This window comes from Schistocerca gregaria, chromosome 7 (assembly GCF_023897955.1).
Source record: "Schistocerca gregaria isolate iqSchGreg1 chromosome 7, iqSchGreg1.2, whole genome shotgun sequence".
Lineage (NCBI taxonomy): Eukaryota > Metazoa > Arthropoda > Insecta > Orthoptera > Acrididae > Schistocerca > Schistocerca gregaria.
The window spans coordinates 48794756-48938934 of NC_064926.1; the positions used below are offsets into that span (position 1 = coordinate 48794756).

The following is a 144179-nucleotide window of genomic DNA, read 5'->3' on the forward strand; positions in this document are numbered from 1 at the left end:
TGAGCACCACGCAAAGAAAACTTACAGGTTCAGTAATGTTCCAGCTCTCTTATACCCAAACCTCCAGATGTCAGACAGTCAGATCGGTACCAAACGCTGTATGTCGATAATCAACCAAAAACAGATTGAGTTCGTACTATGTCCTGTCATCCAGCAGTGACGGGCGTAAACTTAATTAAAAGTAACGATAGTCTACGGAGCACAGGAAAAGCGTACTGTGAGTTTCGTTCACGTACAACATCCGATGGGAAGTTAATAGAGCGTTAGATCGTCCTGGACTCATACCCCAATGATGACAATTTGTTATTACTGTATTAAAAATGGCTCTGAGCACTATGGGACTTAACATCTGAGGTCATCAGGCACCTAGAACTTAGAACTACTTAAACCCAACTAAGGACATCACACAACACCCAGTCATCATGAGTCAGAGAACTACTTAAATCTAAGGACATCATACACATCCATTCCCGAGGCAGGATTCCAACCTGCGACCGTAGCAGTCGCGCGGTTCTGGACTGAAGCGCCTAGAACCGCTCGGCCACCGCGGCCGGCTTTACTGTATTATACGTGAAAGTGTTGTGTCGGACAATTAATACTTCCGAAATTAGAATTATATATTAATACCTTCAGCTGCTGACGCGCGTTGATATATACCTACGAGGACAGGCGAAAATGTGTGCCCCGACCGGGTCTCGAACCCAGGATCTCCTGCTTACATGGCAGACCCTCTATCCATCTAAGCCACCGAGGGCACAGAGGCTAGTGCAACTGGAGCGACTATCTCGCGCACGCCTCCCGCGGGACCCACATTCTCACCCTGTATGTCCACACACTACTTTCGAGTGTCCCTACCCAACACACTCATTACTCGTGGAAGATATTCTTACTAAGTCCCGCAAGAGTTCTGGTGATATGGATGCATCCGCACACAAGGAGGTCCTGGCCGGTATTGCCAGAACTATATACTTATATGGATATCCATATAAGTATATTAATACTTCCGCCCGTGTGATGCATTTGTTTCTTTATTCTGCTCCTCCAATTTTTTTATATTTATTAAGTGAAACTACAAATGCACTAGCTGTTTCATCACGAGTGGCGTCTGTTCTGCAGCACATGTGCGACAGAACACTACACCTGTTTGTACAAATGTACTCTATATATTTACTACTTTCAACTAACGAAGCGGAAGCAGACTGCAAAAAAGAACATGTCAGAAAATTTTCTCCCCTATAAAGATTCACGATTAAATAGTTAAACTAATTTCTATCAGTGAGGTATGAATGCGGGACGTTTGGTACGACGAGCTCACGCTATAGCAGCTCACCCACGCGAGATCCACAATACTTTTGCTACAGACGCTCTTTTCCGGTGCTCCTTACTTCTGGTGTTACTTCTAATTACCGTTTACGCATGTTCCACTGGACGACAGCACACAGCACGAACTAATTCGGTGTTTTGGTTGGTTCTCAATCTACATACAAGATACAACGTTTGGTACCCATCTGATTGTCTCAGATCTGGAAGTTTGGGTATCAGCTACACAATGCGAAGGGCTATTGGACGATGCCTGTCTGTAAGTCAGCTGATTCTGTAGTTTCTCCGAAAAGCCAGCGCGCCGTGACACCTCAGCACCAAACACATTAGTCGCGACGTTTCAGAACCTCTCTTATTTGAAGAGATACTGAGGGTTGCTAATTGTCATAGGTGCTACCTTGGAATGCTTGAGCAATTTTATGATGCAATTTTATTCAGGATCTTCAAGTGTTACAAATAATAGAAAAAAATTAATTATCTTTTAGCAGAAAAATAACACGCTTTGAAGATTTTATGTGTTTACAATTTAACATTACAACTAAATTCCATTTTTGTACACCAGAAGCTAACAGTAATGGTATATGTCAGACATGAGAAACTTTCTCGACGAAGACAAGATAATGTCACTTCACTGTGTGTTGTTAGTGGTACGTTTTCTCCTATTATGTTAAGTATAGATCAAAACAACTGAGCTGTCCTGAGGTGAGAGACATAAAATTATTATGAAAAAGAGGCTAAAAAAGACAAAATGTAACGTACAAGACGACACTTACCTCTATTGCTATGTCAGTAAAACGCATCGGACTTCCTACCGAGGCAGTCAGAAAAAAAAGCATAGAAGCTATCAGAGATTTGCAGATGTTCTTTCTGCGAAACACCTACATTCGTGACATACTCTAGAACGATTTAGTGTTGTAAACACGTGACTCAGCTGAGGACATTAAAGACGAGAGAAACGAGGGCTTGTATGGGAAAACATAGTCGTTTCCTCCTCCCCCTCCTTGTATGTAAGTACTACATTACCACGATATTATTGCACTGGCCCTCTGTGGCCGCTATTAGAAGCAGGGGGAGACATTACAGTCACTAAGGACAGTGATGACGAAAGAAAGAGTGTAGCACTGTGAATGATTTCAAGGCAGTTGTGGGGTATACTATCACGCGGTTCAGCGCGTCCTCGTGAAATACAATGATTAAACTTATGATAAGCCGAACGATGTGTCCTCACTTCCAGGTGGAATAATGTTGTGGTCCACAAATATTAACCACTCTTCGTAGTTTTTGTTGTTTTTGTGTGTCCGTGTGCGCGCGCTGGCGTGTGTGTGTGTGTGTGTGTGTGTGTGTGTGTGTGTGTGTGTGTGTCTGTGTCTGTGTCAACACAATGGCTCCCTGAGGCATCATCTGAAGCATTGGGGCAGAAATTAAGTCAGTGCTCAGAATAATTGCTTTCAGACTTCGTTTTTGCTATCTCTGACCTCTGCACAACGGTACATCGGACAGCACTGAAGTGCTTAGTGCAGGGAGGAAGAATGTGTTGTCCAGCACAGTATACTAGCTAAATGTGAGTGACAAACCTGTTGGTGTAGCCATGTCAGTAGATCTGGAGTTCAATGTAGTGGTGATTTCTGAGAATCCATGATTTACTAACTTGATAGTAGAGTTATCAGACAGAATGCTGTTAGTTATGCCAAAATTCAACAAAAGTAGCTCCATGTTGAGTGCACAAATGCTGACAGTGTTTAGACACTAATGAATTACAGACATTGGCTGTGAGTGTGCATGGATGTCAATCAATGGGGAGTTTTGAAAATTTGTGCTGGACGAGGATGCGAACCCGAGTCTTCTGCTTACTACGCAGTTGCTCTGAAAAGGAGATCTGGATTCAGATTTTGACCTTTTCCCATTGATTTATGTAAATGATCACTCACAGCAGATATTCGTAATTCATTTGTGTCTTGGTTCATTGTGGCTGCTGGATCGAAAATGGTACCTGTTCTTTTCGATGTGTCTGAAAGATCAGATAACATATACATATACTAACAGTGGTACTGGGCTACGATACAGTGGGTATCAGGCTACCCTGGAACCGTAGAAATATAAAAAATCGAGAATATCATGCGGTGGACTCACTTTCGGAAATCTACATTCACAAACTAGCATTTATCAAGTTTGTGAATATACATTTCTAAAAGTGAGACCACCACATGATATTCTCGATTTTTTAAATTTCCATTGTTCCTGGGTAGTCCTCAACACCCGTTATATGGCAGTCCAGTAACACTGTTAGTATATACATGTGATGTCTGTTCTTTCAGACATGTCCGAAAGAACAGACACCATTTTTTATGCAGCAGCCAATATGAATAAAGACAAATGAACTGCTGATATTGTCTGCGAGTGGCCATTGATGTACATCAATGGAGAAAATTCAAAATTTGTGCCGGAATGGGGTTTCGAGCCCAGATCTCCAAGTGAGAGCAACTGCCTAGTAAGCAGAAGACTCGGGTTCGCATCCAGGTCTGGCACAGATTTTCAACATACCCCACTGATTTACATCAATACCCACTCGCAGCCAGTGTCTGTATTTCATTACTGTCTTAACACTGCCAGAATTTGTGCAATGAGCAGTGCAGTTGCTTGTTGAATTCTACCATAGTTAATAGAACCCATTTGATAACGCTCCTATGATGTCAGTAAATCATCGACTTTCAGAAATTGCTGCAACACTGATCTCCAGATCTACTGATATGCCTATACCAACACGTTTATTGTCACTCGCATTCAGCTTGTATACTGTAGTGAGAAACTCATTCTTCTTTTGTGAACTACGCAGTGCTGTCAGACGAAGCGTTGCACAGAAGTTGGAAATAGTGTAAAGGAAGACTAAATACATTTTTCCTGCGCACTGACTTCTTTCCTGCTCCATTGAGGCAAGTGATGAGTCAGAGAGCCATTGTGCTAAGGACGGACAGACAGACAAACACACAAACACACAACAACAACAACAATAACAACAACAGCAACAAAATACATGAAGAGAGATTAATATTTGTAGACCACAACATTATTCCACCTGGAAGTGAGGACACATCGTTCGGCTTATCATAAGTTTAATCATTGTATTTCACGAGGACGCGCTGAACTGCGTGATAGTATACCCCACAACTGCCTTGTAATCATTCACAGTGCTACACTCTTTCTTTCGTCATCACTGCCCTTGGTAACTGTAATGTCTCCGCTTGCTTCTAATAGCGGCCGTAGAGGGCAAGTGTGATAATATTGTGGTCATGTAGTACTTACATACAAGTAGGGAGAGGAGGAAACGACTGTTTCCCCATACGAGCCATTATTTCTCTCGTCTTGAATGGTGTCAACTGGAGTCATGTGTTTACAGCAGTAAATCGTTCTAGAGTATGACACGAATGTAGATGTTTCGCAGAAAGAACATCTGGAAACCTCTGAATACCTTCCATGCCTTCTTTCGTCTGACTGTATCGCTAGGAAGTCCGTTGCGTTTTACTGACGTAGCAGTAAATGTAAGTGTCGTCTTGTTCGTTACATTTCGTCATTTTTAGTCTTATTCTTGATAATCATTTTATGTCACTCACCTGGGGACAGCTACCAGTTGCTGGCATCCTGATGAGTCGACTTGGTATTGGGTGCAAAAGGTACCTGCAGGAAAATTCTGCATCAGAGTTGGAGGATCTCACCAAAAGCGCACCATACCAGCATACAGAAGCCCTACTTCATGCTGGTAGATTACGAGCACAAAAATCTGAAACATCTATTGACAAATTTTTTACACCAAAGCCTACCTATATCAAAAGACAGTGTCAGTTAATGAACAAGACTGTCAGACTTTAATAAATGTTCGTTGCAGTACAGCTAGTTGACTTTATCTATAGAGAGGTGTTCCGGCCAGAGTGGCCGTGCAGTTCTAGGCGCCACAGTCTGGCGCCAAGCGACCGCTACGGTCGCAGGTTCGAATCCTGCCTCGGGCATGGATGTGTGTGATGTCCTTAGGTTAGTTAGGTTTAATTAGTGCTAAGTTCTAGGCGACTGATGACCTCAGAAGTTAAGTCGCATTTTTATAGAGAGGTGTAGGATGTCTGGGTCTCTGAGGCGGACACCTACATCTGCGTACATGTCGAGGCACTCAGGTGTACCCAGAAGTTGCTACCTAGAACTGACACCCCCTTCACCAGTTCAGCCAGAGGTGGCAACGACGCAATTAGTCACTCAATCTCTATCACGGTGACGGTGACGGTCACAAGAGGTGACATACAGGTACTCTGACGTACAGTTTCCGTCAGGTACTTCGCTGGCACTCACCTGCTGCACTCGCACGTTGACCAACAGGTGTTTACAGTAAACAGGCGTGTGAGTCACAGGAACTGTTAGTTGAAGATGTTACAGTCAACACTGTCACTGGTCAGAAAGCTGTTAAAAGAATAAACGTCCACAATGCTCTAACTATCGGTGCGAGAGGCCACTGCTTCGGAAACAAATTACTTCCTCTCTTTTACGGCACGATTCATAAACAGGCAACAACCATGACTAGAATGAAGAAAAGCATTGCAATTGGGGAAAAAATTATGACTCAAGAAAGATAAATGGTCGCTTATTAGTTTCACAGGTCTAAAAAAAATATTTTTTGAAAGTTTTTTGAAATTTGATAACTGACATGTATTTATTAGCGCTGATTTCAAAAATGCAATCCATTTTTTCTATCACGTCAGGTTTTTTCACAAAAAGGAGTATCTTTTGGTATAATAAAATTTAAGAAATTTATCACATTTTTCCAAAGTTATAAAATTTTAATTTATTTATAAATCATGTTCTAAACTACAATTTCAGTACACTTCCATTTCTCTTTATGCTCATAAGTCATAAAAATAACGCTTTCGCTTTCTGTCGAAGCTTCTTTTATTGTTTTTCTGGTTGTAGACTCTTTGAGGGTCATCTCTTTTTATTATCCAGCAATAGTCCGCTATCATGTTGACGTTCCATCCTCCTTGATATATCCTTTCCATTTCTTTGATGTCTTGGTGGAATGTTTCGTCCTGCTCTTCACTTACATCACCAAGGTTTGCAGGGGAGGGGTCCAGATGTGAGTGGAGAAAATGAACTTTAATGCTCGCGCTACAGCCCAGCTTCTTAAAGTTGTCTCTGCGGCGTTTGTTTTGTAGTTTGGATGTCTTGTTTCCTAGGAAACCGGTAACAACTGACTTAAAAGATGTCCATGCTGCCTTTTCTTCTGTTTCCATTTCTTCCACAAAGTTGGGATATGGCATTAGTTTTCTAATGTCTGGTCCGACAAAGATTCCTTCTTTTACATGTGCCTTGGATAAACCAGGAAACTGTCCACGAAGATATTTGAAACACTTCCCTTCCTTTGGCAATGCTTTAAACTGTTTCTTCAGCCCCAACTTACTGTGGTGGAAGTAATACCTTTTTGGGATCCACTAGGCTTTTCCTCTCAACATTTTTAACCCCAACCTGTAACGTTTTTCTCAAGGGCCAAGCTTCCTGCAGTGTTGCTTTCTGCCTCTACTGTCCCATTCACACAGAAAGTAAGGGAACTTTGTATAGCCACTTCGTTGACCATGCAGCATTGAAATCACTTTTAAAACACCACATAGTGTCCATTTGTGGTCTGGATAGCAGAGTTTGTTTAAAACCAGTTCAAGGTTTTCGTAACATTCTTTTAAGTGTACCGAGTGTCCAACTAGTATAGAGGCATACTTATTGCCATTGTGTAGAAGTACTGCCTTAAGGCTTCTTTTTGAAACGTGCCATAATTCCATGAACATTACTGCAAAACGTCAGGCCACCTCGAGAGAAAAAGGTACAAACTCCTTTTCACTCGATCGATACCAAGAAAAGGATATACCCAGATCCAACATATGTTTATCTTTCAGTCTAGATCCTAAAATATCTGCTGATTCTGTAGAAGAGCCTAGGTTTCTAACTAAATCGTTCAGATTGTTAGAATGGATTGGGATCGGTTGTGCCAGGATCATAGCAATCTGTCTTCTTCATTATCATCATGCCGAGCCAATGGCTCGTGATCACCCATATCATCCAAAGTATCTGGAGAAGAGGGTATTGGTACTTCAGGTCCATGAGGAACAGGGCGAATGGCTGATTGAATGTTAGGGTAAGAAATATCCTTTTTGTATCTCAAATTGAAACCTCCTACGTTGCAAGAACAAAAATAGCAGTCATCACTATGATTTTGGGGCTCCCTCCAAACCACTGGTATTCCAAAACGTAAGTACTGCTTTTAACGTTAAACCATAGCCTTATTTCTTCAACACACACTGGACAAAATATCTTGATCGCCTAACTTTACACCAAAATAGGCGAAATATGATTTTTCAACAAAATCGGAAATGTTTCTTTGTTGGTTTTTAACGGTATAGTTACCACAAATGTAGCAGAAGCAATCTGCCGATCTTATACATCATCTTGGTAGCCATGGTTCTTTGTCCATAAAACCACTTCACAACACAAGAAAACAAAAAAAAAATGGTTCAAATGCCTCTGAGCACTATGGGACTTAACATCTATGGTCATCAGTCCCCGAGAACTACTTAAACCTAACTAACCTAAGGACATCACACAACACCCAGCCATCACGAGGCAGAGTAAATCCCTGACACAGCCGGGAATCGAACCCGGGAACCCGGGCGTGGGAAGCGAGAACGCTACCGCACGAGCACGAGATACGGGCAACACAAGAAAACAGTCACTACTTTAAAGCACTAGTAACAACAACACGTGAACAGCACAGAATGGAGAGGTACTGTGAACTGAAGGACAATAGCAGAAGCTCACTGCTTGGTGATGGCGGGGGAAGGGGTAGCACGACAGACAGGCACTGACATGAAAATACTGCTGGTTTCTCCTAATTACTCTTTTTTACGTGTATGTAGTATATAAGTTTATGAAGATCCTAAAAACTAAAATTCAACCCCACCAGAGAGCTAAAATACGAAAAAGCTAAAACTAGACAAGTAGTTTGTGAAATAACTGTTTGTGATGTAATTGTTCGGGTATTTTTCCCGAAATCAGCGTTGAAAACACTACAAAAATCACTTAAGAAATTTGAAACCATTTTTATGTCGCAGACCTGTGTTACATTTCAATGAAAGATGTATTTTTTGGACGTTCTTAAATATTAACGTGTGATTACACTCCTGGAAATGGAAAAAAGAACACATTGACACCGGTGTGTCAGACCCACCATACTTGCTCCGGACACTGCGAGAGGGCTGTACAAGCAATGATCACACGCACGGAACAGCGGACACACCAGGAACCGCAGTGTTGGCCGTCGAATGGCGCTAGCTGCGCAGCATTTGTACACCGCCGCCGTCAGTGTCAGCCAGTTTGCCGTGGCATACGGAGCTCCATCGCAGTCTTTAACATTGGTAGCATGCCGCGACAGCGTGGACGTGAACCGTATGTGCAGTTGACGGACTTTGAGCGAGAGCGTATAGTGGGCATGCGGGAGGCCGGGTGGACGTACCGCCGAATTGCTCAACACGTGGGGCGTGAGGTCTCCACAGTACATCGATGTTGTCGCCAGTGGTCGGCGGAAGGTGCACGTGCCCGTCGACCTGGGACCGGACCGCAGCGACGCTCAGATGCACGCCAACACCGTAGGATCCTACGCAGTGCCGTAGGGGACCGCATCGCCACTTCCCAGCAAATTAGGGGCACTGTTGCTCCTGAGGTATCGGCGAGGACCATTCGCAACCGTCTCCATGAAGCTGGGCTACGGTCCCGCACACCGTTAGGCCGTCTTCCGCTCACGCCCCAACATCGTGCAGCCCGCCTCCAGTGGTGTCGCGACAGGCGTGAATGAAGGGACGAATGGAGACGTGTCGTCTTCAGCGATGAGAGTCGCTTCTGCCTTGGTGCCAATGATGGTCGTATGCGTGTTTGGCGCCGTGCAGGTGAGCGCCACAATCAGGACTGCATACGACCGAGGCACACAGGGCCAACACCCGGCATCATGGTGTGGGGAGCGATCTCCTACACTGGCCGTACACCTCTGGTGATCGTCGAGGGGACACTGAATAGTGCACGGTACATCCAAACCGTCATCGAACCCATCGTTCTACCATTCCTAGACCGGCAAGGGAACTTGCTGTTCCAACAGGACAATGCACGTCCGCATGTATCCCGTGCCACCCAACGTGCTCTAGAAGGTGTAAGTCAACTACCCTATGCAGCAAGATCTCCGGATCTGTCCCCCATTGAGCATGTTTGGGACTGGATGAAGCGTCGTCTCACGCGGGCTGTTGAACGATTACTGCTGAGATTGACATGAATACTTCGTATCCAAATTATTGTTTTAGCAATGCCCAAAATAAGGAAGGGCTTATTGATTTGCTATGCTCCCTCGAAAATTGAGGCAATGAAGCACACATCTTGCGTAATAAGAAGTCATAATTCACTCATGAGAAAGCTGATGTTACACCAGTTTGATACACTCTACATAAGGTTTCCCAGTGTGGTAAGAAAAACAACTATATTGTTAATGAGGATATAGTCATGTTGATGTGAAAGTCGATGGCAGCATGTCATGACCTCACGCAAATGCAGGATGTTTTTCGATCTGTGCCCCTGGGAATTGCAGTGGGATGATAGAGGGTAGCACGAGTGGGGTGGTTGTAGGAATCTGCAACATTCTATAATAATCAGTACTGGAATACTTTAGTAAATAACTTTTACTTAACATTTTCTCGCTACTGCACACCAAGAAATTAACTATCCTTCTTTAATACAAATGACTCATTAACAAAAATTAACTGGATTATACAAGAATCAAGATAACACTGTTCTGGTATTGCCGGCTGGAGTGGCCGAGCGGTTCTAGGCGCAACAGTCTGGAAACGAGCGACCGCTATGATCGCAGGTTCGAATCCTGCATCAGGCATGGATGTGTGTGATGTCCTTAGGTCAGCAGCACCGTTTGACTGAGGCGAGAACGGAGCAGAAGTGATATGCTGGATACCTTGCGGGTTGCAAAAATTCTCGAACTCGGAAGTGACAAACTGAGGTCCATTGTCGGTAACGATAACTTGAGGCAAACCTTCAATGCAAAAAATTGAAGTCAAGGCGAAAATCGTAGCTGATGAAGTCGTTGGTGGCATCTGCGCAACGAAGGGAAAACTGCTATACTGATCGATGACTGCCAACCATCGTGCGTTCCAAAATGGACCAGCAAAATCCAAATGCAAGCGTTGCCAAGGTGCGGTGCCACGGAACTAAAAGAAAAATGTCTGTGGCGGTGCAGATTGATTGGCAGCATACTCCGTGCAAGAAAAACAAAGCTTGTTAATATCAGAATCGATACCAAACCAGGTACAATAACAGCGAACTAACTGCTTCGTCCGTCTAAGACCCCGATGACCTCGATGTAGCAAGCGCAACACAGTGGATTGCAAAGAACTTGGAACGACAACACGCGACTGATCATTCTCCGTGCGGAGCAAAAGAACACCACGTTGCACAAATAACCGCTGTCGGTGTGCAAAGAAAAGGCGAGCAACAGGATCTGAAATGCGTGAACTAGAAGAAGGCCTTTGCGCAGCGATGTACTGCAAAACAAGTCTTGGAGAAGAATCGGCAGCAATAGCGACCGCTACGCGACGATATTCGAGAGAAAAACTTTCGACCACATCATCGTTTTGTAAATCAATAATCATACAAGCCAGTTCAGATTAATCAAAAGTAGTGTCTTCAGAAATGGGAAGACTCTAAACATTCATGGTGGTGTCTGATTGTACTATATCGTGTCTCCCAACCACTTTCGCGCAACGACGCTCTGAGCGTGTTTTTTAGGGAACTAGTTTGAACCTGGGACCTGTTGCTGGTAAGGAGACGCCAGACCACACATGACATGCAGAATTCAGAAGAGTTCAGTGAGACTAGCGATGATATAACCAAATACTAAATGATCTCAGCGTCAGCTCCACTGCACTCCCTGTAAAAGAATCTTAATTCTAACTAAATATAGTGGAAAGGGTTCAAGGCTTTCCTATTTTTAGTTAGCTGGTAAAATAACGTCGAGAAAGCAGTTAAGTTTACCATTGGAAATTTATTCTAATCACAAAACATCGTTTATAAATTGCACTATTGATAAAAGGAAATGTTTTAATACAGGATGGTAAAAACCAACAGCGTTCAACAAAAATGTGAACGAATATTCTCTAAATGGGTTTCCAAGTTCTACAAGCGATCGAAGGATGACCTATGCCATATCACATCTATAATCTAGGTTTAATTTAAGTTTCACAAAAGAGAAAACTATCAAAATGGTCTACAGTGACCCTCAATTATCTGTAATTACTTATCTAACTTGTCGTAAATTACAGTGGCTGATGTGGCTTCTCAATAACTATATAACAGAAAAATAATCGCGTTTCAGATCTTTACTTCAAGTGGCAAATGTGAACACCATGAGTTTTAATTAACGATCGACACTAGTATTACGCAAAAAGGGGCTGTAACAGATGAGACTTCTGCAGTTCTGAGTGAAGCCTTATGCGCTCAAAAATGCGGCATCGCGTGCGTTCATTACCTTGTCGGTGTCTAAGCAGCGTCAGGGCGGCAGCGGCCGGCGCAGCAGCCATCCAGCCCGCCGTCTCGGAACTAACTCTTCTCTAACTTCTCCTTACTACAATTTACCGAAGTTAGTTTAAAAAAAAAACTATCTGGCTATGTTTTCATCTGACCAATCAGGGTCTCAATGTTAACCTTAAGCTCCGCCTACAAAAATTCTGTCTATCCAATGAGAAACGTTATACTTTTCGTGGTGGGGCAATGTTTTTAAAGTTTGCAACGTAACAGAGACGCTAAAAAGTCTCACGCTAAAACCTGCAGCTAGTGTGGTCCTTTTAGCGTTATCGTGAGATCTATACTGCTCTTCTGGAGGGCTCTATCTTTTAACATGGGCTGGGGAGTGATCCTAATGTAACAGACACGCGAAAAAGTCTCACGCTAAAACTTGCGGGTGGTAGTGGCCCTTTTTGTGTTATCGTAAGATCTATACTGCTTCTCTGGTCGGCTCTAGCTTTTAACATGGGCTGGGGGTTGTCCTTGACATACCTGAGACGCGAAAAAGCCTGATGCTAAAACGTGCGGGTTGTATAGTTGTACAGGTAGGCTTGCGGCGTGGGTGCCCAGCCCCTCCCTTATCTGCTTTCGGCTTCTGTCCTCGTTTCTCCCCTCGGAACTGCGTCTGCCTCACGGTGGGAAGGTACGACATGCATTTAGGCATTCTTGTGTTAGTCTGTGGTATTCCATTTGCTCACTCGTTACTCGTATTACTTTGGTTAATTTAATGTCACGATTTATTCGGAACTATGTGACATACTACTGGATTTGCTTATAATGTCAGGGTTTTCATGTAAGGTGTTGGATTTGCCTGACACCTTACAAGACGAGATAACGATTCAGCGTTACCGTGCTGAGCAGTAGACGATAGAGTATGTCGTAACGGTACTGCGAAAGAAACGAAGATCAGCGAATCAATTTTTGCGCCGTACCTGTAGGTACGGGCTTCGATGAGTGAAACAACGAAGTCAGTGGTTTGTGGTCTGTGATGAGAAACTTGCGACCATACAAGAAATCATGGAATTTTGTCACACCAAAAATGACAGCTAAAGCTTCCTCCTCGATCTGCGAATAATTTTTCTGAGCAGATGAGACCAATTTAGATGCAAAAGCAATTGGACGATCGCGAGAACCGGTTTTATGGTTTCTGGGGATCAAAGGGTGTTAAACAAGTACTACATAACTACGCTGCTTTCAGCTTCCGAGAAGCCTACTCACATTCCGGTGACCAAACAAACAGAACGTTTTTTTGTCGAAAACGGTGAAGAGGAGCTGCAAGAGAAGAGGCATGGGATCTAAAGCGGTGATCTTGCCTAATATCGCTTGCAGTTCCTTTACCGTCCTTGGAGCTGCCAAATCGGTGATGGCTCGCAAATGTTCCGGCGATGGGTGTATGCCCTGAGAATTCATTACATGTCCAAGGCAAGTCAGTTTACTCAAGAAGAAGGTGCACTTGTCTCTGTTTATTTTCAGTCCATTGTCGCGAAGCACTTGAAAGACGTAACGCAAGTTTTGTAAATGGTCCATCGGTGTCACTCCAGACACAGGCACGACAATGTCATCTAAATAGTTAAGGCAAGAGGGTGCCGATGCACAAAGGGTTTGTAGATAGCTTTGAAATATGGCTGGGGCAGAAGCACATCCGAAAGGAAGGCGTTAGTATTTGTACAACCCGAGGTGAGTATTCACAACCGAGAACTTTGGGGTTCTTCATCAAATGTTAGTTGAAGATAGGCAACCTGCAAATCTATCTTGGAAAAAAATTTCCGGGTCCCAACCGATCAAAAAAGTTTTCGACCCAAGTTTTTACCGAGTTAACCGATTATTAAGATTAATTTGATTATGCACCCGGAAACGAGGCTGTGCGGCAACGTAGCTGCCACTTTGGTAGAACACTTGCACTGCAAACGACCGTTATTGCTCAGGCCGGTATTACACTACCAAATTTCTTTGTCCAATGTGTCAAAGATATGGTGTAATAGGGAACTTTGTCAAATGTCGTCCAATATTTGATCAAATCTAGGGCCTCGCTGTTGATTTGATCAAAGAAGTCGCTTGTCTTCTGTTCACTGCGATGCGACATGTTAGCACGAGGAGCGCTAGCATCGCTGCAGCATTCTGTCGTCTGTTGTGTTTTTATAATCATTGCTGATAAATACAATTGGTGTGTGCCGACAACTACAAAATTAATAGACATGTATGAAGCCGATGAGGCGCTTTGCAACGTGAGGCACGCTGAATGCAAAATTAGATTAAGAAGATTGGAGACCTGACCTGACCTGACCTGACCTAAGCCGACGCGACCTAACCTAACTTAACCCTCTCCTGTAGCAAGGAATCGGAGTGTTACAGTGAGTCTGTCTTCTGCAGATGTAGCAGTTCTTAAGTGAATATTGTGCTTTGTGATATGAGGATACACTTCATTGAGAACATACAGAAACGTATGGTCATCCATTCTTAAGTAATTGATGTACGACTTGACGTCCTCCACTATAAGCTCACGTAACAAGTTTTGTTGACTGCTTTTATCATGTCTTCGTAAAACCCACAGCTTCACCCATATATGTTTCCTTCTCAGCCAGTGTCAGCAGTATCATTGGTGTGTGTTGTTACGTGTTGACGTGAACGTTTAAGTGTAGCTCCTTTGTTTCGTTTTTGTCACTGTTAAAATGCTAACCAATGAAGAACGCGTGTTTTTAGTCTAACAAGTGTTCAAAGCTGGCGGTAAATACACAGTTTCAGTTCGTCAAACATTTTCCCGGAGACAACACTACCACATGGCAATACTGTGTGAGATTTGATTAACAAATTTCGAAGTACGGGTTCAGTTACAGATGCACCGAGAAGAGGTCGTCCTAACGTTTTTTCTGAGGATAAACTACTCGATATTTCCGATAAAATGTCCATGAATCCGAACAAGTCAGTAAGAAAACTCGACCAGGAAATCGATGTTAGTGTCGGAACGGCCCACACAGCTGTAAGGAAAAAATTAGAACTTTTCCCATACAAAGTGACAGTCATGCAAGAACTGAAAAATACTGATCATGGTAAGAGACTGCATTATTGTCAATGTTAAAAAATTTCGTTCAACTAAACGGGATATTCTTAATGAAATGTGTTTCACTTATGAGGCGAGGTTTCATTTATCCGGGTGCAAGAACTCGCAAAATTAACGTGTGTGGAGTACTGCAATTCCATTGTGTATTTATGAGAAACCACTTCATTCTGTGAAAATAGGAGTTTGGATTGCAATTTCTAGACTTCGGGTTGTGGGTCCCATATTTTTTAGCGAAACAATAAACGCACAACGATACTGCAGTGATATTCTGTAGCCATTCATAGGAGATCTTGTGTTATTTTGAACAAGATGGTGCAACCGCGCATACAGCTCGCGCTTCAATGTCACTGCTTGCTGATATTTTTGGTGGTTGTATAACTTCACAGCGACTTTGGCCTCCACCATCGCCTGACCTAACACCACCTGACCTCTTCTTCTGGGGTGCAGCGAAAGCAACTGTCTATGAAACCTGCCCAAAATCCATTGATGAATTGAAAACTGCAATATCCACTTTCACTGCTTCTGTTATAGGGATGTTACAGCTTGTGTTTGGAAACGTGACTACACGAAGTGAATTGTGTATTCAACAACGGGGGAGGGGAGGGGGAATTTAGGGTGAAAATTTGTAAGTAAAAATAAATATTCAATAAATTAATAACTTGTATTTCACTGAGTTTCATTTCGGTATATTCACTGCGGCATCAATCATACTGCACTACGGAGAGACTTTTTGAACAGCCGCATCTGAGCGTGAATGCTGAAGATTCGATGGGTGGATCACATAACTAATGAGAAGGTACAGAATAGAATTGGGGAGAAGAGGAGTTTGTGGCACAACTTGACTAGAAGAAGGGATCGGTTGGCAGGACATGTTCTGAGGCATCAAGGGATCACCAATTTAGTATTGGAAGACTGCGTGGAGGGCAAAAATCGTAAAGGGAGACCAAGAGATGAATACACTAAGCAGATTCAGAAGGATGTAGGTTGCGGTAGGTACTGGAAAATGAAAGAACTTGCACAGGATAGAGTAGCATGGAGAGCTGCATCAAACCAGTCTCAGGACTGAAGACCATCACAACAACAACAACATCTAGGCGTTCTCAGAGATTTTACGTTTCAGTTTTGTTTTATTTCCAGTTATTCAGTACTGATGCTGTGCTATTGTCAAACCATGTTTCTGCTCTTGACTGAAATTATGATAATAAATTTTGGTTACTTTGGACCACTCAGGTTTCCTTATCTAAATGACTTTCGCCCTCTCCCCCCAAACCACCTTGTCACTAATGTTTTTTTTAAGAATCGACTTATTTATTAGGGCTACAGTCTTAATCTTCTGACATATCCGTTGCGCAATTGCTTTCCTTTCCACATACTGTTGTTGTTGTGGTCTTCAGTCCTGAGACTGGTTTGATGCAGCTCTCCATGCTACTCTATCCTGTGCAAGCTTCTTCATCTCCCAGTACCTACTGCAGCCTACATCCTTCTGAATCCGCTTAGTGTATTCATCTCTTGGTCTCCTTCTACGATTTTTACCCTCCACGCTGCCCCCCAATACTAAATTGGTGATCCCTCGATGTCTCAGAACATGTCATACCAACCGATACCTTCTTCTGGTCAAGTTGTGCCACAAGCTCCTGTTCTCCCCAATTCTATTCAATATCTCCTCATTAGTTATGTGATCTACGCATCTAATCTTCAGCATTCTTCTGTAGCACCACATTTCGGAAGCTTCTATTCTCTTCTTGCCTAAACTAGTTATCGTCTATGTTTCAATTCCATACATAGCTACACTCCATACAAATACTTTCAGAAATGACTTCCTGACACTTAAATCTATATTCGATGTTAACAAATTTCTCTTCTTCAGAAACGCTTTCCTTGCCATTGCCAGTCTACATTTTATATCCTCTCTACTTCGACCATCATCAGTTATTTTACTTCCTAAATAGCAAAACTCCTTTACTACTTTAAGTGTCTCATTTCCTAATCTAATTCCCTCAGCATCGCCCGACTTAATTCGACTACATTCCATTTTCCTCATTTTGCTTTTGTTGATGTTCATCTTATACCCTCCTTTCAAGACACTGTCCATTCCGTTTAACTGCTCTTCCAAGTCACATACTAGTCTGTGCGAATTTATCTGCACCTAGGAAGAGTTCAGTCGAAGCAGAGAGGCAGCTGCCGATAGGCCACGAGCGCGGTAGGACCGTACAGTGAAATGATATTACAATGACATAGTGTGTAGTTACTACTACGATGTAGCCCTAGCACTTTGGCACATAAGGGACCTGTGCGTGGCTCACATGCACAGCAATATATCAAAACAACAAATTCGAAAATATTCGACAGAGCATACCACCTTTGAAACATAGTAAATAATAAAAAAAGATATCTCCTTAAGTTTAATAAGGCAAATATCACAAACGATATAACCTTTATCATCAAATCACATCACATATGCGTTAGAAGCGATTTGAATATTAATTCCTACAACAAATCAAACATTGCTTAACTGAGTAGCTGACCTACGAAAGCGTGTCTGAAGGACATGCGAACGTTGGCAGTAAATACTGAATATTTGCCAGTTGGCAGTCTCTGCATCGCTACAACTCACCTCGTAGATACATTTACTCGCGTGTGTTGGGTACAGTGATCTGATGCAAGATGAAAAAACAATCAGTGAAGCATTTGATTTCAGAGTCATGAGGGTGGCACAGACAGGTTAATATCTAACAGGTACCAATCACCTCTCCCCTAAACCAATACTTCCTTCAGTAGCACACATACCATGGCTGGTCCAGTGTGGATGCTTGCCTTACGACTAAGAAGCGCATGTCAAGAAGGTAACATATGCAACGTACGTTGAAGATGAAGTCGCAAGTAGTAATGTGCCTATGGAAGGAGCCTGTCAACATGAAAAAGATAAGATACGCTAATATGTCTCAAATAGCCCAGTCTTTATCAGACGCTACGCAGCAAGTTCCCGTGTGAATAATATGTTGCAGATTTCTAAATAATTTTCCTGTCCCAGCATCTGGAAGAGTTGACACCTCTTATGTTTATTCTGCCCGTAATGTCCGACGTGTGTTTGCACTGTAAGAAAACTCACCTGATGAGCTTCGTGTTTCCTGAAATTCAACAAAGGGATGTGCTAACCGATATACGGGTCTTAAATTATGTGTACTATGTACCTAAATTAACAAGCATCAGTGCTTAGTTTTCTGCCATAAAAAGAAATCATTACCTCTTAGATTAAGCATAGGTCTTCAGTTAGCAGCAAGAATCGAGCAGGAACCAAGGAAGAGAGGAGACTGGGATTCAAATCGTGTGTTGAGGAGCTGCCAGAAGGGTGGGTGTCCTTTTCATGTTTATGGGGAGTTACAGAAGGTTGTACTAGCGTAATCATTTCCAGGCTGCAGTACAGCAGTATCGCAGGGAAGAGAAGCTGGGCTGCCTCAGGCCGCGTGAGCAGCTGACCGTGGGTGCTGCAGTTGGCTCGGTGCCTTCCACAACGGCGAGATACTGAGTCGCTGCGTTTTCCGATGCACTGCCGGCGGCCAGTGGTCTCGATTTAACTGCTACAGCATATTTCAGGTTCCATTGGAGAAACTGCTTCCTCACTGTCGCAGATTTAGCTAGGGCAAATGTGTAACTGCAAGCACAAATGGGTACATTCACCAGAAGTAGAGTAAATGCGGAATACAACAGCACTGTATTTCCTCGTTTGAAGACCGTATAGAAAGTCAAAGTCTAACGGCCTGTAGTTGTCACTAGTGTAGCAGCAACTACTGAGGAAGACGGCTGTGGAACTGGTAGAGGATAGACTGTCTGAAAATCCATCTTCTTACTGGGAATACGCAATCAAACTGCGCCAATTCGAAGAAAATCGGCCACTTTGACACTAACAGTCACCAGAACCAATTTAGGTGTCTTCGAAATGCAAATGTCGTTTAACCTTATAGTCTGGCGTAACTAAGTTGTGACGCCCAACAAAGCTCTTAGGACGCTACCGTACAGAGACTCTGCATGCTATTCCGAGAACGTATGGACATGATTTGGTGGCGTCAGTAAGTTGTCGGATCAAAGCATGTTGGAAGCAGTCAACTACAGGAATTACCAAGCAAACTGCAGGTTTAGCGCCGAAGAAGAGTCAATGTAAGAGCCACCATCGAAGTAAACCGGAATGCTGCTGTAATGTTGGTGCACTGCTGTAGTAACCAAAACCAAACGGGGGAACGTCTTGGGCTGCGGATCGGAGCCGCCAGGCGGGGAAACCGCCGTCGGTGGAGCACGAACCACCGGGTAAAGACAAGGACGAGTCAGACGACAAACCAACGGCAAGCGACAATGACCGACAAAACAAGGAAGATATAAACAACGGAGGCTTGTAGAAGCCACAACACCAAACGCCAACAGTAAATCCACTCGGAACCAGAGCCAGGCAAAAGACAACAAGGAGCAACGACCAGAACGCAGTACCGCCGAGGTATAGACGCAATCCAGAGCTAGTACCAGACTGGCTGGACTAGGGCAGGCGGGTCCCTGTATACGAAACCGGAGGGAGCGGCTATTGGCCGCTGTCTGCACGTGGCGTAGCGGTGGCGCCCTCGCTGCGCGACAGCCGCTGCGCGGAATAGCTGCCGCGGAGGCGGAGCCCTCTATGGGCTGACCACCTCCATTTGTTCTGGCGCGTGTTCGACTACCACGGCGGGAGGTACTACAACTGCAATAAAAAGGCAAAGGTGGAAACTTGACTTATTCAGGTCGTTTTAGAATGACATCAGCGTTAACGTACTTACGTGGTGAAACCATTCTATGGATCATCTTTAATCTTCAGTAAAATAGCAGTGGCAACAAAGCCAAGAAGGGAAGGAGCAAAATAAATCATATGTAAGAAAATTCAGCCGCCCAGCTCCTAATCGTAAGCGCTAACTGCACTACGCGCTTTCATGATTCGTCACAACAAGGGGGGACGGACACGTTATATCACCCGATCGTGTAGTAGAAACTGATATATGTGATTGTTAGGTCAATGCACCATTCCTAGAAATCATACATTTCTAATTTGCACTGTATACACCAGCAGTTTGTTCATGTAATCAGCCTGCGCATTACTGAGGGATACTGAAGTCGTAGCACAGCAACACCACACTTTACGGCGTGGAGCATTCACTGTCTGATTGATATCACCTTCTCGTGGGTCTGTGTATACTCTGACGAAAGGAAGGATGCTGTCTTTTTTATGACAAACCTTTATGGCTACTTGAGGAGAGCTGTTGAGGTGTTTGTTTGTAACGTAGCAAGTTATTACCGAAACACATGTATTGCAGTATAGCTCCCAGCCGCATAGCCCGGTGGCCGCAGGATTGTGTCTCACAGCGTATCTGTCGCCGGTACCCATGAGAATGGTGTCAAGCAACATCTAGTAGGAACGTAAATTCATACCCCCTACGAATCTAAATAAACCATAGTAATTATCAACCGATTTTGTTCAAACTTGACATACCATCTTTTGTTATTAAGAAAAGAATCTGTTCAAAGTTTCAGATTTTTATCACATATCGTTCCCGAGAGTGAGAAAATTACTTAAATGTCCAAAAACCGACACTTAGGTTTCAAAACTCAGTAAAGAACAATAGCAGTTTGTATTTTATTATCATCTAAAGTCATAAACATAGTCTTCAGTGTATGAAATTACTTAATTGGAATTTGTCTTTTGAAAACTTCAATTACTCTGCATTTCGTAGTCAAAAAATCATTCAAAATTATTATCTGCTTATTATTTTGTTGTGTGAATACATGCGAGTGAATGAGAGAGTGTCTACGGGACATACGAACAAACTTAATACTATTTTATGTAAAAACTTATGAAATTGAATGGGAATATAGTTTTGTAACCAAGATGCTCATGACATATGTTGAAGTGTCCTTGCTTTTGTAAGAAAGCAGCCAGAATAGAGGTCGGAAGTGGAATAAGTTTCTAAATAAATTTTAAGAGTATTTTGTATTTGCTATATTTTATTAAATATTATATTAGAAATTGCCAATGGAATGTTGCAAATGATTTTCTGATCAGTGACTGGCTCAGGCAAGTTTTGCCACAAGAATGATCTAGAAGGATCATTCTGATTGGTCATTCAGACCATTAGACAATCAGAATTAAGCTGTTCCCGTGTGCAGAAAGTTAGATAGACATAAAGTGGGGAGGCATCGAGAGAGTCGCTCGCCAACCTTCGTAAGTGTAAAATCATACTAGATTTCGCCGAGAAAATAACTTGTAAAATGAAGAACTGTTGAGTTTAGTGCTGATAGGAAGTGTCGTGACTTAGGCAGTTTGGCCGGTTTGGCCGAGCGGTTCTAGGCGCTTCAGTCTGGAACCGCGCGACCGCTATGGTCACAGGTTCGAATCCTGCCTCGGGCATGGATGTGTGTTATGTCCTTAAGTTAGTTAGTTTTAAGTAGTTCTAAGTTCTAGGTGACTGATGACCTCAGATGTTAAGTCCCATAGTGCTCAGAGCCATTCTTGAACTTAGGCAGTTTAAGTTACGAACGTTGTGAGGACAATTTGATTAATTCATTGATGTGTTATGAGTGTGTGATATTTCGGTCTTAGTGAAATTACCGCGTGGCATATTCCATATACTTTATGGAATACTTGGGCGAGCACTAAGAACATTGAAGACCAATGATATGACCGAAGTTTCAATTCGCTATAGAAGTGGGTCAGTTACTGTCAGATTTAACATTAATCAGGTGAGACTGACAGATATTCTAGGTGTTTTTTGTGGTAGAACATTTTGTACAGAGTGTGAGATGAGAATAGTAACGCAATTAAAATAGTAAATTCGGACTTGATAGGAAATTTATGTGCTTCCTTAAGAATAAAAACCAGTGTGGTATGTATTAGGTCGTGGTTTCATCAACGCTGCTTGAAACGTCCCCTTGGAAAAATTATAAATGACTGTGCTCAATCTGACACACAATATTTTTAGCGCAACGCAATCTGACTTTCAAAAATCCTTACAAAAGAATGGCCCTGACTAACAATAACCTATACCTTTCATGAATCACTTACCTCACAAAAATCTTCGTTACTCAAACTGCTGCAATACACTGTGCGCCAATACTGCCAGCTGAATAAGAGTCTAACTACTGAAGCCACTAACTACCGATAGGCATAGTTAGGAAATGAAAGAACAAACATTGTATTTACCTTAATAGTGTTCAAAAGTCATATATATATATCATGTCTTACAAGTTTACTGTCTCTGATAGACGCACGTCCAGATTATCCGCTCTCTAAACTCCGCCATCTCTCTCCCCACAGTCTCCAACTGCGCAACGCTATGCGCTGTTAACAGCCAACTGCCCAACACTACAATAGCAAATTCCAACAATGCAAACTAGCCACAGACTGCATACAGCACAGTCAGTGATTTTCATACAGAGCGCTACGTGGCGTTACCAACATAAAAACCTAAACAGTCTACTTACATGCTTTACATGGCCCAGCAAGTACCTACTACTGCAGAGTGAAGGAGCATCATAAGGAAGCCTTACTGAGGTAAGTGGACAATTGATGAGAGAGACTATCCGAACGAGTAACGTCGACAACAAACCCCGCCGCACCGCAATTGGTGCATTAGCATCCGGGAAATATAGGAAAGTTCGAGTGTATACGAACTTCAAAAGTAGCAGTGTAATAAACCCGACAATTAAAGACCCACACGCGCATAAAGGAACTTTAATAGAACAATAGTAGCGAATTGGAAAAATGTAGCGGCAAGAGCAACTGGTGTAAGAAGCGGCTAACGACGTCGGCGGCAGCTGAGCATCGGGAGGCGTCGAACAGCAGCAGCCGAGAGTCCGCAGCAGTGGCCAGAGTGGGCACCCAGAAACTACACCTGCGGGAAAAGACCTTGATGAATGGACCCGCTGTACCACAGTAGACGAGAAAGTGAAGGTGAATTTAGGTAATACAAACAATGCAGAAGATTCAATGATTGATGAATTCAGTTTTGATGTATCACAAGCAAATGATAGTGGTTTACCTGATTCAGTGTCTTCTGATTATGGGATAGAAAATCGATAGGGCACAGTGGAAGCCGATGTTAAATATATACCTGTTACTAGTACAAAAATAAAGCAGCACCCAGTGTCACCTGCTTGTGAGCAAAAAGATAGTATTTCTGAAATGTTAATGAATATTTTAACACATATGAAGCAAATGGATCCTGATATGAACACAAAATTAATGGGTTGCATACTGAAGTTAATGAAATGGGTGCTGATATTGAAGTTAAAGCGAATAAAATGGATTTTGAAATTAATAAAATGGGTTCTGATATTAAACCTTCATTAAGTTCTCAAATAGTAGAATTGGAATCCAAAATGAAAAATAAAATTTCTAAATTAAGGCATTCATGGAAAAAGATTTGACTTTGTTTAGTAACAGTATTAAAAGTGAAATAGTCAAGTAAAACAAGAGTGTAATACTGCTGTCATAACAATGAAAAGTGAATGAACTTCTCAAATTAAGTGAGTTTGTGATGACAACATACAGTTAAAGGAACAAGTAAATTCAGAATTAGATAAAATACATGAACAGGTTAATAATGTGGAAAAACAATATGATGATAGTCATATACCACTGGAAAGTCAAATTAAGGAAGGAAAAGATGTATGTGCAAGTGGGTAACAAAATCACTAACCTTGAAACTAATATTAATCAGTTTAATGCAGATGTAGATGAGCGGTTGTGTAACCATGAAGGTAGACTGACCACAGTAGCGCTAAGTGATAACAACAGTAGTGGTTGTATTGTGTCTAATGGTGTAATAGATTCATCAGAAATTGTTGTGTGACTCATCAACAATTTTTGCGATTCGATCTGGGTAAAAATGTATTGCCCAAATCTTGGAATGACTAACCGAAAATTGATTTTATCACATCAGATCTAATGGGACAGGCTAGAATTACGGGAATTTGGCGTCAGATAAATATGACAAGTTATCGGGATTTAAGCAAGCCTTTTTCGAGGAATATTGGGGGAAAAGGAAGGAATTGGAAATTTTGGATAAATTCTGGTCCGGGGAAAAATATGATCCCAAGAAAGAGAGTATTAAATGATTTGTACAAAAGTGGGTTACAACTTTATCCTATTTAAACTGGAGAGTGGAAACTGAACAAAATATTATGGGAAGAGAGAATAAATTGCCCTTGTATTGGGGGAATAATATCAGCTCCTAGGGATGACTGATAAGTTTATTCATTATCTGAACAAAGTAGAAAACATTTTGAAAGAGGAGGAAAGTGCAAGGAGGGATTATGTGCTTCCAATTAGACAAACTGAAAACAGGGCCGAGGTACAAGTGAACAGAATAGGATTTCAAAGATCTAATAATTACAGAGGGAGGTAGCAAGGATGAGGGGGTTCTGTTGGTAACAGGTAGAATGACAGAGACCCCAGCTATGAATACTGGCAGCAGCAGTCAGCTAGCAGGACGGAGTGTGAAGGCCCACCAGCCAAAAACATGTCAGGGGCTATGACTGCGTAGAGGAGGAGGAAGGCTAATGGCAGTCAGTAATGGCGCTAGCGTTTGCAGACTGAAGCAGCACAAGTTAAAACAGCTAGCAAAACCGTTTGTGGGAAAGGCACCAACTGAACAGCTTGGGGGTAAGATTATAGAAACAAAGAAGGCAAAGTGGATAAACACTGTAGAAAATGTGCTGTAACGGCATTGTGGGAGAGAAAAGTCAGAACAGTGAGTACAGGAACCAGATTAATGGGGGACAATCAGCAGAAAGTGATGATTCAGAACAGGAGGTGGGGGTGAATAAGCACTGCCAAGCAGATGATGGGTTTACCATAGGTTGAGGAATTAGTACAATAATAGGGGGAACAGTTTCGGAGGTACCAGAGGAAGTTTATAATAGGGCTGAGGTGGTTTTGAATAAATTAAGTGGAGTAATTTCAGGGAGTGAGGAAGAAGAATCAGAAGAGGAGGAGTAGAGGATAATTGTGTAAATTCTGACAACACCTTGGGAAAGGTTGCAGAATCAGATGTTATTACAGAAGGTGAGGATTTAGAGAAATGTTTCAATTTGTCGACGGTGGACGGGCTATCAAAGCTGCCACAAGTGAAGAAGAGGAAGAGAAGCCAGTAAATATGTGTGTAATTTCCACAGGAGAGGTAGGTTTCAGTAGAAGTGATGTATTGCAGGATTTATTAGATGAGCCTTAGTCTGAATTCAGAGAAAGAAATATAGGACAACCTATAACTGAAGTACCGTTATTTAATGCAAAGGTTCCTTGTTTATTACATAGTACTTCTGATGTATGTGCAGTGTCGCTGAATTTTGTAAATGCTCTCTCTGATAGTGAAGAGGTGGTTATAATGCCAGTGAGTGGATTGAATATCATTGTGGCCACAGGAAAAAGTAAGAAAGTAGTCGAACAAGAAATAATGCTGCCCCATTACTATTGATGGGATGCAGTTAGAACTTCTTAATAATAAATGGACTTAGCGTAGAAATGCTGGTAGATGTGGATTTCTTACAAAGGTTGAAACGTCCCCTTTGAAAAATTATACATGACTGTGCTTAAACTGACACACAATACTTTTAGCCCAACGCAATCTGACACCCAAAAGTCCCTACGAAAGAATGGCCCTGACTCACATTGACCTATACGTTTCACAAATCACTTACCTCACAAAAATCTTCGTTACTCAAGCTACTGCAATACCGCGAGCGCCACTACTGCCAGCTAAATAAAAGATTCAAACTACGGAAGGCACTAACTACTGAGGCACAGTTAGCAAATGAAAGATTTTAATAGAGAACAAACAATGTATTTACCTTAATAGTCATAATATATAAATCAGTTCGTGACACCAATTCTTACAAATTTCAAAACTCCGCCATCTTTCTACCCACGTCCACCACTGCTGGCGGCTCACCTCCAACTGCGCAACGCTACACGCTGTTAGCATCCAGATGCCGCTGCCCGACACTACAATGGCAGACAACAATGCAAACTAAACACAGACTGCACACAGAACAGCCAGTGATTTTTCATACCGAGCGCTAACCGGCGTTACCAATAAGAAAACCTAAACAGCCTACTTACAAGGTACCAAGGATGGGTGGATTTTGGAAATAATGATAAGGTCACAATAGTACATGGAGGAAAATTAGCTATCCCTTTCACTGGAAAAAGACCATACGTAGCCAATGAACAAAATGACTTTTCTATGCAGTATTGCAGAACTAAAGAATATATTGAGGGGTATAATGAATATGGGCAATGGCCTTGCTGCAGTGGATACACCGGTTCTCGTGAGATCACCGAAGTTAAGCGCTGTTGGGCATACCTGGCACTTGGATGGGTGGCCATCCAGCTGCCATGCGCTGTTGGTCGTTTTTCGGGGTGCACTCAGCCTCGTGACGCCAATTGAGGAGCTACTCGACCGAATAGTAGCGGCTTCAGTCAAGAATACCATCATAACGACCAGGAGAGCGGTGTGCTGATCCCATGCCCCTCCTATCCACATCCTCCCCTGAGGATGACACGGCGGTCGGATGGTCCCGGTAGGCTACTTGTAGCCTGAAGACGGAGTGCTATAATGAATATGGAGAACCCTTTAGGAGACAACAGTAATTAGGTGGCCTCAAGGGATGCGCGCCCGTTCTTTGCACCATCAGTTGTTTGATGGACACCAAGCATCCCGACTTGTTGGCAATATTATTTCCTTTTCATTTCATATTGTCAATCTAACTCTTCTTCATTCAGAATCGTTGGATATCATCTTTGCTTCTCCTCTGTTAGAGTAGAATTTGTAGATAAAAGTGTAGATTAGTTAGGGGTGAGGAGGCAAAGGAAAGACAGCTTTGAAAGTAGATAGCTAAAAAAAACCTAGCATGTGTGGATATGGAATGAAAGGAATACTGTAAGGAGAAAAGTAATGTGACTATGTAACAGGGGATAAGTAAGCCATTTTTGTGGAGCCAGTAGATGTTGTTGTAAGTTGTTTGTGATAAGGGCAGAAGAAATGTGCCTATTAAATAAGGAAATATATTTTGTATATAATGTGTATTTGAGAGCCATAGAAGTTGGTGTAAGTGATTTTCATTATTTTCAATCATTTTGCATTTCCTTTGTATAATAGTTTATTTTATATAAAGTCATGAAATTTTTGCTGAAAGAAAAAGTTAATAGAGGAAATATTTGTAAATTTTTTGCAATAAGTAGTGCTTTCAGCAGAAACTTGCTGAAGTATTAAAAGCTGCAAAATGCATTGTTGAAAAAGAGTAAAGTGGTAGTGCCAAGTTGGGTACTAGTGGTAATTTTGAGTAGTGGTTGATTCATTTTTTACTGAAACTAATAGTATATGAGACTATTGTAGACAAGATGTTGGAGTGCAATGAATATGCATTTGTCTGGGGAAAAAGGTTGTGTGAAAATGAGAAGTAAATTTTAGAGTACAGTAAAAAATTTTGAAAGGTTCCTCATAAAATTTTGCCTTTGAATTTGAGAAATAAAGTTAAGGACTGTGGTATATATATGAGTTAAGGTAGGATGCAGATATTAAGAACAGAAACTTAGACGTAGCTGTATTTTGCGGGTCCAAAAAATGTGTAAAACCGTGTAGTTTGCCTCACACTAGGACACTGAAATTTACCGTGTTGCAATCAAGAGACAGTGAAAATGCTTTGCTTCGATTCGTATGACTTGTTTGGCATTATCATCCAAGACAATGTACTTTCAGTGACATCTTTTAATCCAAAAAGACATTGTTGTTAGTTTAGTTGAGGAATTTCCTGAGCTCTTTTGTGATGGACTTGGGAAAGCTAATAATTTCGTAGCACACATTACTCTGAACGACAATGCACAGCGTAAAATTTCCCAGGCATGGCTCGTTCCCATTGACTTATGAGACAAAGTAGCCAGAGAATTAAAAAAATCTAGTTAGTGGGCAAGTCCATTGGTTCTGATGGCCAAGCCTCCTGGTCACATTCGCATTTGTGTTGAGAAAAACTACAGTCAGGTCATAGTTACCACAGTTATGGCTCTACATCTTCAGTACACGGCAACGGTGCAGCGTTCTGAGGGGGAGGAATGTACTGTTGTACGGGAAGGAGCCGAGGACGAATTCGATACTCGACTACAGGATTTTGTTTCACATGCACGGACAGACTTATTTTACGTATCACCATGTTACATGCTGCAATTTGTAGCCTTGTAGCGGAAGAGGGCTGCAGATGCCTTGACACGAAGAATCACTATGTAGAGTGTCAATAACAACTGTTTTATTTGAAAAGCTTTAAGAGTTTTCACACTAAAAAAACTTTTCAGCAACCCCTCGCTTATTTCTTGGTTTTTAGGTCAAATATACCACCAATTACTGAGTCCCACATAGGTCTTCCTTCAATTCGCCACTGCCTTCTTGTAGACGACTCCACTACCTGCAAACATCCTACATCCAAACAAAGAACACATAAGCCTTTGTACTGCACATGGCAGTGGTTGCATCATACTAACACTACCAGTTACCCTTCAGTGTTACTCTCACACACAGTGAAATAAAAATATTGATTGTTTATATGAGTATACTTACTTCCATACATTGTGTGCGTGTGGCAGTCTGAGTGTGAGGGAGAGGAGATTGGAGTGTGAGAGAGAGAGAGTGGGAGTAGGAGTTGGAGTTTGAGAGAGGGGATGGGAATGGGAGTGGGAGTGAAAGTGTGAGAGAGGGTGTGGCAGTGGGAGTGTGAGAGTGGGGGTGGGAGTGGGAGTGTGAGAGAGAGAGAGTGGGAGTAGGAGTTGGAGTTTGAGAGAGGGGATGGGAATGGGAGTGAAAGTGTGAGAGAGAGTGTGGCAGTGGGAGTGTGAGAGAGGGTGTGGCAGTGGGAGTGTGAGAGAGAGAGAGTGGGAGTAGGAGTTGGAGTTTGAGAGAGGGGATGGGAATGGGAGTGGGAGTGAAAGTGTGAGAGAGGGTGTGGCAGTGGGAGTGTGAGAGAGGGGGTGGGAGTGGGAGTGTGAGAGAGAGAGAGTGGGAGTAGGAGTTGGAGTTTGAGAGATGGGATGGGAATGGGTTCAAATGGCTCTGAGCACTATGGGACTCAACTGCTGAGGTCATAAGTCCCCTAGAACTTAGAACTACTTAAACCTAACTAACCTAAGGACAACACACACATCCATGCCTGAGGCAGGATTCGAACCTGCGACCGTGGCGGTCGCGCGGTTCCAGACTGTAACGCCAGAACCGCTCGGCCACCAGCGGCCGGCGATGGGAATGGGAGTGGGAGTGAAAGTGTGAGAGAGGGTGTGGCAGTGGGAGTGTGAGAGAGGGGGAGGGAGTGGGAGTGTGAGAGAGAGAGAGTGGGAGTAGGAGTTGGAGTTTGAGAGAGGGGATGGGAATGGGAGTGGGAGTGAAAGTGTGAGAGAGGGTGTGGCAGTGGGTGTGTGAGAGAGAGAGAGTGGGAGTAGGAGTTGGAGTTTGAGAGAGGGGATGGGAATGGGAGTGGGAGTGAAAGTGTGAGAGAGGGTGTGGCAGTGGGAGTGTGAGAGAGGGTGTGGCAGTGGGAGTGTGAGAGAGAGAGAGAGTGGGAGTAGGAGTTGGAGTTTGAGAGAGGGGATGGGAATGGGAGTGGGAGTGAAAGTGTGAGAGAGGGTGTGGCAGTGGGAGTGTGAGAGAGGGTGTGGCAGTGGGAGTGTGAGAGAGAGAGAGAGAGTGGGAGTAGGAGTTGGAGTTTGAGAGAGGGGATGGGAATGGGAGTGGGAATGAAAGTGTGAGAGAGGGTGTGGCAGTGGGAGTGTGAGAGAGGGTGTGGCAGTGGGAGTGTGAGAGAGAGAGAGAGTGGGAGTAGGAGTTGGAGTTGGAGTTTGAGAGAGGGGATGGGAATGGGAGTGGGAGTGAAAGTGTGAGAGAGGGTGTGGCAGTGGGAGTGTGAGAGAGGGGGTGGGAGTGGGAGTGTGTGAGTTCACATGTGGAAGTGTGTGTTGTTGTGATGACTGAAAAATTGTAATAAATTGACTTTTTTTACAAGTTCCACTATGAAATTAAGAAATCCCCCATTTTCAAGCAGAGCATTGGAAACTGACGTGTGTAACAGATTTTCCTCATACTTTTCAAATGTCTATCAGACTTCGGGAAAGCTGTCACTGTACTTTTTTTCTCGAGCCATTACAGTGGGGGTTGCCATACTTTTTCGAGCAATCAGCACAGGACAGATCACGTTTTCTACATTTGCTGGCAGATGTACTCCAGTTGTAAATAACTAGCCCAGTTGCGCTGCCACTCCACTGAGCGTACTGCTGGTGGAACTCTCTCTCTCTCTCTCTCTCTCTCTCTCTCTCTCTCACACACACACACACACACACACACACACACACACACACACACACACACACACACACACACACACACAGCATCTGGGCTATGTTTTTTACACTTTTAAGTATTTTGACATTCTAAATGAAGATGACTTAACTGTTCCAACCTCAACTGTTATGAAGCGTGGTCATCTAGCTTGGAGTACTGTCTGTGTACCAATACAAGATTATTATTAACAGGTTTTTTTGAATTGTTGAACACATAAAATTTCATGTTAATTTTGAAAAGGCTCGTTTCTTCAGACACCAGTCTACACTTCTTGCTTCATGAAACTTGTTTGTGCCATGGTGCTCCAATTGACATGTATGAAGATGTATCCAATACACATTCAAATATTCTGTTGAATAATTATATAAAATAAAGAGACAATAACAGAGTGCCAAGAAAATAGCAAATAGAAGTATGCAGAAGAGAAAAGTATTTTAAGGGAAAAAAATTAACTATACAGTGATGTGATATTATCTATGCTTTGCTCTTTCATATATGACTGGCTTTCGGCAGTCGATTCTCCCAATTAAGAAAATATGGTATTGTGCATGCAGTTCCTAATATTCTGGAGTCTTTTGAGTAATTGTAAATGGATTTATAAAGCTTAGAAAATCTATCAAACGCATGCCCACTGTTTTTTGTTCAAAATAGCCAAGTTACTGTCTCCTTCAGTATACACTGTGGAATGTACATTTAAATTGTTCTGAATCATTAAAAAATTACTTTATTCCTATTACATCTAACACTTCATAGCAAGTTGGTTTGAAAACATTTTTCAGTGTGTCATTTAAAAGCATTTTGCCGTTGTTGTCCAATGCCTTTCAGCTGCACTTTTTTGTGTATAATTTTTTTTAGTTCTAAAATTCCACCCTTCTCCATTTGAATGGGAAGAGTAACAGTGATACGTTGTCACGGTGAGGAATTGCAATGGTGAGTGTGATTTTGTGTGGCGCGCGCTTTCGCGGGCGTAAATTCACACGTCCAATGTTACCATATACCTGACTTTCTTTGGGTGGCAATATTTTAAATGCACCTACTCACAGGGCTGTAGGGTGGGCCATAGTTATTGGTTGATTGGTTGGTTAGTTGGTTGGCGGGGGGGTTACCAGCGAGGCCATCGATCCCATCGGATTAGGGAAGGATGGACAAGGAAGTCGGCCATGTCCTTTCGAAGGAACCATCCCAGCGTTTGCTTCAAGCAATTTAGGGAAATCACGCAAAACCAAAGGCAGGAAGGCTGGACGCAGTTTTGAACCGTCGTTCTCCTAAATGCGAGTCCAGTATGCTAACGACTGCGCTGCCTCGGTCGGTCTGTAATTAGTGTGACAGCGGAACTCGATAGATATGCTAATGCGATTAATACGAAACTGAATTACCATCGAACAAATAGTTCCTGTTTTGGCCACCAGATATAAATGGTTCAAATGGCTCTGAGCACTATGGGACTTAACAGCTATGGTCATCAGTCCCCTAGAACTTAGAACTACTTAAACCTAACTAACCTAAGGACAGCACACCAGATATAAATTTGGCGCTGTTGATCACGTCGTTTTATGGGCACAGCATCTCGTCCTTGTATCCAGAGCTCCTACTGAACAAATAGTGTAAGTGGGACAGCATGGCTTTATTACTTGTTTTATCATTTTCGCCCCCGTCCCATTCCTAATCCATTACATATGGAAACATTTCTGTATGCCTTACCTGCAGTCACAGTGCCAGATTTGCACCTGATGGCCAAAACTGAAGAATAAGTTGATTCTGCATTTATGCGTTATCGTATCTACCAAGTTTCGCCGTTATGCGATAGTAACAGACCGTGTTGGATCTCTGTGAGTAGCCACACTTATAACCACCCAATAGAATCTCTTCTATTTTTGTGTATTATAATGTGCGATTTAAATAGCCACTAGCTGAATTTCAACCAAAATTAAATTGGTCGCTGTTTAAATCTACAGAATATTGTCGCAGAAAAGTCGAATAGCACCGCGGTTTAGTGGCGCCGGCTCGGTTGTTCACCGTGTTCGGTCAGAGGGTTAGCTGCCCTCTGCAATAAACAAACTGAGTCAATGGCTCAACACTTACTTGAATGGGTGTCATCGGACATCCACACCGAACAAATACACCGACCAAATCGAACAAAATGAGAACAAAAAAAAGTGATTATGATACTAAACTGTTGTATAAAGGGTCGTGAGTTCAAAACTTACCTGGACTGTACAATTTTAATTTCTATATTCGATTCGTGTACATTCTAGATGTATCCACATATGTCAAGAATTATTGTACTGGAATGTTCTGTACCTGTATATACACTGTATGTGTTCTGGCCGGAGGCAGTTCGCTCGGCACTCTTGTATGTGCAAGTGCTGAATAAACCTTCGAAGTGAAGCTAGTGCTCGTCATTCATCTAATTACACCTTCTACGTGACAATATTATAGACTTACTCTTGTGTGCACATTACAATCATACAACTGCAGTTTTTACAAAGTAAAACACATTTGTTTTTAACATGCAACCAGATATGCATTCTGGAAATTTGGCAGTCTATTTGAGAGCACTCACCGCTCCCACTTCGAAAACACGATTCTGTAAAACTAGCTGTGGCTAGTACAGTGAAGGCACTGTAGCTTTTTGTTCCACCTCCACAGGCAATGAAACCTTTCTCCCCAAACAACCACCACCACCGGTCAACGAGGCTGTGGAAATACGCTGGTAGATCAGTGTCATTCCAACTGAACGGGCCGCCTGAAATGATTAAAACCATGTAACTTATGGGCCGTTTTTACCCTCCTCCTCCCCACTATCCAAGAGCTTCAAGAACTACTGCTAGGTGGACCTGACCTCAGTCTGCTTACATTCGTTTGATAGCACACGCCTTCAGTCATTTTCTTGTGTACATTAATAGTTAGTATGTGTGACAAATAAATATGTTTTGTCCTTAATTGCGTGAATACAAATTTTGTATGGAGGCAAAGTGTTCTTAAGGTTCATGAGAGGAATCAAATTATAATCATCAGTAGCTTCTTAACACCACTTATCTGTAGAACTATAAAAAAGAAATAGTTGTTTGTAGTTGTTACAAAAAAATCTCAGAAAGTCCTTTTCTTATGATATTTATATGATACGCTAGACACACTTGGAGGGACATAGCCTATGCATGTGTGTGTGTTCGACAAATTGTTTTTTTCCCAAACATATTCGCTCTCATTGTGTACAATGCTGCTTTTTTGTCCTCCTGGCAGTCAATTTTAATAGAAAACAGGAAAGTCGTATTTATGGCTTAACAGTTTATGATTAGACTACTACTACTACTACTACTACTACTACTACTACAAAATCTGAACCGAGAAAAACTTTATAATCGTACCAACTGGTAGATTAAAACCATGCAAAATACTGTCATTGAAGCTACTACCCTCACAGACCTAGCAGCAGAAGAGGTCTCTCATAACCTGTATACGAATGACTCCAACGAATTTAGCCACTTACTTTCAACTACTTCAGTTCCAGATCAAAGTTTTCATTGGCAGTAACAATAAACAAGGTTCAAGGTCAGAGAGAAGGGGAAGAAGAGGTAGACAGAGAGAGGGTGAGGTAATGGACAGAGAGAGAGCAGGAAGGTCAAGATAGAAAGAAAAAGAGGTCGACGACGACGACGACGAAGGATGTGGAGATGGACTGGTTGGTTAATTGGGCGCGGGGACCAAACAGCAAAGTCAGTCCCATGATCTAAGGTGACAGAAGCCAAGTGAGGAACAAAACAAACAGCACACTCCAGTAAAGTGGAAGCGGAAACAGGCAATGGAAGTTTGGGGCATTGTGAAGAGTAAGGAACAGGAGGACGAGAGGGAAACGGTGGGGACTAGATTGACCTAGAAACACAACACACAATGGGTCACCAGCACAGCAACAAACATTTCCCGATATCCTAACCACACCATCATAACAACACAGTGGTGACAAGACCAGGGAAGGAGAAAGAAAAGAGGAAACAAAAAGGCACAAAAGACCAGACAGAATGTAAGGGAAGAGGGGTGTGTAGGCAAGGCCAAAGCCTCCATACCCAGTGTCAACGCTAACTTGGGGACACCAGTTCTAGAGGAAAATTCAGGTACTTGAACCAGGAAGCAGGAATCACTTTCAGAAGAAACCCAAGGACAGTTGTAACTGTGTGAGGGTCGTCTGCAAACACCTCAGACAAAGAAGGAAGATGGGAAGACATATTTAGCTTACAATGGGGCAGTCCAGTAAATATGGATCACTATGAGGTGGGTCCCACGACTACAAAGGGGGGAGGAGTGGGGCTCATTGCAGAGTACAAAACCATGGGTCAATCTAGTACAGCTGATACAAAGATGGCAGAGGATGGTAGATTCCCACTAGGAGAGGCACATCGAAGAACATCACATGTTGGGAGTCACCTAGACTGCACTAAGTTTGTTAGACAGGAGGGTAGTCCCCAAGAGTCAGCTCACAATTGAGCAAAAAAGGATTTAACATAAAGCAACAAATCCGCCTCTGGAGGGGGTTACGTGGCTAACCTCTCCCCCCCAACCCAACCAGACAACCCAAAATTCCCATGTGGCTGGGAACACAAAGGAAATCAACTGAACGAGCAGCATCGCCGAGATTGGTGAGAAGGTCATAGATGAGAGAAACGAAGGTTTGGCAGGAAAAACACAGAGCGAGAGCCTGTAGTCGACTCATTGAATCTCTAATTAACAGAACTTGGGTGTGGGAGTACACTTTAATGAAGCAATGGGCTCTATAGATGGCCATTAATTCTGCAGTAAACACCCCACATGTGCCAGGCAAGCAATGGTGTACTGTATCAACAGAAAGCATACCCCATAAGATCTGAAGATTTCGAGCCATCAGTGTACAAAAACAGTGGCATCCTATACCTTCTGTTAGAGGAGGCGGTAAAAACAACAAAAATCATTGCATCAGTGGTGGCTTCCAGTCCCCAGAAGAGATCCAACCAAATCCAGGACCAAGGAACTAACCAAGGGTGGTATGGTGGGAGGAGAGGGGGAAGAGGGAAGAGGAAGGTGACGACAAGACATGGAAAAGAGGACAATGAGGGGAGAAAGAAATCATGGCAGAGGGAACTGAGGCAGAGACCAACCGGTAAACCTGCCTGAGGGCAGACAATGGAGGGTGTCCTGAAGTTGTGGAAAGAGTGGAGTAAGAGGGTGAGTAGGGAAAGACCACACAGGGATGACATAAAAAATATGAACTGGGATCACCAAACCAAAAGGGGAGAGATCCCGGTGTCAACTGGAACACTGTTGAGAGGGATGGTGTGAAAGGAACCAGTAGGTAAAATAATACCACGATGGTGAACAAGGGCCAAAAGGAGCAATTTGGTATGGGCAGCTGATCCATAAACTAGACAGCCATAGTCCAGATGAAACAGAACTAATGCCTGATATGGGTTGAACGATATGTGCCCAAAGATGCTTGGGCAAGGAAGCGAATGACAATGAGTCAACCTTTAGAAGCTGGATACAGAGCAGTCAAGTAAGCTTGTCGTCAGAAAGAAGACCCAAGAAATGGAACTGGGGGTAAGGTCAGGCGTTGAGCTTGGAATTAGAGCTCTGGATCACTACAGACCATAGTATGGTGACAGAAATGCACCACACTCGATTTAATGGGAGAGAATTGAAAACCATGTGAGAGTCAATGCAAAGTGCGCTGGATGGAACCCTGGAGCTGTGGTTATGCAGACGCCACTGAGTGGGGGCAATCCCACATAAAGAAATAATACACATGCAGAGCAGAGGTGACCAACGATGGCCCAAGTCCGTCAACAATGATGTGAAAAGGGACACGTAATATCGAGTCCTGTGGAATGCCATTCTCCTGGGTCTGTGGAGAGCTGAGAATGGTGCCAACCCAAACTCTGAATGACTGTTGGGACACTAACTAGATAATACAAATCTGGAGGGGCGCTAAAGACCCCACTCGTGGAATGTAAGTAGGATGTGGTGGTGCCAAGCTGTGTTGTAAGCCTTACAAGGATCAAAGAAAAACTACAAAAAGATAGTGGCGCTAAGTAAAAGCCTGCCAAACTGTGGTTTCTAATCGAAGCAGATCATGTATCCATGACTGAACACATCTGCTTGTTCTGTTTCATTAAGTAATGGACTTTGGCTTGAAGCTGTTTGAAGAGAATTAGACCAAAAGACGATGAGTGCCACTCAAGATGTTGCAAGATATGATAACTATCACGGATTGTAGTGGCTGGCAGGGAACGGGCCCTGTCTAGTGGTAAACAGTAGTGCCAGCAGTGTGAATTACCCTATCAGACAGAGATCAGAAACGACTTCATCAATACAACCTGACAAAGAAGTTGCAAACACGACCTGGGAGATATATAAAGGCCAATCAGCATGATGGAAAGCTCTGCAGGGCAACAAAGCCATCAGGAGGCAGACCAGGAATGTGAGAATCAGTGGGAAGTGGTCACTATTGCAGAGCCATCGTATGATTACCAGTGTGAGGAAGAAGAAGGGGAGGGGAATGGGCTAAGGCCAATCATGCTAACTGGTCACCATGCATCATGAACGAAGACAGGATGACAGCCACAAATAAGAGGTCACACTCAGGTTGCAAAGAGGGAGATGGCACCCCCAGGGCCACCAGGAGGTGCTTCGTTTTGGCATTTACGTTTCTTCTTCTTGTTCTTCTCCTCCTCTTTCATAGGACAGGGAAGGCAATGTATGGAGTAAAAGCAGGCCTCTGCAGGATCCAGAACTGAGAAAAAGCAGGCAACATTGGAGCACATGAACTGTGGGCCTCACAGACAAGTTGTCTGCCAGAAGGCCTCTAGCCTGGGAGACACCGAAGGGAGAGGTCCCAGAAGGAATCTGTCACCAGTGGATGCCAAGGAAGGGCGACCCTTATCTGCCAGGAAAGAGGGAAGAACATAGAGCGGTGAGGGAGGGAAACACGAGGTAGGGGGAGAGGAAATGGGGGTTGGTGTAAGGAGGGGGAAGGACGTAACACACACACACACACACACACACACACACACACACACACACACACACACACACACAGGCAGGCAGGCAGGCAGCAGAACACAAAGGCTCCCCTCATCGATTAGTTGTCCACATTCGCCACAGAGGGCCTGCTGTACACTAGACAGCCAAAACAGAGGTACAGAATGCACTGCATGGGTGGCAGGATGTACAGCCTCATGTCACTCCAATAACAGATAACCTTGACCTTATCTGGGAGAGTATCTCCCTCAAATGCCCGAATAAAAGCACCAATACAGATGCAATTGTTCTCATAACATTTCTGAACATGCTGAACAAAATGAATGACCTATCGCTCCAGATTGTCCCAGAGTTCCTCAACAGCTTTACAGATGAGGTCCCTATGAAATAAGACTCCTTGAACCAAATTCAAAGACTGGTGAGGAGTAATGGACACTGCTAGCGACCCTAAACCTCCTCCCCACGAGTAGCAAGAGAAGGGTAGGATGTAGGGTTATAAGAAGCAGCATTAAGTGATCCACTACCAACCAAAAGAGACAGCCGTGGAAGAAAACCCAGATTTTGTAGCTTAATACGTTTCATATTCAAAGCTCCATCAGATCAGTGGCTTCTCCCATGGGCGCCATCCATCCACAGCAAGGGCTGTCTGACATCGCGGCCATTCCCGGGAGTTCTGATGCTCCAGAAATTCAAGCAACAGCCCCTAGTCATACATGGGGAATTAACAACTTATGTATCGGAAGTGTGATCCCTGTATTGTCAGAGGGATAACCCAGGTCGATACATAACAGTCTCACCATATCGACTGGCAACATGTGTCGGTTACTTAACAGGGTGTGATGGCGGTCCATGATGGGTCAGGAAGAGGGGAAGAAGAAGAAGAAGAAGAAGAAGAAGAAGGAGGAGGAGGAGAGGAAAGAGGGGGAGAGGAATATACGCCATAGATACTAGGGATGGAGTTCCTCACCAAATAGCTCACACTAAAGAGAAAATGTGAAAATGGAGGTCAAGGAAAAGGCAAGGGGAACAAAGCCAAAAGGATACAAGAAACCAGGTGGACAGCCAGGTCCACACAAATATTAATACCAGGAGAGCGGAAGGAGCGAGGACAGGCAGGGAGGGGCACGAGGAAGGAAATGCAGCCCAGGAACGAAGAATGCGCCGCAATAGCTCGGGCCCTTGCTGTGAGCCACACACGAATTAATGAAATAATATTTAGCCTTCTGGCGCGAGATGGGGAGGACCAGGACAAAGAGAGAAGGAAAAGGAGAGTAAGACTTATATCCAAATCCCATGTATATTTAGCAATTGCGAAGCATTGCCAGTTTCTTGATCTAATTAAAAATCACCTGCAAATCATGGATGATGACTGTGGTGCACATTAATACAGAATGAGATTTTCACTCTGCAGCGGAGTGTGCGCTGATATGAAACTTCCTGGCAGATTAAAACAGTGTGCCCGACCGAGACTCGAACTTGGGATCTTTGCCTTTCTCAGGCAAGTGCTCTACCACCTGAGCTACCCAAGCACGACTCACGCCCCGTCCTCACAGCTTTGCTTCTGCCAGTACCTAGTCTCCTACCTTCCAAACTTTAAAGAAGCTCTCCTGCGAACCATGCAAAACCAGCAATCACTAATGGAAGAAAGGATATTGCAGAGACATGGCTTAGCCACAGCCTGGGGGATGTTTCCAGAATGAGATTTTCACTCTGCAGCGGAGTGTGCGCTGATATGAAACTTCCTGGCAGATTAAAACTGTGTGCCCGACCGAGACTCGAACTTCGGTAGCTCAGATGGTATAGCACTTGCCCGCGAAAGGCAAAGGTCCCGAGTTCGAGTCTCGGTCGGGCACACAGTTTTAATCTGCCAGGAAGTTTCACAGTAATGCAGTTTTGTTGCAAAATTACGTGCAGGAAATGTATTTACGACAACACTGACCAACCCGAGCCTTGACTAACTCTAAAATTAAAGGTGTGCCATTTTCACTCTTCTATGTACCTTCAGCCAATCAGAATTTCGCACAAAAATTTAGAAATTCTGCTTTTAGGAGGCAGCCGTTTCCAGGTATCTCATGATTAACTGTAAGTTCCCTGTGGTTCAGTAAATAGAGCTCCAGACAAATTCTGTGTAGTTTTATTCAGTCATTTATTTCTGTAACGACAGTTCATCCTTTTTTTACAGTACTCAGCATGTTGGATACACCAAAATGGTTTCCACATGAAAACTATTTTTGTAGCCAGTATTTGTAGAACAGTGTTATTTTTTGAAAGTTTCTGTGAGCTCCTAGGTCAATAAAACGCATTTTGGGATTGAGTTAACGCCATTTTGAATTCAGTGCCTATACAAATCGGATTGCGTGTTTTGGAACAGCCAACTTACCTCTGGGAGTGATGATGGGCAAAAAGGGAAGGGATCCACGTGCAAGTTTTAGTTGCGTGTGGAAAAGCGGTTTTAAACCGCTCACCACGGTGTGCTGGTGTGTCGACAACCACACGGCATGCCCAGAGTTACTGGTGTATGTGTACAAGGAGCTGGAAGAGCTTAACGATCACTAGCAATGTGTTGCATTAGTCTTGATGGAAGGTGGCAAGCTGTACAATTGTGGAATTACAATCGTACAGTAGTACATCTGGAATATTTACGTTCTGTGACTTATGCTTGTCGCATCAAAGTTAGAAAGAAAAAGGGTATTTGCAAGATCACTGGTTGAAAACACACATTAGATACCCCTCTTCCACTTACTTTACGCGTGAACTTTGTAAGTAAGAAGTAAGTACAAAACATGAGATAAATATTTCCAGTGCCACAACAGTCTAGAGCAAACTGTAGCTTTGTTGCAGACATGGAGATAAATTCGGTATGAGTCCAGACAAAATGGTAAGATTCTAACCGCAGAACTAATAGGGAAGTAATATAAGTGATATGTAACGTACAGTAGGTCCATCCAGCATCGTCTAAACTGGTAAGAAATACTTTAACCGTACTGGTAAGGAAATACAGTATTGTAGAGGAGCTGTATTCCTTGGGAACAAATTGAGTATATGTTCGCCCTCACAGACTTTTGAAACAATTGTGCTGGTAATATGTGAGAGTTGTTCAGTAAACAAATATCCCATTTTCTTACAGCCATTAACATACATAGGAAAACTTCCTTTTAGATCTTTTAAATTCTATGTTTTTCCTGGATGTGTGCAGAGGTTCGAAAAATTCCAGCATATGGAGGAGGCATAGCGAGCCGTTAAAACCAAGGTGTTGTAATCGATTTCTTAGTTGCAGAAAAATAAACCAGGGTCAACGTCCATAAATGTTTCTGTGGTATGTATGGTACGATGCAGTTGACAGGAGTGCTTTTGGGCTATGGATAAGAAGAACTGAAGCATCAAGAATTGCAGAAACTGCGTTCCATAATGTGCCACGTTTGAAACGTCATATCCACAACCATGCTCCCAACACTGTGAATGCCGCAGGTGCCATTATTCATTGAGACAAGTGAATCACAATTCGTTTAGTTGGTTCTACAGCTGTCGGTAGACATTTGAAGTGGAATGACAAACTATTGAATATTCAGAGGTGACGTCCATGAATCCTCACAACAGACGACAAAATTTTAAAAAAAGTAATTTTATCTGAACTCCTGGGGCAGTTTGATACCGATGAAGGGGCCTTTCTATCCCAGATCATCACAGGTGATATAACCTGGGTGCGCCACTTTGCTCAGGATACAAAAAGGCACTTGAGTGGTAACGCTCACAATAACCTAAGCATAAGAAGTTCTAGGAAGCTCCTCTGCTGGCAAAATCTCGAAAAATGTATTGTGAAAAGGGTAAACAATTAATTCATAGTTAAGGTACCGACTGAACTAACTCTGTAGCCATTTCTGACATGATGGATTTGACAAGAATCCAAAAGAAATCTTGCTGAAACATGAAAACACTTACCAGAACTCAAGAACACATCACATATTAGGGTCGACATCACTGCTTCATCCTCCCTGCAACCCATACCAGGCGCCCTCAGACTGTTACCCATCTGGGTCATTTAAGAATTCTGTATGTGGGGACGATCTTTGAAGAAGATGAATGTGTAATTCGTGCAGTGAAAACGTGGCTATAAGCACAGGACCAGAGCTCACACCAACAGCGAATACACAATGTCATAGAATATGTAGAAAAATTAATATATATAAAAGAAATGATTGATATTGCCACCGATCCTTACGTTTTGAGAATAAACATCTTCCGACAAGAAAATTGTGGCCTGTCAATTATTGAAAGATCTCGGTATTTCAGATTACTGTCAGCTAATTTAAGTTACATTAGTGTGCTGTTACTTCTGTTCTGTTGGGACCTAAATCAATTAGTTAAATGTCCTACATATTGGTGGTATAAGTGAGTGGTAATGGCATCTTATTTCATCTGAATTCTTTGTGTACAAATATTTATTAAAAATATTTGAAGCCAAGTTGTTAGATTTGCTTCACACAGGGAACTACATCTGCCTCAGCCAGCTGTGTTCTCGGCGGCCATGAGCTGTTCACATGCAGCCCTCAGGCCGACTACTTTGTACTGGTCAGCGGCGGCCAGTAACTGGGGACCCATTCCGCACAGTCTAGAGAGCCTGGAGGCGTACATGTAGGACACCAGCTTTGCCAGCACGGGGCCCTCCACATCCGGGATGGTGAGCTGGTCACTGCCGTTGTCCAGCATGGAGGCCAAGACGGGGCTCCTGGCCGCCACGACAGCCCTGTGTGCGACCAGCCGCGTGTTGCCAGACACCAGCTCCACCATGCCCTGGTCTGCGTCCAGCAGGGCGCCCAGGAACACAGTCGCCCTCCCCTGTTCCGTCTCTGGAGGTGACATGCCAGAAGAACCTGAAACACAGTGTTCTTCACTACTTCTGTATCCTTATGGCAAAGATGCAGTTGAAAGGAGCACTTCTGCACCATGGATGAAGTGAGAGTTGAAGCATCAGGAATTGCACAACTGAGGTGTACAATTCACCACGTTTGGAACACCATGTCACCAGTCCCTGTTCCAAACTTAGTGAATAACGCAACTGCTATTATTCATGGTGACCAGTGCATCAAAATTTAATTGGTTCTACAGTTATTGGTAAGCATTTGAAGACTGTGTGGAATGACAGAATGTTTTGACATTCATAAGTGTTCTCTAGATGACTTCCATGAATGCTCACAACAGACCACAAGACTCAAAGAAAAGTTTCACACAGGACGTCTCTCTCAACATAAAGCAGAAACGACAGGGTACACCACACAGAACTTGCTCCTCATCATGATCATTAATAAAATTATTTTTCAATTATGGAAGTGCAGAAAGAATGTGAAGTGTGTTCCAGTGAGTGGAATGTTGTTTAGACCTTTTCCCAATTTCTAGCTATCTATTGCTTCTTAGTGAGTGTGCAAGTGTACAATAGTCAGAGGTATCTTATCACATTGTGGATTCACTGGATACCTCTTAATTGTTTTCCTTGAATAAAGTGCACCTAAATAAAATAAACTCAATTTTCCACAGGAACAGGATATTCCCTTGGGCAAACAAATGGCGAAAGTTGCTACGAGACAAATGTGATGTATGAAATTTTGGCAGTGTACATATTCAAGTCCAGTGTCTGTATCTCAGAATGTACCCAAGAGTAGTTAAGTAACTACAGAAGTTTCACTTGTTGACTTTGGATTAGTGATAAATGCAGCTCAGAGCAAAGCTGGCGACCCGTATTATCACACTGGTAGTGTCGTAGTAGAAGACGAAGACGAAATTCCTATGGAGTGGCCTATAAACACTTCTGTCAAATCAGCAGAGCAGTAGATTGGGTAACTTTCATGTGTCGCAGCATGCCGGTGCCAAGTTCCCATTGGATATCTTCCTTAATGTCGAGCACCCATACGTACTTTCCTACATGGACGGCAGGCACTCTGAAACGAGATGGTGCATCACACGGATCTCATTTCTCACTTATTTGCTAGCACAGCACTCTCCAGTGGCAGCTGTTGGCGTGCAAGGTGAAAATGACTCATGTTTATCTATGTATCACACAGCGTACTGCAATGCAGGGGAATCAGCCTGTGCGTAAAAAAAATCTCACAGTTCATTGGTCCATCTGCACTGATGCATTAACAACATCTAATAAACTTCGTGCATAGCATCAAACATTCCACAAAGTTCTATGAAATTAATAAGGAAACCCCACGAAATATAGATAAACAAACAGAATATTCGCAGAAAGCAGAACAGGAACTGACGATATTTCGTTTCAGAGCCAGCCTACACCCGCTACCCTGCTCTACATTACATTGATGCTGTTTAAATGTTTCTGATCTTAAGACGCCCTAAAGGATTTACCAATTATGTGTCTTTACCTTGAACAAATTTCACGAAATTCAATGCGTTTTTCATCAATTTTCTATGGACTGGTGCCTTGAAATGCCGTACTGTTTCACAGCATGCAATTTATAAAGCTTTTAACCATCAATATCATTGCAGCGTGTTACTACAAATCATACCAAGAACAGAGAGCTCGTTGATGTGCCAGTGCTTTAAACAGCATATTTTCGTAGTTTAACTTCTACAAAAAGCACCAAACACGTGATTCAGCTGCAAACAAAGTAAATTCAAATGGCGTGTCCCGAGATCGCCTGTGGCATACAGGAATCTTGGACCTCACTCGTCACATTCCTGTCCTTAAAGCAAAAATCGGATGCATCCGATTCTACCTACCTTTGACACTTGGAATGCTCCGCAAAGTGAAATTCCACGCTGTCCGATCACAATACTCCTAATTTATTAATTTTTGTTCTCTCTCTCTCTCTCTCTCTCTCTCTCTCTCTCTCTCTCTCTCTCTCACTCTCACACACACACACACACACACACACACACACACACACACACACACACACACACACACACACACTTCAAACGGCAGGGATCGTGTTGAGTACGGACGCATTCCTGTGACGTCTGCCGAGAAGGGTTCAATCACCCAGGAAGTGTTAACAGTGCTGAAGGTTGTGAAGAGCGCCAACTGTTATCTACTACGAAGAGTCGTTTTCGACTGCGAAATATGCAGGAATCAACGTCACATGGAAAGTAGTAGTTTCTTCTATTATTATTATTATTATTATTATTATTATTACATTACCATATTTAATGTAGAGAATTTATCCATTTTGTGTGTACGTTTTCATGATTATGTTATTACTTATTCAGCCACTACACAAGCATTTAGTATAGGCTTAACATAACATAAACAAGAAAATCAGTATATGACTAAGTTTCTTAACGGATTTTCCTTTTGTAATGGACTAAACAGAGTATGTTCTGAAAGAAATTTAATGGCAACTACACTCCTGGAAATTGAAATAAGAACACCGTGAATTCATTGTCCCAGAAAGGGGAAACTTTATTGACACATTCCTGGGGTCAGATACATCACATGATCACACTGACAGAACCACAGGCACATAGACACAGGCAACAGAGCATGCACAATGTCGGCACTAGTACACTGTATATCCACCTTTCGCAGCAATGCAGGCTGCTATTCTCCCATGGAGACGATCGTAGAGATGCTGGATGTAGTCCTGTGGAACGGCTTGCCATGCCATTTCCACCTGGCGCCTCAGTTGGACCAGCGTTCGTGCTGGACGTGCAGACCGCGTGAGACGACGCTTCATCCAGTCCCAAACATGCTCAATGGGGGACAGATCCGGAGATCTTGCTGGCCAGGGTAGTTGACTTACACCTTCTAGAGCACGTTGGGTGGCACAGAATACATGCGGAAGTGCATTATCCTGTTGGAACAGCAAGTTCCCTTGCCGGTCTAGGAATGGTGGAACGATGGGTTCGATGATGGTTTGGATGTACCGTGCACTATTCAGTGTCCCCTCGACGATCACCAGAGGTATACGGCCAGTGTAGGAGATCGCTCCCTACACCATGATGCCGGGTGTTGGCCCTGTGTGCCTCGGTCGTATGCAGTCCTGATTGTGGCGCTCACCTGCACGGCGCCAAACACGCATACGACCATCATTGGCACCAAGGCAGAAGCGACTCTCATCGCTGAAGACGACACGTCTCCGTTCGTCCCTCCATTCACGCCTGTCGTGACACCACTGGAGGCGGGCTGCACGATGTTGGGGCATGAGCAGAAGACGGCCTAACGGTGTGTGGGACCGTAGCCCAGCCTCATGGAGACGGTTGCGAATGGTCCTCGCCGATACCCCAGGAGCAACAGTGTCCCTAATTTGCTGGGAAGTGGCGGTGCGGTCCCCTACGGCACTGCGTAGGATCCTACGGTCTTGGCGTCCATCCGTGCGTCGCTGCGGTCCGGTCCCAGGTCGACGGGCACTTGCACCTTCCGCCGACCACTGGCGACGACATCGATGTACTGTGGAGACCTCACGCCCCACGTGTTGAGCAATTCGGCGGTGCGTCCACCCGGCCTCCCGCATGCCCACTATACGCCCTCGCTCTAAGTCCGTCAACTGCACATACGGTTCACGTCCACGCTGTCGCGGCATGCTACCAGTGTTAGAGACTGCGATGGAGCTCCGTATGCCACGGCAAACTGGCTGACAGTGACGGCGGCGGTGCACAAATGCTGCGCAGCTAGCGCCATTCGACGGCCAACACCGCGGTTCCTGGTGTGTCCGCTGTGCCGTGCGTGTGATCATTTCTTGTACAGCCCTCTCGCAGTGTCCGGAGCAAGTATGGTGGGTCTGACACACCGGTGTCAATGTGTTCTTTTTTCCATTTCCAGGAGTGTATTCGATACTTCGTCAGTATACAGCACGTTTCATTGATTTAACTACATTGCTGCCAAAACAAAGTATACATTTTTTATGGACAGAAACAGTAGCTGTGCACTAAAATCTGCCCGTCAAGTAATCGTAACATATATGTTAATAACTAATGTTGTTTGTCACAGACACCTACGGTCAAATGTTTTGCTTTTAATTTTCTCTTCCGATATTTTCGTGCCCATATTATACATGATGTACTTCAACTTTAAGGATTTATTTTCATGTGATGACAGTTATTGATTGTAAGTAATCCACTTGCTCGTCAGTTTAACACTATGAATTCTTTTTCTTTTCTATTTCTATTTGGGCCCTTAAGTAATCAAATTTGCTCTGAAACTTTGTCTCCTAAATTCTGGGCGAAATTAATTTCTTTGGGTCCAGGGATCTGTGAGTGTTCTGTATGTAAAACGTTATGATATTTTTCATTGTTTGTAACATTCGATTGTAACTTTGTAAGTCGGCTTTATTGCTGAGCGTGTACTGTACCTATATATGGGCTTGCCAAGATAGAATTCCCAGGTAATCGCTACCTGCTGACAATGCCTTGAAAAATGTGCGATTGTTGCTGGGTGAGAGAACTTAATGTGGGAATCTAGTGGAGAACAGTCCTTGAAATGCACAACTTTAGTGGATTTCAGACGATGTTCTTGACATCCGACTTTATAAAATTGTATTTCTTATTCGATATCACTATCCACTGTACTATTGTTTGCCAAGAGTTTCAGTGTGAACCAATCAATGCAGTGTGGTGGCAGACAGAATACTGGTGAACAGTATATAATCGTTTTCAATTTTCTGGAATGTGTCATTTTTATGTAATATATCTTAGTGTCGGCGTTCCAACAATAACCATTCTGAATCGAACCAATCATTATTCGTTTCTTTAACCGATCAGTAATGAACACGTCCATTAATGTGAAGACGTCCTTTAAATTCATGAAATGGGGGGGGGGGGGAGACGGGAGCAGTAAACCACCTTACCAAATGGTTCAAATGGCTCTGAGCACTATGCGACTTAACTTCTGTCGTCATCAGTCACCTAGAACTTAGAACTAATTAAACCTAACTAACCTAAGGACATCACACACATCCATGCTGAGGGCAGGATTCGAACCTGCGACCGTAGCGGTCACACGGTTCCAAACTGAAGCGACCACCTTCCCAGTCGTGTTATAATGCAGTAATGGAATACAATTTGACTGTAACGCAACCAATATGTTACAGTTTTGCTGTAGAATGGTGACTCATGTACTGAATTCCCATGTACAGATTCTTTCTCTACACTATAGCCATTATAATAAGATTTGTCCTTTGTTTTCCACAATCCCTCACGATTGGCCAGTGATACTTTCCTCTATGCAGCAGCATCTACGAACAGTCTTACAGTACTGGTGATCTAAGCTAAACCGTTTATGCATATTAAAATTTTTGGCATTCAGATTCCTGTGTAACGAACTGTATTCTGTTTTCCAGCATTATAACTGTTTGTGGTACATGGACTGAATTGTCATTGTTTAATTTACTGGAATAACACAAAACTGAAAAATAAAGTTGCACTTCCCATTGATGTTACAGATTGATGAACAAAGAAACAAATGGGGGGTTGTGAACTATGCCACTACTGTCTAATCTGGTGTACTTGCCAGCACCTTGAACATCAGGTATTTCAGGTTCATAGCTACAACAATTTCAAGTCGGTGACCGAAATGGGGCGATTCTCTCGGCGTTATGCACATTTCTCTAGGATTTGCTTGACAGTAATTGAAGAAGAAGGATCAAGATAAGCTAACGTTCTACTCCATTCCTATTCTCTACGTTACTACAAACATACTGCTAATTTCAGACCTCAAATGATGATACCTTGCACGTGTATTTCCAGGAAGGAACTCCGTTTCATCACATTCGGTGGATCTCAGCTCATTGGATGCGGTGGTTAAAATGATAGAAAGGCTCGAAATGCGAACAGTGCAGTTGAGATGAAGTGCCACTGAATGTGTGCAATTATCATATTGATCCTAGCTCTTCCCTTGGATATTTAATTCTTCCACATTTCCCAGAGGTGATTTCACAACACTTGTTTTGCTAGTGATTACAGCGACATGAACGCCACGATTTCTGACTTATCAGCACGATTGACTGGTCGTATATTTTTGTATTTCTGTATAAATGACTCCACTATGTTCCCAATATTGGAGCAACTGTCATTTTCTCGAAGTGTTCCGATCAGTGGTCTTCGGTATGTCTGTCTCCGTGTCACTACAAGTTTTTACTTTCTCTCACTTCAAATTACAGCTACATAAGCACTCCACAAGCCATCACGTGGTGCATAGTCGAGGTCCCTACTACTACTACTACTACTACTACTACTACTCGTTATTCCCATTCCACTCTCAAACAGAGCACTACAAGAACACTGTGCATCCATACAAGCTCCGATTTCTCTCGTCTTCATGATACTTAAGTGGCGCTGACAGGTCAGACGGATATAAACAGCGTTTTTTTTAAAAATATGAACCCCCATTTTTATTACATATTCGTGTAGTACGTAAAGAAAGATGAATGGTTTAGTTGGACCACTTTTTTCGCTTTGTGATAGATGGCGCTGTAATACTCACAAACGTATAAGTACGTGGTATCACGTAACATTCCGCCTGTGCAGACAGTACTTGCTTCGTGATAAATTACCCGTGTTAAAATGGACCGTTTACCAACTGCGGAAAATGTCGATATCGTGTTGAGGTATGGCTATTGTGATCAAAATGCCCAACCATAGCCCGATCTGGTCTCCCCCTTCAAGCTAGACGAGTTTCGTTCTTTGTAGTATTTTCGTTTGACGCTTATTTCGTTAGATATTTGGCCCAGTCACTATCAATGAACCACACTGTATAACCTTCTCGTTGATAGACATTGATGCAGGGCAAGTATGTGATCCCTCTAACTGATCAACTTGAAGAGCCATAAAACTGGAACTTTTCGTCGTTTGTACTCACGATTACACTTCCAACATGTAAAATTCCAAATGTCAATTCGCAAAACATTCGAGACAAATTGCACCCTCCTTTGAATAGTGTCACATGTAATCTCGTCAGTTCTGAAGAACATCTAGCAGTTATGCTAAAGTAAGTAAACTTTATACTTGATTATAAAAATCTAATTTATTTTTTATTTTCAAATTCTTACCATTTACAGGAATTTTCTTTCTACGTGAATTTAAGATTAAAAATATTTGATACACACAGACTAAAAAGCCCTGAAACTTTCCAGTCTCCTTGCCTTCAGCCAGTAGTTTAAGTTTTTCTCAGTATCAGTCTATTTATTCTGAACACTGTCATTAACTGTCTCTTTTATTATGTATGTCCGTTATGGCTTCTGCAATCAAGGAAAGTGTTACTAACCAAATACAAATGAGGTGATGGTAAAACTGAACAGCCTAACATTTTGTTGATGTTTACTATGACCACCGGCAGGCATCCCGATGGAGTCAGACGAGCTGGCATGGGTAGAACAGTCGACCAGTTCAGAAACACGCCATCAAGGGCACATGCATCATGTCGTATGGGCAAGCAAATTGATGGAAGGGTTTATTTGTGAGTGGCAGTAAATGTAGCATGCCTGTGTTATTCCCAGAGACAGACTGCCATGGACGTAGTCTAGAGCTTTTGCTAAGAGCCATCGTGTCAGTCGTTAGGCGTCCAGGCCAGACATGTGCTGAGTACATTGTGTGCATACCTACCTTGGTTCAGATGCTCTGCTTCCTGTGGTTCATTTCATATGCAAGTTCATTTCACTTACATGGTTTTGTTCCCCAGTTGTTACCAAGTCACTGTCGACCTGTGTAGCGTCCATACGGATCACGTTGAACAGCATCATTGTCACTAAATTGTCATTGATACTAAAACATGTCTTCATTTGGATTCACTGCAGCAAGATAGGCGATATTTGATGGTAAACAGACTATTTTGTGTTTTGTAAACTGATGTCAATAATTTAATGCTCTCAAGCAGCCACAGCTGTTTCACATACATACCCCCAACTGCGCCCCCCCCCTCCTCAATTTGTTACTGTCTGACACACTTATCACTGTCCATTACTAGAAGTAGGCTTGAGGTTCTATACTTCAATTTTTCTGTGAAATTTGTCTCTTAGGTGTTTCCATTTACTCATAATCTTTTTGCTGAATAATAATAATAATAATAGTAATAGTAGTAGTAATAGTAATAGTAATAATAATAATAGTAATAATACAAAATTTAAGTAATTACATTACTTATTACTTTTAACTAATTTTATATGATCAGAGGTTCTTATCAACTTAATTTTTAGAGGCATGGAGCTGACATTCAGAATAGAATTCACAAGCACTATTAAGAATTGTAGGGTTGACTACTCAAGTGTTTAGGGATTGCCTCCAGCCAAATGACACGACAACGCTTTCTGAAGATGATTTTCTGAAAACTGAAAATGATTTGTATAAAATACAAATATTTCGAAATGCATCTGGTACTGTGAGAGAAAAAACATTCCCCTATATTGCTCAGAAAACTCAGATACTATATTGTATTATAATTATTTTCAGTCAATCATAACACAAGCAGTTGCAGGAACTCGTTAGAAATTCATAGTAATCGATCTTTAAGCATATGGGAAGCAAAGTGATGATGGTATATTTCGTGGTGGTTGTAATGATGATTAAGATTGATATCGAGCATGGTGAAAATCTGTTTAAAAATAAGAATAAAATGGAAACCCAAGTTGTATTTTTCCACAAGAGTTGAACAGCAACCACACTAAGGTGGGTATCAGAAGGGTCTGTAACAAAAACCCGATAAAACACAATGAATTAATTACAGATAAAAATCAAGGATAAAATACTGGTGACGACACTGTTAAAATGGGGACAGATGACTGGCTGGATGGCTACTTTTAAATATCGAGCGATCGGGACGCACTGTGACATATTAAAATCACACACACAATATTTTGGGAAGAATTCTGGACATCACACAAAATCGTAAAACATTAACCACTCTCGTCTCATTACCATTTAAACAGAAGGTAAGTCCTGTAGGAGATCAAGATCAACTATCGGGTCATCATAATGAAACACACTAGTCTACAATTTCTCATATTGATACCTGTGGCCAGCATCTGTGTCATACTGGGGGCTCTTTGTATCGATGGGCAAGATCCTACTCTAAGCAAATCCTGATGTGCCCTGGAAACCTTGTCTTGGCTTTGCAAACGAGAGGGACCTGTACTCCTTGCACAATCCGATCTGCTGACCAGCAGCGAGAAGGGCACTTTGAGAATTTCTTGTCATGGCGTCATCTCACATGCTCCATTGCCCTCAGGTTAGCAAACAATTCCATATAATGAACTGAAAATAACTCTGAAAGCCCTGTCCTTTGGATGATGATGATGGGGAACACAACAGAACAATGGATAAAATCTCCCTGCTTAGGCCCATCTGTGTAACAGTAAAAATCTGGGTGGTGATGTAAAATCTTGTTCAATTAAATTGTATCAATATAGTCTGGGATACAACGCTTCTTGTAAGCAATCAGTTAAAAAGTAATCTGGGCCTCAATAGTATCCAGTGGATACTCTACTCCACGTCTCGTTTTAAGCCTTAACGCCCCAACCAGTTATTGCTCAAAGTTCTCCCTTGCACAGATCCCAAATGGTCGCATTGCTTGTGGCCAGTGACTGAACAGCCAACCCAGTGGCGGCTACGAAACGGAACTGTATGCTGGTGATATAGGAATGAACAAAGCCTTATGTGCTTGGTGTGTCATGAAAAGATGTCTAACAGACACTGGAGGCGCTCCAGCCTCAGCACACAGCCTAGTGACAGAGCTCGTGCAATAGGTGCCTGCAGACCACCTAAAACCTTTGTGATGAACCGCATCCAGCATTTTCAGATATGAAGGCCTTGCTGATCCATAGTCAAGCAAGGGTCGCGCTAAGACCTTATAAAGTTGGAGCAGACGTGTCTTTTCGCCTCCTCAAAACCTATGACTCCTGCATTTAAGGATGTTTAATAGCTTGAGACATCAAAGAATGGTATCCTCCAGTTTAAAACCAGATAAATTAAAAAGAGAGCAGGAGCAGTTAAAACCAACACAAACACAGACAATTTAAAATCTGTGGTGTAAGACCATTCCCACAATCGCCTGATAGTCAATTGCAATTGCTGAGCAGCTGTTGCTAGGTTGGAGGATGCACAGAAGATGGAGAAGTCGTCCACAAGCGCTGAACACATTATGGGACATGGAACTGTGGATGTAATACTGATTATTTCAATGGCAAATGCCATGATACTTAAAACACTCCCTTGAGGGATACCATTATCCAGCTTAAAACATATAGGACATTCCAAAACTCATATCTAAAACACATGTCAACAGAACCCCCACTATGAGCTGCAACAAAATAATATGCCTCTAGGTATGAATTTAGGCCTTTTGCAGAATACAGGGTGCTTGTATTCCTCTACACTGATGGAAAAGAAATCAAATCAGCCTTCTCTGGCGTCTCCCAATATCGGGAGGAAGTCGATTCTCGCTAGAATTGATCACAAGGGACTTACATGATTCGGCCTTTGTATGAGCTGTCTCACAGTGATGTTAGTAGAGACCAGTGCACTCTTCTTAGAGCTGCTATTGGTGGCTACGAGTTGCACCTTGAGATCCTCCTGGTAGTTTCCCATACTTTACTTGTGGACATGGATCTAGTGGTGGAGTTTAGGAACTTTTATCGACACCTCTGCTTACTCTGAATTATTCTCATCACCTTTGCCCACACCATTTGAAAGGTTGCAAGATTTGCACCTGCAGGGCACCAACAAACTGTGCGTAGCTGCCCTCCTGTTTCCACTGACACTCGGATTCATCACTGGCATGGTGAATCGTGACCAATTTGATCCACCCAGTCGTGGACACTGTCCTAATGCTCAAAAAACAGCAAACTCTCTGCAATCATCCAATTAGCCATTCTGAACAACCCTCTCAGCAACTTCTTGCAGGATTCTGAAAGGGTAGTGGTTGGTACCATGAAGATTTTCGTTGATCCTCCATTGAGTACTGTTTGCAAGGGCAGGTAGAGAGAGGTCCATGGCGGTAGATGAACCCAATGCAGCACTAAAATGTGTAGCTTGACCCGTGATCATCAGTATGATATCTGTAGTGTATGTCCAATCCTTAAGTATCCAAACTTGGGACAAATGATGTTAAGAGCCCCATGGTGCACTGTGTGCATTAGAGTCCTCTGTAATCATTCGTTGTTTGATATGGGTACGGGGACAAAACAGCAAGCTCATCAGGAATCAAGAGAGGAACAACACGAACAGCACAGCCCAGTCAAGGGGAAAGGATAACATCCAAACAAAGAGGGAATAGGGACATCAGGGTAGCAAGGAGAGGAAAGAACAAAAGGGGGTGGGTGGAAATTGGGAGAGCAGGGGTGCCCCAGAAATGCTACATGTGGTGAGGCACCAGCACTGCCACTGACCCATCATGACATCCAAACCATGCCATCATCACAATGTAATGGGGACAAAACCAGGCAAAGAAGACAAGGCGAAAAAACAGCACAACAGATTAGATAAAATATAGGGAAATGGTGGAAGAACATAGTCAGTGTGGAGGTAAGAACAATTTCTCCATAACCAACATCTACACTGAGGGACTCACATTCCAGATGAAAATTCAAGGAATTCTACTCGAGAGTACAAACGACTTTCGCGAAGAAAACTGAGGACAGACATAACCACACAATGGTCATCCACTGACACCTGAGACAAGGAAGGTTGGGTAATCCAGCAAAATACAGATCATCGTGAGTGGAGCCCCAGAACTACAGAGGGGAAGAGGGGGTAGGGGCTATCATTGCTGAGTAAAAAACCATAGGTCAACTTAGTATGGCTAATACAAAGATAGCAGAGGATGGTAATTCCCTCTGGGAAAGGCATAGGGAAGAATGCCACACGATGGGAGGCTCCTTGATGGTGCGAAGTTTAATACATAGAGGGGTAGCTTCCTGAGAGTCATCTCACGATTGAGCAAAAAAGAACTTAATGTAAGGCCGCAAATCCACCCCTGGACAGGTCAAGAAAAACAGCAGCAAGTGGTCACCCCTACAGCCAGATGATCAGCAAGTTCATTTCCTGGGATAACTACATGGCCAGGAACCCAAAGGAAATCAACCAAACAAGCAGTGTCACCAAGATTAGCAAGGAAGTCGTGGATAGCAACGACCAAAACGGTGGCAGGAAAAACACTTAGTGATTGCCTCAAGACCACTATTGAGTCTGTATGTAAAATATTGGGTCGGAGAGGACTATTAAACAGAAGGCCCAAGGGATGGCTATCAGTTTCACAGTAAACACTCCACACATCAGGCAACAGATGGTGTTCTGTGCCAACGAAAGACGTGTAGGCATATCCCACATGATCGGTGGATTTGGAGCCATGAGTGTAAAAAGACAATGGCAACATGAAACTCCCATAAGAGCCATCACAACAAGCAACAGAACACCATTGGAGTGATGGAGGCTTTTGGTCCCTGGAAGTGGCCAAGAAGGTGCCGTGTAACTATAGTGGATACAAGTACTGCCAATGGGACAAGTAGCTCAAAAATCAGAAAGTAACTGATGAATCAGAGAGTAACTGATGAATCAGAGAGTAACTGATGAATCAGAGAGTAACTGATGAATCAGAGAGTAACTGATGAATCAGAGAGTAACTGATGAATCAGAGAGTAACTGATGAATCAGAGAGTAACTGATGAATCAGAGAGTAACTGATGAATCAGAGAGTAACTGATGAATCAGAGAGTAACTGATGAATCAGAGAGTAACTGATGAATCAGAGAGTAACTGATGAATCAGAGAGTAACTGATGAATCAGAGAGTAACTGATGAATCAGAGAGTAACTGATGAATCAGAGAGTAACTGATGAATCAGAGAGTAACTGATGAATCAGAGAGTAACTGATGAATCAGAGAGTAACTGATGAATCAGAGAGTAACTGATGAATCAGAGAGTAACTGATGAATCAGAGAGTAACTGATGAATCAGAGAGTAACTGATGAATCAGAGAGTAACTGATGAATCAGAGAGTAACTGATGAATCAGAGAGTAACTGATGAATCAGAGAGTAACTGATGAATCAGAGAGTAACTGATGAATCAGAGAGTAACTGATGAATCAGAGAGTAACTGATGAATCAGAGAGTAACTGATGAATCAGAGAGTAACTGATGAATCAGAGAGTAACTGATGAATCAGAGAGTAACTGATGAATCAGAGAGTAACTGATGAATCAGAGAGTAACTGATGAATCAGAGAGTAACTGATGAATCAGAGAGTAACTGATGAATCAGAGAGTAACTGATGAATCAGAGAGTAACTGATGAATCAGAGAGTAACTGATGAATCAGAGAGTAACTGATGAATCAGAGAGTAACTGATGAATCAGAGAGTAACTGATGAATCAGAGAGTAACTGATGAATCAGAGAGTAACTGATGAATCAGAGAGTAACTGATGAATCAGAGAGTAACTGATGAATCAGAGAGTAACTGATGAATCAGAGAGTAACTGATGAATCAGAGAGTAACTGATGAATCAGAGAGTAACTGATGAATCAGAGAGTAACTGATGAATCAGAGAGTAACTGATGAATCAGAGAGTAACTGATGAATCAGAGAGTAACTGATGAATCAGAGAGTAACTGATGAATCAGAGAGTAACTGATGAATCAGAGAGTAACTGATGAATCAGAGAGTAACTGATGAATCAGAGAGTAACTGATGAATCAGAGAGTAACTGATGAATCAGAGAGTAACTGATGAATCAGAGAGTAACTGATGAATCAGAGAGTAACTGATGAATCAGAGAGTAACTGATGAATCAGAGAGTAACTGATGAATCAGAGAGTAACTGATGAATCAGAGAGTAACTGATGAATCAGAGAGTAACTGATGAATCAGAGAGTAACTGATGAATCAGAGAGTAACTGATGAATCAGAGAGTAACTGATGAATCAGAGAGTAACTGATGAATCAGAGAGTAACTGATGAATCAGAGAGTAACTGATGAATCAGAGAGTAACTGATGAATCAGAGAGTAACTGATGAATCAGAGAGTAACTGATGAATCAGAAGGCCCCTACCAGATGAATTACTTCCCCCACAGAGCATTGTATGCTTATTAATCGCCAAGTAGGAGGAAAGGGGGAGTGTCGATGGTTGTTGGATTAACATGATTAGAATACATGTATCCTGCCTGGTGGTAAATAGCTGTTACAAATGGTCACGAGGGTAATTCACACTCTCACTGCTATTGCTCACACTCACTATTGACATTTGTGCAAAATAATATACAGATTCCCCAGATACCACTAGTGCTACATACTTCACACAGATTGTTGACGAAAAGCTGTCTCTTGTGGAACAAAAGGAAGTAAGTTTTTCTTTTATGAGAAAGGGAAACCCACTGCAGTTTCACTGAATCGTCATGTAGAGGGTATCATGGTTACGCTTGAAGAGGCCAGGAGGACAAGTCACATCCCAGGATCGTCTCTCTCTCTCTCTCTCTCTCTCTCTCTCTCTCTCTCTCTCTCTCTCACTCTCTTCCCACACATTCACTGTGATTTAACTATTAATTGAATGTACTGTACACTGGTGGGTACAAATTAACAGTTGTGGGGTCTTTCTTCATTTAATTCTTTATTTACAAGTATTTAGCGAACACACATGCAGTCAAGCAGTTAAGATTTATTTCACACGTGTCAGTCACTTCACATTACTTCACATATGTCAGTCATCCTCGTTTTCTACATCTAGCAGCTGTTCGCACAGAGCCCTGAGGCCAACCACGCCATACCGGTCGGCAACGGCCAGCAGCTGAGGGCCCAGACCCTGCAGCTGGGAGAGCCTAAGAGTGTACATGTAGCCCACGAGCCTCTGCAGCACCGGGCCCTCTACGTCAGGGATGGAGAGCTGATCGCTGCCGTCCTCTAGCATGTCCTGCAGCATGGCAGCAAACACAGGGCTCCTAGCTTCCAGCACGGCCTTGTGCACCACCAGTCGCGTGTTACCGGACACTAGCGTCACCATGCCGAAATCAGCGTCTAGCAGAGAGCCCAGGTCCTTACACTCACTCATACAAATCGTCTTTGCTGGTGACATGCTGGATGAACCTGAAACACAGCGTTATTGAGCAGGTCTGTATCCTTATTCCATCCACACACAGGATGTTTTTCTCAATGTGAATCATCCAAAAATGGATTCCAATGTAGATGGTTCACGTTAAATACAATTTGGTAAATCACACTGCACTTGCTCCGTATGGTTATACGGGACTGCATCTCTCTCGAGAGCCAATTGTCTGCTACATCTGGTGGCCAATGAACGCAGTTCACTTATGAGAAATGATTACCCATGTTATTCTTTATGTAGTACACAATGCCCTGGAATGCTAGTCAGTTTGCCAGTGTGCATACAGCAATTTTGCAAGTCACTGGTCCATATTCCTCGACTACTACACAAAATCTAACACCTCGCCCTCAACATAGGGTCGTCTTATTTGTACACTGAACGTATACCTACATGAAATAAGAAAACGTAAGGAAAATACGAATAAAAACAAACAAACAATATTTTACGAAGTAATATATAAGCCAGCAACCTTTCACATTCCGCCTCTATCCACCACTCTACTACTCTGTTCCACCAACATTACTTTAACTTTTGTGATTTTAAGATGATAAAATTAAGTTCACAGTGGACAGGATTCTAGAAACATAAATAACTTCCTAATAATAATACAGGAGACACAAAACTGCCAAATTCTGTTATGGCATCATTTATTAGCCTTTGAACATAGTAATGTTCCAAGCATTCACTTTTAACCACATACATTACGTTTCCTTTGACGTAATTACGTTTACTATATCAGATAATTGATGCACTGCAGACAATCGCGAATCTTAGTGGCAGAACTTATTACAGAATGCATCTTCCTATAATTTCCTTCTGTCATCTGCATGTCTAAAGACAGACGAAAGAACTTAGAGTAATGAAAATCTTTGCCCCCTGTCATGAGTGCTCTCTGTAAAACAATATGATTTGTTGCTACCGTGGAGGCAGATGAGAGGGAAAAAAAGGATACACTACTATCCAAATGTATCATAGCACAATCTTAATGTGAAAAGCAATAAATAGGTGCGTGTTCGTGGTCTTTAGAGCTTATGGGTACTCATTGGCAATAGTATCAGCGCCCTTAAACACAATAAAAGAAACCAATGTGGATAAAATTACGAAAATTTATCACACAGTGAGGGGGAACCTATAAAATTACTCGTGCACTCCCACCTCGCTTGTAGTAAGCATATAAACACTACCTGCCAAGTCTGAATACAACAGAGAAAGGGTGAAAGGTGCTATACCTGGGATTAAAAAAATAGAGGAGCTAAAGAAAGACGCAATGGGAACATTGACCGACCGACCACCTGAACCAGTCACCCCGTTAACACGTTAAAAACATCTCCCTAAAGTTTTCGGAAACATGTTGGACGAATCACAAATCCTTAAAACTCACATTCGTTTGAACTTTACTTAAAACAGAGGGCAGATCTGTTAACAAATCTGCTACCGCCCTCTAATCAGAAAGAAAAACAATCTAATAAAATGTAGCGCACAGTGATATCTACGCCAGAAGCACCACACATTGCTTTTCCTCAACAGTAGTTGTCGATACCAGTATTATTTTTCTATTTTGGACAGGTTAATATTATCTCAGTTGCTTTTCTCAAAACTTTCAGATAATTTTATACACAGTATGCTCTATGTCAAGCTAAAATTTATGAAAAGTAATTACTTTATAAAATATTTTAGTTTCGATGTTGCAATCAGTAAGTAATAGTTCTGAATGTACAAGTAAAATTATTTTTTGGGAACATTTGAAATTATGAATCAGTTGCACACTTAAAATTTTTATTATTAATTATGCAATCGGTACTGTTTACTATGTTTACATCTGGAGTCACTTATGAAAGAATAATCTAAATTAATAATGTAAGGACAACTAGAAGAAATTAATTTGTTAAGAAAATCTGTAAACCGTTTGGAATATTGTTATTTCCGCAGAGTGTGGGAGTCTTAAGCTTGCCTGTGATGTGATTGGACGGATTTTTGTATAATAGGTGCAAACCACGTAATTTCGGTTTTGTTGATGTGAAAAATCAAGACACACTCTCATTTATTAAAATGAGAAAAATCAGTCGAAAATATATTTACGTAAAAAATTCTGCAACAACCATCTTCCAATTATTTAGTTCAAACCAACCGTGAGGACCTGATGTTACATATTCAGCTTCAAGAATCAGACCCCTAGACAAGAAGTGGAGCCGTCTCAACATGACAAGCTTTATTGTAATCTTCGCTCCTCTCAAATCTTCATAAAAGACTTTGCTTATTAATTACTTGGACTGGGCATTGTTTAATGTAGACAATACGTGGAAGAAGGAAAGTGGGGGAGATTATAGAGTTCTCTCGCCAGAGCAAGAAGCCATGTGTCATAGGCCTGTGGCCTACCCGAAAATGTTCGCCCCCGGTAGCTGAGTGGTCGGCGCGACAGAATGTCAATCCTCAGGGCCCGGGTTCGATTCCCGGCTGGGTCGGAGATTTCCTCCGCTCAGGGATAGGGTATTGTGATGTCCTAATCATCATCATTTCATCTCCCTCGACGCGCAAGTCGCCGGACTGGCGTCAAATCGAAAAACTTGCACCCGGCGAACGGTCTACTCGACGGGAGGCCCTAGTCACACGACATTATTATTATGCGAAAACAAGTAAGGAGGATCTCGTTTCATAGACGTGACTGGAAGGAAATATGCCATGGCTACGTCTCCTCTGTCACTTCCAGCCACTCATTCTTCCCTTGACACAGGACAATCTCACAAGTGAGGCACAATGTGCGAGTGTATTGCACATTGAACTACCTGATAATTGCGATATATCTCCTTGGCTGCTACATTTGCCCTTTCATTCCCTGCAATGCCCAGGTGCTTCGTACCCAGCAGAAAGACACCACGTTTCCCAGCCATTGTAGTTGGAGGAGGTTATCCTGGACTACTTTATCTGCTTGGTGCAAGCGTTGTGGAGAGTGAAGGGCACTCAGAGAATCTAAACAGAAGAGGAACTTAGTAGTCTAATCCCATCTCATCTGCTCCAGAGCCTGCAATATCGAATATAATTCTGCATTGGAGACAAGTTAAGTCTTGAGGCAGTCTAACCCTGAGGAGATGATCAGGGATAAGAGAGTAACTAGAGTCTCCCTGTTTCTACCGATCAGTAAAGACTGTTGTAAATGTGTGGTGCCCAGTTAAAAATGTCCTTAAATAATGTATTAAAAACATATGCAGGAGTTCAACCCCTCTAGTACCGCACTAAATCTAAAATAACACTCTGGCTCTGCAGTTACTATGCTGGCAGACAGTTAAAACCCTGGATTTGGGCTTTTAGCTACTCCCCTCCCAGCGACTTGAGCACATGCTGCATGCAGATCCCAAGTGTAATTGCTGTTTGTGGAGGATTTGACCAAAGTCATTCCAGCGGTGGTTGGGCAATAGTATTGTATGCCGGTGAAGTCAGAGCTGTGAGGAACTTTCATGCCTGACGCACCAAGGAGCTGCCGCCAGTTGTTGACTGGTGGCTCGCCAGCATCAGCAAGAAGACGGTCTGGGGCTGGTCCTGTGAGCACATGTGGCTAGCTTAGTTCCCTCGTGGTGGGTAGTGCCAATAACCTTAAGGTAAGAAGGCCACACTGATCTGTACACTGTGCATCCACAGTCTAGTGGTGATCACACCCAAAAGCCACATAAGATTTGAGCAGATGCACCCGTTCTGCCTTCCCAAGACCTGTGGCTAAGGCACTTCACGATTTCATTTTCTCAAGTGTGGTAACCATGATAGTTTGAAGTCAAACCTGAGTCTTTAAAATGCAGAATGGAGTCTCTTATATGCAACTCTGTTAAACACAAAAACAAACAAACACGCAAACAAACAAACACGCAAACAAACAAACACGCAAACAAACAAACACGCAAACAAACAAACACGCAAACAAACAAACACGCAAACAAACAAACACGCAAACAAACAAACACGCAAACAAACAAACACGCAAACAAACAAACACGCAAACAAACAAACACGCAAACAAACAAACACGCAAACAAACAAACACGCAAACAAACAAACACGCAAACAAACAAACACGCAAACAAACAAACACGCAAACAAACAAACACGCAAACAAACAAACACGCAAACAAACAAACACGCAAACAAACAAACACGCAAACACAAAAACACGCAAACACAAAAACACGCAAACACAAAAACACGCAAACACAAAAACACGCAAACACAAAAACACGCAAACACAAAAACACGCAAACACAAAAACACGCAAACACAAAAACACGCAAACACAAAAACACGCAAACACAAAAACACGCAAACACAAAAACACGCAAACACAAAAACACGCAAACACAAAAACACGCAAACACAAAAACACGCAAACACAAAAACACGCAAACACAAAAACACGCAAACACAAAAACACGCAAACACAAAAACACGCAAACACAAAAACACGCAAACACAAAAACACGCAAACACAAAAACACGCAAACACAAAAACACGCAAACACAAAAACACGCAAACACAAAAACAAACAAACACAAAAACAAACATACACAAAAACAAACATACACAAAAACAAACATACACAAAAACACGCAAACAAAAACACGCAAACGCAAACACAAAAACACGCAAACACAAAAACACGCAAACACAAAAACACGCAAACACAAAAACACGCAAACGCAAACACACGCAAACAAAAACACGCAAACAAAAACACGCAAACAAAAACACGCAAACAAAAACACGCAAACAAAAACACGCAAACAAAAACACACAAACAAAAACACACAAACAAAAACACACAAACAAAAACACACAAACAAAAACACACAAACAAAAACACGCAAACAAAAACACGCAAACAAAAACACGCAAACAAAAACAAACAAACAAAAACAAACCAACATACACACAAAAAACAAACCAACATACACACAAAAACAAACCAACATACACACAAAAACAAACCAACATACACACAAAAACAAACCAACATACACACACAAAAACAAACAAACATACACACACAAAAAACAAACATACACAGAAAAACAAACAAACACACACAAAAACAAACACACACACAAAAACAAACACACACACAAAAACAAACACAAACAAACACGCACAGAAACAAACAAACACATACAAACAAACAAACACATACAAACAAACAAACACATACAAACAAACAAACACATACAAACAAACAAACACATACAAACAAACAAACACATACAAAAAAACAAACACACACACAAACAAACAAACAAACACACAAACAAACAAACAAACACACAAACAAACAAACAAACACACAAACAAACAAACACACAAACAAACAAACACACAAACAAACAAACACACAAACAAACAAACACACAAACAAACAAACAAACACAAACAGAAGGACCATTTGAAAATGGGGAGGTAGCCACACAAGCCCTACTGATGGCTTTGCACAAAAATATTGTGTCCACATAGTATCATACACCTTACTGATACAGAAGAATACACCGAAACAGTGATATTTATGCAAGAAATCCAGCTTCATAGCCACGTCGCCTGGGTCAGGTTGTTGTTAGTGGACCAATACCCATGGAATCCACTCCAAGTGTAACTAAGGAGTTGCGTTGTCCCTAATAACCGGACCAGGCAACAGTTAACCATTCACTCCAGGGTCTTCCCTACACAGCTCATTAAGCTGATGCTCCATAACTACTGAGACACGTGGGGCCCTTTCATGATTTGAGAAGAGGTATCAATACTGCCTCTCTTCAAGAGCTGGGTTAGTTTCCTGTTTGTCATACCAAGCATACATTCAAGGAGGATTTTCTTTGATGCTAATGGCAAATGTCTTAGCATTTGTTTGTGACCAGGTGCAGTATCATGAGTCTCAGACAGTGTCAATTTCATTTCCCACAGGGAGAAAGGACAGTAGTAAGACATAGAATTATTGGATCTAAAGTCATACTTGCCCCCTCTCCCCTGCAGTCACACAGTTGTGGCGAAATGGTGGAACCTGGCTGGCATTGGCAGTAAACGCTGCAAAATGCTCTGCAGTCATCTGAGCCATGTCTGTGTGTGTTGTTGGGAGACACCACCGATTCAGCTGTTATTGGTAAACGACTACATTTACCGGACATCCTCCAGATGGCTTCCTGTACTTTTGTAGAACAAGTGGAGTGGTTGACAGGCTCCAGGAACACTTGCGATGGACTCTTCTTGCTCTCCTTAATTACGCAATGAGGCTTGGCTCTCGTTACTCTAAATGTCTGCTGTTGGGCAGCATTTAAATCGAATAGCAGCACGCCCTGCACTGCTGGACGACACTCACCAGTCCATCAAGGAACTTGTTGTCTAAAGTGACATGATGACTTCAGGATTGCAAGTCAGTGGCATGACACATCACTTGTGGGATTTGTTTCATCCGTTCCTCGATGATATTGCAGTGTCCAAAGATAACCAGAAGGCTGATCAACGTCCATTTAGCCCTGCTGATCAATATCGGTTGCCTCTGTTCAAGGAATCCCTCATTCAGTAGGTCGACCCACAGTGGAAAGTGGTGCCTGGAATGAAGGTCATCAGGTGCTTCAGATAGTTGAGTTTGCAATCGTGGGAGAGCAGAAAGAGATGTCAATGGCTGAGAATGATACAGTAGCAGCTGAGAAATGAGTGGGACTGCCTGTATTGAGGATGCACAGCTCCTGAGACATCAGGAGGTTCTTCAAGACTCGACACCTTGTGCTGTGTCAAAATGCACAGGTTACGTTCGCCCTTACTAGTGCTGAGCACCCTACATGAAAACCTAATAACAACACCTGGTGCTTACTGCAAATATACGCGTACGATGTATTAAGAAAAAGAAATTTGTTGTAGGTGAGCGCGCGCGACTCAGCGATGCAACAACTCGCCTTCGCTGGGTCCAGAGATGCTGCCTGAGCGACGTGCAGTCGCCGGCCGCTTTCGTAGGGAACCGACAGCAGCAACGAATAATTAATCAACTGTCAAAAGTTGGCGTGGCGCTGCGCGTTTGTCGTTCTAAATGGTTCCTATGGTGTTACAAAGAGTTAGTTTCCGATGTAGACCTCTCACCGACTAAGTGGATATATCGGTGTACTTTGGTTGGGTTGGGTGTGGGATTGAAGGGACCAGACTGCTAAGGTCATCGGTCCCTTGTTCCACGATAAAATCACACGAAATAAAAACTGTCAGTCGTTAAAAACGGAGAACTGAGAGAAGGGACGACACAATACAAGAAAGGCAGACAAAGACCAGACAAACGGAACTAAAATCGCACCGAGTGTGAAGGTGGTTGGCCGACCATGAAAATAAGGAAAAGCCAACCACCAAATGACATTAAAACCCACAGTTTAAAACCACAGGCCAAAGGCCCAAGTCAATACAGGAAATAAAAGGACAAACACTCAAATCATACGATAAAAACCCCCTGCCCGAATAAAACTCAACACGAGGTCCGCCATAGCATCGTCATCACATAAAAGGGCAGGGAGGGTATCAGGCAGCGCAAACGTCTGCCTGAGTCCTGTTAAAAGCGGGCAGTCCACCAAAATGTGGACCACCATCAGAGCTGCCCCGCAGCGACATAGCGGTGGGTCCTCCCGGCGCAACAAATGGCCGTGCGTCAGCCACGTGTGGCCAACGCGCAGCCGGCAGAGGACGACAGAGTCCTTCCGAGAGGCCCGCATGGAGGAGCGCCACACACGGGTCGTCTCCTTCACCGCCCGAAGTTTGTTGGGCGTGGGCAGGGTGCGCCACTCGTCACCCCAGGCACCAAGCACTTTCTGGCGCAAAAGCGACAGGAGATCACACTCCATAAGGCCGAGTTCCAGAGCCGGTGAACTCACTGCCCGTTTAGCCAGCGTGTCAACCCGCTCATTGCCCGGGATGCCGACATGACCTGGGGTCCAAACAAAGACCACGGAGCGGCCGCAACGGGCAAGAGCATGGAGCGACTCGTGGATGGCCATCACCAGACGGGAACGAGGAAAGCACTGGTCAAGAGCTCGTAAACCACTCAGGGAGTCACTACAGATGACAAAGGACTCACCTGAGCGGGAGCGGATATACTCTAGGGCGCGATAGATGGCAACCAACTCGGCAGTGTATACACTGTTCCCGGGTGCCAGCGACCGTTGCTCACAATGATCCTCTAGAGTAAGAGCGTAACCAGTGCGACCAGAGACCATCGAACCGTCGGTATAGGTCACGGCAGATCCGGGAAACTCGGCAAGGAGAGCAACAAAGCGGCGGCGGAGGGCCGGAGGAGGGACCGAGTCTTTCGGACCCTGTGCCAAATCCAGCCGAATGCATGGTCGGCGCACACACCAAGGGGGCAGACGGAGATTGGCCCGGAAAACAGGCGGGAGAGGAAAAAACTCAATCCCACACAGTAGAGCCCGGATGCGAACCGCGATCGTACACCCTGACCGGGGCCGCCTGTCTGGAAGATGGACGATCGAGTGCGGGAACAGGAGACGGTAGTTGGGATGCCCTGGCAAGCTACAAACGTGGGCAGCATAAGCGGCCAGAAGTCGGTCGCGCCGGATCCGCAATGGAGGAACACCAGCCTCCACAAGTAAGCTGTCAACAGGGCTTGTCCGAAATGCTCCTGTGGCGAGTCGGATCCCGCAGTGATGGATGGGATCCAGCAATTGCAACGCTGATGGCGACGCCGAACCATAAGCCACACACCCATAATCAAGGCGGGACTGGATCAGTGCTTGATACAGCCGGAGAAGGGTGGACCGATCGGCACCCCATCCGGTGTGGCTAAGGCAACGGAGAGCGTTTAAATGCCGCCAGCATGTTTGTTTAAGCTGCCTAATATGAGGCAGCCAAGTCAGCCGGGCATCAAATACCAGTCCCAAGAACCGATGCGTCTCTACCACAGCAAGAGGTTCACTGTCAAGGCAAAGGCGTGGCTCAGGGTGAACCGTGCGACGCCGGCAGAAATGCACAACGCAGGTCTTAGCGGCCGAAAACTGGAAGCCGTGCGCTACAGCCCACGACTGCGCCTTGCGGATAGCGCCCTGCAGCTGGCGCTCAGCAACTGCGATGCCAGCGGAGCTGTAGTAGAGGCAGAAATCGTCTGCATACAACGAAGCTGCGACGGACGATCCCACCGCCTCAGCGAGCCCATTGATCGCAATTAAAAACAGGGAGACACTGAGGACAGACCCCTGTGGGACCCCGTTCTCCTGGACCCGGGAGGAACTATGGGACGCAGCAACTTGCATGCGGAAGGAACGAGACGACAGAAAATTCTGAATAAAAATCGGGAGCGGGCCCCTAAGACCCCACCCATGAAGTGTGGCCAGGATGTGATATCGCCAATTCGTATCGTACGCCTTCCGCATGTCGAAGAAGACGACAACCAGATGTTGGCGGCGTGCAAAGGCTGTACGGACGGCAGACTCTAGGGAGACCAGATTATCGACGGCAGAGCGGCCTTTGCGGAACCCACCCTGAGACGGAGCCAGAAGGCCTCGAGACTCGAGGAGCCAACTCAACCTCCGGCTCACCATACGTTCTAGCAACTTGCAAAGAACGTTGGTGAGGCTTATGGGGCGGTAGCTGTCCACCTCCAGCGGGTTCTTGCCAGGTTTCAACTCGGGGAGGACGATGCTTTCTCGCCATTGAGACGGGAACACACCCTCAACCCAGATGCGGTTGAAAACATCTAGGAGGCGTCGCTTGCAATTCACAGAGAGGTGTTTCAGCATCTGGCTGTGTATGCGGTCTGGCCCAGGAGCCGTATCAGGGCAAGCAGATAGGGCACTCTGGAATTCCCAGTCGCTGAAAGGAGCATTGTACGACTCCGCGTGGCGCGTGTGAAAGAAAAGCCTCCAACTTTCCAACCGCTCTTTCCGGGAGCGGAAGGCCAGTGGGTAATTCGTAGATGCGGAACACTGAGCAAAATGCGCTGCTAACCGGTCCGCAATCGTGTCGGAGTCAGTACACACCACTCCATTCAGCGAAAGCCCAGGGACAGAGACAGGCGGCCGATAGCCATGGAGTCGCCTAATCTTAGCCCAAACCTGCGATGCAGAGGTACGGACGCCAATGGTGGAAACATACCGTTCCCAGCACTCCTGCTTCCGTTGGCGAATAAGGCGTCGGGCACGGGCACGGAGCTGTTTAAAAACGATGAGGTTCTCCAAGGACGGGTGCCGCTTATGGCGTTGAAGAGCCCGCCGGCGATCTCTAATCGCCTCTGCGATCTCGGGCGCCCACCAAGGCACAGTCCTCCTCCGAGGGGACCTGGATGAACAGGGAATCGCAGATGCCGCCGCAGAAACGATGCCGGTGGTGACCGACTGAACCACCGCATCAATGGTGTCAGGGGAAGGAGGTGCGATAGTGGCGAGAGAGGAGAACAGGCCCCAATCAGCCTTATTCAGAGCCCATCTGGAGGGGCGTTCAGAAGAGTGACGCTGTGGTAGTGACAGAAAGATGGGGAAATGGTCACTACCACATAAGTCGTCATGGACACTCCAGTGGATGGATGGTGAAAGTCCGGGGCTGCAGATAGAAAGGTCGATGGCCGAAAATGTGCCATGGACGACGCTGAAATGTGTCGGCTCTCCCGTGTTTAAGAGGCAGAGGTCAAGCTGCGAGAGAAGAGTCTCGACATCTCTACCCCGGCCAGTAATCGCGGCGCTACCCCACAGGGGGTTATGGGCGTTAAAGTCGCCCAGTAACACAAAAGGAGGAGGCAGTTGTGCTATCAATGCAGCCAACACATGACGCGAGACATCACCATCCGGCGGAAGATACAAACTGCAGACAGTAATAGGCTAAGGCGTCCACATCCTTACAGCGACAGCCTCTAAAGGTGTGTGAAGAGGTACACATTCGCTGTAGACAGAGTTAAGGATGTAGACGCAGACTCCACCAGATACCCTCTCAGAAGCTGCCCGGTTCTTGTAATAACCCCGATACCCACGTAGGGCAGGGGTCCGCATTGCCGGAAACCAAGTTTCCTGTAGGGCAATGCAGAGGAAAGGGTGACTGCTGATGAGTTGGTGAAGCTCAGCAAGGTGGTGGAAAAAAGCGCTGCAGTTCCACTGGAGTATTGCTTTGTCCATGTCCGAAAAAGGCGTGAAGGGGCCGAGGAGGCAGATCACGCCACTGGGTCACCTGCTGCCACCGATGGAGGACCAGTACAATCTGCTTCCATGGCGTCTGAGGGTCCGGCGAGATCCAGGTCCTCAGCGGACGCCCGGATCTCCACCTTATCCCCGGACGCAGAGCCTGTAGGGAGCAGTGGGGTGGATGCCACCGCGTGGTCCTTGGCCTTAGAGGTCTTCTTCTTCGTCTTGTTTCTCTGGTCCTTGGGTTTCATTGGCTGGGAGGGCTATAGCGAGTCAGTCTCCGGGACGGAGGAGGAGCGGGAAGCCCTGCGATCAGCCGCTGGTCTGCTTTTCTTCCATTGGCTGACGTCACCCTTCCCAGAGGCGGAAACCTGGGAAGGAAGGGACCCAAGGGACCCTTTCCGTGCTATTCGAGCAGGGGAAGTTTGAGGCTTCCCCAGCTTAGAAGTGGGGACTGATGTCCCCGATGGTTGGGGGGTTGCTGCTCCTGGGGCAGGTAGTGCAGGAGCAGCAGGGAGTGAAGTGCCCCCCACCATCAAGGGGGCAGGTGTAGCATTCCGGCTCTGAGAGGTGGCAGTCTGAGGGAGAGCTAATGGGGCCATAACAGTAGTAGCCGCGGCGTAAGAGGCAGGCATTCGAACAGGATGGAGGCGTTCGAACTTCTGCCTGGCCTCAGTGTATGTCAGGCGGTCCAGGGTCTTATACTCCATGATTTTGCGCTCTTTCTGGTAGATCCTGCAGTCCGGCGAGCAAGGTGAGTGGTGCTCTCCGCAGTTTACACAGATGGGAGGCGGAGCACATGGAGTATCGGGATGTGATGGGCGTCCACAATCTCGACATGTGAGGCCGGAAGTACAGCGGGAAGACATATGCCCGAACTTCCAGCACTTAAAGCACCGCATCGGGGGAGGGATATATGGCTTGACGTCACAACGATAGACCATCACCTTGACCTTCTCAGGTAAAGTATCACCCTCGAAGGCCAAGATGAAGGCACCGGTGGCAACCTGCTTATCCCTTGGACCACGATGTACGCGCCGGACGAAGTGGACACCTCGCCGCTCTAAATTGGCGCGAAGCTCGTCATCGGACTGCAATAGAAGGTCCCGATGGAATATTATGCCCTGGACCATATTAAGACTCTTATGGGGCGTGATTGTAACCGGAACATCCCCCAGCTTGTTACAATCGAGTAACCGGCGGGACTGGGCGGAGGACGCCGATTTGATCAAAACCGAGCCCGAGCGCATTTTGGACAAGCCCTCCACCTCCCCGAACTTGTCCTCTAAGTGCTCGACGAAGAACTGAGGCTTCATGGATGTAAAGGATTCACCATCAGCTCTCGTACACACCAGGTAGCGGGGCGAGTATGGTTCGCTGGCATCCTTAGTCTTTCGTTCCTCCCATGGTGTAGCCAGGGAGGGGAACGATTTGGGGTCATATGTAGTTGCGTTGTATTGAGCCCTGGAACGCTTAGAGACTGCTGGCGGCTGGCCACCAGCAAGAGATGATGTACCACGCTTCATTGCGGGTCATCCGCCCTGATGCCACCTACTCCGACCAAGGGCCCTCCCCACGGGCGCCACCCAGCCTCAGCAACGACCACCTGGCAGGATGGCCATTGCCGGGAGTCCCAATGCCCCAAGGACATAGGCATCTACTCCTTGGCATACGTGGGGAGTTAACGGCGCTGGCATCAGCAGAGCGATCCCTGTGTAGTCAGGGGGCTACAACCAACAGGGTACATGGCGGCCCCACCACAACGGACTGGCTACCGTGCTGGATTTCAGGTGATGTAGTCCAATATCGTCATTGGCGCATAAAGCGGCACAGCATAGCAGACTGCAAGAAACCGCACCCAAGAACAAATCCACGCCCAAGAGATGGTAGGTGAGCGGGACTGCTAAGCGATGACGACAAACCTGGCTAGAGATGGTAATGCTTGATGGACACATCGCTCCTTGTAAGGCGCCCTTCCCCAATCGGCTCGCTCTTCGGAAAATTTAGAAGGATGGAGGTCAAACCCGTTAGGGGACCATCTCACAAGGCCAAAACGTTTGAGACTCCTTTTAGTCGCCTCTTACGACAGGCAGGAATACCGTGGGCCTATTCTTACCCCCGAACCCACAGGGGGGTCGGTGTACTTTAATTTGGGTACAGTTCACGGAGGCAGCGTGGCTATTAAGTCTGTTAGGCCACTGCTCATATACGTGGCTGTGACTGTTGTTTCCTCCCAACGCTAAGTAACGAAATATACAGAGAATCTGTGGTATTTTCTGAATAGTCGCTGGTGATACACTGGTTTTGGCGAATTTAGGTGCACGGACTATCAATTGAATATCGTCTTGTGAACAGTTTCGGTCGTAAAGTTTGCTGTGTCAAATCCAGCGAGAGCCTGGTTAGGGAGAGAGAAGCAGATTGTAGGTGCTGAGATTTTGGGAATCGGTGGAACCGATATCCTGTCCGTGTTGTACGATTTGTGGTTGATGCTCGCCCGGAGGTAATTTGGTTGTTAGCCGCTTTGTTGAAGTGTGTGTGTGTGTGTGTGTGTGTGTGTGTGTGTGTGTGTGTGTGTGTGTGTCGAGAAGGGAAAGTACGTAGTTGTTTAAATACCACTATCTTACAGTGGACCGAGAACTGGCTCGAATAAATACGAACTGCCTCACTATATTGTGATAGAGTGCACCAGTAGTTGATTGGATAAGCGACGAGAAAATAACGGAACCATTTTACAAGCAGCACGCAGCTAAACAAAAACTTTATTAGCTAAGCGGAAAGAGATTTAGTGGTAATATTTCAATTCTTATCGATATTGGCGGAAGCGACTTAATAGAAACTGGTCATAATACGACGGTATATGGAATAGGAATTTTGTAAGTAATTCTTTTAAAATCAGATAGCGATCCGCAGTCATAAGATCGACTGTGAAATTAAAAACTGTACCTGATTAAAGCTGCAGTGGTCCATTGGTTCACTCAAGTACTCTGCGCGACAGGAAGCCATACATTAACGGCATAGCGACGTTAGTACAGTACGATCCATTGTCGTAAGTTCGATCTTGGGTATAGCCAGTCGGCGCGTTACAACCTATGGCATTTATAGCTTAGCCCCATAACAGATTATGGGCATTTATATCACCCAGTATGAGAAATGGACAGGGAGTTGTTCAATGAGGCTAATGAGAGGTAAGTACAGTGAGCAGATAGTGACATTCTGACCCATATTAACTGTAATGTCTACTGCATTTAGGCTGTCAGTAACCAAGGAAAGAGCGAAGAAGAGGTGTGTATGTTATTGACAAACACAGCAGCCCCTCCATTGGCTCAGTCAGGTCATGCTTTTGGTGAAGTGTATAGCCGCCTTTGCACAGGGCATCAGTGGCTTTAAAATGTGTTTCTTGTAAACACAGACACAGGGGCAATCCTGCGTTAGCAGTTTTAGTTCCTCCACATGTGTCCTGAATCCATCAATATGTCACTGTAATATGGTAGCCATCTATCATGGGGTGCACTTTTACCCTATCTTTCACCTGTGAAGGGGTGCTCGTAATGGGTGGAGGCTGTCTTGGGGAGAGTGATTGCGCCAGTTTGATATCAAAGTCCATGAGCTATACAGGAGTATCATGAGAGACATCGAAGAGGATGATGTTGAGATCGTTTGACTGTTTACTTCCCAACTCCCAGTGGTGGATGCTTGACCTTTTATTTTCTTGCCCTGGGTAGGCTTTGGAGCCTCAACCATGGTGGTGACGACGAGAGTGCTGCACAGGGGACCAGACAACCTTTGTAGCAGGAAGCTGTGCAACATCGGCTACAACGGCCTTGCCTGATGTTTTGGAAGGAAGTGTCAGCTCTGAAGGAACTGCTACAGCCCATGTACACTGACACGTTAAAGTACTAGTGCTACCAATAGCAACCTCTGTTTGTGTAGCTCCATTGGTTTTGTGTAATTGGCATTTAACAACTGAAGCAAAGGTGGTAGCGAATGTGGGGGAATGCATGGCCTTATAAATCGTTTTGGCCTTGCCATAGGGAATCCATCTTGTATTTTCGATCTCCTGCATCTTCCGTTCTTCAAGGAAGATATAGCAGTCCCTATTCCAGACAGGGTCAGTTCCAGAGCAATTCACATGCTTTGGAGGACATGAACATCTAACTCTGTTATGAGCAGTGTTACCACTTTTGTCACAAGTGGCTTCTCCCTTCCATTCAAAAGTCATGTGCCCAAAGTACTGTCATTTAAAACAGCACATAGGGCTGGGGACATAGGGCAGCATGGGTAAGCAAAGGAAACCTGCCTTAACACGTTCCGGGAGTTCAGTGCGATTAAAAGTGAGGAACGAGTCTGATTTGATCACATCACCTTGAACTCTTTCCATAATATTCTGCATATCTACAATGCCTTTTTGGACCCATTCAACTTTCAGGTCGTCTTTGGGGATGTCCGTGAGGTCCCTGCATGTCACAACACCCTTCCGTAGTTTAATATGGTGTGGAGCTCAGTCTCATTGGCATAACTGCCAAGGTTTTTGGCCTTCTGCATGTTTGTCACTTACAGGGAAATTGAGGTTCCTATGAACGATGTCCCATTTCATAACCACTTAACAGATTTTAAGGTATCTGCAACACCACCACCACCCCCCCTCTACACCCTTTTGTATGTAAATGGGCGAAACATTGCCAAAACTTCCCTCTTTTAATTAATAAAGACACACTGCCTAGCAGTTTGCATTCTGTTACTATACAAACTGTAATTCTGAATCAGTACTGAGTTGGAAGGACTGGCTATGCGAGTCCTCTTGTTAGATTAGGTGTTCAGTACCTTCCGGCGGCCCACCCTTTCTGCTGGGAGGAGGACGAGAAAATTTCAAATGATTCACTCTGGTCTAGTGTGCCGAACCGGTACTCTAGACTAGATGCTCCGTTTCTCTGGAATGGATGCCTTGATTGCCTCGTTCATCAGGACAAGCTTCACGCCAGACCCAAATTACCAACGTCACATGCCCACTCAGCGTTCCAACCCATGTAGCCGTCGCTCGCAACGCGGCCTGTATTTCCGCGAGAGGAAACGAAACCTAATATGCTTGTGTACGGAAGTAATCTCTTGCTATCTTCTGTTTTGTTGTAAGTGCGCATCGAAACTAATCACAGTGTCTTTGTGATCGACGCTCATCACCAGAACTGCAGATAACGCATGTTTAATAGTAAAGGATGAGTAGTCTCTCCCGAGGAGAAAAACATCGATTACCGTTATCTAAAGATATTCGAGGCAGTGTACCAGCGAAAAGTACATTTCTCGCTATATAAAGAGTTAAACAACATTGTAAGACCTAATAGTTACGTTCATCTACACCGGCCTTTGCAACCAACGCAAGTTGGTGTGGAACAGGAACAGCACCGCAATTCCTGGATGACTATAGCAGTCTGCCCAAGGCTAAAAGAAATTTAATGTACTGAAACTAGCTGAGACTCAGTTGTGTGTGTACGAAACGTAATGCGTCCCAACTTGTTTGACACATGACTGCCTAATCTACTGAATGAAACTTAATGCTCGATTACAAAGTGAAGAGATAAAGAAACTGTCCTTTTCTGGCCTCAACTTTAGGAACTTCTCTGAATAATAGCTTTTTTCCTCGAAAGTAAAGACGAGGTTTATGAATTGTCTGGAGGAACCGACGAATAAGACTGAAAGCGACTTTTGTACACCTTATACATGAAAGCAGCGTACTGATAGCCACAAATCAAAATAAAACGGCTACTTCACGCTTGAAAAGCACACATTTGTGACAAGGGCACTCGTAAACGAGACAGAGGAAGAAAATAAGTAAATTGTTTGTTATTTCAAGTACGTAATCACCACATCTTTATACATTTATCCCACTGTGAGGGGACGGACAGTGCCTTCATGGGAAAATGTTTGCGGTTGCCTACGGAACCAGGATTGTATCGGCACGTGTAACACCTCGTCCGACAACTCTACCACGAACGTGTTTTCAGGCCTCCAAAAACATAGGTCCACATGTTGCTACGGTTGTTTCGACTACGCTGCAGAAGTTTCGCTGGGAAGCTGTTAAACATGCTGTATACGTTCCCCGTCCGTCTCCACACGATTTACATAATTTTGGAGCCCTGAAGGAAGACATTCGCGGCCATCGATTTGTTTCGGAATAAGAGGTGCACGCCTGGGTGCAATCGTGGTTCTGTAGGCAACGTCAAACATTTTTCCATCAAAGCACTGACCGTCTTGTCCCGCAGTGGCATAAACGTACAATCTGTTCCAAAAGGACTTTACAACTTTGAAAATTCATATAAATCTGTAGTGCCTACAGGTGTGATTGTAGAGTCAATTCGTAGTGAAACACATTAAGTTTTACTGAGGCACTTCTGACTCGTCTGAAGACTGGATTTTCCTACTCTGTGAGGAGCAGCACACATTCAGATGCAGATAACAGTGAATAATTGGATTTTTTTGTGTTGAATTTTATTTCCTCAGCAAACCAGTAGTGCAACAACTGTTTTCGCAAAACTTTACAGTGTACGCCGGTTCTCGTACCTTGTGGTCTTGAAAGTGCGTGCTTTCAATACGGAAAGAAAGTCTACTTGCTATACCCAGTAGAGCAAGCAGAATTTTACGTGGTTAATTATTTGTCTTCACCAATAATAAAGTAATTAATCGTAGTTTTGTCTCATTTTCTGATCTCTTCATTAGAAACATTTTGTTTCTACTGTTGCAGGTTCTCAAATATTCTTTTTAGTCTCATGAAAGGGAGTGTGGAAATCAAATTTTGTGGATCTCTGTTCTCAGTGGTAGGTATAAGCCACAGAGAGTGTATACTCGGCCCAAAGCACCGAGAGAGAACTATGGATGTTATTGCAGATCACGTTGTTTTGTAACATCAAATTGAAAGCATTCACATCATTTACTATATCATGTTATTTGGTTACAAAAGTTAAATGTTTGCACTGATTCATAAAACTGATTTGTGTATGCAGTCATGACAGTAACAGTTAATTACATGTTATGTAAACCTTTATAATATCATTGACATCTTAAAATTTTAAATAGTTTAAAACCCAGAGTTTTCTTAAGGTACTTGTTATTATGCAGAATAATTTTTCATTGCTCATTTTACTACTATATATTAAGCTATGCATCACTGAATTTTGTCTTAATTGTGCCAGGTTCATTAACAGCATACCACTTCATGTAATACTCTTTAGTATAACTACTCTTCTGCGATAGATATTATTTGTTTTCTCTGATCTCATTTCGAAGTTAGACAAAATGATTTATTTAGGTAATACACTAATTCACACTGTAGCTTTGTTTCTCCTGTTAAGCTCTAACTGATGGTTAAATCTGGTCTCTGGTTCATGTATAGACTTGGTTAGTTCTTGTTCATTGATTTTCTATATGAAGTACCATATGTGCTTAAGATAGATTCTTCCAGCAAACACTACTTTTAAGCCTGCTGAGATCCTCAACAGAAACTTTGAATTAAGCATATGTGTAGTGTGTTTGTTTAGGTTGTGTTTTTCTGCCTGATGTTGCAGATTCAGGGGTGCTAAAGTTTTCTTGGTTAATTTATTGCTGAAAATATTTGTGATTGTCAGTGTTGGTTTTTTTAGGTGTGGATCATGTTTGTTGTTTGTTTAGAATGTCCTTGCCGAAAAACCCCTATTTTACAAGGTTGTCCTATTAGTAGTTGTTGTCATTGATCATTTCTTGCTATTTGTTGTCTGTGTGATATGGCATTATGGTCGCTATCTTAAATACAAGCGAAATATCAGGCGTTTTTAAGTCTATGGTGGTTGGTATCGCCATCTTCTGTAATGCCAAAATGTTATGAAAGGCTAGAGTATAGGTTTGTGCATAGTTTGTATGCCAGAGACAGTTAACTACATTTAAGCAATACATTTTTTGCTGAGGTGATTCCCTTCTATACACCCTATAGATTAGCGAAGTTTGTGTGTGATATGTCCCTGACCAGTCATTTTCAAGTGCTGAGATAGTTTTGTAAGGGTGATTTATCATTTTTGTTTTGGGTAAAGGTTTCGCCCTCATTGTGAGGAGAAAGAAATATTTTATCTCCATTGTAATTAATCGGCAAATTATTTTACATAAGTGTTGTGTGTTTTAGTGTAAGGCTGAGCATGTGAATCCATAAAGGACATATTTTTAATATCTTACTAAACATGTTTCATCTATCTATGACAGGCTATCTTATGAAAACTTTTTTAGGTAATTATCTTCTGGCATTTCTAATACAAAATACAGCCATCTGTATTAGAGTGATGGTTTTGTGGAGCACACACTGGTAATTCAATCTCGGGCCCAATCAGAGGAAAAGGCAATTACTTTTGCACACAACTCGGTATATGACAGCAAATTTTGTTTAAAATTTATTTAATTTCCAGAAAACTTAGTCCGTTAATTGTAAATTTTTAAGTGCTTTTGTATGTATTTTTTAGGCTGGTCAACCAAGGGTGCTCAGAGTGGACAGTATTGTGAATGCTGGCTGTTTTCAGAGAGAGTTAAGAAAATTAAACATAGTGAGTATCTGGTTTCAGTCATTCCTAGAGAACATTAGCCATCATATTTCCACATTGTTCAACTGTTTCTAACTAGCTTAATTAGAACCCTTGTATTGTATTACAGGTATTTTTAGCCTGAAGCAAAATTTGGAGTAAATGAAGAACCCAAAAACTTTTCAATACTCTGAATTGCTTCATGGTTGAACTGGTGCTGAAGCAACTGGAAGTATAGATAAAATGTCTTTATCATAAGAAATTAACTACAGCAATGTCAGTTCTTTGAAAACAGACCAGATCACACTCCCCTCCCCCCTTTTTACACTAAATCCTTTTGCAGAATATCTTAATTCCATAATACATGCTGGAGAAGTGTTATCACTGTTGAAATGTACGTTTCTGTATTTTGGTAGCAGACAACTGTTAATGTAAGTCAGTGTAGGCTTCATCAATTCATCACATTGCAAGATTGGGAGGTTATCAAACATTTGCTTAATTTCATTAAGACAGAATGTCATGTTTATTAAATTTTCATACATCTCATGCCCGTCAATGCAGTGTTGAATTAGAGCTTGCTGTTTCAGGAATAATGTACTGTTCACTGTTTAACAATTGCCATGTAAGTTATATAAGTGTTGTTTAATTTGGTCAGTGCTTGTCACACACCCATGTGTTTCAGACAAGAAAATGAATGGGCTAGTACTATAGCTTAAATTCAGTTTGTCATACCCACATTAAGAGAACAACTGGAAGATAGCACGTAAATGCTTGTAAAAATACTTTGTAAATGTCCAGATTTCCAAATCAGAATTGCAAAGTTTATTATATAATGACAATTCTTCAATTACTGTATGTTTTACACAAAATAACCCCACATCTACGATGATTTACATCCTGTACTACATTAAATTTCTACCGATTTTCTTCATAGCTTCTTCCTGTGCTGGAAGGATACAGGGATTTCGTAGTTATAGGGTTTAACTGGGGAATTTAAATTACAAAATTTCTGGATGGGGCTAGAGATACTTATTAACTACAATCATAGCACCACCTGTCAAATGCTGAATCTGAGAAAGTGAAGGTACCTTTGTTGTATTTATGCTGGCAAATTACCTTTGTCACCAAATTATTTTACCTACCTGTGAGGCATTAGTTCATTTTTGAAGTAAGTGGCTGGCAGAGAGATTTCTAGTAAGCATGTCATTAATCTCAACTTTCTTATATGATCTCCAAAACATCAAAAACTACACTGTATAATGCACAGCTTTCTATTAAAGAAGATTGATTTTTGTCATCAATCTTAGCATCTTCATCTCATTACTATTTTGGGATCCAAAGATGGTCAGATTGTAATAGAAAGGAAGTTGTACAGCTGTTATACAATGCCATTTTTAACCTTCATGAACTTGTCCAGTACTGATGATTCGTATTTGTGTCTATGAACAGTTCAGAGGATGCTGATGGTGCAGTATGTCCTCACAGACCCAGCTGCTGTTGTTAAATTGCCATATTTTTAACCATCTCTGGCCCCTTCAGTGTGAAATGGACAAAGATAAACATACAGGGCAACATTTAAATTGCTTTTATTTCAGACTCTGAGTAACCCAGTATGTAGGCTTGATGTCTGTCCCAGTCCATGAAAATCTTTAATGTTTCAGAAGTTAAGCTCATGTCTGCCACCTTAACCAAAATAAATCATGGTTTTAAAAATTAATTGAATGTTATATTTGATGGTTTCATATGTGCCATAGCAAAAGAAGTTGCTTTATTTCTTCGAAAAATGTCTGAAATAAATGCTACTTGAGGATTCATGTTTCCTCTCGTTGACTTTATTCTGCAGAGAATCATTATCAATTTTGAGTCTTTCTTATCTTACAAACTGATTCATGTACATGATTAAAAATGGTTTTGTCTGAAGGATAAAGCATAGTTGTCATAATGATCTAGTCTGTTTTTCCCAGTGAAGTTAGAGGATGCAGCCAGACGTGTAGCAGTCAGGAATTCACTTTGTATGGACAAATGCATAGTTTTGTGTAATAGTATATGCTGAAAAACGAATTCTGATCAATATCCAGATTATTGTGAAGCCCGGTGGTTTATAATGTCAGTCTTAATATAGAACTGATGAGTGCCTCACTGTGATTATGTAATCCTAGCTTGGACTCCAAAGATGTCAACAGGAGAGGAAAGTGAAGATATACAGATGTCTCAAGCCGAATTAAATCATTTTCACAGAGGCACAGGCTTTAAAAGACCATTTGAGTACCAAACATGCAGACATTTTTCCAATAGAACATGGGTGTGCTGATTATGGTTTATATCACAGAAATAACAGATGGGTAGGCCAAGTGTGGAGAAATAAGCCAAATGTGTTTTGATAATCAATGTAAACTGCTTCATTTCTGCTGCTTGTTCCAAAATTACAAGATCCACCATGAAACATTCTTACAGCCATGTAAATATTTCATAAAACTTCTTTGTCATGAAAATGAATCTTTTACCATGAAATGCATATCTTCTTACTTAGTACACATTAGTTTTGCATATTGCACAGATTTAAGCAATTTGGCTAGCTGTTAAGTTTTTCTGACAGGCAACTGATAGATGGTGTCTTCTGTTACGTATGTTAGTATTAACTTTAGCTGCTAAAGAACAGTGTTGAAATACTTGTAATTATATTATTATTAACGTGCTCTGGTGTATTTTATGATCGTGTGTGTGTGTGTGTGTGTGTGTGTGTGTGATGCAAATCTGTAATATATGGTAATAATATAGTCACTTGGGATTTATAGTATATGTGAGTGTTGTCTGTGTATTCTGAATTGTGAAGTGTGGTGTGAATGTACAGAAGAGCATGTTGGCTGCTGCACACAATGATGGATGTTTGGCCACAGTCAAGAGTAAGGCTCTGCTGTGGCAGCCAGCAGGCACACGGCATCACGAGTGAGGCTCTGGTGTAGTAGTTGGTGACCTTATGTTAGTCAATGTATTAAGTGATTCATCACTCTTCGGACTAAAAAGTACACCATTAATCTGTTTTCTTTCATTCCTCAGTACATAAGTAATGTAACAATTGGCCAGAAGTGCTTGAATGTACATGTACTGTAATCCTCCAAGTTAACATTTGTGGTGGCAAAATGTAAGACTGGTATCTACTTTTAAACGAGTAGGGAATTATCATCTTCAGGAATGATTCAGTTGTTAAAATTAAAGATATGTATAATGCCAACCCATCATTTAACATATATCCTTCGTACTGTGAAGAATTTACACATATTGAAAAACTGTTCAGTGTGTGAAGTTTTCTTAATAAGGATTGTTGAATTTGATAAGACATATTGAAATTTTTGATCTCACCAGGATGAAAGACAGTTGTAGGTTTGACTTTTTCGTTTGGACATCAGAGGGATCACCAGCATACATCTACATCTGTACTTGGCTAACTACTCTGTAGGTCATGAGACAGGGTACATCCCACTGTACCAATTACTAAGGTGTCTCCCCCCCCCCCCCCCCCCCCTTCTTCACTCCAGTCATATTTGAAACACATGAAGAGTGTTTAAATGCCTCTGTGTAGCATGTCCTTACAATCCCTTGAAAGTATGTTCCTACATTAACTATTTAAAAATTGTTCTTGAAACTTGGGAAGTAGGCTCTCTCATGATAGTTTATATCTATCTTCGAGAGTAGGTACAGGGTGTACATAAAGTCTGGGAACACTTCCAATTATTTACTTCACAAGCACCAAACATTGTGCAGATATCATATGTATGTCATTTTGAAGAGAAACATTGAAAGTGGTTTTTTTTTTCTCGTATACCGCAATAGCATTGTTTGGTAATTTGCTGATAGTCAGTGCTATTCGCAAACACAGAGTTGAGGTGCGGAGCGAGCTTTCTATGTGTTGGGGTTCAACAAAAACAAGAAGTGTGCTATAGCTGTTCAACATGTTTAGAACCAAGTACGGTAAGAAGGGCCATTTACCACTGGCACAATAAATTCGTTTTGACAGGTTGCTTGTGCACAGCAAAGAGAAACGGATGTCCCAGTATGAGTGAAGTGAATGTGGAGCATGAAGAGACACACTCATAATTAGTCCAAAGAAATTGGCACATTGTGCATCCCATGAACACTAAATGGCTCCAATGACAGTGAGGAAGGTCCTGCAACAGAAGTTGTCTATGAAACCATTCAAATTGGGGATAGGGCAGAATCTCAGTGATGATGACAAAGACAAGTTTTGAGCTTATTTTGCAGTTGCAACAATTGAATGAGGATGGGGATGGCATTGTTGATTGCTTAATTTTTAGCAATGAAGCCACTTTTCACACTAATCGGAACGTGAACAGACATAATTGTCGAATCTGGTGTACAAAGCATCCACACGAATGCATTGAATTTGAGCACGATTCCCTAAAGGTAAATGTTTTTTGTGCCTTGTCATGTCAAAAGCTGTAGGGGCCATTCATCTTCGGCGAGAGCACTGTCACTGGATATTACTACTTGGACGTGTTGCAGCAATGGCTGATGCCTCAAATGCAGTCGGACTCTCCATTCATCTTTCAGCAGAACAGGGCTCCACCCCATTTTCATCATGAAGTTCATGGGTACCTTAACACGGGAGCTGCTAAATAGATGGATCAGCCGTGCTACAGAAGTAGACAGCTGTTTCATGAAATGGCCTCCCCAATCACCAGATCTCACTCTAACTTTTTTCTGCGGGGACACAAAGATGTGGTGTATGTAATGCTTCAGCCACATGATGTAGTAGGGCACCGGGAGAGAATACAGGAAGAGACTGCCACAGTTGATGATGCCATGTTGGGATGCATACGGCAAGGATTCTATTGCCTTATTGACATCTGTCGGCTGACTCATGGTTCACATATCAAATGTTTGTAAAAGCTTTCAAAGTTTCTCTTCAAAATGTAGTATGTATGACAGCTGTACAATGTTTAATTCCTGTGCAATAAATAATTGAAAGTGTTCCCAGACTTTATGTACACCCTGTACTTCATCTCTTCATGACTCCCCCACAGATCAGTTGTGACCATTCTTGCATTCAATATCCCTTTTAGTATGTGTCCCACACAGTTGATCAATATTCTAGGATGAGTGGCACAAGTGATTTGTAACCAATCTCCCACCTTGACTGACTGTGTTTCTCCAGTATTCGATCAATAAACCACGACTTACCCTATGATTACCCTTACCTTATGATGCAGTTAATTCCTCATTTAGTTTGTTTACAAGATTAGTATGGCAGATTTGCTAATAATAGTTGACCAAGTAACTTGTTTCTCAAATACCAGTTTCAAGTAACTGTATCAGCAATACTTGCAAATGTTTTTTTTTAATCGGTAAAATGTGTTTTGTTGACTTTTTCATCTGAGAGTTTCCACACATTTGAAAATTAACAAAGCACTGACCTGGAGTGACTAAAAACGACAATGAATATTGGATTGAATTATGTACCTGTTGACAGTTAGGTAACATGTGATGAAGATTTTACAGTGCTTGGAAAATTATCTATGGTATGCAGTGTCCTGTGTCAGAGCTGTAGGTCTGTGTTACGTATTATGTGACGGGGCAGACTAATGTGTCGTGCTTCGTTACATAGCCATTAGTCATGCCCTAAGATTGTACGATAGTGATGAATATTGAGACTACCTCCATAATGCAGAGGCTACAGATTGGTGATGGTCCATGCACGTAACATATATTCCAAGTTGCGGATATTTAAATTCACGATATTATACAGTTGTTAAAAGAGCACCAGTCAATTTGATTCAGATGCAACATTTCTATTCAAGTTATAATTCACTGAATGTAGCTGTATAGTAGATGAAATGATTTATGCAGCTAATAAAGTAGCAACTTTAACATGTTGAAATGCTCTGTGCTTTGTAAAATTGTAGCCAAAAAAACTACAACACAAGCAATATGGGGCAGAGATCTAACTGCAATTCTGAGGTTTGTTACTAGCTGACTTGCTATTTTAATTATGCCATAGAATAAATAAAACCATAATATCAGCAATGTGTGTGTAACAGAAGAGTGTGCATCTCCCTTTGCAGTTTTTGGGTATACACAAACCCTGTTTCTGTGTGACCTATATTAACAATTGCATTGGAGGCACATATCAAGAGCAAGTTACCAACATTTACAATTGAGAGTGGGGAGGGAGGGAGGGAGGGAGGGAGGGAGGGAGGGAGGGAGGGAGGGAGGGAGGGGGAGAGGGAGAGAGGGAGAGAGAGCCTTAACACTTCAGTGCGTTCTTCCCCATTTTATACAGTCATCTCAACTTAAACTTGTCAATTTTGTTTTTGGAATAAAGGTGTGTAGAAATGTAAGAAAAAAATAGGATTATAAAATGTCACTTCATAAGTAGCAAAACTAGAACACAAGGAGGGTGAGTGAACTGGTGACCTGTATCAGTTTGAAAAAGAACGTAATATAAAATTAGGAATAGAAAACATCATTTAAAGTGGTTTCAGAATGGAACTGTATTAATCCATATACACCCATTTATTTTCATTTACCTTCAACATAGGACTGAAATAATTAACAAAACTCTTGTGCATGTTGCCCACTGTCATACACATCCTTATTAATAATCCCATTCTCAATAGCCCTGCATTTGAGTTCCTGTAAACCACACAATAATCCTGCTGACTGACCCCTTGTCAGTACTGATAAAGTCTGCAATGGACAGAAAGAAATCACAAAATATTTGTGGAGTCATAATAGCTGATTTCTTGGTGGAACAGTCATTTCTGAAGGAAAGAATTTCAGGAGACATTTGCGTGACAATTGAAGAGAAAGTTTAAAAACAAGGCTTTCCAATGAGTCACTCCACATTTATGATTAAGTGGATTCAAAAACTAAATTTTCCTGATAGCTGAACAGCAAGTACCTAAGCTCTTGTAACACACTGGTGAACTATTAATTTATGATAACTATGAATTTGTGTATTTGGATAATACTAATTATTAAGGACAATTCTGTAGCCGATGAAGTATTATCATGTTTCTCTTAAAAAAGACTAGAAAGAGGACCGACTTTCCAAATAATGTTTCTGTGTTGAACTTGAGTAAGCACAAAAAGTTCACACGTTTATGAGAATAATGCCAGGCGAGAGAGAAATTTATTGCTGTACAGCTTCGAAGGACCTATGGCCCCAGTATTTTCACCATAAGTTATTCTGACAATGCTGTGTTTACAGAAGGATCATTCCCAATAAGGGAGATAATATTTTCTTTGCTACGGATATAACATGGCTGATAAATGGAAAACTAGTGCTCTACAAAAAATTTTGCTATATGAAATGTAGTGGTGCAGTCTTCTACTGAAGGTGTTAACACAAATGGCACACACGACTGGTGTCTGTTTTTAATTTAATTTGATTTGATTAGATCTATTTTGACACTGTCTGCTAAATAAAATGAAGTACTTTACTACTTTCGAATACGGGTGCAGTTTCAGCAAACGGCAGATAGAGACAGTTTGGTAGGCCTTCCTTTTTTATGTAGCAAGTTTATATAAATAAGATGACAGTACATTATTTATGAAATGCATATTTTTAAAAATAAATAGTATTCGGTGTATTAGGAAACATAAAAACAGTGTCCTCTGTCAGTCATATGCTGCAGTTTCTCACTTAAGAGGTCTTTAAAAAACAAAGTACACCGCAAGGTAAGGCTTTCTTCGGAGCATGAAATCTAGATATAAATTCTAAATCTTCGATCCTTAAAAATAACTGGGGCGATGTCTCAGTTTCTTTTTCATTCCGACATACAACTCTGCCGCACATACCATCTATAATATTCCTGTCATCTTATAAACCCGTCAATAGCGAAGTTATCCTGCGTTCATTCTATTCACGGTGACAGCATGCCTGGAACTGACAATTTACGTTCTACAAACACCATATAACAGTAGCAAATACTTCCCCTCGTCTCGTAGTCTGAAATGATGGATGCATTGGCTCGCTACTAGTTCACGGTTTACATAATCACATCTCGACAAAGTGTGGCTAACGACCACAGAAGTCGATACACGGCCCCTGCCGATATCGATGTAACACGTATACTTAATTTTGAGTCGACTGTCAGTGTAAACAGCGTCGTCCGTAAGGAGCGCTAGTGGCAGTTGTGTTAAAGATGGCTGCCTGAGCGTGCTAGCTGTGTGTCTGCGACAACAGTTCACCGTAATTTCCGTACCAAGTACGCTAAAGATCCTGCTAGCAGGCCTCCAATTTATGAGTAGCATAAATATTTTACAGAAACAGGGTGCTCGGAAAGACATGGGAAATCAACAGGTCGTCCAAGGAGAAATTTACTTCCAGTAGGATGTGTGCAAGATAACCAATGGATGCCACATACATCATCTTTAGTTTAAGGTAAAAAAAAATTGTGTTTCCGTGCAAAATAACACTATTTTGAAACACCCTGTACTAACAGCTATGGAGATTATTTTTGAAGTACTAAACGGTTTACTTATTTTATATCCGTCTCTTTTTCACTTTAATGCCCATTATATCATGGGATTCCTGGCACAAGCAGACAATCTTCATAGTCCCAATCTAGCAGCCGTACGTTGTATATCGTCCGTGACGCGAGCATGCACGGGAGTGTGTTCACTAAGTTACTTGCTGTATCCATGTTACTATTTTAACAATTGATGCTGACTAGTTCCGCATTTGTAACAGGGAGCCAGGACATTTCAACAACCACGCCATCGCGCATATGTAACAATACTCGATGGAAATGGCGACAAAATGATGCCGTATACACTGCCGACTTATTCCTGTACACGACCGCGGTCCACAATTTGAACATCAAGGCCTAAAAGTGTTTCGATAACAACGTCAAGCCAAGAACCGACAACGGCACATTAGCGTACTTAAACACCTGAACAGCATCCAGTGTCACCCGCGCGTTCAGCCTCTGCTGTAACAGGAAGCCAGAAACCTTCGCCCACCGGACACATGCACATGCAGTGTCCGTCGTCAGTTTCCAAAGACACTCGACTTGTCCGGCAACTGTACCACCAACCATACCACTTACATCTGCATGATTACTCTGCTGCTCGCAATTAAGTGCAGGGCAGAGTGTTCGTCGAACCACTTTTAAGCTACTTTTCTACAGTTTCACTGACAGCGCCAGAAAAAAAAACCTTAAATCTTTCCGTGCGAGCTCTGATTTATTATTATGATCATTTCTCCCCATGTAGGTGGGCGCCGACACAATATTTTCACATTCTGAGAAGAAAGTTGGTGACAAATTTCATGAGAAGTTCCTGCCACGGCGAGGAGTGCGTATGTTTCAATGGCTGCCAGCTCAATTCGTCTATTATGCCCGCACTCTCCTCCTCCCCCCCCCCCCCCTTATTTCGCGATAATGCAAAACGAGCTGCCCTTACTTGAACTTTGCTGCTGTTGTCCGTCAGTATTATCTAATGCGGATCCCACACCGCACAGTAATCCTCCGGAAGAGGCAGGACAAGAGTAGTGTAGGGTGTCCAGTAGATGTTACATTTCTAAGTGTCCTGCCACTGAACTGCAGTGTTTGATTTGCTTTCCCTACAACATTATACACGTGATCGTTCCAATTTATTCATAATTGAAACCCATAAGTTGTGGAGTTGGATTTGTGTGATCTGAAATTTAGCGGATTCTTTTAAGGGATCGTGTGAATGACTTCGTACATTACATGGCTTCTAAACCAGTTGCCACTTTTTGCGCCATACAGACATCTTGTTATTCATTTTTAGTTCGTTTTGATCATCTGATGACAGTAAATGACAGCGTCATCTGCAAATAGTTTAAGATGACTGCTCAGATTGTCTCCTAAATCATTTATGTCGAACACAACAAAGGGCCCGCAACACTTCCTAGGGGAACAGCAGATACGAGGGTCGGTCAAAAAGTAATGCGTCCCATTTTTTTTTCTACTTAAAAAAATTAAGTTAAGTGAAAAATTTGAATTTGGCGCCATTCCTCAAACCTTCTTCTGCAATCCACTGCAGTAGTAACTTTCTGTGTCAACAGGTGGCAGCACAGCAGAAGTTTGTAAGATGGCCGACATCGATGTTCGTTTGAGACAGCGTTGTGTGACTGAATTCTTGAATGCAGAAGGTGAAACGCCCATTCGCATTCATAAAAGACTGAAGAAGGTGTATGGTGTTGTGACAGTGGATGTCAGCACTGTTAGACGATGGGTTCGTCGTTGTAAGGAAGCTGAAGGGCAAACACCGTTGACTGACGAAAAGCGGAGCGGCAGGCCGGTGAGTGCAGTGACTCCACACAACATTCAGCAAGTTGATGACATCATTCGTGGTGACCGTCGGGTGACTGCAGATGAAGTGTGTCGCATTATTTCTCTTAGTAAAGGCAGTGTGATCACGATTATTAAACAATTGGGGTACTCAAAAGTTTGTGCACGGTGGGTTCCAAGAATGTTAACCGATCAGAATAAAGAGGCAAGGAAAACAATGGCCTCCCAACACTTGCAGCGCTTCCGTTTGGAGGGAGATGAGTTTCTGAAAAAAATTGTGACCGGGGACGAAACATGGGTGCATTTTTTGAACCCGAATCAAAGAGGCAGTCAATGGAGTGGCGTCACACAAGCTCGCCGAGGAAGAAAAAATTAAAAACTGTGCGATCGGCTGGGAAAGTTATGGCAACAGTTTTCTGGGATACAGAGGGTGTGATTCTGGTTGATTTTTTGGAGCAGGGATGCACAATAAATTCTGTTCAATACGTCACAACCCTCAAAAAACTTAAAGCACGTCTTCAGCGAGTTCGCCCAACAAAATCAATGGCAGATGTTCTTCTTTTGCATGACAATGCAAGACCACACACCAGTCGTCACACCTCTGACGAGATTGTCAAAATTGGATGGGAAGTTTTGCCTCATCCCCCATACAGCCCTGACCTGGCACCATCAGACTTCCATCTGTTCGGGCCACTAAAAGAAGCTCATCGTGGGATTCATTTTGAAGATGAGGAGGCCGTCAAAACATCCGTGCGTCAATGGCTTAGGAAGCAGAGCTGTGATTTTTACCGTGCTGGGATACATGCCCTTGTTCAAAGATGGACCAAAACTGTAGAGATGGGCGGAGATTACATTGAAAAATGACAAAATGATCCTCAATGTTGTGGTTTTCAACCTATGTAATTGCATTTAAATTTCCTGACAATTAAACGTAGAAAAAAAATAGGAGGCATTACTTTTTGACTGACCCTCGTATTACTTCTGTTTTACTCTGTCTTTCTGGGATCAGAACTTATTCATACGACAGGTGTGCAATAATACTAGCATCAGCGTGTGCCGTACAGTCAACCAGTTCAAAATCCATTAGAATCTATCGTTAATTTGAGTTCCAGTGAAAGTGGATCTCTGGTGATACCCTCTACAACCAGTTGCAGAAGTTAAGATCGCTTCTGTAATTACAAACGCAACTAAAAAAGTGAAGATATCAAAATCTCCGACTTTATTGCAGGACTGGCCTCGTTAGTTTCCGCTTGACAGCTCGCGGGCAGAGCCCTTGAGCGCCATGCGAACGCCGCCTGTTACGTAACGGGAGCAACTTTCCAGTGACAGCAGCTGTCGTCGTCGCTAAAGGAAGGGTCGGGGGGGAAGACACGTACCTATTTCGGTCTCCAGTTTTCGTCTACCACTTTGGAAACGTTAAAATTTTTTAACTTCATGTCACAGAAGACACGTGCATAGGTCAATAAGAAAAGAACACACTGTTGAACATCTAAAATAATTCTATAATCCAGGGCCGGCGCAAATGCCGCCCCGTGCGAGCTGGTAAATTGCCTCCCCCCCCCCCCTTTATTTTTTTTCCCAAGACGTTTGTGGAATTTTATTAAAACAAAGCTGTAGGAAATGTCAGCAATCAATCGGAATTTTTGTTTTTACTTTTCAGGTCTACCTAGGTTTCGGCCACTGAGTGGCCAGTCTCAAAGCTTTTAATATGTGCGAGTAGTATTGTCAAACAAAAGTGCCGGTCAGAGTTTACTTGTTGTTCATGCTGACGGAGCCAGGTGTTTCATGGCTCAAAAACAAAATAGTCCGACCACCACTCAGAAACGGATAGCAAAAATTTTCAAAAATACGTCGAAACCCAACTTATGCCAGGCTTATTAGCAATGTCTTTATCCCTTGTAATTACTCGCAACGTATTTACCCATTCGGAATACTTCTAGCCATTGTAAGTGTTGGACATGTCTGACTGTAGTGATGTTCAACCCATTTTTTTTTCCATAATGCGGGAAGAATAAAACACTCGGAAACTGCCATTGAAGGGCTTAGCAAAGTTGCCTCAGGCTTAACATGTAACCGCAGTATCGAACATTACATTCGAATTTACAAATTAGATTTCGTTTTCTGCCAAAGTAGTTGTGAGCAAACGGACGGCGCGTAACAGGCTGGCAGCACCCCACTCATAGAGGCCGGTTCCCACTAGAGCGCTTCGTGCGGCAACGGCAGCGGAAAGCGTTTTCCGCATCGACGCGGCGGCTCGCGGAATTGGCGTTCCCATCTGGAAGCGGCAGACGCTGGCGGTAGCCAACGACGGACAGCCACTGAGGTACAGGCCGGGACCCACTGAAATGCCCGGTGCGTTTGATTAACTATGTCTTACACCTACATAAAGGAAAGACGAAGTTGGGTGAAGACATACCAATTTTTCATTTTCTGTACAATATACTCTTTCACATATTCCATTATTCGTGTTTTCTCATTTCACCATAAACAGATTTCATGACTACCGTTCATGATTGTTCACTATCTCCTAACACATTGAAACAATGTACGACAAAAGAGATTATTCAGATAGTTAAGCGAGACAAAAATTTAAAACGTGATACGGTAGCAGTTACAGGAAAACACGAAGAACACAAAGGCTTCGGGGAAGGGATGAAAGTGGAAGCCACCTGATAGAATTTCGGACATAGCATAATGTAATCATTGCCAGCACCTTGCTTCAGAATCATGATAGAATAATACATATTTGGAAACCAGATTTTAAATTATAAGACATTTCCTGGTGAAGACGCAAACCTACAATAATTTATTGGTTACGAGCTGCGGTTTACAACTAAAGAGACAATAAACGGTAGCAAATTAAGGAAATGGAACTTGAATAAGACAAGACCCACAGTTTTTCGATAATCTTCAAGTTATCGTAGTGCAACGACTGACAAACAGAGGAAGGAATCCGCTAGAATACGAATGGATATCTTTGAGAGAAGGAGTGGTGAATGCAGCAGAGTATGTGAACGGGAAGAAGGTACAGTAGAAATCGTTAGATAAAACGTGATATATTAAATTTGACACGAGGGAAAAATATAAAAATGCAGCAAATAAAGTAGGCCATGGGAAATAGAAATGTCTAAACATGACGTTGACAGAAAGTCCAAAATTGCAACGCGATTTCTCACTTGGAAAAGATAGGGGAATGAAAATGAGAAAGAACAAAGAAAACTTTGCTCAAAGGAGAAGCAACCGCCAAGAACTCATTTGGCAAGCCAGAACTAAGCAAATAAGAGAAGGCTAGAAAGTGGAAGGAATATGTAGAGAGGAGAGGGGGAGGGGTTGTACAAACTAACATAAGCACAATGTTAGATTCCTGTGAACTGTCTGAACACGCAAGGCAATACTGATCCTACCACTTAGCTAAGTAGACACACTGAACTGCGAAACTGTGTTTATAACATTTGCATGTTTAGAGAAAGATTTTGACAATCTTAATTAAAACATTCTTTGAAGCTCTGGAGATGTCATCGATAAAACACAGGACCACAAGATTATCTACAACTTGTACAGAAAGCAAACTGCATTTCTAAGACTTAAATGACTCGAAAGCGAAGCAGTAACTGAGAAGGCAGAAGTGGAGAGGATATAAAATGAAGACTGGATAGCAAGGAAAGCGTTCTGAAAAAGAAAACTTGTTCACATCGAATATAAATTCTAATGATTGGGTACTATTTTACAAAGCTATTTGTATGGAGTGCAGCCTTGGATGTAAGTGAAACGTGGGCGATGAATAGTTCTGTCAAGAAGACAATGGACGCTTTCAAAACTTGGTGATCAATAAGAATGCTGAAGATTAGATATGAGGATCGTGTAACCAAAGTAGAGGTACAGAATTAAATAGAGGAGGAAGAGGAAATTATGGCACAACTTTGACTACAAGAGGGGTAAGTTGACAGGACATATTATGAGGCGTCAAAGAGTGAGGACAGAGGGATTAGGTGATAGTATTCTGATAATAATCGTCTGTTTAAATGCTATTCTACTATTTTATCTATTAATGTAAGCAGTGAATTTACTCTTCCATACACTCCTCGACAAAACATTTAAACCAAAACTGAAATCAGCTGAACACCAAAGCTTTCAACCACTGTCTGACAACTACTGCATTCACTTTCAACTTTTTATAACTATCACTGGCTAGCCACACACACATACAGATATAAGGAGAACAGAAATAAATGAACATTAGTTTTCAGCATGTAATTTTTTAGGTTGGCAACATGTGCATAAACAAACCAAACAGGAAGGGATATGAGGTGAACACACTGTAGTTACGACTTCAAATCAGTGTTTTTGGTAAAATGTCTACAGCTAGTGACAGAAGGAAAAAGAGCGATCATGAAAATGTGCTTATGTTCCATAATCTAAGTTTTAGTTCAACCTCCAGCATGTGAGGGGAAACGCGGATGTCCGCCAGAAACTCGATTCACTGTAAGTAATCAGTTATTCACGTAAAAGAAGCTGTGAACTGTTTTATAATCTGCAAGTGTAACATATCAAAACAAAACTGAATCATTCTAGATTCCACCGAAGATGCCTTAAATTAAAAGGCGAAACGCGTCTTGAACAAGTGAAGTACAATGGATAAAGAAAAAAACGTTTGATACTTCCAAAGGAAATAATCAATAGCTGTAGATACTTAGCAAATTACATCTTATGACATACCAGCAAATTAGTCTCGGTTTAACTTCTCATTCCACATGCTATTAAATGACGTTTAAAAAAATCATCTATCCCTTCCGAAAAACTAGTTTCTTTCATGTCTCGGTAGATAAATAGATTTTGGATATTTATCATGCGACGAAATACATGACTTTTTAAAAAAAACACGTTTCGATTTCTTGAACCATTTACGAAATTTCCAGTTGATACAACCACATGGTTTGCGACAAGCAGGACGAAAGTATCGGTCGCGTCGCGAGCGGGCCGCGCGCGGTCACCGCCCCCGTCCGCCGAGATATCATTCAATATCTCGAGAACGGTGATAGCTATCGTCCTGCTCTCAGCTTTAAAAACAATTTCGATACGTTGACTAAATTTCATACGCAATAATGTATTACCTAAAATGAACTGTACGCAAAGTCCACGGAATGCGTTTTTACCTCTGCACACTCATTAAAATTTCGTGTACAGGTTTACGTAAATGCGATACAGCAAGTAACCACGACGAATGACGGAAAGAAATTCGGTCCTTTATCGAGAGAAGATATCAGGCTGTAACATGGCCAAGAATCAAATTTTTCTACCGAATAGTTTCCTCGGAATCGGATGATAAGTATTTCACAGCTGCCACTGCGTCCGCGCCAGCGGTTCGGCGAAAGTTCGTGTGGCCCGGGATTCCGTACCTGACGTCACGTTCAGCTCGTTCTGTCATTGGCGGCGCGCACCTGGAGCGCGGCACGCGGCAGCGGAAGCGGTTCTACATGGGCAAATCGCGACGCAGAGCCCGCAGCGCCGCGCCGCTGACGCCGTTTCCATGGCAGCCACGCCGCTGACGCGCGGTTTTGACGCGCGGCAGCCCAAGTGGGAACCGGCGTTACGAATACTAGCGTGTACGCCAGACTGCTTCTCCCCCCTCCTCCCGTTCCTCACGCGTAAACACGATGGTGACAAGGAAGAAATTAGTCCTCCTCCCTCCCTGCCCTAGTTCAACAGGGGCGGCCGGCAGGTAGTCGAGGCGCCATGCCACAGCTCCCTCCGAGGTTTGGTTTTGCCGCCCCGTGCGGCCGCACGTGCCTTGCGCCGGCCCTGCTATAATCTTAGACCGAAATTTGGAGCAGGGCTTTTGCACGTGAAGAATAATCAGTTCTAAAGCACTCCTCCAGAAGTTTCGAACTTGTTTTAGAAGGTTCCAAAATTTTATTATGATCATACGAACATCTTCCGCATCAGTATCTGTTCCATGGCGCAAAATTCGACATTATGTAGCTTTTACGAATGTTCTTAGATTGTCCTGAGACGCTGACATTTTTGAATAATCTAGAATATTCCAGGAAGTTCTAGAGTGTCACCCTCTTTTATGAATTTTTTCCAGTGTGTGTTCAATAAAGAGTTGAGGGAATGGCGTAACTATATCATATTGCCGAAAATATATTTACACGTATTTTCGAACGTTCGAGAGCTTTTTACAGCGTAATACGTTTCACGTTTTTTTAAATGTACAACATCGAGCGAGCAATAAACTTATTGTGAAAAGTGAACTATCAAACAAAACATCTGTTGTTGCTCTTGTCTCCGGCGCGTGTACCTCGCCCTGTGACTGCAACACTTGCACTAAGCGTGGGGCTCTTGTCGGGCTATCCGGCTTTTCACAGGTTTAAGTGCAGGTGCATTAAGAAGGCTAGCAGCCCAGCACAGCTGCTCGTGGAGCTGGTTCGCGGTCACACAACAGTCAGAAACCATGTATCGATTCAGGGTGCCTCATTAAACGGTTTTGTGGCAAATTTATTTTTAAGACTGCATTAATGAGAACTGACAACTAAAGTCAACATCTCTTTTAATGTTTGGATGATGCAAAGAACGAGAGCAACTAAGTGAAAAACAAGGTATTTCTTGAAACTGTTGCACACCCTTACGACTTGCGCTTAAGGAGGAAACTTAAGTTGACAAAATTACATTTTTATTTATTTTATTACATTTACATTACCATTTTCTTTAAACGTTAAAAATACAGTTGATTTTTACTAAAGGAGCAATGCCTTGTACCACTTTTCGAGCAATCCTAATTCAAAGACAAGATCTTAAGTTGAAATCTGCCAGTGAGTTTCTGTGGTTGGATTTCGTTCTCTTCCTTGCGCAAAGAAGCAGCATCACCATGTACGTACAAACATCGACATAATCGTAGCTGCAGACCTATAAGTCGTGAAAATTTACATTGAAGAAACAGAAGTTTGCGAGACTAATGTTGCTTTTCGAGACTAATGTTGCTTTGAAACTAATGACGCAAACGTTACACCGTAGGTGTAAAAGTTCTAGTTGTATCCTAATTTCCACAATATCACCATAACCCGAAAATCTGTGAAACTGCACAAACCTTTGCAAGCTGAAAAGCAGTATGGTAACTTGATTTAACTGTATATGCATTTGTTGAATGGCCCTCCTGAACAACAATTTATTTTCATAATGAGAATTATTGAAGTTGGTTAGTTGACCTGGGACGAGAGGACCAAACAGCGAGATCGTCGGTCCCATGGGATTAAAGGAGGGGAAAGGAAGTCGACCGCGCCCTTTCAAAGTTGCCTGAAGCGATGTAGGGAAATCACGGAAAACTTAAATCAGGATGGTCGGACGCGGGTTTGAACTGTCGTGCAACCGAATGCGAATCCAGTGTGCTAGATAATTATTGAGACGTTTATTTCTCAAGTCCCATATGACAAATACTTTCTTCAGTCATATAGCTTAAAAGCGTTTGCTTTTTTCCCCACAAACCTCGGCTTCTCGCTGTTCGCTTTCCAGGTGTCGATAACGTTTTGCGTGGAGACCATTGTAATGTTGCTGTAAACTGAATTTTTTCTTTGTGTTCAAAGTTGTGAAGCACATTAATAAATTCCTAAACGTACTAAGACACCATTGTCTACGATAAACTTATGTATCTGAAGGCTTTAAGTTCCTAGCCCGACCATAGTGTTACTTTTCACCCCTTTAAAAACAGCTACTCTCCATTTTAAGGAGAGACGCCACCCTAAAACTTCAATTTTTTCAAAAAAATTAATGGCTATATTACATAATTGGAGTATTTACTCTTAGTGTCCAAAAAGATATGGCTGTGTTCCAATTACAAGTAAGTGTAAGAAATGTTTGAAATACCGACTGCGTAAGGGTCTGTAGCACACCAAAAGATACCAAAGACAAATTTTGATTTGTCTTTGAACAGAACCATCTTTATTCCGAACTTAGCATAAAATCTAACTGAAAAAAGCTGCAAGTCTTGCACGAAAACTGAAGTGAAACAAGTCGCAGCCAGTCGTTGGAAATCAATTACTTTGCCTGTTGACTGTAAATATGAATTTAGGAAATACACTGATGTCCTGTTCAGTACAATCAGCAAGCTCCAAGGAAAGAGGCACTGGCTTATAATCAAATATTCCTAACCCTGCACCTCCTCAAGAAGACCGAGCAAAGTTTTGTTCAGAAAATCGAAGAAGAAGGCTACCCTGATCTCTAAATAAGAAGCAGCAGCCTCATACAAGCAGGAATGGAAAACGTTATGGTGCTGGTGAATTTTAACCCGGTATGTGTCTCGTAGAAACATTCATTTTCTGATAGAATATTAAAATCCTTTTTACCGTAAGTTTTTCTCAGCTCTTAGCTCTGTGCCAATTATATGAAAAATATTAACCAATCCTAATGATTTTTTTATAGGAAGTAGTCATGATGTGAAACTTCCTGGCAGATTAAAACTGTGTGCCCGACCGAGACTCGAACTCGAGACATTTGCCTTTCACGGGCAAGTGCTCTACCAGGTAGAGCACTTGCCCGCGAAAGGCAAAGGTCCCGAGTTCGAGTCTCGGTCGGGCACACAGTTTTAATCTGCCAGGAAGTTTCATATCAGCGCACACTCCGCTGCAGAGTGAAAATCTCATTCTAGTCATGATGTGTTTGCATACTTCTATGCATTAACGTTGGCGAAAATTTAATTGGTCTATATTATCATCACTTTTGTTCCGATAATTAAAGAAAATTTAAGACTAAAATTGAAATAAACACTGAAATTATTAATATGCCTCATGAAATGAGTGCACAGAACCATTGAACTATGTCTTGTGAATGTACCTACAAGGTCTGGCGTGTGAAAATTGTGGCTTTCACGAATACCACTAAAATCGTATTAAAAACTCCAAAATCAATAAAATTACGGACTTCAAAACTTGGGAACTGCAGCACCTGTACATAATAGACACTATTTTAAAATTTGGTTGCTACTGGCAGAGTAGAAGAAAGAATTGAATTTTTCCTTGGTGTCTCCGCTAAGCACTGCACCGTACGCTGATGGGCCGAAACATCCTAACCACCTGCTTAACAAATTGTCTTTGGAACGAAATACCGCACAGATTCTGCGTATCACAGGTCCGACAGTTTGCTGGTAGGTGTGTGGAGGTATGTGGCATTAGATCTCTACGCGCAGGTCACATAATTCGCGCGTAAATACCGGGCCGCTGATTTGCGTACGCGGTAATGGCGCCGGATAGCGACACAGATGGGTTCCACAGTATTTACATTAGGCGAATTTTGTCGCCAAGACATCAAAGTGAGTTCACTATAATGTTTCTCAAACCACTGTAGCACGGGTCTGGCTCCGAACATGGACAATTATGACATCGGCGTCGGGGAAGACATCACTCATGAAGGGATGCAGGTGGTTCGCAGCTGCCAGCGCGTCTTCGAGTACTACCACAGCCCCATGTAAGGGCCGGAGAATGTCTCCCGTAGCGTAATACTCCTCCCGCCAGCCTGGGTGCGCGGCGCGCCGCACGTTTCGAGCCGCCGTGTACCTCGATGACGGCGTTTGCGGAAACTACCATAGATCTAGTGTAGCAAAAATGTTATTCATCCGAAAAGCCGACGCGTTTCTATTGGATGGCCCACATGCCTTCTGCAATCTTAACTAACGATGTGGTTGGGTCGACATGTGAACACGTAAGGAGTGGTCTGCTGCGGGGCTCCATGTTCAGTAACGTACAGTGAACGGTGCGCTCCGGAACACTTGGCGTGCGCCGTATTGCGCTCTTTCGTTTCGGCAGAGATGCCGCAGATCACCGTCTCTCCAATTTTACAGGGCCAACAAGCCTCCGAACCCAATGTTCTGTGAAGAGTGCACGTCCAATCATTTAGCGACTAATTACAATTTCACGGCCCTACCTCCTGTAGATGCTCACGACAGCAGCACGGTGAACATTTGACCAGTTTCGCCGTTTTCGATGTAGTCACTCACAGGCTCTGCGGAGTAATAATTTTCCCTTTGTCAAAATCGCTTACCTCAATGGATTTCTCCATTTGCAGCTCATATCTTCGCTAGGGGAGCCCTTGACCGAGTCTGCTCCGCTTAAGATACCTTTGTTGCCGTGTCACGTGCCCGCAAGGCCACCAGGCGACAGGTGTTACTAGAAATTATTTTTAACGTATGTTTAAAGGTTGCAAAACTGCGACCAGTCACTTTTTTTAATATAGCCTACTTTGTCTTTACCTGTTTCGTGTTAGTCTGCCATCTTCTAACGGAGGGGGAAAGTACCTGGATTTAACTCCATTCCATTTGCCTGGGTTTCCGCTACAAAGATTTTATATTGGTGTCCGTCCATACAGATTTTGATTCTGAGAAGCTATCAAGGCGAACGCTGCAATTACTCCCCAGAAAAGTCTTCGCCTTTCAGATAGTCTTGTCAGCCTTCAGTAGGAAATATTTTATAAATTTCAAAAGACATTTATCCGATTTTGTCCCGTTCTTTCCGACCCACATTAAATTTATTTACAAGATTACCAGTTATTATATTAAACTATTTTTCAATATTTACAAATTTTTCAATGAGTATGATGTTTTCTTCGTCATCGTAACTTCTGACATAAGTCAGAAATAGTTCCTATCAGTCTGGACTTTCTTTAAAGCTTTTGCATTCGTTTCGTCAGTCTTCATTGCTGACAGTTTTCTACTGTTCCCATCAAGATTTAAAATTAGTCGGTCAAACTGGTGGCCGTAGTACTCTTCATCTTCTCGAAGAATTTTTACTATTGAGGAAACATTCGCATGAACTTTTGATAGTGTATTTATTCTTCGGTTCCGTCCTTGAGAGACATTAGTGCGATGACACCTTCCACATCTCTCTTTTTCGTATATTCGTTATAGAGCCACTGGTCCCAAAATGAAAGTCCTGGATCTTTTGGTTTCCAGGCGTACTCCCCCGAATGCACAGCCAACCATCGCCCAAGATTTCCAGGGGAAAATGTGCCAGAGCAGAAACCATCCTCATGTGGCAGCGTCTTTCCTCTTTTTCCGTTCGCCATGGAACGAGACCACAACATAGAACTAGTTTCCACAAACATTGACTAAAGTGGTAATTGCAAACAGTAACCTCTGTTCCAGGAGAAACTGTTAGCTGCTTGGAAGATTGCGATTTCGAACTCCATCATGTTTCTAGCTTATTATTTGACAACAAAACGTAAAGAACTGGAATTGTGTTTCTTCCCAAGAACTATTAAGGTCGGTGTGGATTATATACAACTGTCCAGGCTGCTTGCTCGAAATCTTGAGCGCTCCATTCACAAAGAATGATTCGCAGTTTGTTAAACACCGTTTTGTCCTTTTCTCTGGCAAACACCAGTATCCTGTCATCCGGTCCCCTGTTATCTGGAAGTAAATTATTACCATCGTTCATCAGAAAATTAATTTCTTGGAAGAATATCCCTCCAGAATCCGTAGAATTTTGTGTAGTTCCTAGATAATTTCGCCTACTTCGAAGTCACGATTGTTTCGTACTTCTGTGTGGTGGTAACGATGTTACTAAGTTGTAGCCTCGATCGAAGAACAGCTCTGCTGAAACTGTAGCGTCTGTTTCTTTTGCCCGCTTCGTTGCTCTTACAAAACATTTTCTCGCTTCATTTGCTGCCTCATCCGGAATACAAACATGTCCACCTTCCCCTAAAGCTTAATTTTTGTGGATAGCCTTCCTTTGCATTTATTCTTTTTAAAGTTTAAACAATTGTATTAAGTCACTTCTTCTTTGGTTGCATACTGCACCATACACTGGTGTCCGTTGTAAATCACTAAAGGCTTCCGTCTGGCGGTGTTTGTGAACATTAACTCGCCACTAAGGCACTGTACACTACTTGCCAGTCACAGGTCAACTGCAGTTCTAAACTCTGAGATAAAGCCACACTCACTACGGACTGGTGCGGGGACAGGGAACTCTGCCCAGGAAATGGGCTTTGGCCTTGCCCACAATACGCCGCAGACAGCGGCGGACATGCTGGTGCATCCTACTTCTGGAACACCCTGCCCACTACCAACATTGTCCCGGGCTCCGTACAAATGTCAACACATTCCCTCTCCGTACAAGTGTCACAAACTCGTCTGATTGCCCATTGTAATCCAGTGGTCGCTTCAGACATAGAAACAGAAAGGTTGACCTATATGTTAATCATTAACGTAAATTATTTATAATAACTGTTTCCGTATTATTATTATTATTATTATTATTATTATTATTATTATTTCTTTCCTTTCTCAGACGTTATGCGTGGTTAAAAATGGAAAGTGACGCGGACCTTGATGAAGCGTGACTTCCTTTTAACTGTACGGTATATGTTACATTGCATTTAGGAACTTTCGGGTAATCGAACATGTATCAATAATTACAGATTTCTGTAGTTGTATATATATATATGTTTGGATGTAGCTGTATTGCGTTGATGTACTGGTGGATATTGTATGGTATGACTCCTGTAGTTGATAGTATAATTGTTATGTCAACTTCATCCTGATGCCATATGTCCTTAACTTCCTCAGCCAGTTGGATGTATTTTTCAATTTTTTCTCCTGTTTTCTTCTGTATATTTGTTGTTTTGGGTATGGATATTTCTATTAGTTGTGTTAATTTCTTCTTTTTATTGGTGAGTATGTCAGGTTTGTTATGTGGTGTTGTTTTATCTGTTATTATTATTATTATTATTATTATTATTATTATTATTACCTGTGGTCAGACAATACACTGACGGCCAAAAGTTTTCCAGGTTTTGCGTTTCAGAAGTAAGGAGTGCAGTCAAGTGATTTACGGGCAGTAGGCCTATAACTATTGCGCACACATTTTAATTTGGTTGGTTTTAAATGTGGTGCAGGATGAAACACGTCGCTAGGGAGAGAAATGATGTTCTGATGCAAGTGCCTACCCTCAGTGTGGATAGCTTTCCTTTTTCCGCAGGAGTTTTAGGTGGTACTCGTCATGCACTGACAGTTACGGCATAATTCCGTAAGAAAAGGGTTTTTAGAAATAAACAATACCAGCTGTCTCATTGACTGCTTAGTTCGTGGTTTCGTTGTAAGGCACGACAGGGGTGGGGTGGGGGGAGAGGAGGAGTCGCGGGCTGGCACTGCCAGCCTCTGCGAGCGCCCGCATGCCCGTTCACCTACTTGCCGAGCCCTCATCTAGAGCTGAGATTCTCAAACTTTTCGTCTGACATAACGCTTTGAGTAACCAGATATTTTGATGGCATGCCTTTATTTTGAAAGTTAAACGATAAAATTTCAAGAATGAAAACTTTTATGGAGTGATTTCTTCAATTTTAAATCGTAACTAACACAAATCATTTTTTAAAAAAGGAAATATGCCATGTTATTAATAGTTTTCTGCGGAGCAGCTAATCACTTCCCTGTTTCGGAGCCCGTAGTATTGATAGCACACTTGGTCATCGGTATTTGGTTAGATCACAACGTGGTGCGGTAAGCATTCCGCCAGACCCCCTTAACGATTACAGAAAATTTGGTGGTTGCTTGGAAGAGAACCATGCCCAATTCCAGACTTTCGAATTTAGTCATACTAATAAACCACTGAAATTAATCTTAAGTGTCCTACCAATCATAACAACCGAGGATATGTTTAAAAAAATCGAGGACATATATTCTCTAGTACAAATGCGCTCGCGGTATGACAAACGATAGTTTCCTTTGCATCTATACATATCAGAAATTGAAAGAACTACTGCCGGGATTTTGATCTTGTTTCCGCTGACAGTCTAACGAGGAACGTCTGTATATATAATTTATTACCACTACTGTACCAGACAAGTCATCCAGCCGTGGATACTCTGTGCTACCCGCACGAAGGCGGGGCGGATCGGTTATTTAGTGGTACGTATTAACACGCAGTGCAAATGTTGCACACATACTGCCGGCAATAGTTATATCACATTTCAGGATTTTAAACATGGCTGAAACAGCAACTGTTAAAATTCTTCACGGTAAATGATGACAGCCAAAACAGTTCCAGGATAAAGATTTTCGCATTGACCCTGTGTCCATAATCAGATGTCTTTACTGACGACCTCTTTGGCACAAATGTTTTATTAATCTCCATTGCGGGATGTAATTTCAGATTGTTTACTTCTGATGAAGGTATATTTATATATACCGAAACCTTGGTCAAGAACCGTGAAGATATCACTTTTCGACTGTAACTGTAGATAAATATAAATGAAATGATAGTATGGCATTTATTGGCCGGGATATCCCCTTCGGGGTTCGGCCGCCGTATTTGCAAGTCTTTAATTGACACCACTTCGGCGACATGCGAGTCAACGTTGATGAAAGACACACAACACCCAGACCCCTACCGGGAATCGAATCCGGCCCCCTTGCGCGGTAGGCGGTAACGCCACAGAGCGGACATATACATATAAATAACAATCCTTACATTTGTCACAGCTGTCAAAGATTTAATCATTCACCGCCACATTGCATTGTGTAACGTGCACTCAAAACCACCTAGCATGAGGAACCCAGAGGCGTCCCAGTCTTTCGATTTTACTATAACTTTGGTTACTAACCGTCCGGCTTTTCGATGCTTTTTATAATGTTCGGCTGGAATTTGTTTTTTAGAAAATGTCCTGTTTTTTGGCAACACAAGTTCATAATCTGACGAATTTCAGTGTTGCAGAACTGGATTGAAGTATAAGATGCACACAATTGGCTGTATATTTTTTCACAAGCACTACTAACAATGGCGTAATTGTCTGAGAAACGTTGCAGTCATAGCAGACGTACACGATATCTCGATTCGAGGTATTTTCATAGTGTATGTAGGCAATATCTGGATTCGAGATATTTCACTCTGTGTAGCACTGCCTTCGTATCTCCACCGTCTTAAACAAAAGTTTGTTAGTTAATTCTGGTTTGAAGCATGTCGTCTTCTAAGTTACATACACGGCCGGAAAAAAAAAATCAGTACACCCTTTTAAGGCTCCCAATTCACTCAAGTTTCATTGTTGCAACAATGAGTCAAACGATTACATGTACAGATCAGTAGCACGGGCAGTTCTGATGTACCAGGTATCGTCCCACGCTGAAACACCCGTATCAGTACGTGGTGTAACCTCCAACGTGCGGCAGTGCAGGCGCTGACTGCCATCCAATCGATCGTTCCGATGCTGAATTCTCTCCTGGGCTACGTTATGCCACGCCTTCTCGACCTGTTTCTCGCTCCATCTTTTCCCACGCTTTGTCGGCTGGAGTCCATACTGGTCAAAGAAGTTGCTCCACGTCTTTGAGAGCAGTTGAGTTTCACGGGCAGTGTGTGGGTGAGTTGTGGTATCAACGTTCGATACCACACTTGGTAGGGGTTGCAGTTATCGACCGCGGTCCGTATTAGTGTCGTTGGACCCGCGACCAACGCCGCTCGGCGGCTTTTATCAAGTATCTAGCGAGCCCTCGTCTGCTCTTGCTCGAGACGGCAAGTAGTAAAATAGCATAGCCTTCAGCTGATAAGGAAGCAACCTCTAATAAGGCGGTGTAACGCGAAAGTAAGATGAACATTAACAAAAGCAAAACGAGGATAATGGAATGTAGTCAAATTAAATCGGGTGATGCTGAGGGAATTAGATTAGGAAATGAGACACTTAAAGTAGTAAAGGAGTTTTGCTATTTAGGAAGTAAAATAACTGATGATGGTCGAAGTAGAGAGGATATAAAATGTAGACTGGCAATGGCAAGGAAAGCGTTTCTGAAGAAGAGAAATTTGTTAACATCGAATATAGATTTATGTATCAGGAAGTCGTTTCTGAAAGTATTTGTTTGGAGTGTAGCCATGTATGGAAGTGAAACATGGACGATAACTAGTTTGGACAAGAAGAGAATAGAAGCTTTCGAAATGTGGTGCTACAGAAGAATACCGAAGATAAGGTGGATAGATCACGTAACTAATGAGGAGGTATTGAATAGGATTGGGGAGAAGAGAAGTTTGTGGCACAACTTGACTAGAAGAAGGGATCGGTTGGTAGGACATGTTTTGAGGCATCAAGGGATCACAAATTTAGCATTGGAGGGCAGCGTGGAGGGTAAAAATCGTAGAGGGAGACCGAGAGATGAGTACACTAAGCAGATTCAGAAGGATGTAGGTTGCAGTAGGTACTGGGAGATGAAGCAGCTTGCACAGGATAGAGTAGCATGGAGAGCTGCATCAAACCAGTCTCAGGACTGAAGACAACAACAACAACGCGAAAGTGAGACCTCAATAGCTATCTGTTTGTGTGTATGCAGCCAAGACGAGTCCTGTACAACCAGTTAAGTACAACATTGTATTATGTTTTACCAACGACTTCTAATTGCTTTTGTCGTTGCAGATACAGACCATGCAGCCAGCACCTTATCGACGTTACTGACAAACCTGCTGTGATGTGTGTGTTTCTATTTAGCATTGGCCATCAGTCGACATTGGCGACGACTCGTTCGTCGTCATAATACGAGCATTATCCTGTTAGAATACATCACCTGTTGCAAGAACGACTAAATAATGGGTCTAACGACATTCTGCACGTACCGAACGCCGGTTGGCGCCCCCTCCAGAAACACCAAACGATAACGGGAGTTGCAGGTTATCGTACCCCAGACCATAAGCCCTGGGGGCGACTAGTGTGCCTTTGACGAATGCGGTCAACGAAATAGCGCTCACCAGGCACACTGTATGCGTTAACTACCAGGACTTCCTGAATCATATTTTCACTCTGCAGCAGAGTGTGCGCTGTTATCAAACTTCCTGGCAGATCAAAACTGTGTGCCGGACCGAGACTCGAACTCGGGACCTTTGCCTTCTGCGGGCAAGTGCTCTACCAACTGAGCTACCCAAGCACGACTCACGCCCCTCTCCTCCAAGCTTCACTTCCGCCAGTACCTCATCTCCTACTTTCCAAACTTCACAGAAGCTCTTCTGCGAACCATGCAGAAGTAGCACCCCTGGAAGAAAGGCAGTTTTAATCTGCGAGGAAGTTTAATATCAGCGCACACTCCGCTGCAGAGTGAAAATCTCATTCTGGAAACATGCCCCAGGCTGTGGCTAAGCCATGTCTCTGCAATATCCTTTCTTCCATGAGTGATTGCTGGTTTTGCATGGTTCGCAGGTGAGCTTCTTTAAAGTTTGGAAGGTAGGAGACTAGGTACTGGCAGAAGTAAAGCTGTGAGGACGGGACGTGAGTCGTGCTTGGGTAGCTCAGATGGTAGAGCACTTGCCCGCGAAAGGCACAGGTCCCGAGTTGGCGTCTCGGTCGCGCACACGGTTTTCATCTGCCAGGAAGTCCCATGACTTGCTTGCAGGCAGAAACTAATTCCGTCGCTGAAGACCGCCGCACGCCATTCCATCTTCCAGGCGATCCTCAAATCGAGTTGTGAACGTTGGTGCTGTGGCGTGAGTGGAAGACAGACTAGAGGATTAAGTCCCCGTAGCCCCACTGTTAATAAACCGGTTCGCAACAGCTCGTGTTGAAACGCCTTGGCTCACAAACCCTCTGTGCTGTGGTATGTGCCACTGCTGCCATAATAATACGACGATCTTGGCGAGTTTCAGTGCTGCGTGGACGTCCAGAACCTCGTCTACGGGTGCGAGAATGCTCGCTGAGACCAGCATCGTTGTGTGCAACTAACGCAGCACGTCCAACTTGTGTGGCAGTTCTCCGAAAGGAGGACCATCCGGCCACTCTGAAGGCCACAGTTTGACCCCTTTCCAAATCTGTCAGTAGCCTGTAGGAAGCACGAATGCATCCCTGTGGCACGGATACATGTTGGCTTCACAAGTGTTCACCACATTGAGACGCCCGGTTGCGAGCATTCCCTACTGAAGGGTAGAACCAGATGGGGCTCGGGTATCTATATGCCACTACGGTATCTGTTGGCGGACGACGTTGATACCACTATCAGTACGTCTACTATTCCCCAAGTAGCGTATGCCGTAGTCGAATCAAAATCTACGTCTCTCCTGGTGTACTAATTTTTTTCCCCCGGCAGTGTAGCACTGACGGCAGAAAAAGGCAAAGTAAGTTCTCAGAAAGAAAGAAAATACCAACGCTTTGTATTTGAACGAAAGTTTCAGCTAAATGTGCCGAATGTGGTCATTGCGTTAATATGGGAAATAACTGTGCTACGTGAGTCGGCATGGCACGGTACCTTGCAGAACCTGACTGTCCCTGCACGTCTCGCAACGGTTCGCACTCCGGGATGTCGTTATTCATGCTTTTGACAGTCACAATGCGACTGGACATTGTAGTATTAGACGTATTTGTTGCGTTTTTAACATTTGTTTATTGGTAACAGCAATGATGAATTACTACTGTTGGTACAGAAGCAAAGAGAAATACATGAAAGAAAAACTGTTGTGTGAATACTATGAGGTACTGTGCTGTTTCTGTTGCATTTTGAATGAACGATTTAAATCCTGTGCGTGCAAAATGTGCAGATTTGTTGAGGAAAGTCTTTAGCCATCTGCTGTTAATAGCAAATTCCATCTTAGTGTTCCCACGCAGGAAAGGCAATTTATATCTATCTCTTGAAAAAAAAAATGTCCTGTGTAGGAAGTAGACTTTTCTCCTCTGTATACGTTTCCAATAGCTCAGATCTGGCCAGTATGAAACCGAAATATACTTATCAAACGCTCTAACATGAAGGGACAGTTTTGTTATTTATGCAAAAAATGTTTGTGAAATGTTTCACTCTTGTCTAAAATAATGTTTTGTACAATAAAGAAGAAAAAGGAGGTCTCGAGCGTCCGCTAGCCAGAGAGTAGGGCCAAAATACAGAGAAAGTAATTAAGCACGATATATCATCGCCACTTTGCGGAAAATTCGCCGTTTTCCGGTATACTTTCAAAAGCACTGCCTCACCATTACGGCGTTTTGCAACGTCACCACGAAAAATATATTCAGACAGACTCCGAAATACGATAAAGTTCCGTATATGCACAAAAATAGCTGTGAATGTCCCAGAAACTAAAAATTTGAGATATCTGAGCTGTGACATGTCAAAAAATGTGCAAATCAGTTTATTCCAGGTATCACATGCGAATCGCTATGGTGTCTACAAAACCCCTATACTAAATCCGCAGCTTCTTCGAAGGGAACCTGTACTAGCTATGAAATAACATTGAAAATTTACAGAACGCATTACAGAGAAATCTACGGCGTCCCGACATCACGTGACCATATAGTGGTAATGGAACGACGAGGTGAGAAAAGTCATGTGATAATTCCTAATATCGTGTCCTCCCTCCTTTTGCCCGGCGTAATGCAGAAACTCGGTGGCACATGCACTCACCAAGTCGCTGGAAGTCCCCTGCAGAAGTATTGAGCCATACCGCCTCTATAGCTGCCCATTATTGCGGAATTATTACTTCCGGCGATTAGAGCGGCCGTATCATTCGTTCGAATTTTACAGATTGTTTATCAAACCACCACCTGCTTCCGCAGCACGCTGTTGACAGCTTGGATCCATTCGTAGAGTCTACGCCACTCAACACTACCATCAACTCCTACCAACTGAAATCGCGACTCATCTGGCCAAGCTACAGTTTTCCATTCGTCTTATGGTCCAAACGATATGACCAGGAGAGTCGTTGCAGGCGATATGTTATTACGTATTCGCGTCTTTCGTCTATTGCCATAGCCCATCAACGCCAAATTTCGCCACACTGTCCTTACGGATACACTCGTCCTAAGTCCCACACTGATTTCTGCTTTTATTTCATGCAGAGTTGCTTGTTTGTTAGCACTGACAACTCAACGCAGACGCCACTGTTCTCGCCCACTGCGTTGTTCGTGGTGACATAATGCATGTAATTTGGTGTTTTCGGCACAATCTCGACACACTGGATTTCGTAATATTCACTTCTGACGATTTTCGAAATGTGATGTCTGATACGTCTCACTCCGCGTTTAAAGTGTTAATTGTCGTCATGCGGGCATAATCACGCCGGAAACATTTTCGTGTGACTTCAGTCCCAACATTTTGTCGAAAGGGAACGCACAACTTTTCTACATTCCGTAATGCGTTTATTCATAATTCTGTGAACAGTTTCAGCATTTATTAGGCGACTAGTTTTCGAACCTTACGGTTCATTTTCAAGCCTGGCTTATTGAGTTTGATTTTGACTTGGTAAGAGGCACGTATGAATTGTGGCATTCTGCAATTACATCTAAAGTATGTGTTGTCACTTCGATGTTTATTATTAAGATCAGGCACTGTCAGTGCAGCCGCAGTAGGCCACGCCTGAAAAACGACCCTGTAAGGTTCTAAACTTGTCGCCTAAAATAAATACGGCAACTGTTGACTATTACTAAACTCGCTTTTCACATCAATCACCTGATTATAAACGATAGCCCGCCAATGCACTGTCTTTTTATACCCTGCGTACACGACACTACCGCCTTCTGAACATGTGTATGTCGCTATCGCAACACTTCTGTAACCTCAGTCTGTTTTAGACCACAGGATCCATTCTGCGCATCTGAGTGCTCACCTCTGACATACTTCAGCTCTATGATGCCATACCACGTCATACAAAACCTGTGTCGTGAACAAGCAAATACACTCAACACTAGCACCACCATGTTATCACTTAGAGGTCACAAACAGCCCTCAGCGCCGAACAAGGCACATCCATTCTGGCTGTCACATCAGGCCACCTCTCGTCCTTCAGGAAGGCAATATATGCAGACAGAACAACGGCGCCCTCTCGCTAAGATTCGCTTACCCTTAAATTCAACGGGGAAATTCGCGCGATCTCCGGAGCCGTTGCTCTCTCCAACGCTTCCTCTAAAAGATTATGAAGATATCGTACCAGATTTAATTAAGCTTTTACAAATGTTAGTGCACCTCACAGCGAAAATCTATTAAACCGGCACGAGCTTATGTCTGACTGCCATAATCCATACACGCCAACATACATCAGAAATTGTATCTATCTGCAGGCCAGTATTGTGCTTAAATAGCGAACATTACAGCAGTGATAAACAGTCACTTCCTCGAAGGCGAACGGAATAAAAAAAAAAAACGGGAATTCGGAACCAAAACTTCACTAGCGATGTCTTATCCCGTGATGCTTTCAGTTGCCATTTTCTTTATTTGGCATGCATGAAATAAAGAGAATGGCAGCTTAAGGCATCACGACATATTCAGGAAGTCTGTCGCAGCTGCAGACCCTAAGAAAATTATAAAACTGTCGATGTTTCCATATACAGACTGTTTAAGATCCGGAACTGCATTTAGTTTTGCTCAAGATGTGGCATGTAGGGCATTCGCAACTGGGAGGCATGATTAATTTAAAGAGATCCACTTACGTTTTACTAAATATTTATTCAAACCACGACCGGTCTAGAAATATTAAAATCCCATCTTTAGATGTACAAAACATACAGAGCAGAAGAGGGTAGAAATATAATGCTACATATGAGTGGAAGTTTAGAAAACTGGGCCGGAGAATTGACAGACCACAATCGTTTGATGTGCCTACTAGTAATTCCCACTTTTTATAATAAGATGGACAACCATACCAATATTTATTTCCGTTGTGACGAAATAGACCAGCTGAGTAAGGGCGAGTCTTACAATACGCGCTCCACTTTTGATTATAAAACTCCAACTACACTACCGGCTTAAACTACTACTGCCCTTGACCAATCTAAACTTGATGCTTCCAACAAAAATTACGTTACCTTTAAGCACGGCTAGAAACGGTATTTTATAAACAGGACACACAGTTTCGTGGTAACTGAGAAAGTCCACACGCTCGCACAAAAGACCAGCAGATAGTACGGAACGTCAATAAGAAACTCAAAGATAACCAGACTCTTATCATACTGGCTGATAAAGGACACACCTGACAGTAAGAGACCTGTTATACACAGAAAGCCCACGAGTTTCTTTGTGGGGATACTGTATTAGCGTGCCCCTTTAATTCAAAGCTGACATCAAAACACATTCAGTAATGCACATAACTTTTTCACCATTTAGAGAATGTTCACAGCAATGAATCGGAAAATTCCGACGCTAAGAGGTTCCCTTAAGGTGCATAAACCAAATTCTTCTCTACGAGCGGTAATTATCACCACTGGCTCCCTGGACTATTGCTAGCTAACGAGTTCAACCGTTTTCTCTCTGCAAACATTACCAATTTCCTACTACCTACACCGTAAAAAAAGTTATGAACTCATAGGCCAGTTACATATGGTTGTTACTACTAGTGACATATCTAGCTAGCCTAGACATTACTACCATATATACCAGTACAAATTTTCACGACTATCTTACACGTTCAGAGATCTCTGTGGATCTAGGAGAAGTGCTTCTTAGTGAAGGAAGTCGAGCTCGAAAGTAGGCTTACCGCGAAACATTCGCGACTGGAACAGGAAGAGAACCAAGTTGTGGCACACAAAGTACCCTCCGCCACACACCGGACAAGAAAGTTCACATTGTACGGTAACCCAGTTCTGAGCTATGCTGAAAGTGTGACGCCTTTCATCGGGTACAGAGTTTGAAACCAATTGCAAAATTTGTATCGAACAGACAGACAAGATAGCGACCTGATACAAACTTGTTAAAAATTCACATTCCAGGTGGTTTAGGAATATAACTGCTACTGTTTACGTCAAACCGTTCTCCATAGCAACCCCATCTCGTTGAGAATATACTTACTTTTGATATTAGAAGTTAATGTATGGTGAGTTCAAACAAACCCATGAGCTCACATATTTGGCCCTCGTTCTATTTCTTACTTTATTAAATTCTTCACGGTGTCCACAGTTTCTCTAACGCTTGTATGTAGGCTGGCACTACAGAATGGTACGAATTTATAATTTACCAAATTGTGAACGTCAATTTTACTAACTACCTCTTGCACATTGGCAACGGTATATTTAGCCTCATAATTGTAAAACTCTGAACAATGTTTCTATTTTCGCCCAGTGCATACGCCGAACAGTCAAACTTTGCGATTAAGTTGTGATCTGCTGGGTTCTGGAAGCGTTCAACAGACAGCGCTAATCACCTTCCTGTTTTAGTTTCAATCTCTATCTCTTCTGAAGATGCCGATATTGTGACATTTAAAAGTAGGTAGTACGAGTGCACCACACTATGTATGAACGTCAGATAGGTTTCTCGTGAGGTCTCAACACGTGCGATGGATCACAGAAATCCGTCGCCATGTCGCGTGATACGCCCAAATTTCGCACTTTGGCGGCAAATCTCAGATCGGAGCGATCTGTCGCTGATTGATCGTAATGATCAAGCAGTCTGATGATAGGAATGTGACGAATCTCCTGGATGTAACTAACTATTGTGTGCAGTTTGTTTCGTTAGTCATGTGGAATTTATACTTACTCGGGGAAACACGCCGAGTATCAAAAGGATAGCGACCAAATACTAAATGATCTGCACGCAAGTGCCACTTTGTTGTAGTGATTTTATTGTGCCATTTGTGGAGCTGTTGTGCTCACATAATTTGCTTCCGGGCACACATCAGCACAGGACACGCTGAAGAATTTATGTCACACTGTACGAATCCCATGACAGACTTATGAAATCACTCTTGGTCTAGCAGGTACTAAATTGCTACTACAAACTTAATTACAGAAAACTGAAAAAAAGAAGTAAATAAGGTCGGTGTTCAGTTTCTCCATCACAAAATCGATCGCATGTCACGTGCCCTGTGTTGTGATTGGTTGATAAAAACAAGCCAAAAACGCCATGAAGTTACAATTTTATAACCTCGCAATACCTAGGGAAAGTGGGAGTACTTTATGGTCACCTTTTGAAACTATTGTAATCTAGTCATGTATTTTTACACATCGACGGAAAAATTAACACAAAGGAGTTTTAATTCTTCCTTTAGGAATCTTAAGTTTCCTGAACGATTAAAGTACTCAGTAGTAAAGCCGCTTTATAAAAATGGAGAAACGGATAATGTAGACAATTTTAGACCTACATCTATGTCATCAGTGTTTGCTAAAGTTACACAAAAGGCTATGTATGTAAGGATAGTTGATCACTGTATACCACTATTTGTTATCAGATGTACAGTTCGGTTTTAGAAGTAATCTAACAACTGAAAATGTTATATTCTCTTTTCTCCGTGAGGTACTGGATGGGTTAAACAAAAGGTTGAACGCTAGGCATATTTTTTGATTTAACTAAGGCGTTTGACTGCTTTGATCACAAAATATTGCTCCAGAAGTTGGACCATTACGGAATACGGGGAATAGCTCACAATTAGTTCACCTCTTACTTCAGCAACAGACAACAAAAGGTTATTTATTATTCACAGTGTTGAGAATGGCTGTGATGTGAGGTCTGAGTGGGGAACGGTCAATTGGAGGGTGCCCGAGTGATCAACGTTGGGACACTCCTGTTCCTTATATATATAAAGGATATGCCCTCTAGTCTTACCGGTAACTGAAATATTTCTGTTCTGTGATGACACTAGCTTGATAAAGTTCAGGGCTTTTAGAAAATAAACTAACGCTAAAGCACAGTATGACTTGGTTTTTACAGTTTCTAACACACATTTTATTTTTTTTTAAAAAAAGACATTTTAATTTCACAGAATCGGCACATGATTAGTGAAACTGAACCGTTCAAATTTCTAGGTGTTCAGATAGTAAACTGTCGTGGAAAGCCCATGTTCAGGATCTTGTTCAGACTTAATGTTGCCATCGTTACTATTCGAACGCCTCTGATGTAAGTGATCGTTCTACACGAAAATTAAGTCTACTTTGTTTATTTTCATTCGCTTATGTCGTAAGGTATTAGATCTTTGAGCAACTCTTCCCATTCTAAAAGGGTACTTTTTAGATATTTTTTGCTCAGAAACGGGCGGTTCGCGCAATGAGTGATTTAAGTTCACGAACCTCTTGTCGATCACTGTTCACGAGTTTGGGTTTTCTGACATTGGCCTCTCAACATATATATTCCTTACTGTCAACTGTTAACAACATTAGCTTATTCCAAGAAGAAGCAGCTTTCACTCAACTATTACTCGGCAGAAATTAAACCTGCATTTCGATCGGATTTCCTTGACAAGTGCAGAAACGTGTGCAGTATACTGCTGCATCCATTTTCAATAAGCTACCACAAGAATTCAAAAATCTTAGCAGTAATCCACGCGATTTCAAATCTAAACTGAAGAATTTCCTAATGTTTCACCCCTATGCTGTCGAGGAGTTCCTTGAAAAATGAAGCTGTTTCTTCTTGTATTGTTGACTGCGCTTACTTTAACTCGTGGCTTCACTTTTTTCGGATCCATAAACTTATTTTTATCTGTTATTACTTTTATGTTGTAATTTCATGTACTGACACGTTCCATGACCTTGGAGATTTGCTCCTCAATTTGGTCCTACGGAACTTGACTGTAAATAAATTAAAAAAAGGGAAACTTAGCATCAGAAAGTTGGTAGATGTGTTTCCACATCTGAAAAATGACGGCTATTCATGTCTCGCAACTCGCATACAAGTGGCGCTAGCAGCGCAGTTATGAGGATGCAAGTCAAGTTTGCTTTACACACACGACGTAACCGTCGTGAGCGTTAGTTAGGCTTGAGATTGGTACGTGGCGAGCCGATGTTAGTCAAGAGTGCCTATAAGGAGAATAAGACGTCATTATCAACATCTTACTTTGAACACGGTCATATAAAACGGCCACGAGAAGCTCGATGATCCTACGATATTGCAGAAACACTCGGCGGGAATGCGGCCATTGTACCCGACAACTGGCAAACCGGGCTCCCGATGGCCAGTTAGAATTACCGACACGGAAGACCATCGTTTCGGCGCATGGCTCTGATGCATCGTACTGCATCTACGGCAGCAGTTGGCACCACAGTGACAACGAACTGTTAATCTGTTACTTGAAACAGAGCTCCGAGAAAGACGCCCTGTTGCTAGCATTTCACTGACCACCGCCATCTGCGACTTTGATGGTGCGATAGCCCGTTAGAGGGTATTGTGGGGATCCGACGTGTTTTCTGATGAAAGCTGGTTGTGCCTCGGCGCCAGTGATGGCCGTACCTTGGTTACAAGTAGGCTAGTTGAGGGCCTGCAACCAACCTGCGTGTGCTGAACAGACTGGACCTACCGTTGGAGTTATGGCCTGGGGTGCGATTTCGTATGACAGCAGGAGCACACACACTGTTAGCCCATGCACCAAGCATACAAGTTTATACGTCAATCTGGTGATTCGACCTGTTGCGCTATTGTTCGTGAACAGCACTGTAGTAAGTGTTTTCCAACAGGATAACGCCCGCCCTCATACAACTTGCTCCAGATCGTGTCGGCATGTGGCCTTGGCGTGCTCTATCACCAGATCTGTCTCCAGTGGAACATCAGATGACAACTTCAGCGCCATCCACACAGCACTGACCGTACCTTTCTTTGATGGACCAAGTGCAATAGACATGGAACTCCAGCCCACAAACTGACATCCGGCACCTCCATAACACTGTGCCTGCACTTTTGCATGCTTGCATTCAACATTCTTGCGGTTACACCGGTTACTAGTGTACCAGAATTTCACATTTGCAATGGCTCATCGCGTTCTTTCATTAACTTCTGATTTTGCAATGTTAATCACTTAAATATGTTACATAAACAAATATATTCCCGAAATTTTATTACATTATTTTCGGTCTCTGCTTCGCCTATCTAAAACGCCATTTTGTTCAAGTCTATGGTAATGTCTCATCATAGCCGATAGACGCCTGTTATTTTCATTTACAGGCGTTTGTGCTTCGCAGCTGAAAGCTGTCAAAGCCGCTTCCAGGAGTAAAGAATTTCCGTAAGCTGATTCGACTGTTTTGTGTCTCAGTAGAAAAAATGTGTGTGTATATGAAGACTTCATGTCAGATGCGGAAAATATTCACGCACCTCACTGTTTATAATCTCCCGATGGATGTTAGGTACGTGGTTCTTACCACCACGACGATTGCTGCAAGACAGAACAGCATACGAGTACACGTTTGGTTGATATCGCACCAGTGGTTTATGGTATGTGGGGTTATCAATATCGTCAATGCACGATCTTCGATCATGTCAGTGACACACACACACACACACACACACACACACACACACACGATATATCTTTTTTATGGATGTTGTGAATAAGTCAACGACAATTGAAATTTCTTTTTCTTAATTTTTGTGAGATATATGGAACCCCCTTGGTATTACACATCATGGAAAATGTGGTGCAAGGATAAAAGAATGCTTCTTACGCTGTCTGTTCATTCACAGGTTTCATCAAACTTACATGCCTTTTTCCGAAATTTAGAAACGTTAAAACTGACGCTTCCATCGAAAAACTGAACAGCTGACCCTGACTTTCGTTAATCTGATCGTTTGTACGATTGAGGCACATACTGAGTACAGCTGCATTTATCGCAGACCAGACAACAAAAGAAATACGTAAGATCCCACTTTCGAATCAACGTACCTCTGGTTTACGGAATATAAAGAATAATATTTTCGTTTCAAATCATGAAAATTTTCATTACGAATGGATGAATATAAAAATTAAGCGGGACTCTCAGTTTAAGTGCAATAGTTTGGTAGAACAAAAACGGTGGAGTATCTTTTATGCAGTTTTTTATAAAGTGTCCGCTTTGAATTATGTTGTCCCCTAAATGCTTTTCTAGAAGATAAAATTCAATGTGACGCCTGCATTGACACCTGTACCAATAGAAGGTCATGAGTGACATAATTGGGCTGTACACAAAAATATTTAAAGGAAGTGTTCTAGTAGCCACTGACTGATGGCATTTGCTACAAAAAATTATTGCTAAGTTATAAAAAATGCTCTTAATGACAGCTCAATCACATACATAAAACTTCGCACACTAAATAGTTTATTAAAGAGTCCAAGAGACATGCGAGGTCATGACTAAGTGCACACACATTTTTAACTCACTGTGTTACGGGATTATCTCATGAAAATTAGTGTATCGCCGATGTGAGGTAAGAGGCGCGTGCTTTCTTCTTAGAATAATTTCGTACTGTAAACAATGGTGGCATTCCTTGGCTATTACCTATTGAAGCAATATTTTTACTAATATTAAACCTTTAGGGCAATCAAATATATTTATTGGACACAAAAAAATTCTTGCTTTCAAGGAAGAGAGCACACGGGACAATTTTCATGCATTCAAATGAGCTTTATTGCTTACTCACATTACAAGTCATTTTAGAAGGCGGAGGAGACTGGAATGGAGGTACGTATACACTACTCAGCACCACAAAAATTTGAACATACCGTTCAGTCATTACTTTTTACATGAACAGATTAAATATCGAAGTGAGAGGTGGGTTGACAAGCATTCTTATATGCTTTTCGTAACGATCCTACTCTTAATTTGTAATCTAGTAACAGCACTTCAACGTTCCTGTGGTAGGAGCTAACAACAAATCACAAACACGACAACGTAAGACAGTCTTAGCTGCCAGAATCTCGAGAATAGGTCACACATCAGCCACCTTACCTTCGAACAAATAGCGGTATTCGCGGTCTCGCTGCTACGGAGCTTCTGCGGTCTGCGCCACGAAGCCTGCAGCTGCTTCGACCTTGGTTTGACGTCACAGGGCGTTGTTGCCAGATCAGCTCCGCCTGACCCTTCCGCACACGCTCCCCAATAAATGTGACTAAGTACAACCAGCACCCCCAAAGGGCTGCTGATACAACCCTGCGCGTGCAGCCACGCGACAAAAGAGTCAACACAGCGGCGTGCAGCTTGATTGCTCCATGGAGTATACAATAATATTTATACTCTCTTGTGCTGCCGCGCAATTACAGGCCGCAGCAGACTTTACGTCAGTCACCGTGCACCTTAACTTCTTGTGTTCCAATACCTGTTCTGCTTTCTTTAAAGGAAACTGAGCACTTTCGTCGTGATCACGGTAGTTCTGCAGTTATAAATAGGCATAGCGTCTGTATTCTAAATGATTTAATTTGCAAGTTGATTTATAATGCTTCACTCATCAAGTTTTAGTTATCGCATTCGGTACCAGATTCGTATATAAACTGAATTACAGAATAGCCTATAAATATTTAGTCTCAATTTGCGTGTATTTTAATTCATCGTAGTCGAGCTTTGTTCAAACAATACAGGTCTTGTTCGTTATGAGTCGAAAGACGGACGAAATCGGTTTTCAGATCTCTGGCATGAAACTGTGTGGTTGAAACCCAGCGATTAAACTTTACCGATTTGTGCAAAGAATTCCTTCAGGCCTCACAGCGAATTGTTTTACTTCCCACAGGGTTGTGGGAACATTACAGTTTCTACAATGAACTCCATATTTTTTTAAAAAAAAGTAAAAAAAAGAGATATGCGCCTCACACCTGGTTCTTGTCAATAGTAATAAGAAACCACTACACATTTATCATATCATTCTTATTTGTATTCATACACATTGCTGGTTTCTCTCAAAACACCATGTTACCTACAGTTAAACAAAACCAAAACTGGGATGAAAGCTATTGCAGCATACTCGTATAAGCAATATGCAATTCACACTGGCAGCTGGCTTCATAACAGATCCTTACAGAGTTGTGCCAATAATACACTTTAAGAAATCTAGTTATATAACAGTAAAGACAACCCTTGGAACATGACGATCTTATATACGTTCTGTCGACCGCCTGGCAGAAGCACGGCGAACAGCGAGCCAAGCAACTTTACAGGTTCTGTACACGACGGAACACCGGATATGAAAAGTGCATACGGATACAGAAAACGACAGCGTCCATAGTGGCCTAGCAGTAAATTCGAATAGCGAAAATATAGCACGAAAATCAGCAGTCCTGCTTTGCTCAATATGTACTATATTAGATTATATATTTCAGTTACACTTTATGGGTGGGCCTGGTAGTCTGGTGATAAAGTGTGTACTTGAAACGTTTTTGTGCCTTTGCAAAAAAAGGTATCACAGATATCTCAATTTATAATAATAATAATGTCTCGTAGCTGGTGTTCAGTCATGTAAAATTTCGTAAATATTACTGTGGTCACCTTTTGACTGTAAAATTATTTATTTGTAAAACCTAATATCGTAAAATCGACCATGTGGACATATCAAGTGAAAATAATTTCGCTTTAGCAATTATCAAAATCGAAAAGTCATCTGACATGACACAAAAACTGGTTTCATCGTATTATGTTCCTGACTATGATGTGCACTCTGAATTGCATTGTAAATATGTTTATCGTATTTTGGTTAAATTTTGCTTACAACTATAATACAGCACTCGGTAGGGTAAATGATTCGACATTTTTGTTTCATATAAAACGGAAACCGGTTTCGTTGCATGATATTTTGTGGACTTATGTCCATTTGTTACTGTTTACGAAATCATGTGTGAACTCTTCGTTTTAAATGCATTGTAATTACTGTATATTTACCATATTGTAAGTTATTGCCGGCCGCGGTGGTCTCGCGGTTCTAGGCGCGCAGTCCGGAACCGTGCGACTGCTACGGTCGCAGGTTCGAATCCTGCCTCGGGCATGGATGTGTGTGATGTCCTTAGGTTAGTGAGGTTTAAGTAGTTCTAAGTTCTAGCGGACTGATGAGCACAGCAGTTGAGTCCCATCGTGCTCAGAGCCATTTGAACCATTTTGTAAGTTATTTTTGTTCACATCCGTTTTCCGTACTTCCTCGCATTTGATGGAGGGCTCTGACATTTTCACTGTAGGGAGAGGATGATCCTAGTACACTGATATCTGCTAAATCTATTGTGTGTGGTTCCTGTTAATAACATGTGAATATATTTGCGTGAAAACAGTAGTATTTTTAGCATTTGCGGGCAAAAATGCTCTAGTCACTAAGACTGCAAACCATACTCGTCTATATCCACTTCTGTACTCTGCAAATCACTGTGAAATGCACGGCAGTGGCAAGAGGCAACAACGCTCAGAGCAGAATTTCATACGCATTCCATGACAAGACGTAATAAAGTTGAATAACAATTCTGTCAGAAGTTGCTAACAGAGTACCAGTACTACATTTAACGCGAGAAGTACAGAAAACGGATGCAAACAAAATTGAAGTGGAATAAAAGCAAAATACTTACAATACAGCTAAATGGAACATTTCACACGCGCATTGCAATCAGTAACAAAAATACATGCCATTAAACCACTGCCTATGTTAACATGGAACAGAAACAAATATGGAATCATTTACTTCAAATATTACAGATAAGGACAGAAATCAAGGAGAGTACCAGTATTATATTTACAATACCATTCAGAGTGTAGTACACACAGGATTGCGTGGTGTCTGTTGTTTGAGGCATGTCTGAAATAACGGACATCACGTGGAATCCGCAGCTTGATACATATTACGTAAAGCGAAGATGGAGAGGGGAGGGGGAGAGAGAGGAAGGAAAGGGAAGGAACGGATTTATCAGAACTTCATGCGGAATCAGCGGCGACGAGTGAAAACGTGTGCCCGACCGAGATTCGAACCTGTGATCATCTGCTTAGAGTGCACGCAGAATAACGTGGCTGGTAGATGTGCAGACGACGGGGCATACGTGCGAAGTGGTAGTGGTGCGGGATTTGGCCAGGGGCTCTAGGAGAAATGCCGTTCTAACCTGAAGCCTACACACTCATTTTTGTAAATACAGGGTGTCCAGAAAAGGACTCCCTGATTTCAAAATCAAATATCTCGAAAACAAAGATAGATAGAGGAATGCAGTAAACGGTATGTTTATTGGGAAAGCTGTAAGAAGTTTATACAGCAGTTTCAAATAATAGTTACAAAAGCTGCTAACAGATGGTGCTGTAATCGCCATACGTAATGCCTAGTATAAATAGTGATCCGAAGCCCAGAGCGATCAGTTGAAACGTAAAAGGAGGTTAGCGTACCGAAGGAAAAGATTAAAACCATGTATTCCATTGAACAACGCGTTTTCCTGGTGCTAGAGTACCACAGGTTAGAAGGGAGTCCTACGGCAACAGGGCGAAGTTTTCAAGCACGATTTAATGTTCCAAAAGGACCCGATGCGAAAACCATTAGTAAGCTCTTCGCAAAATTTCAACGAACAGGCACCGTAACTGATGATCTAGTGGGGCATGTTGGCCGCAAGCAAAGCGCAGTTACGCCTGAAAATATCGCCACAGTTTCTGGAATTATTCAGCGAAATCCAATGTCATCCGACCGTAGAATTGCATCTGAGACTGGTTTGAAGCGTTCCAGCACGCAGAAAATGCTGAGAAAGAGCCTACACATGTTTCCATTCAAAATTCAAACGCACCGGGCCATACCCGTATGAGCTGTGCAACAAAGGGTTGCTTTTGCTAATCAGATGCTCACAATGATTGATAGTGAAGGATTTGATGTTGGCTGCATCTGGTTTGCAGATGAAGCACACTCCCACCTGAATGGATACTTGAATAAGCAGAATTGGCGATTTTGGGGTTCCGTAAAGCCATATTGGTGTGAAGCGAAACCCCTGTATTATCCTAAAGTTACTGTGTGGGCTGCAGTATGCAGAGGCATTATTAGCCCTTTTTTTCATTCGAGAAACGGTCACTGGTACACGTTACGTTGCAATTTTGGAACAATTTGTCGCCACACAGCAAGCGTTAGAGGATCGACCAGGTACTGAATGGTTTATACAAGACGGATCCCGACCACATCAGACCGAACAAGTGTTTCGCTTTCTTGAGGAATACTTCGGGAATCGAGTTATTGCTTTGGAATATCCCAAATTTACTGGTGCAGGCATGGATTGGCCTCCATATTGGCCGGATTTGACTCCCTGTGACTTTTTTTGTGGGGCACAGTGAAAGACATGGTCTACCCGAAGCATCCCGCCACGCTGGACGAGCTTGAATCGGCGATCTCTGTGGCATGTGGATCCATTTCGGTTGAGACACTACGAAATGTGATGGCGAATTTCATTCTTCGTTTGCGCCACCTCTGTAGGGCTAATGGTGAACATTTTGAAAACATTATGATGTGATTGTTTGCAAAGATTGTTTTCATACGATTATTTCACTTATGTATGCTGATATGAGCTGTACAGCGTACAGCGCCAACTGTTAGCAGCTTTTGTAACTATTATTTGAAACTGCTGTATAAACTTCTTACAGCTTTCACAATAAACATTCCCTTTACTGCATTCCTTTATCGATCTTTGTTTTCGAGATATTTAATTTTGAAATCAGGGAGTCCTTTTCTGGACACCCTGTATTAAGCGGACCCCCTGCTCCAACATTTGGATGGTGGTGACCAATCAAAAAGATCTACTGTCACCTATGCTTTGGTTACTATCTAGAAAGGATTCTGCTGAAAATGTGATAAAAGCAGAGACTTATTTTCGCCTAGGTTTTTATCCATTTGTAACTTTCAGAGAAGTAAAGTGAGTGGCGAATTTTGGGTAAAACCTACATTTCTCTTGTTGCAATGTTAAAATTTGCTTCTTTCGCCAAAACACAGCAGAATTTACACAATATCACCTCACTAATATGTCGTGCAGACGCAACTGCGAGAGAATCCTGAAACTGGTTTGTTAAGTGAGCAACTGAGGAAAGGTAAGGTCAATAGCTTAAGAAAAAGCATATACTCAGTACAAAAATAAACGAGTAATGTCTTCACTTATGCTGTTATATCGATGACCTTTAAAAATTAGATTCTCTCATCGACAGCGTATGTAGTTAGTGGAATAACACGGCAGATAATAAAGTTTTACACTTTAACCGTGTGTTAAAATATTCTCTTCTTCGTGTGCTATCATTTCAGTATCTGAAACCGTTTCTGAAATATGAAGAATGTTGTGGATATTTGCTAGGCGCGCGATCGAAAATAAGTGTGCTACATCAGATCAATTTTCGCGATATTAGTGACAGGGACCTCCATCCAAATGTACAAAAAAAAGGTGTGTTAGCGAAATTTCATGCACAGCAACATATGTAATATGCACCAGACGCAAAAGCGATAGCAACCCCTATTTTTCATTGCAAACTTTTTCTAATCTCACGGAGTAACTATGACCATTAACGAAATGATAAACTCGTCAAGACGAAGCTGATCTATGAAGCTATAATCAACGCAAAAATGAAATTTGTTTACCGAATAATTTCTGTGAAATCGTTTGAGACAGACTGCACGGTATGCACCTCGATTCTACAGTCGCCGACCAGCCGAAACAATGGCAAACACTTGTCGGCCTCCCCTTCCGAACAAATGAATGAACTCGTCCAGCGCTTTGGACGAAAACTGGTCTGCACATCGGCCACCGTATCCTGCATGGACTGTTGTAGGCAGTTGGGTTAACCGCTGGGCCACCAGGACTCGAGTTGATTGCAATTGCGCGGAGTACCTCGGCTGACCCACCTTCCCACCCAGCGCTACCTACCCACACTCCACGAACACGTCCTCCACGCTCGCTACTTTGAGATCCTCGCAGGAGGTCGACCGTAATTTGACCCGCACTGATGGTGGTGGAGTCATCGCCCATCGAGGCGAATCAGTTATATGAATGGTGGTGTCTGTTATTCCTGACATGTTCGGAAGAACATGGGCTGGCTAGAGGTGAGAGTGTGGAAAGGACATGGACAGGTACCGCAGACAGGTGGCGCTGGGTCGGCGCGAGCAGATAAGAGTCGTACAACTGCAATAAACACAGTGTCCAGGTGATGCAGTGCTTAACCCTACTGCATAGTAAGCAGGTGATCCCAGTCCAGCACACATTTTCACTTGTCGCCGCTAATTACGCATAAAACCCCGATGCAACTGACGTCAGTAGTTCCGTTGCTTTCCTTTCCTTTCTCCCCCTTCCCTCCACCTTCAAGGTCGTGTTGCCAGTAGTCAGAGTTTCACCCTGATGGTGTATACTGTCGCAAGTCTTGCTATGCACGAGACCTACGGCTATGCATGAGACCTGCGGAACCTGTACAGAAAATTGCAATAGAGATCAACATGATCATCATTTCCGCCCTTTTTATTGCTCATGAAAACCGCACATTACATGTTGTACCATCATACAGCGAGACCTCTTAAAAGTGGTGGTACAGAATGCTGTACAGAGCGGTACCTCTAATACCCAGTAGCAGACCCTCGTTCATTGATGCATGCCTGTATTCATCGTGGTATACTATCCACAAGTTCATCAAGGCACTGTTGGTCCAGATTGTCCCACTCCTCAACGGCGATTTGGCGTAGATCCCTCAGAGTGGTTGGTGGGTCACGTCGTCCATAAAACATTTATCCCAGGCATGTTCGATAGGAGTCATGTCTGGAGAACATGCTGGCCACTCTAGTCGAGCGATGGCGTTATTTTGATGGAAGTCATTCACAAGACGTGCGCGATGGGGGGTGCGAATTATCGTCTATGACGATGACTGCCTGGCTAATATGCTGCTGATACGGTTCGGTCAGAGTATGGCATTCGCATATCGTACAGCCATTATGGTGCTTTCCATGAGCGTACGTCAGCCTCACATAATACCAGCCCAAAACAGCAGGGAACCTCGACCTTGCTTCACTCGCTGGGCAGTGTGTCTAAGGCGTTCAGTCTGACCGGGTTGCCTCCAAACACGTCTCCCACGATTGCGTGGTTGAACGCATATTCAATACTCAACGATGAAGAGAATGTGATGCCAATTGTGAGCAGTCCATTCAGCATGTTGTTGGGCCCATCTGTACCGTACTGCATGGTGTCGTGATTGCAAAGATGGAGCTCGCCATGGACGTCGGGAGTGAAGTTGCGCATCATGCAGCCTATTGCGCGCAGTTTGAGTCGTAACACGACGTCCTGTGGCTGCACGAAAAGCATTATTCAACATGGTGGCGTTGCTGTCAGGGTTCCTCCGAGCAATAATCCGTAGGCAGCGGTCATCCACTGCAGTAGTTGTCCTTGGGCGGCCTGAGCGAGGCATGTCATCGACAATTCCTGTCTCTCTGTATCTCTTCCATGTCGGAACAACAACAGTTTGGTTCACTCCGAGACGCCTGCACACTTCTCTTGTTGAGAGGCCTTCATGGCACAAAATAACAAAGCGGACGCGATCGAACCGCAGTATTGAGCGTCTAGGCATAGTTGAACTACAGACAACATGAGCCGTGTACCTCCTTCCTGGTGGAATGACTGGAAATGATCAGCTGTCGGTCCCCTCCATCTAATAAACGCTGCTCATGCATGGTTGTTTACATCTTTGGGCGGATTTACTGACATCTCAGAACAGTCAAAAGGACTGTGTCTGTGATACAATATCCAAACTCAACGTCTATCTTCAGAGCTCCGGGAACCGGGGTGATGCCAAACTTATTTTGATGCGTGTATTATGTCCTTATTGTGGAAGAATTACGTTCAGGTGTATCATTCATGCACCTCAACGCATCTTAGCCGGTCGGTGTGGCCGAGCGGTTCTAGGCGCTTCAGCCTGGAACTGCGAGACCGCTACGATCGCAGGTTCGAATGCTGCCTCGCTAGTTAGGTTTAAGTAGTTCGAAGTTCTAGGGAACTGATGACCTCAGCTGCTGAGTCTCATAGTGCTCAGAGCCATTTGAACCATTTTGAACTTCAACGCACTTTATTTCCATTGTTAGAGTGCTTCCAAAGTATAGGAACCACAAGAAACAGTGAAATAGAATTAACATATCTGGAAGGAAGAATTCATTTAAATATACTGAGAGCAAGCGTCACAGTGAAGTAGTGAATAAAATATAACATTCGAAAACCACGGAAAGTCAGTGTGCCGCAGCAAGGGGTAATTAAAGAGCCCGTATAGGGAGAGAGTAGCCGTAGGTGAAGTTGACCGTGATTGGTTGATTAGCTTTGGCATAAAAATGGCGCCAAACGTCTCTCGCGCCTCTTATGTTCGCCTTGCTTTTGAGTTGAATTGAAGTTCAGAGGACTTTTGGAAACGATTATAAGGTATTTGAATTATTGAGAGACTTATTATGCGTTGCGCATGCATGTTCGATTTAGTTGTATATCGTTTTTCGTGCGTAATTACCGTTTGCGATCTTAAATACGAGTTGAAATAATGAAGCGTTTTGTGATGAAGTCGGTAGGCCTACATGTTTGAAGTAAACACATTAGTAATTGTACAATATTGTTTTTGACATCTGTAATTCGTTCTGCAGACGTCGTAAACGATGCCAGATTGTGCTGCATTTAGTTGTTCCAATAGAGGCGAAGGTGGATTTCGCATGTTAGCATTTCCACGCAATGAAGAAAGATGAAAGCAGTGGGCAGTCGCAGTCAACAGGGTTGACATAAATCAAACAGGAGTTTTGTGGAAACCAACCAAGTACTCCTATCTATGCGAAGTAAGTCGTTTTTGCTTTTTACTACATATAAAACCACTTGCAATATACATAGGTAAATTTGATAACAGACTTGTAAATTGGCTGTGTAAAAATTATTATAACACATTATTCTTTGGCGGCCGCGGTGGCCGTGCGGTTATAGGCACTTTAGTGCGGAACCGCGGGACTGCTACGGTCGCAGTTTCGAATCCTGCCTCGGGCATGGATGTGTATGATGTCCTTAGGTTAGTTAGGTTTAAGTAGTTCGAAGTTCTAGGGGACTGACGACCTCAGATGTTAAGTCCCAAAGTGCTCAGAGCCATTTGAACCATTTGAACATTATTCTTATAAACAAAGGCATTTAACGAATGATTTCGCCAGATTGTCTTGTGCTTTTGATTCGCTAAGTGTGTACTCCACTATTGGCCATTCAAAAGTCCCGCCCGCAATTTGGCAGAAAAATGGCCGCCGTAATGTCCGGTTGGCCACTCTCTCCCTATACAGGCTGTCTAGGGGTAATCACATGTAAGCGCTCCTAGCGGTCAGCGCGCGAACTCAACTGACGCATACTAAGCGATCAGCTGATCGCGCGCTGACAGCTGCGCGACCGCCTGTCGCTAGAACCTACAGTGTAGAGGGCCGGTAGACGAGAGAGGTATACGGACAGGTTGGCCTCTATCGAGTGCGATTAATGGACGTGGGAATGTAACCGTTAGAAATAAATACAATAATAACGCTAATTATAGAGAAGACTTTCTAGTGTAAAAAATACCATAGAGCTGCTCAATCAATCAGTAAAAATGCATACATACGAAAGCAGAACAAAATAGTTATGTTCAATAAAAGGAACAAATATTAAGCATGAGTGTCCGCGGAAATGTTTCCAAGGGAAAGAAACATTTAGAAAATGCTATATTTATATAACTGATTCGGTGCCCAAGGGAAAGTATTTGACAAGAAGTACACAGAACTTACTGTACCTAAAGTGATTGATAGTTATCAAATTAATATTTTTACTTTAAATTATTTTGATATTCTAGCAGTAAGCTTATTCAAATGTATATGCAAAATACATCTTTTACTTTATTAATAGGAATGTGGATGCTACCTCTTTGATTCAATAGTCAAAAATTTCATTCTCATGTGATTAAATCCAGCATACCCAGCGAGTTATGAAATAAATCTTGGATCTTTACACAAAAAACATACGGCTCTAAAACGTGGGAGGACGAGAAAATTAAGAATCTGATGCAGGTAAAAGTCAGTACGATTAAGAAAATCCAGTTGAATACCCACAAAAATAATTGACATTAATACTTCTCGATGTGGAGGAGAGGCTGTGAACTTTGAAAAAAAGTCTTAATAGATTTGATCTAAAATACTTTCGTTGCTTACAAAAGACATCTGAACACGACAATGGATTCATTGCACCACTTTCGTGCTATTTAATGTGTTCTATATTGTCTCGCGTAACTAAAATTATACAAAGTGTGTTTTCAAACCTACTTTTTTGTCTACGGGACGTGAGATGTAAGCGAGGCACGTATCCGACTATATGAACCTGAGAAATCTTTCAAGGGCACGTCGAAAGTGGCCGGTAGAATCGATATCTGACGGCCTTGGACTGATTCACATTCAAGCCATTTCTCGCGTCTACAGATTGTCACACTGTTGTGAAATGAGCCCAAAAGGACTGCATAAATCGTAGCTTTATGAGTGCATCTGGTGTTGTATTGGATCGTGCAGAGTGGAGTTTTCTATTCCTGGAGAGAACGATATCTTCTAAACCTTGAAAGTTTCGTCTTTATTCCCCTCCTATAGCGCCTAAAATAGAATTTTCCTGTTTCGACTGAAGTGTTTGGACTCTTACACAAACTACAGACGGCTGTATTCTTCAGAGTTTACTGCAACAGCTGTTCCTTGTAAAACTGAGTGTAGAATTTGCAAGCAAACAAGGGTCTTCCTTGTCCACAAACGGTAAACTACCATTGAAACGCAATTGTGCAGCAAGTGTCCGATTCCACCCTCTTGTGCTTCGACCCATGGCGTCATCAATATGCCGGAAATGGCTATTCAAAGCGTCTCAATATGGCATGTATGACGTCACTACACACACACACACACACACACACACACACACACACACACGGTAACAAACATGAAAATACATATAAATAAGACAATAACATCTCCCTCCAAAAATACAATCAAAGTAACGGGACAACTGTGGGAAATTGGGGTTTTTAGGGTGGGAACAAGCTAAATATAACAAGGTTTTTAACATGGCTGTCAATCAGCGAATGTTGTATTATACAAAATTTTTGAAAGAAAACAGTCCTCAGTCGCGAACACAATTAATTTGTGACCTACGTTACGGTGTTAAAAGGGACACCTTCTTCGGACAAAATTAAAACTAAGTGTTACAGCATAACGTACCAAAAAATACGAGAGCTGCGGTCATACCTGACAGCGTCAGATAGAATTAAAATAAATGCGACAGAGGTGCAAGCCACTAGGGGCTGCCATGTGTCCTCTGCTGCACTCAACACAAACTGATTTTTTTTATGTAACTGGAGATGGATGATAGGTACGTATATTGCTACCGCGTTTATATACTACTCGAATCAACAGTCCAGTATATTTTATTGGCAACGTTCTGCTGCTCAAAAAAGAGCTGTGCGAGAGATACGTACAGAGAGATTGGTACCACTACTTCAGCACTGTTCGCATACATCTTGACTGCAGAATAGCGCCGAAACTACCACTGCAACAAGAACTTAGCATTATTTCTCGTGAACAGCGTGAAAAACAAAAGGTTCCCGAGACAAGTATTCATGTAAAATTAGTTCCACTCCATGTTGGGCGTCTGGTAAAGCAACCGTTTATGAATTTCTTAAAATAAGACAGTCTTGCTTGCAAATTGCTTTTATCTATTTAATGACAGTGACGCAATTCACATTTGTGGAGCATCTTCAGATTAACATAAGCTGTAAAACAGTGATCCAACATGCGTCCTTTAATGCCTGCGTACGGCATTAAGAAATGCCTCACCAGGGCCATACGCGTCATAGTTACTTTGATGACTCACACAACCACCTTCTCAAGTGTATAAGCTTTGTTGTTAGGTGTGCTCACGACCTGAACTCAATCAGAATGTGAACTATTTTAATAGCGTTCTATTCCTGATGCTCCCTACATCCTAGGATCCTTTTGTCCTTCAGAGCTCACAATGATATTCCATGAAACGCGCAAATTCTCTCAACATTTTCCTGCTGTTGTGAATGTGATGGCCAATGATATTTTAATAAATTGAGTGAACACACAACCTCCATTTTCCATTTGTGTATCCTTTCAATATACACTTAATAAATTTTCCCCAAAAATCTCACTGCTGTCAACTTTAGATTACATCCAGCATTCTGTACCTAGTATTATGTGAGCTTCATTGCTTTTTGTGAGTGCTTCAAACTATGGCTCTTTGTTGTGAATGCTTCGGCAGTTAACAATCAGGATTTTAATACTCTCACCTGTGGGAGGCATTTCTTTTGGTCTTACACTGTTACTTATGGGTTTCCTACTGTTATTGTTATCTGGATTGGACAGAGAGCTGCCTAATCTAAAAAACCCTTGTGTGCATCCCACACACAGCCAGCTACCCAAGCAGCTGCCTCTAATGGTTAGTGCACACCTCACTTATTTATGAGGGCCCTACAGCTCTCAACACTATTGTGTGTGGCACCATAGTGAGACAAAATAATAGAAAAACCTAAGGCCCACCCACAAACAGGGAAAACGACTAATGAATAACAAGAAAAAATAATCTTACTCAAACTCAATAAGAAAAATAATAATGCAAATAATGAAAGAACATTAAACTCCATTAGTAACAGAACCATCAATCACCATATATATTTAGAAGAAAAAATTAACCAACTGCAAAACAATTAGTAACAGAGTAAAAATAGAGAAATATAAATGAATCACAAAACTGATATTTTAGTAAAAGTAACCTCTGAATTGCCTGAAATAATAAATGCGGAATCAGATATTATAGACATAACAGTTATTAGATGAAATACAATAGATATTTATTTAATTTTATTAAGATATATAAATAATACTTTTCATTGCTTCACAAAACCTTCCTCATTGGATTAATATTGGAAACAATACTAGAAGAAATTGTATCAACAACTCTGAGTGGTACATTACTTTTGATATTTCAAGTTTTCTCAGCATGCTTAATTAATGATGTGTTACTGGGTGTTCTGCAAAGTTATTGTTTCCATTGGATGCACAATATTTTGATGAGTGACCCAGCCATATTCTTCAGGAGCTGTAAGTATTTGTGTTGTGTGTTCTCACTGCAAGGACTGCAGTGAGACTGATCTATTGTTGGTCTCATGGTGCTATTCGTAGCCAGTTATTGACACTCCATACACCCACTGGCACTCTCATTTCTCAGAGCTCCTGTTGAAAACTCAAGGTAGGAATATCAAAAGTGTAGGAAAATGTAGGTTTTTACTTAGTGTAAAGAAGACACATTAAGTGGCAGACAGGCACAATTAAAAGACACTCATATATACCTTCGGCCACAGTCTTCTTCAGTAAAACAGTAAGGACACGCACTGCACACACACCTGTGTGTGTGTGTGTGTGTGTGTGTGTGTGTGTGTGTGTGTGTTTTAATTTTTGTATTTTTTTATCCATGGAGCTCAAACACTTTCAGGCAAGGGTAGCCTTTTCTAAGGAATTGCAACACACACAAATAGTGCCTTGAAGAAACTAGTACACAGATAGTCAAACTGAATGGGCAGTGCAGTTAATATGGAAAATGCTTGAGAAACAGGCTGAAACTGAGACCGAGGAAGAGAGGTCCACAACACTTATCTGCCTTATACTGGCCCAATATCCAAAATGATTGGTAGACTCCTATGGTAACATGGCATCCAGTATATTTCCTCCATTCAGCTTTGTAATGTTAAAGATGCCATAGGCCTCTGTAAGCCAGATCTGTGCCACATTTTGTGCAAATGTGGCATTTCTTAGGTATGGCAGTTTATTAGAACAGTCAAGGAGATATACAAATAACATCAGCAACAGACCCAACTACAAAAACCAAATAAATCAGTTCTTACAAGAACTCCCTGAATATAGTTGAGAAATAAAATATAACAGGAGCAGTGTTATAGTTCAAATACCAGATACTTGTACAGCATAATTACGGGGTCTATGGAAATAAAAATGTCTGAAAAGCAATAAACAGGAACAGAGGTTTCAACTCTTATGTGTGTGTGTGTGTGTGTCTGTGTGTGTGTGTGTGTGTGTGTGTGTGTGTGTGTGTGTGTGTGTGTGTCTTTACTGTTTTACTGAATAAGACTGTAACAGAGGTTTCAACTCTTATGTGTGTGTGTGTGTGTGTGTGTGTGTGTGTGTGTGTGTGTGTGTGTCTTTACTGTTTTACTGAATAAGACTGTGGCCGAAGGTATAGATGAGTGTCTTTTAATTGTGACTGTCTGCCACTTAATGTGTCTTCTTTACACTAAGTAAAAACCTACATTTTCCTACACTTTTGATATTCCTACCTTGAGTTTTCAATAGGAGCTCTGAGAAATGAGAGTGCCAGTGGGTATATGGAGTGTCAATAACTGGCTACGAATAGCACCATGAGACCAACAATAGATCAGTCTCACTGCAGTCCTTGCAGTGAGAAAACACAACAGAAATACTTACAGCTCCTGAAGAATATGGCTGGGTCACTCATCAAAATATTGTGCATCTAATGGAAACAATAACTTTGCAGAACACCCAATAACACATCATTAATTAAGCACGCTGAGAAAACTTGAAGTATCAAAAGTAATGTACCACTCAGAGTTGTTGATACAATTTCTTCTAGTATTGTTCCCAATATTAATCCAATTAGGAAGGTTTCTAAAGCAATGAAAAGTATTATTTATATAACTTAATAAAATTAAAGAAATATCTATTGTATTTAATCTAATATCTGTTATGTCTATAACATCTGATTCTGCATATATTATTTCAGCAATTCAGAGGTTACTTTTACTAAAATATCAGTTTTGTGATTGGTTTATATTTCTCTACTTTTACTCTGTTACTAATTGTTTCCCCCCCATGAACCATGGACCTTGTCGTTGGTGGGGAGGCTTGCGTGCCTCAGCGATACAGACAGCCGTGCCGTAGGTACAACCACAACGGAGGGGTATCTGTTCAGAGACCAGACAAAGGTGTGGTTCCTGAAGAGGGGCACCAGCCTTTTCAGTAGTTGCAAGGGCAACAGTCTGGATGATTGACTGATCTGGCCTTGTAACAATAACCAAAACGGCCTTGCTGTGCTGGTACTGCGAACGGCTGAAAGCAAGGGGAAACTACGGCCATAATTTTTCCCGAGGGCATGCAGCTTTACTGTATGATTAAATGATGATGGCGTCCTCTTGGGTAAAATACTCCGGAGGTAAAATAGTCCCCCATTCAGATCTCCGGGCGGGGACTACTCAAGAGGATGCCGTAACCAGGAGAAAGAAAACTGGCCTTCTACGGATCGGAGCGTGGAATGTCAGGTCCCTTAATCGGGCAGGTTGGTTAGAAAATTTAAAAAGGGAAATGGATAGATTAACGTTAGATATAGTGGGAATTAGTGAAGTTCGGTGGCAGGAGGAACAAGACTTCTGATCAGGTGACTACAGGGTTATAAACACAATATGAAATAGGGGTAATGCAGGAGTAGGTTTAATAATGAATAGGAAAATAGGAATGCGGGTAAGCTACTACAAAGAACATAGTGAACACATTATTGTGGCCAAGATAGATATTGTCCACACCTACTACAGTAGTACAAGTTTATATGCCGACTAGCTCTGCAGATGACGAAGAAATTGAAGAAATGTATGATGAAATAAAAGAAATTATTCAGATAGTGAAGGGAGACGAAAATTTAATAGTCATGGGTGACTGGAATTTGAGTGTAGGAAAAGGGAGAGAAGGAAACGTAGTAGGTGAATATGGATTGGGGGGGGGGGGGGGGGGGGGTAAGAAATGAAAGAGGAAGCCACCTGGTAGAATTTTGCGCAGAGCACAACTTAATCATAGCTAACACTTGGTTTCAGAATCATGAAAGGAGGTTGTGTACATGGAAGAACCCTGGAGATACTAAAAGGTATCAGATAGATTATATAATGGTAAGACAGAGATTTAGGAACCAGGTTTTAAATTGCAAGACATTTCCAGGGGCAGATGTGGACTCTGACAACAATCTGTTGGTTATGAACTGAAGGTTAAAAATGAACAAACTGCAAAAAGGTGGGAATTTGAGGAGATGGGACCTGGATAAACTGAAATAACCAGAGGTTGTACAGAGTTTCAGGGAGAGCATAAGGGAACAATTGACAGAAACGGGGGAAAGAAATACAGTAAAAGAAGAATGGGTAGCTTTGAGGGATGAAGTAGTGAAGGCAGCAGAGGATCAAGTAGGTAAAAAGACGAGGGATAGTAGAAATCCTTGAGTAACAGAAGGAATATTGAATTTAACTGATGAAAGGAGAAAATATAAAAATGCAGTAAATGATGGAGGCAAAAAGGAATACAAACGTCTCAAAAATGAGATCGACAGGAAGTGCAAAATGGCTAAGCAGGCATGGCTAGAGGACAAATGTAAGGATGTAGAGGCTTATCTCACTAGGGGTAAGATAGATACTGCCTACAGGAAATTTAAAGAGACCTTTGGAGAAAAGAGAACCACTTGTATGAATATCAAGAGCTCAGATGGAATCCCAGCTCTAAGCAAAGAAGGGAAAGCAGAAAGGTGGAAGGAGTATATAGAGGGTCTATACAAGGACAATGTACTTGAGGACAATATTATGGAAATGGAAGAGGATGTAGATGAAATGGGAGATACGATACTGCGTGAAGAGTTTGACAGAGCACTGAAATACCTGAGTCGAAACAAGGCCCCCAGAGTAGACAACATTCGATTGGAACTACTGACGGCCTTGGGAGAGCCAGTCCTGACAAAACTCTACCATCTGCTGAGAAAGATGTATGAAATAGGCGAAATACCCTCAGACTTCAAGAAGAATATAATAATTCCAATCCCAAAGAAAGCAGGTGTTGCCAGATGTGAAAATTACCCAATAGTCAGTTTAATAAGCCCACAGCTGAAAAATACTAACACGAATTCTTTACAGACGAATGGAATAACTAGTAGAAGCCGACCTCGGGGAAGATCAGTTTGGATTATGTAGAAGTACTGGAACACTTGAGGCAATACTGACCTTACGACTTATCTTAGAAGAAAGATTAAGGAAAGGGAATCCTACGTTTCTAGTATTTGTAGACTTAGAGAAAGCCTTTGACAATGTTGACTGGAATACTCTCTTTCAAATTCTAAAGGTGGCAGGGGTAAAATACAGGGAGCGAAAGGCTATTTACAATTTGTACAGAAACCAAATGGCAGTTATAAGAGTCGAGGGGCATGAAAGGGAAGCAGTGGTTGGGAAGGGAGTAAGACAGGGTTGCAGCTTCTCCCCAATGTTATTCAATCTGTATATTGAGCAAGCAGTAAAGGAAACAAAAGAAAAATTCGGAGTAGGTATTAAAATCCATGGAGAAGAAATAAAAACTTTGAGGTTCGCCGATGACATTGTAATTATGTCAGAGACAGCAAAGAACTAGGAAGAGCAGTTGAATGGAATGGACAGTGTCTTGAAAGGAGGATATAAGATGAACATCAACAAAAGCAAAACGAGAATAATGGAATGTAGTTGAATTAAGTTGGGTGATGCTGAGGGAATTAGATTAGGAAATGAGACACTTAAAGTAGTAAAGGAGTTTTGCTATTTGGGGAGCAAAATAAATGATGATGGTCAATGTAGAGAGGATATAAAATGTAGACTGGCAATGGCAAGGAAAGCGTTTATGAAGAAGAGAAATTTGTTAACATTGAGTATAGATTTAAATGTCAGGAAGTCGTTTCTGAAAGTATTTGTATGGAGTGTAGCCATGTATGGAAGTGAAACATGGACAATAAATAGTTTGGACAAGACGAGGATAGAAGCTTTCGAAATGTGGTGCTACAGAAGAATGCTGAAGATTAGATGGGTAGATCACATAACTAATGAGGAAGTATTGAATAGGATTGGGGAGAAGAGAAGTTTGTGGCACAACTTGACAAAAAGAAGGGACCGGTTGGTAGGACATGTTCTGAGGCATCAAGGGGTCACCAATTTAGTATTGGAGGGCACCGTGGAGGGTAAAAATCATAGAGGGAGACCAAGAGATGAATACAGGAAGCAGATTCAGAAGGATGTAGGTTGCAGTAGGTACTGGGAAATGACGAACCTTGCACAGGATAGAGTATCATGGAGAGCTGCATCACACCAGTCTCAGGACTGAAGACAACAACAACAACAACAACTAATTGTTTTGCAGTTGGTTAATTTTTTCTTCAAAATATAGATGGTGATTGATGGTTCTGTTACTAATGGAGTTTAATGTTCTTTCATATTTGCATTATTATTTTTCTTATTGAGTTGGAGTAAGATTATTTTTTCTTGTTATTCATTAGTTTTTTTTCCTGTTTGTGGGTGGGCCTTACGTTTTTCTATTATTTTGTCTCACTGTGGTGCCACACACAATAGTGTTGAGAACTTTAGGGCCCTCATAAATAAGTGAGGTGTGCACTAACCATTAGAGGCAGCTGCTCGGGTAGCTGGCTGTGTGTGGGATGCACACAAGGGTTTTTTAGATTAGACAGCTCTGTGTCCAATCCACATAGCAATATCTGTGGGAAACCCATAAATAACAGTGTAAGACCAAAAGAAATGCCCCCCACAGGTGAGAGTATTAAAATCCTGATTGTTAACTGCCGAAACATTCACAACAAAGAGCCATAGTTTGAAGCACTCACAATAAGCACTGAAGCTCACATAATACTTAGCTACAGAAAGCTGGTTGTAATCTAAAGTTGATAGCAGTAAGATTTTTGGGGAAAACTTAAGTGTACATTGAAACGATAGGCAAATGGAAAATGGAGGTTGTGTGTTTGTCGCAAGAGACAAGAAACTCTGATAGACCAGTATGGAAATTGTTGCTGCATGCGAGATAGTTCGACCAAAACTCAGTATCAGGAGTTGGCATAAAATGGTTATAATTGGATCCTTCTGTCACCCACCAGTCTCATCTCCTGATGTAACCAAAAATTTAATAAATAAATAAATACAGTTCACTTTTACATAATTTCTCCATTTATGCTGTAATCATTGGTGGAGACTTTAATCATTCAACTATTAATTGGGAAAATTACAGTCATGTTAGTCATGGGAATGATAAGACATCCTGTGAAACAGTACTAAATGCCATCTCTGATTGTTAGGAACCCCACCATTGATGGGAGAATGTTGGATTAATGGCAACAAATAGACCTAACCTCTTTCTGGATGTCCACATAGAAACTGGTATCAGTGACCATGATATGGTTGTGGCAACAATGATTACCAGAGTACAAAGGACAACTAAAACAAGTAGAAAGATACATACAAAAAATGGTTCAAATGGCTCTGAGCACTATGGAACTTAACTTCTGAGGTCATCAGTCCCCTAGAACTTAGAACTACTTAAACCTAACTAACCTAAGGACATCACACACATCCATGTCTGAGGCGCAGGATTTGAACCTGCGACCGTAGTGGTCGCGCAGTTCCAGACTTTAGCGCCTAGAACCACTCAGCCACCCTGGCCGGTGCAAATACATACAACCTCTGACAATAAAGGTCAGTGAATAGTCCTATAACATTTACATAGATGAACTATGAAGTATTTAGTCATGTCCCATAACTATGCACCACTGAATTCTGTGATACATGTCCTGGAAACTTTGCACGAAGTCTTCCTTTGGGATGATGTTCACAAACCAAGTCACGTTTTGTTGGATGTCTGGAATATCGTCAAATCTCTTTCCTTTTGATGCGCGAGATTGAGTCAGGGGAATAGGAAGAAGTCTGGAGGACTGAGATCTTGCGAGTATGGTGGATGTTCAAGTTGCCCCACCCCCTTTTTTGCCAGGAACTCTTTGTCAATATTGGCTTTGTGTGGGTGAGCACTGTTGCGAACAAAAAACCAGGATCCTTGTTGTGTGTACTGGGGTTGTACGCTGCATAGACATTGCATGAAACAGGTCAAAATTTCAATGTACCATGCAGCATCCAACATTGTTTCCTCTGGTAGAAATTCCTATCAAAAAAGTTGATGAGCATCGATTAGATGCGTGATTTTTTGGCTCTGACCTTTTTCTAATCAGTTGATATCAGAGAACACCCTTCCATGCTTTGCTGTTTCATTGCAGGGTTGTACAGGAGACACCAGGTTTCATCCTTAGTGACAATATGGTTTAAGGAATGGTTTAAGGAATTGGGTGTCACATCCACCATTTCGACAAAATCCTATGATGCCTCTAAACGTGGCTTCTTCTGATTGTCAGACAAGTGATGTGACACAAGATGACGTTTTCCCCTTCACTAACTCTTGGATAAGGATCTGTCACACAGATTCATGGTTCATCTGCAGTTCATATGCTATCATGTGTAGAGTTAATCAGTGGTTGTTTGTGATTAATGTCCTCACTTTCTCAACGTTTTTATCACTGATGGTGGTCACCTGTCATCTGCTATGAAGATTGTCAGAAACACTTTCCTGGCCTCCTAGAAAATGGGTGAACCATTCGTACACACACTTCATGGACAGTGCTTGATCCCCATAAACACATAACAGCATTTTATCATTTCTTTTGGTGTCTTGCCAAGCTTAAAATGAAACTTTAAATTGATCCTTTGCTCATCCAGTGTCCTGTTCTCAGTTTAGAACCAATGCACTAAACAAGCACTTTGTCAAGCAGATCCAACATGGAACACACACGATGCTCAACTGTACTGTGGTGGGGACAGTTTGTCAACACCACCCACTATGCAGATGCAGTATTGTGAGTCGCCAGTGTTGCCCGATCAACCATTCTGACTTCAATCACCAAACTTTATTGTGAGAGGTTGTATGTTCAGTAAAATAGATGAAAAATCAGTAGTGTCATATCTCAATGAGGAGCTTGAAACAAGAGCACGTAGAGGAACTATGGCTCAAGTTTAAAAGAATAGTTGACCATGCATTGGATAGATATGTACCCAGTATAACAGTTCATAATGGGAGGTATGGTCTGTGTTGTACATTCACTGTAAATAAACATCTAAAGAAACTCCAGTTACTGCATAATAACTTTAGAACAGAGCATAGGGCTACAGATAGAGAAATGCTGAATGAAAAGCAATTGGCTGTCAAGAGGACAATGCATGATGCCTTCACTGACTACCACACCATGATATTGTCAAATGACATTTCAGAAAACCCAAAGAAATCGTGGTCATATTTAAGGCTGTTAGTGTCCAGTCCCTAGCAAATGAGGCAGAAACTGAAACTCACAAAGCCAAAGCTGAAATGCTTAACTTTGTTTTCAATAGTTCCTTTACAAATGAAATGCCAATAGAAGTATCCCAATTGAATCCTCATACCACTGAAAAGATGAGTGAAATAAGTGCTTGAATTTGCGTTGAGAAGTAGCTGAAATTGTTAAAACTGAACAAAGTACCAGGGCCCAACAGATTCTCTGTCGGATTCTTTACTGAATTTTCAGTTGAGTTAGCCCCTCTTCTACCTATAATCTATCATAATCTCTCAAACAAAAAACCATGCCCATTCCTTGGAAGATAGCACATGTCGCACCTGTCTGAAAAATCGGTAATAGAAGTGATTTACAACAATATTGCTGAATATCCTTGTCGCCAATTTGGTGTAAAATTGTAGAACATATTCTGAGCTAAAATCTAATTAGCTCTCTTGAACAGAATTACCACGTCAATGCCAACCAACATAGATTCTGAAAACATCTATCACGTGAAACCCATGTTGCACTTTTCTCACATGATATACTGAAAGCTATGCATTAAGGCAGTCGGGTAGATGCAATATTTCCTGAATTCTAGAAAGAATTAGACTCAGTACTGTACCTACATATATTGGTAAAAATACAATCGTACTGAGTATCAATTGAAATTTGTAACTGGCTTGAGGAAATTGTGGTAAGGGATGGTGCAGCATGTTATCTTGGATGGAGAGTAACTTCAGGTGTGCCCTTGGGAAATGTGTTGGGACCTTGATATTCATTTTGTATATTAATGACCTTGCAGACTTTTTGCTGAAGATAGAGTTATCTATAGCAAAGTACTCTTTGAAAGACACTGCATAAACATTCAGTCAGATCTTGATAAGATTTCAAAGTGGTACAAAGATTGGCAACTTTCTTTAAATGTTCAGAAATGTAATACTGTGCACTCCAGAAAATGAAAAAAACATTGTATCCTGTGACTACAATATAGAACACATACAGAGGAGAACACCATGAATGGTCGCAGGTTTGTTTAATCTGTGGGAGAGTGTCGCAAAGATTTTGATGGAACTGAACTGAAAGACTCTTCAACATAGATGTAAAGTACCCCAAGAAAGTCTATTAAAAAAAGTCTAAAGAACTGGCTTTAAATGATGACTCTAGGAATATACAATAATCCCCTACATATTGCTCACATAGGGATCAAGAGGATAAGATTAGAATAATTATTGCATACACAGAGACATTCAATCAATCATTCTTCCCATGCTCCATACATGAATGGAATGGGATAAAACCCTAATAACTGGTATGATTGAACATACTCTCTGCCCTGCACCTCAAGGTGGTTTCTAAAATATACATGTAGATGTAATGATTTTAAAAAACTTTTGGTTTATTTTTTGTGAAAATATTCAGTTATAACACTTTTTATCCCCTTGTTTTTATTAAATAAATTTTGATGAGTGGTATATTCTGTAGCTTTTGTTTATATTTTTTATAGTTTATGTTTACTCTTATGCTGGTTTAAATATAATTACATATTATTTTAGCACAGACTCTATTGCTAAGTTTTTTTAATGATCATTCTTAATCAGTTCCTTTTTCTTCATAGCATAAAGTTCTTTTTGTGGTTTTAATTTTAATGATTACATGGTTTCCTTCATTCACTACCTTAGGTTTGTTAACATTTATATTTTCTGGGCCAAAATATATCATTTATATGTATATACAATGGTTAGTCAAGTAATTTACAGATATATCTGATTGGAATGAACACGTTTATTGCACAAAAATAAACATAGTAAAATTGTAGCTAAAGATATTATGTGGATTAAAAAAGTCAAAGCATCCATAGTTACACTTCAGCAATGCAACAGGTTGATTAACAAGTGAACCGTAGATTCTAAATTCTTGCAACACCATTAGAATGATGGCTGCAAAAAATCACAAAACAAAACAACAAAAACTGCATTTATCAGTCCATAGTCTTGAAGTAGCAGATGATTATGAGGTTTTGTAAAGGTTTGGTCATTGTGTCTACCAGAATTTGGCCTAATGGTACATACTGCACAGTTGCTTGGGCTGACTTTACGTTGTCTTAAAAAACTGGTTTTTTGTGTCTATATTTTTAGTTTGACTCTTGTAGCCACTTGTTTTAAACAAGTAAATTGCTACATTGACAACAAGGTAGTATGAATGGATTCTTCTAGGAGTTCAGAGGTATTTCACTATCTAACCTGTGAAGCCATAGAGCCTCCTGACATGCTGCATTAGGGCCATTTATTATGCCTCAATTTTTGATGAAGCTGCTGGTTTGTTTTACACTCTGCCAGGATATCACTGCTTCATGAGGTTTAATCAGACATCCAGCTGTCAACTTTCTGTTCTTGGAATCTGCAGCCCAGTCAGCATCACAGTAATTGATTATGTGGCAGTCCACATTTTTTTTAAAGAAAAAAAGGTAGCTTCATATCCCAGATACTTCTTAGATACTTAAAAAACCTTTTAATTGGCTGTCAAGAGTAGGGTATGCTTGGATTATTAGAGAACTGGCTGAAATTTCCTAGTGAGTAAGCTAGGTCCACCCTGGCTCTTAGGTGAGCATACATTAAACTTCTTATTGCGTCCCAAGAGCGTATGTTCTTGAAAGTCTTCTGCTCTCACTCTATTTTTGGACTCACGCCATAAGTGAGCTCTTGTTTACTGTTAACTGCAGTGTATACACTGGAACCTCAATTTCACATTCTCCAAATTTTATGTTCTTTTTTCTTCTTTTTTGCAGTTCTACTTGTAGCTCACAAGACATGGTTCACATCACAGGTGGTGGCAGAATTAAGGGAATATTTTAGGCCAGTGTGGAGAATGGAGGTGTAAGAGAGGAAATGCTGATGTAATCCATGATTGGTGTTGCCAACACAACTTGCAACATTTAGCTCCACCAAGCAATTATCTACTGCTAGGCTGCAGCAGTAATGGAAAAACATGAAGAGTTCCAAACCGAGCCAGTATGTGTTGAAGAGGCCCAGCCACCACCTTTTCTTGTGTCATTTACAGTTCAGACATTTTTTTGCATGTATTTTCAATGTAATGTATTCAGCAACAATATTGTCAACCTTTTAAATTCAATTCCTGAGTCTTGAAGAATATGCTCGGGCATAATTGAGAGAATGCTTCCCATTTCCAGCTAGTTAACTCTTATTGGCTGGGGACTTGTTAAGTCACCCAATAGCCAGGGCACACACAAAAAGAGCTCGCTCACTGGATTTGTGAAGAGAGAGAATGCCCCTTCAGTGACAGGAGTGCAGGTAGCAGTGAAAGCATTTTGTGAAGTGCTAAAAATATACTTTTTATACAGACGATGTGCTATGACAGAGACGTCACATAGAAATAGAACAAGGGCTTTGCGCTAGCATATTTTAATGACTTTCATGTTCAAACCTGACATGATACAGTTGCAACAATTACATATTCATGTCTGGAGAATATGCTGGTCACTCTAGTCAAGTGATGTCATTATCCCGAAGGAAGTGATTCACAAAACGTGCACAATGGGGGCGCGAATTCTTGTCCATGAAGGGGAGTGCCTCACCAATATGGTGCCGATATCGTGGCACTGTCGGTTGGAAGACAGCATTCAAGTATCGTATGTTCGTTACGGTGCCTTCCATGACCACCAGTGGCGTACGCCAGCCCCACATAATGCCACCCCGAAACAGCAGGGAACCTCCACCTTGCTTCACTTGCTGGACAGTGTGTCTGAGGCCTCTCCAACAATTGTCTGGTTGTAGGCATATGCAACACTCATCGGTGAAGACAATATGATGACAATACTCGGCATCCATTTGGCATGTTGTTGGCTCATCTGTACCGCACTGCATGGTGTCATGTTTGCAAAGATTGACCTCGCCATGGACGTCGGGAGTGAAGTTGCCCACCATGCAGCCTATTGCGCACAGTTTGAGTCATAACATGACATCCTGTGGCTGCACAAAAAGCATTATCCAACTTGGTGGCATTGCTGTCAGGGTTCCTCCAAGCCATAATCCATAGGTAGTGGTCATCCACTGCAGTAGTAGCCCTTGGGCAGCCTGAGCGAGGCATGCCATCGACATTTCCTGTCTCTCTGTATTTCCTTCATGTCTGAACAATATCGCTTTTGTTCACTTTGAGATGCCTGGACACTTCCCTTGTTGATAGCACTTCCTGGCACAAAGTAACAGTATTGACACGATCAAACCATGGTATTGACGTCTAGGCATGGTTGAACTACAGATAACACGAGCTGTATACCTTCTTTCTGGCGGAATGACTGGAATTGATCAGCTGTTGGAACCCCTCCATCTAATAGGTGTTGCTCATGCATGGTTGTTTACATATTTGGGTGGGTTTAGTGACATCTCTGAACAGTCAAATGGACTGTGTCTGTGATACAATTTCCAAAGGCAACGTCTGTCTTCAGGAGTCCTGGGAACCGGGGTGATGCAAAACTTTTTTTGACGTGTGTATTTAGATACTAAAGCATACACATTTTATACTGAACATTTCACTTCAAGAAAACCTATTTCTTACTGGAATTTACTTTCAAAAGGTATTATTCTTTGAACTAACTGCATAGTCATTTAACAGGTTCTAGTAACTTGGCTACATTCTGATTGAATTTTACATAAGCAAACTTTTACTAGAACACTTTTCAGTAGTTAAGAACACAAAAACAATGTCTCTTTATATTAACTTGGCACTTAATAAGTCTGTAAAACAGGACACTTGGTGAGCCGTGGAAAAAACTGCTGGTTTGAAGAGCACGCTGCAGTGCGTTGTGTGAAGCAATCACCCTCAGTTTCTGGCGGTGGCGCCGCTGTGGCAATTACAGCTTTGGTGTCTCCCTCAGGTGGGAAAGGGGAAAGGCAGCCTCCTCACGTGCATTTACGGGGCACTATGAGCTCGCTAGGCAGCAAGTCTAGGCACTTGGTCAGCTGGGTCAGTGTAGGGCAGCCAGTGTCTGTCTTTCGTCCAGAGTGCAAGTATGTGTTAGGCCGCCAGTCTGCTTGAGTTTGTTCAGGCAATGGTTATTGGCAGTTGCATCAATCAGTTGGTCGGTCATGCAGTGAGACACAAGATGACTTGTTTGTCTTGAGTGTCGGCCCATGTGAGGTCGCCATGTGAGTACAGTGGGCCGCACCGTATAGTGAGGGGTAGTGGCCTTGCGGCCGACACGAGGGCAACAGGAGTCAACCCACGACATCGGTCTGGCCGGTGTGAGCTGCGATGCCGTGAGGTGGGAGATTGGCTTGCCTTCCTGCGTCCGTTCAAGTGGCTGGCAGTGGGCAGTTTGGGAGAGTGTCTTGGGGGGGGGGGGGGGGGCTGCGCCAGGTCTTCACCAGACATCGCAGTTTATTAGAAGTTAAGTGATTTGTGATATGTTGTTTCATTTACTTGTTAGATTCTACTTGCATGGCCAGTCTCTCATCCCCAGCTTGCTCGTCTGTCTCCTGTCCGCATTTGTTAGGCAGTTAGTGTCTGTCTGTTGGTCTGCCGTATGTTAATAGCTGCCTCTGTCATGTTTGTCAGATTCGGTGTTAACGAATTTATTGCTTAAAGTGTAAAGGCCGAATTCCTGAAATATGGTTTTATCTTGCCTATCATCTGGAGAGGTGGTATATGTGTAATGTAGAGCATGTTTGTACATTTTATGTAAGATTGCATTTAATGGGTTTTTATTTAACTGGTCATTTTAGGATATAAAGTTGCCACCCTTCCACAGTAAGAGTTTTATTTTAAAAAGTATTTTTTTAATGTGAGCGTTTTTACCATTTCCATCTCTCTTACAGGTGTATAGTTTGTGTGTTTGTGTTAGTTGTTAAAAATTTTAGTTTAATGTAATCTGGTGTGTTGCAGGTTTGCAGTGTAGTCTTTCAGAGGTGGTTGTGAGTGGTCGTGACTACGGCCGTGTTAAAAGGGAGTGGAAAGGTTCTCAGACCAATAAGTTCACACTGTCAAAAAAATAAATTGTTATTTCTGCCTCTGAATAAATTGTAACTTGATATATAGAGGGTGCTTCCTGATTATAATTTTTAAATTTGTTTTTTAAAAAAGAAAGGGTTTTTAGGAATAAAATTTCCAGTTGTTGAAAGGAATTTGTTTCCATCAGTTACCCACTGGCAACTTCTTCCACGCTCACATAGTGTGATTAAATGTGTTATTGTTCTTGATGAATTGCTAGTAAATAAAGTAAATTCTTTAAGAAAAGATTTTGAAAGTAAATTCGCAGTTCACTTGGATTAATCAGACACCAAGAAGGAACCCTATATAGGTGTATGATTAGGATGAAATAACAGAATGAATCAGGTTCTTTAAAGTTCAAGAACGATTATTAAAACACAAAATTAATGGTTCACACTGTTCAAAAGAAAAAATTACAAAAAAATCTTATCTGGTGGCTGTAGGCTTGCACGTGGTGAACAGTTATGATGGCTACACTACCCATAGTATGGCCGGCAAATATCTTGTTGTATGTAAATGTATGTCAAATTGAATGATGGCAAGACGAGAACTTGATCCCATACAGCAAAGATATATGCAAGCCATACTGTGGGTAGTGTTCATTTACATTAAAGTATTGTCCTCCTGAACAAATACTATACACTTAAGTCTGTTAGAAGTTACATCATAAAAACACACTTTGCACATAAACATTTTAACATTAATAACACAAATTTACTACACTTTAATAGAACAATTTGCTGACCCCAGTGTAGGTATTATGGCAGTCCTTCTTGGCTCATGTGAACCAATAACATAAGCTTTTCTTTTGGCTGTCTCTTTATGACATCAAAAGCTGTCCATTTTACATTTTCTTTAAGAACACTTTGTGCATTCTTCCTTGTGGGTTGCCCCTTTTATTTTGACATGATTTTTGACACTCCTTTTTCGTCAAAAACCATGGGTTTGTTATGCTTCTTAGGCTGCATTATTTCACTTAACTGTCCTCTAAGTGACACATTTGTTTCAATTTGGCATCATTTCACATTTGTACAAAAGTGTCTCAGAACCT

At 42.4% G+C, this 144179-nt stretch overlaps 2 protein-coding genes and 1 non-coding gene across 3 annotated transcripts; all 3 read right to left on the minus strand.

Moving 5' to 3' along the window:
• Nucleotides 1–39522: 39522 nt before the first annotated feature.
• LOC126281525 (speckle-type POZ protein B-like) lies at nucleotides 39523–116137 on the minus strand. Its single transcript, XM_049980566.1, has 2 exons — nucleotides 115902–116137; nucleotides 39523–42275 (listed from the first exon to the last, which is right to left on the minus strand). The coding sequence occupies exon 2, from the start codon at nucleotides 42262–42264 to the stop codon at nucleotides 41905–41907; it is 360 nt and encodes a 119-aa protein (XP_049836523.1). The 5' UTR covers nucleotides 42265–42275; nucleotides 115902–116137; the 3' UTR covers nucleotides 39523–41904.
• Nucleotides 56932–109189, minus strand: LOC126281524 (protein roadkill-like). The gene is made up of 2 exons (XM_049980565.1): nucleotides 109092–109189; nucleotides 56932–57423 (listed from the first exon to the last, which is right to left on the minus strand). The coding sequence occupies exon 2, from the start codon at nucleotides 57410–57412 to the stop codon at nucleotides 57041–57043; it is 372 nt and encodes a 123-aa protein (XP_049836522.1). The 5' UTR covers nucleotides 57413–57423; nucleotides 109092–109189; the 3' UTR covers nucleotides 56932–57040.
• Nucleotides 104171–104245, minus strand: Trnal-cag (transfer RNA leucine (anticodon CAG)). The gene has a single exon. It is a non-coding gene; the product is annotated as a tRNA-Leu (tRNA).
• Nucleotides 116138–144179: the final 28042 nt, after the last annotated feature.

Coding starts and splice junctions, on each gene's coding strand:
- LOC126281525 (XM_049980566.1), bottom strand. CDS start 42,264: ATGTCACCTCCAGAGACGGAACAGGGGAGGGCGACTGTGTTCCTGGGC.
- LOC126281524 (XM_049980565.1), bottom strand. CDS start 57,412: ATGTCACCAGCAAAGACGATTTGTATGAGTGAGTGTAAGGACCTGGGC.